The sequence below is a fragment of the Falco punctatus genome (assembly GCF_963210335.1).
Source record: "Falco punctatus genome assembly, chromosome: 2".
NCBI lineage: Eukaryota > Metazoa > Chordata > Aves > Falconiformes > Falconidae > Falco > Falco punctatus.
The window spans coordinates 22,720,175-22,842,070 of NC_137581.1; the positions used below are offsets into that span (position 1 = coordinate 22,720,175).

The window sequence follows — 121,896 nt, forward strand, 5'->3', positions numbered from 1 at the left end:
GAGAAGGTGGTTGCAAAATGGGTGGATGTGGCTCAGACATCGGAACCCCTTGCTGGGGTATGAAAAGCGGCTCCAATCCAGTGCCCTTACATACTTGCAAGTCCCTGGGGCCACCATCAGTGTGGAATGCAGAGCTGTGGGGCACCAGTCCCAGGCTGCTCATCCCAAAACAAGAGTTCCTGTGCACTGCCTAAGGCAGGTTGCTGACGTCTCTCAAAAATCTCTAAAGAGATGACTGCATTAAACATTAAAAAAAAAAAAAAAAAAAAGACGTCAATCTGAAATCTTTGGGTTTTAAATCAGACCCCTTGTGAATATTGCCAGTGGCTCCTGAGTTTTGCAGGGGGTTTCTACACTGCTTTGGGCCCAAGACCACTGCTTGGATGTGGTGGATCAGCAGCTCGGTTTTCTTTCCTTCGCAGTGCTATATCCGTAGCCTTTTGAATATCTTGCAAATCTAATGCAAATATGGATGTTGCGCAAAAACTCTTTTCAGCTGTTTTCCTTTAGGCTTGAAATATAAACAGATAATTATTTTGTGAGTTAAGACTGAGCTGATACAGCAGGAGCAGATTTGGTGCTCCTTCACTGTGCATCAGCTGAGCCCTGGACAATGAAGGGGGTGGTGGACTTTGTGGTCTGCAGAAGACCAGACGTCCCTGTGTTCCCATGTGAGGGCTCCTGCACTGGTCAGTGAATTGGTGTTAGACTTGTCCTGAATGCGTGTGTGTCCCTCAGGCCTAGGGTAGTGTCAGGCATAGCCTGTGCCTCTCGGTCCTTCTGCGTGTGCTTTGGGCTATGAACCTCAGCATGGAAATCCAGCACGTGGCTTGCCACATTTGATGCTTGAGTGGGCAGCCTGTACAGGCCAGGCCACGTGTGTGCCACACAACTTATCTGCGAGGTGTCCAGATGTTCTGCACCATGTCTGTCACCTTCAAATTTCACCTCCCCAGGATCTTCAGGTGTCATGTCTGGGGAAACCTGGGTGACTTGACTTGCAATCAAACTGAGCTGTTATTAATCAACAGATTCAAAAGTTATCATGGGGTGCACACCGATACACTCCCCTGTGCTGGGCAGTGGAGAGCCAGAGCCACCCCAGCACGTCTGAGCAGCCCAAGAGAAGGAAGGCAAAGGGAGTGGGGGATGGGGAAAGGTGCCAACAGTAATGTGATTTGGGGCTTGGGGCAAGAGGAGAAGCTTGCCCCACCACAGGGTTGCACGGTGGAGTGGACCCAGGATGTTGCAATGGTATGAGTGATAGGTGTCCTGAGGGAAAACTGGGTTTGTCAGACTGGGAAGCTGTAGGTGATGGAACAGAGATCCAAGGGAAACCCAGCTTTTTGGGTTCTGCTGCATGGGGAAGAGCTGAAAAGTCCAATACAGCAAAAAAAGCCTGCACAGATTACAATGATAATGCAGGTAATTAATACAAGCCCTTACTTACTGATAATGCTTAATGAAAATGTCTTACTGTGTGTACTAATAGCATCTAATAGTAGTAAATTAATAACACTGGAGTTTTTAATAGTAGACTATGGACATCTTATTTATAATCTGAAAATGGCTTATACCCTGTTGCTGTGGAACATCTACATCTACTGTCCACACACATCAGAGGCTGAGTGGAATATATTTCTTTTTTAGCTCTTTATCCTTGCTGGAGGCATGAGCAAACACAAGGATTCTCCTAACACATTTAGCAGCAGCCACATGATATAATGGACCAAGGCCATGCATCCTGTAAAGCAGAACAATTTAAATGAAACAAGGTAGGAAAACACCAGCCAAACAAGCAAACATGCCATGTTCTTGTCTGCTGAGGAGGAATGTACTCCTGAAATAGCTTGTTGGGCTTTTCTCTTTGAATTCAGGATCTCTGTGCTTGTCCTTCACTCAGGTGCTCACGTACTTGGCTGCAGAAGGCGGCACATGTCCTGAGCATAATTTTTTGACATTGCTTTTGCAGTGCCAGAGGCAAAGAGGCTTCCTCTGGCAGGGCACCAGGGGGTCTCTGGCTTTATGTAGTGCTGGTGGTTTCCCATCCACAGGATGTGACTTGGCCTGTTCTTCTCCAGCACATGGACGGATTCTCCTCCTCAGTTGATGTCACCCTATTTCATACCAGTTCAAAGCCATGTGTGAGCTATCTGTGGTGCAAGACGTCTGTGGGACACTAGAGCCAGCTGGACCGTGGGGAATGCCCTCCTACCCCTCAAATCCTCTGACTGTTTCTAGGGGAGGGAAAGTGCTCCACAGCACTGGCCTGCTACTGTGCCTCCATCCTTCCTATGGAAACCACAGTGAACGGGTGGATTGGCTCTGGTAGGGGCCAGACTATAAGGGAGGGATCACCAAGACCTGGCAGACTGGAAACATTTCTAATCTTCCAGCTTAGCAATAGCACAGCGATGTCCAGCACTCTTCTAGTTTAGGAATTAAATCTCAGTAAAAGATGCTGTTGAGCTGGTTTTGAGACGACATAGCTCCAGCTGGGGCTGAGATGAAAGCCTGTCCTTCATCCCTTCTAAGACTGGCCTTGAGCCTTCTGGGGGACATCCCCTGGCACAGATGTGCTCTGCTGCTGCTGGCCGCCATCAGGGATTTCCTGGGATGACGGACGCTGTGGTAATGCTACCTGCCAGGCACGATGATGGCTCCATTGCCCCCAGGGCAGACACTGAAATATTCCAACCTTGCCCACTTTTTCTCAGCCATCTTCAGTGCAGGCCTGAAGATCTGCTGTGCTGCAGCTGACCCCAAGGCTAACTGTCCTGCAGAGGTATAGCCCGGAGAAGCCAGCCAGACACAGCCATCAGCAGCCCAGCTCCTACCTCAAGCTGAAGCTACAGGTTCATTTTGCTTTTTAAACATTTCTGTAGCTGCAGCTGCTGCTTTATGTCAATTACCAGCTGGGGTAAGATGCTCAATTAAATATTTCCCAGCTATGGCATACCGCTGTTATACTGTCTGCAACGTTCAGTGACTAATGCCTTGCTCATCGAAGTCAGTTTCAAGATTTGCAGCAAGAAGCAAAAGGTATCTGTCCAATAAAAGTTCTGCAGCCAACTCTACAATGAATATAAGGGTGTATTGTATCATATATGATTTCCCACTTTCCTTGGGCAGGGGAGAGAGCTTTCTTAAGCTAGTTTTAACTTGCAATAGGCTGAAAACCACAGCACTTGCTTTGCAGTATGTGGGATCAGCAGAGGAGTATGTGTTACAATGACCTTGAAAGAAAACAGCGGCTTCTGTCTGCTAGGTCAGGCAGTGCAGTAGCATACCAGAAATAATCAAGGGACTCATTCTCCAGCTAATTAAAGACTTGAAAATATAATTTCATGTTGTGATTGTTTGCAATTAGTCACAGATGCTACTGATCACTTGCTGTGCCATTATTTTTCCATGAACATACTAAGAAATGCATTTTAAAGTAAAATAAGCCATAGGTTTAGAATTTAAGGTTGCATTCGACAAAACTCCAGCTTTCGTGTATATCATCAAGAATTATTAACTAAAGAAAATTGCAGATTTCTTCAGTATAACATGTTATATATGCATGTGTTCTATGGTTTGTACACTGCTAAATGCAGATATCCTGAGTGTAGCTTTAGGCTTCCTTCATAGCCAGCGGGGAGAAGCAGACAACTTGCCCGATCACCTTCAGATGGCTGCCTTGAAGGAAAATGAATCACAACACCAAAAATAAAAAAAAATTAAAAATCACAGTTTCTCTTTGTTTCTCTGTACATAGGGAGCTTGGTGCCGGTCTCAGATGTAGAGGCGTATGTTGCACACAGCTAAATGTAAGTGAGAGGACCCTGGGGAAGTGTGTGACCATCATGATGCAAATTTGGTGGAATTCTGAATCCTGTTTTACACCACTGGAAAAATCTCCAGCAGCCATGTTTTATGGAGAGCCTAGCACCTATGGGAGCAAGCACAGTGGGGTATGGCTTCCTACAGGGCTTGGGCATATGACGGCTTGAAGTTGCTCAGCCTGACCTGCTCCCGAGGACATCAAGCAGGTGGTATCGTAGCAAAGCACTTTGCTAGGAACAGACATTCACCTGGGGAGCCACCTCACCCAGCTCAAAGCCCATTGCCTCAGCCTAAGCTAGTCACGCCAAGGAATTTCTAAGCCAGTGATGGGGAACATGAACTTCCAGGATGAACTGGTTTTACCCCAAGAGAAGTGGGAAAACACCCTGTTGGTGATGCCTGTGGTCTCCATTGGACACGGAGGCAGCCCAGGGCCAGTGTCTAGGTGTGTGCAGTGAGGCGAAGCAATTCCGATGTTTGCAGCACAGGAATTTTGAGGGTACAGTTTTGAGAGTCAGTTCCTAAAACAATCCCTGGTCCTGAGACCAGCCCCTTCTCCTTTCGTTAAGCTAATGGTGTAGCTTAACAGGAGTAAGATGGAGAAGGCTGAACGGAACAGCGCAGCCCGAGCATGGAGCAGCATGGTGTGATGGCCGTTTCCCTCGTCTCTCCCATCCTCTTTCCTTGGCAGGCTGTGGCCAGCCCTTGCACTCCGTGTACTGCTTCCCATCAGCAGCAGGACCAGGCACTGCTGATAAACACTTTCTGCGGGGCAGCGAGCACATTTCTTTTGATTCTTAAGGCAAATAAAGATGTTATGGGTAAAGTATTTCACTGCATAGTTTTCTGACTGATAAAATTTCATCCCTAAGCTTAAGAGCATGCGTCCCTGCAGAACTGACTTGGCACAGAAAGTCAATAGTGACAAATGTAATATTAGATCATTGTTGCAGGGGACAAAACCCTCCATCTGGAGGGGAAAGTGGATGGTCTCAGTGGGTTTTTCATAACTAACTTTTCAGATTGATTGTACAATGTGTCTCTAGACACTGGTTTGCCATCATTACTTAACATTAGAGAAGGAACTGCCCGTATTTGCATTTAGGTCTTTTGGTTTAAAGGAGAAGTAAATAGCTATGTGAAAAAATGAAGCAGGTTCACAGCAGCTATATATTCTACACATGAATAAAGGGTGCTTTTCTGTCCTTCCATCTTCAAAAAGTCCCCATGAATTTGAAGAGTCTGGTAGAGAATATCTATCTTTAAATTAAAAAAAATATATAAAAATAATTTAAAAAAGACCTTTTTCTTTACTTTCTGCATTTTTTCATTAAGGATTACTCATCTACTTTATTTAAAAGAAGTTATCTCTGCTTTGTGGGCTTCCATCAAGCTGTTAATGCAACATTCACCTGAACAAAATGTAGCTTTTCTAACATTATTGTGATGGCCAGCCTTGGGAACCTTGGGGAGAAACTTCATTATCCTCAACGTACCAGCTGAGCAGACATTTTTCTCTTGGGTTAACTGTGCTGATATTTCCCAGTAGCAGTTTTCTAGATTAATGGCAGTCCCTGGGATGCAGAGGGACTGCCAGAGCAAGGCTGTATTAATGAATGATATCATAGGTAGTGCTTAAAAGCAGGATACAAATTGTTGATAGGAGCCAGAATGTTCCTGTGGGCTCTGACTGTTGATCTGAGGAAATAGTTTGGGAGAACTGGGACCAAGCAAGTATCTTGCTTCTGACCATGTTTTCCTTCAGGCAGGAGATATCAGAGCATGGTGCTAATGTAAGGCTTCTGCTCCTGGCACCTCCACTGCTCTGGGCAGGATCGATGCCAGCATCTTCCCACCTCACCCATTGAGCAGTATCACATAACCACAGACCTGTACTCACTCCCCAGCAGCAGCAGAGGTTTTAGATGTTTCTGGTCCTTCCACAACCACTGTTGCTGCTGCATTGGTCTGGGTCCTTATGCATTGGTCATATTCCTTATGACACTGGCCCACAGCCTGGTGTTTTTGCCCAGGCTGCCACATGTGCAGCAGTGCAAAACGTCCGCAATGAGGAGAGACCTTCTGCCCGGAGGTTGCAGTGCCTGGTGAGGAAGCTGTGCTGTGGCCACCTGCCAGATGCACCTTTGGCCACCCCTCATCTCGAGGAGGTCACACATTGCACCAGTCCTCATAAGCTGACAGTGGAAAGGGGAAGTAGTGGAGGGGAAATACTTCACGAGGATATAAAATTCTGAACCTCCAGCATGAGCACACCACCCCTTGTTAGTCCAAGAAGGTGCAAATACTTGTATGAACATTAAGGATTATTACTTGTATGTTTGAAAAATGTTTGTTACCAAACCTGCGTGACGGCAAACATTTCGAAAATTTGCTTTGCAGACTGGCCTCACTCCACCCCTGCCAACCTTGCATCACCAGCGGGCAAAATGTGGGTCACTAACCAGGGCGAGCGAGTCTCTGTTTTCCAATCTAACAAGACATATGAAATGGTGGCTCCAACCCTGATTTGTCTGAGCTGTGAGCTGTTGGGAGTGCCACTGACCTGCTCTGGGCACAGTCCATCATGTGGCGGAGAAAGGCTACAGTGAGGAAATGAGTAGGGGCAGACAGGAAAGGGAAAATACAGCAAAGTGGAGCAAGACAAAGAGCAATGGGGGGAGTCACAGGAGGACGAGGAGAGAAAAATAAAATAGCTTGGAAGGAGCTTCACAGAGGAGGTAGAGGCAGATGTGAGATACGTGCAAGGGAATTAACCGAGCACAAGGTTGTTAAATGTGTCTTCAGTGTCTTCACCGCTTTTGTGTGCTGTGCATCACTTCTGGACTCCGGGATGATACCAGTGTTTCTTTATTGTCCCAGAGGCCATTTTACTTTCTGACTTCCTCTCTTCTCCTTCCCAGTTTTTAATAGGCCAAGTATCACTGTTGATTAACAGGGAGAATGGAAGGTGGAGAACCTTTATGGGCTATTAACCTTAATGAGAGCAATAACTAAGTGATAAGTCCATGGATATTCTTCTGCCGAACTGAGTGCCTGAAAGCTGCTCGATATTTCATGTGTGGCAGAGATGAACTCATGAGCAGCATTAACATGAAATAGCTCCAACCAGCTGGGTCAGGAATAAATCTGCACACAGCAACATCCTGTATAGGCTTGCTAACCTGAACACACAGTGCCTGGTTGCAGGAGGAGAGATAAACCAGAGACACTGATAGTTACTGAAATAAAAATTGCCCCTGAGTGGTTAAAATCCTTTGCTAAAAATGCCACCTATTTGCAATTCATATAAACAACCAACTCTGAGGAGTATTATTAGCAACATCCATATGCTATTGCACATTACTGCAAGGACACCTTGCTTAATGAGGGTCAAATGGCCATAGACATTGGCATCGTATTTGTAATGCAAAAAGCCATTTTATTTCTGTTTTCTTGCATGGGTTAACAGATTTTGAAGATCTGCTATAGCATTCGTGGTAAGAATTGTGATGTGTCAGTAGGATGGAAATAAAACCCTGACAAAATCTGACTTTGCACTACATGTGTGCTTCTATGAGCTCTGCTGGACTTTTTTAAACACATATAAAGGCAGGTTTTGCTTTTGTATATACACAGTTCTTGATTTCCATCAAAGTAACGAGTTTTGTATCTTACTAAAGACATGACCTAATTTCCCCTGTAGGAAGCAGGAAAATATGAATGTTCCCAAATTCTAGCTAGGAATTTGGCATGGAAAGAACAAGCAACAGTGTGGCTGGACGCTAGCATTGCTTCTCTACGAGCCACTTTTCAGTGTTTCAGTTGGCTTGTAAACCCTAACCCACCCTCCCTGCTCTTACCCGGTTGCATGAGGGGTGCCTGGCTCCAGACACCCCATAAACGACCAGGTGACTCAGATGCCTCCCGGGAAGGGTCGTGGTGCTGCGTCACAAGGCTACATTGCTCCTCTGAGAGCCAGGTTGCATCCTGTGCCTGCATCCCTGACACCACAGTCCAGGTGCCTTTTTCAAGCCACTGAGCCCCCATTCCCTCACCCAGACTTGAAAGGTCGGTGGCTGAACACCTGCCCTCTCCCACACAGGTATGGGTGTCTAGTCATCTGTCTTCTCTGAAAGGCTGTCTTTCTGCAAGGAAATTTTGAATTAATATCCAGGGTTACATGAGATGATGAGCAGTATAATCCACAGTCGATCTTGTGGTCTGATGAGCTTTCTACTATATGTAGTGAAATAAGTTTACTCTATGTAATTATGTAAGTTAAATAGATTATAACACCTTGTTAACTTTTTTTCCAGTTCATGACATGGCACTCGGAAGACATGGCATGCTGTGCATGTGGAGGTCAGCTTAAGACCGATGAGAAATCAGAGCCATGGTTGAAAACACCACAAAGGAAATCATCCCCGTTACACATTTGTATATCTGATCCCCTCTAGAGACTGTGTAATGTTGCTGACATATCCCCAGGATTTTCTAAGTACAAGTTGTCCTGACCTCCCTCATAAATCTTGAAGCCCCTGTTCTCTTCAAGGTGCTCGCATGAGCCGGATACACCTCGCTCCCGCGGTACGTGAGCTGCTTTCCTACACCGTGGCCATCTGTTTCCTAATGATTATGTCTAGCCTGGGTTAATCTGCTCTTTTAGGGTATGTCACAATGCAAAATTCCCAGTATGAACACAGGCTTCTCAGAGATGGTTTCTGGCTACTGGTAGCTGATGGCCAGACCCACCAGGATACCTCGAGAGCTGGGTTTAAAGCTCCTTTTATACCCTACGCTGCAGGGACCTGCACTACTTTAGTTGTGCCAGGAGAGAATAAATTGCTTTTTTCCCCAATCTTCCTCGATCTGCAAATCCAGACCTGGTGGTGTTCTGAAACAAGACACTCCTCTATTTCTGAGTTTAGGGAAAAAATTATACCTAGGTGCCCAATTTGCTTTTACTTAGAAGTTCTTTTTTACCATCTTTTTTACCAGCTGTTGATAAATCAAGATGGGATGGAGATGCATGTTGTCACTCCCCTGCTCAGGTCATTCCCTCCCCCCACAGGGTAAATAGCACAACTAGCAGTAATGCTTTACCCTCATGCTATCTTCTGAGATTGTCTTTAAAACCACCCATTTTTCAAGCAGCTGAGAGGGAGCTCATCCCCTCACTATAACCTGCGCAGCACTAGGCAAACAGAGTGAGCAGGGACTGCAGAGTCATGCCTTAAAGTGAGATGATTTGCTTTCAAATAAAATCTCACCAAACTCAAGCACAGAAACCAGAGCAAGTTCTTTTAAGGTCTAAATACAGGTTGCTTTGGGGAAAACCTACCGTAAGAAGAAGGTGAATTAGCCAAGCCCCGGGTCAGCACATGCAGGCAATGATGTGGGTCCCTGCACCAGCCAGCAAAGACCATCTTCTCCTGTCTTTTTGTCCCAGCTCCAGGGCTCCAGTGTAAATAACACACTGCACAGCCATGGCTCCAGGTATTCCTGGATAATGCAGGTCTGTTGGCCAAAGTTTTGGGTTTTATTTATTTACTTGGATTTGAATCAGTTTTCCTTTAAGTAGACAGAAAAGACAGGATTCATCCCCTGGATCCCTCCAGATCTGTGCGATGGAGAGACCTGCAGCTGAACGGCTCAGCCCGGGTTCCTTCCACAGCTTGAGGAGGAGATATGGCCACTTTTGGTGTGCGGTTTTTCAGATCAGTGTGGATATCTGCTCTGGGACAGAATGAATCACACACTGTGGGCTCTACTGCCTGTGAAAGCAGCTTTGGGTGACCAGCTCAGATGTGCATGTCCCCATGGGACTGAAGGAACCTTACTCACCTTGTACCCACCAACGCCTTGTAAAAACAATTTCTGGTTTGAATTCCTACCAGCTGAATTCCCAGATCTGCTTATCATTTCCTGGTAAGCTCTGTTCAGTTTGCATCTTTCTTTGGTAATACTTCAAAGGTAGTGGTGGCTTTTTTTAAATTGTCTCCACTCTATCATAAACTGCTTGGTTAAATATTGGATTCAGATGTTGTAAAGCCTCACACAGCTGACTCCTTAATTGTACTGTTAACTTACGATGCTCTGTTTTTCCAGGTATCTTATTTCTGACACTAAGAATACCTAAACAACCCTCTTTTTCAGAAAAAAAAATCTTAAAGATTCTTTTTTACATTTGTTCTTTTTTCATGCAGATCAGTTCCATGGAGATTCTTAGAGTTTAGTCCTATAAGTAAATGAAACAAACCACATTATCTTATTTTTGGTTTATTATATTTGATTTTTGCATTTAAAAATACCTGCTTCTGGACTATAGCACAGTGCATGGAAGAACTTAAATATGTCAGTAATACACCCTGCACTTCCCAATCGCTGTGGCATTTCAGCTACCCACCCCAGTGGGTGTTGAGCTCCCCTTCGCTAAGTCCCATGTGCTGTTTTAATAAAACTTAATAAAACACTTGGGATTGCTTAGAGAAGGCTGAGCAGAATTTGGTATATAGGCGGTTTTCCAAGCAAGGAACATTCAAGCATGATGATCCAACCCCATTTTCATCTCTGTTTTTAAATGGAGAGACCTTTTGTGTCCTACCCGATGTTAGATGCCACCGGTCCTATTTCTTCTCGACAGTTTTGCTCTCTAGCTATGGTTATCCTTATCTTACTTGTTGAGTTTTAGCTGTTTCCCCCTTTAAAAGAGTACAGCAAACATCGGAGACCACTTTTAAGAGAGCTTTTGCTACATCTAGTGGCAGAGCCTTTGAAGTGCCTGAAAAAAGGCAGTTTAGCAAAAAGCCAGCCTCCGTGTAAAACTCCCGTAACAAAACCTGATGTGCTTTCATATTGCTGTCTGTTTACCTTCGTCTTTCACTGCAAAGCTCTAATGTTATTGCCTGGTGTGGTTCTTCTTGATTCTGGCAGCCATCTGAGATAGTATTGGTCTGGACTAGTGAGAATTTAATTCAGACTGAGCTATTACTGAATGCAGAGAAAAGGTAGATTTTGGGGGGAGGGAAAAACAGACTTAGACTCCCACAGTTGTCATCCTGCCCAGTGCAAAGCCTGTATCATCCGGGAGCAGCAAGAATTCACCCAAATTGCAGGAGGTTTTGCACCAGCCCTGCCCAGCACTTTGGGCAGCTGCCCACAGACCACCGTGGGTGGTGCTGTGTCCCTCAGGGAAATAGGGCAGAACATAAGCATGGTTGCATGCTCACAGTGAGGGTGTTTGTGCAGAAGGTAGATGCCTGGACTCTCGCTGTTTCCATCCTTTTTGTAAGGCAAAGGGAGGAGCACACACGTCAGGAACTGAGAACCACCTGGGACTCGCTGGGGGAGTGAAGGCATAGGGCCAAATCCCACAAGGAGGAGATGTGGATAGGTCCTAGCCAAATGCTACCAGGAGAGAAGCTGTAGTAACAGCAGCCACAATTTACCAGCATCAGTAGCCTGTTTTCTGAGGGACCATCTGACTTGCTTACAGCTAGTGGAAAAGCTTTGCTTAATTCCAGTGGAAACTGGAAGCAGCCTTGGCAGAACAACACTGCCTCCTGATCCCGATCCCGGTGGGAGCAGGCTTGGTTGCTACTGCCCACAAGCAATAAAACCTGTGAAAAAATAAGGCTGGGATCATGATGGTAATATTGACAAAATAATGCAAACCAGAGCTGATTGCAAACCTATTAAAAAAATCAGCACTGACGTTTGGAGAGTTGTTGACTGAGATTTAAAAATCTGGAGGAAAATTGCGTGGGTTTTGAAGTAGAGTGGTTATATTAAAAAGTGATATCAAGCCTCATTAACCCGCTTTTTCCAGGGAGGGAATAGTGCCTTCTGCTGGGCACCAGCCCTTTATGGTAGGAAAGTGAGGAGGACCTGCTTAGAGGGTGGGCTGGCAGCCTGGCTGGGCTTGCTTTGGCATGTGGTTTGCTTCTCCTGCCTGGGACTTGATTGTGGTGACCTGGTTGAGGTTCCCCTGAATTATCCTCCTTGGGCTTTGCAGGCTGGAGGACCTCACCCTTGTCAGGGGAAAAGCCAGGGGAGACAGAAAGGCCTGGAGACAGATAAGGAGGGAGGGATACTTGTCGAAATGGAGGATAAGGAAGCACTGAGCATGGAGCTGGGGGATGCAAAAGGGTTTCCCCTTGTGCATTGTGGCATGGGTGTCTTGGTGGTGGACGCTGCTCGTGTGTAGCAATGCAGTGATTGCTCCTTGCTGGAAAGAGGTTCCCTTCGTAATTATGGAAAGAAACAGGCAATTTTCGAGCACAGCATCCTGCAGAAGGGCAAAAAAAATAGGGCACTGCCCCTGAACGGAGCCTGGAGTTACAACAGTTGAAGACCAGCTAGAGGACTTCCACCCCTTCTGTGCTGCAGTAATGGGAAGCTCTTGTTCTGTGAGCAGTATCCAGCTGCACAAGCAAAGTTTCCACAGGTTTGAAGACATGATGGTGAACCTGTTAGCAGATATTGCAATATCTGCTTAAAAGGTGTACACAGAATGAGGGAGGAAAACACATAAGACTTTGGAAGACAGTTTAGCCTGAAGTATCAGAAATAAGCGAAGACACAAAAACATACTGGGCATACACCATTCATACCTTTGGACTTCTACAGCAGTGTGGGCAAGAACATTAGAGAATGCTCAAGGAGGATGAGTTGTGCATTAGCTGGGAGATGAGGAGGCCTTTCCATCTCAAGGTGTTACTTGCAGTTGTGAAACAGCAGGGAAATACGGAGCAACTTCAACAGCTCGTACTTGAACTATTGTTTCAGTTCAAAAAAACCCTGGATGGAAGGAACATCCACCCTTGTCATTTACCACGGGTGTGAAATCACAGGAGCAGAAAAAGAACTGTAGCTTGTTTGAGCTACAGGTTACGACTTGGGAAGATAAGGTTTCTAGTCTCAGGAATTATTTGTATGTGACAGGCTTGCTCGGTTCCCATAATATATGGTGGGAATCACTCCATCGCTCTCAGAGCTGTTCGATCAGCCCCATGCTGGGCAGCCTCTCTGATGCCTGCAGTTCACTCCAGTGGGGAGAGGTTGTCCAGAGATAACATGCTGTCAAAAAACTCTGAGGAGCATTACAACATTATTTTTAGATGCAAACATAAAGGATCTCAATAGCTTTCACAAATAAAAAAAAATATTTTGCAAGGAAAACAAACAAAATGGGGAATTTTTTTAGCATTATTTTTTTCCCATTTACTTTGATCCTGCTTCTTTCAGGTATATAAAAACTGTCACAGGCTGCATTTTTTTAATGATGGTTTGTGCTTCATTTCCATGCATGAAATATAAGGAGCAGATGTGTCTCCTTTGGGAACGGGACCTACTTTTGCTTCCCAAATGTCAATCGCCATTTGAAAAATGTCACTCTCTTTCACATCTCTGTGCCGTGTGCTATTGCTGATGGCCACAAGTGGGAAAAGGTAACTAGTTTCTCAAGTCTCCTGATTGACACAGGAAGTTAAATGTGTTTGGCTTATAAAAGCTTCCAGCTTCTTCCCTGAGTGGCTTCCCTACCTCCTTGCAACTGTGGCTCCCTGTGCATGGTGGCTGGCCAGGCAGGAGCTCCAGCCTGGGACAGCAGGCGGCATTTCTCACCACTGCGTGCTGCAAACCTCAGAGCAAGCCTGGACAACCTGGAGGTAAAACCACAGCTGGCTGAGCAGGAAGAAAGGAGAAATTTCAGGGCAAGGATAAACCCTTTTGTTCACTCCTTGCACTCACAAGTTGCACATTCTGGGCCAGCTGGGCTCAGGGACTGTTCTGTGCTCCCCAAGGGGTTGACCAGGTATTCAGGGGAGGATTAGGAAAACACTTTTTTTTGCACAAAACTTTATTCACTTGCTTTTTGGTGGGCATCTGAATGGAATTAGAAAATTTATCAGAAAGGCACAGGCATAAGAAAAATTGAATAACAGTTTGTGAGGTGGCAGAGGTGGAGTTATTCAGGTTTCCTTTCTAAAGGTTGAGAAACTACGAGTAGAAAATAACAGAACATGGAGGTTATGAGCTTCTCATTTGCATTTAATCCTGTAAAAAGTAAAACACTGCTTTTTTAAGATGCAGAAGAGGGATAGTATCCATTCATTGCATCTCTGCCTTCAGTGTTTTTTGCTAGACGTTCATCTATTATTTAAGACATAACATAGAATATGAAAACTATGCAATTTGAAATTAAAATACACACTTGGGTGATTTCTAAATTCCCTTTGGCCTTTCATCTGCCTTCAACCTCTGATATCTAATAGGACCATCTCAGACACGGTACCCCAAATCCAGACGATCACTTCTGGTCCAGCTGTACCGCCCTAGGGACAGACTGACATCTGTTCAGACAGTCTGAATTTTAGCATCTTCTAACTTCTGAGCATTTAAATGTTCCAGCCTTAGGTGTCCTTCTAGCATAAACTTTCTTACATGTAACATAAGATAATTTTTAGGAATGTGACTCTTCCCTAAAGATACGTATAAGACTAACCACTATGTATAGGTGCACACAAGACCACAGGGACTGACCCAGCAGAAATCCAGCAGGAGCTGGGGTCAGATCCAGGCTGAGTACAGGCATTTCCCAAGTTACAAATGTTCTTCACACCCACAAGGCAAAGCATCACCTCGTGTCTTAGGGAGCTGGCATTTTTGCCTACTGGTTTTGTATGTAGCAATGGAGCAACATGGCCACATCTGCCCATCTTCTGGGCAGTGTCATCATCTGGAGACACTGTCCTGGATACAGACTGTGAATGAGGATGATCACTGTAAGGAAATCAGAAGGAACTGGTATCTCTAGGGAACAGGTTAAGAGAGAAATCTGTCTCTGCTCCTGTTTAAACTGCATAACCTACATGGTCAATCTGCCTTTTTTAATAAGAAGGGACTCTTCTGGAATTAGGTTTGCCAGTGTTTTTGCCTTATTAACAATGTTACTTATCTCAGAGATCAGGTTTAGCAATTTTATATTCTGCAGTTGGTAGTTTTCTTGACTGTTATTATTAACATTTTTATTTAAAAATCCTTTGAGATACTCTGAGATGCAGGGAAAGGCATCTGGCATTCCCTTATATCCCTTGAGGGAGGTTCTGGATTGCTCGTTTATGTTTTAATTGCTATTTTACAGCTGTATATTTCTAGATGACTTCTTACAGGCCTATTCCCATATCATGAAGTCATTCTTATAGACAATCCAGACACAGGGATCTGGCACAAACCAGGTCTGCTCAAAAGTTTATTACTGTGATTAAGAGATGGAGAAATAACACAGGCGTTTATATATATATGCAAAATCTTAATAGTTAAACAGTCTTTTCCAGGAGCAGCGGCACTAAGAAAGGTTGGTTTCCCTGGAGGAAGCTTCTTCACAGCCACCTCAGGTCTCCTCCCACTCCTGCACCACAATGTCCACATTGCAGCCCTCCTCTATGTCCTGCTCAGGTGGCAGCAGGCACTAGGGATGGTGTGGAGCAACCTCTCTGCTGATTGCCCTGCTGGGGATGTTGCTTTGGCTGGTAGCCACTGCCTCTTGGGAGGGATGAGGTTGAACTACATAGATATCTACCTCCCTGCATGCACCAACATATCTTTTCAGTTCCCAGTCACTGACCATCACTAAGTCTGTGAAATTTAGACCTCTGAGGTCTCTATATCACTACTGAGTTTGACTCAAATAGACTGAAGGTTTCTAACGGCTGAATGGAGATCGCAACCCACCTGAAGTCGATTGTCTGAGCTCTGGGTTCCTTCATCAGTGAAAAGGAAGGAAGAGGCACTTCTAGATTCCCACCTCACATCTCGGCCAGCTTCCTTGCCCACGTACCAGAACCACTTGATCCAGTGGCCTTCTTTCAGACGGCTGCAATCTGATGAAACAACCCCTAGATGAAATGCATTAACTTCCACTGAGCTCTTCCTCCCTATAATTTGACTTTTTCCTCAGCCTGATTGCATTCCTGGGAACAAAGAGGCATGAAGAAATGTCTTACAGAGTTAGTGCTTGGATCATAAAAAGGGCCAGTTGATGGAATAAAGGTCTGCCATACCAGTCTGTTACTAATTACTTCTCAAGATATCAGTTTGACTCAACATCAGAAGTTTTCAGATGGCATTTCATGTCTTTTAAATCCATCTGTTTCCCATGCTCCAGGAATTATTTCTGTGGTTTGAGCCTCATTTTTTTCCTACAATGACAGATTTTCTTCCTTCTGGTGTGGGGCCTCTCCCTTCCAAGCTGTCTTTCTGATAAGGAAACAAATATCAGAAGGAATAGTGATGTTTTGTCTTCAGTGTTCAGACCATTGAAAATGAGCCAAACCCTCTCCATCCGCTTCCTTTCATTTCTCGATTCCTTTAATTTTTACCCCTTCCCCTTAATTGGCCTATGGCTGTTCCACTGGCTCCAAAGCGTTAATGAGAAATGAAGCTGTGTTGCAGCCCCAAAGCATTTCAACAGGACTGTGAAATGGTTTCAGGACTGAAACAACAGCAGCTGCTTCAGGTAAGGAGCTATATGACCTGAGGAAGAGGAGAGTTTATTTTGCGCCTTTGCAGCAGCTCCAGCAAGTTCGATTTTCCATTCTAAACCTGTTCAGAGCTCATACAGCAACTAAACCCCACGTCTGTGCCTCTGCAGTGGCTTTATCCATCAGCACAAGGTCCAGACTGTGGCCCTATAGATATACTTCTTAGCCTCGTAGAAATACTGCCTGGGAAAAATTGTGTCTGAGAGATGTATTTGGCACCGGTGAACTGAACCTGGTTGTGTTGATATATGGAAGTTAAACGTTTCCCAGAAAGGTGATTTGTTATTTGGCGTTATTTGTCAGCCAGATAAAGATCCCCAAAGCCATGATATTTTGTATGCATGGTTAAGTATGAATGGTGGGGATGTTAAGCAGGATTAAAACTTTTTAAATGATGAAGTGGAAGGTTAAATTAGTATTTTTTTAAAATAACAAAGCAAAAGGTTAATTTATGACACAATGTATCTTTTATAAAACGATAGCAAGTACTAGAAAAAAGTATAGCTTAGTATATCAACAGCAGTAGTTAAGGAATGCTTGGAAATGAGCATGCAGGGTGCAGGGAACAAGATCTAAAAGGTATGATGGAGTCTCAAATTAATTTGTTGAAACCCCTCCCCTGGGTGGTGTGTCTGCGTGCTCCACCAGCTGCCTCCTGCCAGGTACCTTCAGGCAGACAGGACTGCCCTGGGTTGAGCACTGAGAAGGGTCTGGCCCTTGGTCCTCATGTAGCTGCCCCTGCATGGGAATCAGCACATGAGGAGATGCAGGCATCTGCATGTGCGTGGTGGCACCATCCCTTTGCCTCCAAGGGTTTCCAAGGCATGGGACAGACATGGGACAGGACATATGGAGACCCATGCTCTTGGGGAACGGTGGCTGGAGGGCTGGCAGACCTCCGCATGTCAGCTGAGCCCCTGGAGGGCCTCTGATCTACCATGGGAGCTCAGAGGACAGATCAGCTGGAGATAATTGTCTACATGCTGAACCTCCCGACTGACTCCCTGTACTGGGAAGGCTGGGGAGCAGTTAATTTTCTCATTAGCAGCCCATTCAGTGCTGAGGTTTAGATCTGTGAGCAACACAGTGCTGATATCAAACCCATGCTTTGGCTGCTGCTGAGCAGTGCTGGTACCTCATCCAGTTTGCCTCTTTTTCCCACTCTGCCCCCCCCCCCCCCCAGTGAGTAGGCTGGAGGTCGGCAAGAAGCTGGGAAGGGGCACAAGGAGGACAGCTGAGCCAGGCGGACCAAAGGGTTATTTCATGCCATATAAACAGCATCTGCTGCAGTAAAATCTCAAGGAGAGAAGGAGGAAGGGGGGACATTTGTGCCTGTGGCATGTGTCTTCCCAAGTAACCTTTACATGTGCTGAGGGCCTGCTTTCCAGGAGGTCACAAAACATCTTTTGTGATGAAGTGAACACATTCCTCTTTTTCCTTTGCTGCACGTGCAATTTTTGCTTCACTTACTAATCTGCCTTCACCTTGATCCACAATCTTCTTGCCTTCCTCCTACCCTCTCCCCATCACGCAGGAGAAGGGAGAGCAAGCAGACGTGCAGGTGCTCGGCTGCTGGCTGGGGTCAGCCCACCACAACCCCGCGCCCTGACCTTGGTAACAATTTCAGTGAGGACGGTCGGGAATTGAGTCTCCCAAAAGAAACCTGTGTTAACAGGCTCCAGCTGAATCCCTTGTTAACAACATGGTATCAGAGGCCAAATTTGGGCAACACATACTTTCTGCTTCATTTCAGCTGAACTAGCAACTTCTTCTTGGCAGACCTCCTCAAAGGGGACACAAAAAGACGACACTGAAGCTAAACTGCTACATGGTTTTGTTGCTGTTTTTTCTTCTTTCCTTTATAGTTACATTTTCAGAACGGATTTGTTATTGATCACCAGTGCTGCTCTTCTCATCTAAACTGGTTATCCCCAGCTGCTCCAGCACTGCAGGACACAGGGCACTGAGGAAGGCACCAGAGGTCCACGTGCTGCAGCTTGATCTGGTGACGAGATTTCCATCCACCACAGCACACTATGCCATTGCCTAGTCACGGGACCAGCCCATACATGAACCTACCTGGTACAAGCAGTGTCTGGATATTGTGTTCATGCCTAATGTCCACAGCTCACGAAAGATGTTGAATGTCTGCGTGTTCAGAGAACGTGCCCACAAGAAGCAAGTGATCACAGCAAGAAAGCCAGAGCAGTTACTGCCTAAGGCTCTGTGGAGTGGGTTAGGTAGAAGCAGAAGATCATCTAACATCCAGAGAGACATCTAAAATGTGTCCGATGAATCATACCCCAAAGTGCTTATTTCTTGCCTTTGGTTATAAAGGGCATCAGACAAGTCCCTCAGAGACAGATGTCATATTGTGATCCCCTAAATTCAGGTGAGGTGTCCGACCAGTGGTATGAAGAGCATCACTCAAATAAGTCCAGGCAGGTTATCAGCACCTGGAAGACTTTCCTCGTAATCTATGTTCACCCTAGGTTTGGTCACATTTTACTGAACAGCTAGATGTTCTCCCGAGCTCCAGTGATCTGGCAGAGAATGGCTTGCTCTGCTCATTTTAACCCATTCAATTCATTGCACCCTTTGGTGTCAGGGAAAACATGGAAACCCTGAAAAAGGTAGAAAAGGAAAGAAATGATGTAAATAGAAGCCAAAGGGGAGAAAAGTGGAAAAGATCTAGCCTAAAATCAAATGGGAGAGGGAAAGCTGGCTAGAAAGTTAGCTCTGGCTAGAAAGAGAAGAGGAAAGGAAAAATGAAACAAAGAGCAGAACTAACACGACAGAGGGAGACTGAAGAAAGATGCTGCAAAAGAAAGATGCTGGAGAGAAAGAAACCCAGCAAATTAACCAAAATGCAGCAATATGTGCCGCAAAGAAATCTTTTCAGCAGGCTCAGGGAATGTCTCCATTAATGTTTCACACTGAAGGCTCAGTGGGATTTTCAATATTTTAAAAGCGTTTCTGAAGGTAACCAAGGGGAGATACACTGATAACTCTTGAAAAGCTAGTGCATTAAATTTTCTGATGTCTTCAAATAACATGGAATGGTGTCTAACTCTAGGTTGCTTTAAGAGAGCGCTTATGTCCTGCTGTGCAGCCTCCACTCATTAAAATGTCCCTCTCTAGGGTGGTTTACATCCCCTGCTTTTCTCTCCGGTGAGCACTGGTGAAGACGACACAGGGGCAGGAGGGCTGAAGGGAAAAGCTGGGAATTGTGGTGCTGCTGAATGGCTGCTGGTCCATCACCCCACAGCACTGGAGTAAGAGCCTCACACCCTGCAGAGAGGCAGGAACAGAAAACAAAGTCAAGACAAAGGGTTTCACCATGTGGACCCTGAAGCAGAGAAGAAGGAACACCAGGTTCACTTGTGCAGAAGAGATGCTGGATGTCATCCTGGTGACTGGTAGGTGGTAGCTTCCACCGCCCTGGCCGGGGGCATGGGAAAGCTGGCTGTCTTGAAGTCTTGTCTAAAGAAGGGGAGTGAAAGCCGGATGGGAAAACAACTCACAAATGCAAAAGCTCTCAAGGCAGGGCCATCCCGCTTTTGCCGGGTGCATAGGCGCGGGTAGGAGGGAGGCGTGAACGTGTGCTTTAAAGCCGAGAAGAGGAGCAGCAGCACGGCAGAGGGGCAGGGCTCTGTCTGGAGGAGCATCCCTGCTCCAGAAACGACGCCCAGCTCCTCACCCCTGGCTTGATAGCAGCTGCCAAGCTCTCTCCTTCTGGAGAAGACCCAGGCCAGCGAAATCGCTGCTGAAAAGTTATAAACTAACACGAATTGGTCCCACGGCGCAGCCGTCCTTCTAACCCGCAGCGCCTGGGGGCTCCCGGGACCTGCACGCCCCCGCCGCCCCCGCCCGGTGGCTCGTCTTGGGGTTATAACACAAAAAAACCCCGAAGGGCAAAGGTGGCAACGCACCGCCCGGGCGGGAGCGGCTGCCGGCGGAAGCGGGGCGCGGCGGTGCGGGGCGGGAGCGGGCAGCGGCGGGAGCGGGCAGCGTTGGGAGCGGTGCGGGGCGCGGCGGGAGCAGTCAACGGCGGGAGCGGTGCGGAGCGCGGCGGAAGCGGGGCGCAGCGGGAGAGGGGCGCGGAGGTGCCGTGCGGGAGCGGGCAGCGTTGGGAGCGGTGAGCTGCGGGAGCGAGCAGCGACGGGAGCGGGAGCGCGGCGCGGCGGTGCGGGAGCGAGCAGCGACGGGAGCGGGAGCGGGGCGCGGCGCTCCCCACCGGGTGGCAGCACCGGCCCGCGGCGGCAGCTCTCCCGCAGCGGGCACGGCGGGGGGGCCGCGCTGCGGGTGTCAGTGTCGCGGGGTCAGCGCACGACACGCGCTTCCGTTGTGCCGGCAGAGCAGTGACTCTCAACAACTGTCTGGAAATACCGTTCCATATGTCGCCATCCTGGCCTACAACGGCGAACACCTCTCGCTCTGCCTCACAGCACCTCTCGCAGGGACATTTTAATGAGAGGAGGGAGCGCAGCAGGACATAAGCGCTCTCTTAAAGCAACCTGGAGTTAGACACGGTCGCGTGTTATTTGAAGACATAAGAAAATTGAATGCGTTAGCCTTTCAAGAGTTATCAGTGTATCTCCCCTTGGCTACCTTCAGAAACACTTCTTAAATATTGAAAATCCCACTGAGCCTTCACTGCGAAACGTTACTGGAGACAGATTCTCTGAGCCTGCTGAAAAGATTTCTCTGTGGCATATATTGCTGCATTTGGGTTAATTTGCTGGGTTTCTTTCTCCCCAGCATCTTTCTTTTGCTGCATTGCAAAGCATTCGGTGCAAGATCAGACTCCAACAGCCTTTACATTGACTGGCACTTACAGGAGTTATCCCCTTTTTCACAGCAAAAGCATTCAGCCCACGGTTAAGACATCAATATTTAGACATTCACCCACACACTAAGCATGTAAACACGCCTGTCATCAACAGAGATTTGTCAGCACAGGCTGCCGAGCTCAGCTGGTGGTCTGGAGGACTGGTCTGGTAGCCTTGTGGCTGGCAGCACCGCTCCCCTCACCACAGCACTGCTTGTAATGGGAGCTTAGAGGCTGGCTTGCATGTAGCACATGTAACAACCCAGAGGCAGGCTGCTAAATGTAGGGGGTTTCATTGGAAATCGAACTGCTCCTCCTAGGTAGCTGCTTCAGGACAGAGTTATCCTTTCACATCCAAGCAGGGCAGGGATGTAGCACAACACGGTCCCGCTGGGCTGGCATCAAACCAAAGGTGGGAACTACTCAGTCAGTGTCTCAATAAATTTAGAAAATGAATGGTTATTCAGATTCAGCCCCAAACTCTATTTGCGTCCTGCCCCTAGCAGATATAGTGACAGATGCCGATGGAAGACGAAGTACAGACAAGTGCCTGTGATACCTCTCTCAACCAGCCTCTGTCATATTTTCAGCTCAGTCTTTCCCTTGGCGTGTTAGCAGACCTTTCTTCCAAGTGCCTGTGTAATGAAGGAGGACACAGGTCAGGCCGTGTGATGGGAAGGAACATGGTGGCAATTGGGCACTTTCTCAGCATGACTTGTCTGGCCTGAATGTGAACCCTCCCAAGTTCCCTCCTTCCACTACGCAAGGTAAATAAGTTGGTAGCTCAGATGTGGAGGTCTCCGTTTGGACACGTATAAAACCAGGCAGGATTAATTCCATCCTCACTGAGTCGTGGAGTCAGAAAAGGCACCTCCACCTGGTGGCCACTCTGTTTTGTGCTGCATGGTTCTCTAACTGCTGTTCACTGAGGATTTTTAGTATTACATATTTTTCAACGAAAAAGTGTGCAAAATGTTATCTGTTTGATGGATCACAAGGAGCCATGAATGCCAAGCAAATGATAAAAGTAATAAGTAACTGTTCTTAGAATATCTGATCTGATGCTTGCCTGGAAAATTAATTATCATAAAGACTGAAATTCAAAAAAAGAGATATCTGATAAGATAAAACCTGAACTGAGACAGCAAAGAACACGGAATGTGTTTCAAGCTTTTTTCATCATAAGCCACCTGCTGAATCACAGTGACCAAACCTGAAACCTGTTCTTTGCTTGGCTTCTTTTGATATACAGTTCTTTCCTTTTGGTACCTGTGAGAGCAGTTTGGAGGGATTTTAGACCCCTTTCCCCCTATCGAAGAAACAAGCAGAGTTGTCCTTCCCAACCAAGTGGCACACAGCAAGGTTCTACTGAGAGAAGGCTTTATCTGTCTCCCAGCTAGCTGTCCTGCTCCAGGTTTCCTAATCCGATGCCAGGGATACAGAGACAGGATGAAATGACCCACGAAACCAGTCATTGTGAGGGAAGGACAGGCTGCCACGGTCTCCTCCATCTCACTTTCTCCTCTGGGACTGAGCTCACCCTGTGCTGTCCCTGTAGGGCTGCAGAATATTTGGCTTGCAGGCAACACAAGCAAAGGTGTATGTGGGCTCTCTCCTGCTACAGAGCACAGCACAGACAAAACGCAACCTCAGCCGAATCTAGCTTAATTCCCCGAATGACTAATGCTGCTTAAAAGTAGAAGCCAAGATAGGATAACGTGAAATTATTTGTTGTTTGCCCCAAACAACAGCCAGACAGGGCTATCTTTTCCCTCTCATAAACTGAGTGGGTTTGACTCAGTTTATAAACTCTGGTTTGAATTTAGAGATAAGTATCAACCTATCAGCCTTGTGCCAAGGCTCAGAAGCAACTTGTGACAGGAACCATGCAGTGTTTTACAAGGCTGGATGGGCCAGGTGAGGCAGCAGGATCTGGGCAGCGTGGTCAGACAGATGCTCACCTCCACTTCATATCTGGAGAGGGCCCAGGGAAGGGGACAGTATAAACTCTCATGAAGCCTCATTGCCAGTGGCAGGAAAAGAGCTAATTCCAGGTACTTGAGAATTTACAGCCACCACAGCAGATTTAATTATCACTTTACTGGGCTTTAAGTGAGCTGTAAGACTAATCTAAATTTGCCATGCATTACAGGGTCAGCAGTTTCTTTACAAGCTGCCTCAACAGACAAGTGTCAAATTAAGGCTATATCAATAGATAAAGGGAAAAAAATAAAGCCATTGATGGCCATAGATTTCCCAGCAGATATCTTTATACTCTGCTATAAAAGCCTATCACCCTTCATTTAAAGAAAGTGAAAATTGTTCACATCTCTTTCAAATGCTAATCATTAGGAAGCAACTAAATATAATTATAATCAAATAATGTGCACCTTTTATTGAGGGGTAACAACACTCAATATCTTCTGCTATTTATGCTTCCAGATAATCTGAGTGGTTAGTTTGGGACCAGATGCTGGAGCCCCTCCGGTTGCTGCATTACTGCACCTCCAAGCATTGCCGGTGCCGTCGGGACCCAGCGCTGCGGCTGCACGCTTGGTTTATAGCAGATTTTGAAAAAATGCAATGCTTGGCTTGGGCACAAATGCTTTCCAGGGCAGCGAGGGCTCTGCTGTCACAACCAGCCTGGAGCCAGGGCAGCCCACGGTGCTGGGGGCCTCACCCCAGGCGCAGCAGAGCCGCCGGGCCGCAGCGACAGACCTTTGTGCGCCGTAAAGGGGTGGACTTTGTCAAAGCCCTACCCTTGGACTTTCAAGCACCTGCACCTGCTGACCTGGCTAAGAGGATTTTCGAGGTCACAGCGTCTGTGAAACAAGCCAGGCACAGGGCTCTGCTGGAGGGTCCCCCCTGGGCTTTGGGGAGCTCTGAGTGGTGAGAGCCCTGTGAGGACACTGAGCCCCTGGCTTGGAAAAGCCCATCTCCTGTCCCGCTGACCTACCTCGCATGACATCCCTTCCCTCCCTGCCCCAGGCAGCAGGACCCAGGGCTTGTTTGTATGACCAAAATCCCTGGCAGGCAGCAGAAGGAAGGTTGCTGCCCACATCATGCCTGGGACTCCTGCACAGTCATCCTTGTGTTTTGCTCGCGCAGATTTCTCTTTCCTGGTCGTTTCTTTACTGGACAAGGCCCACACTATGTCACACATCTAGTCCAAGCCAGAGGTCTACCTGCATAGTCAACAGAGTTAGGTACCTCGGTCTCCTATGGGCAGTCCTCAGGAGATGCCTGTCTATCCCCCTCGCTTGCTCAGACAGCCCAGATGAGCAGCTTAAAGCTAAACACCCACAGTTTGCAAGACTGAAGTTAGCTTCCTAGTGAGATGGATCCTCATGGAGAGGAGAACACTACCTAGCAGGTGTCAGTTACATAGGCCCTAGGAAAAAAACTATCTATTTAGCCCTTTTTATACATACTCTCGCATTAAGAATATAGCTAAGCCTGGCACACAGCATACTCAAACTAAGCTATGTGTTTCTTCCCACCACCCCTTTAACCCAGACCATTGCTACCTGTTGTACTCTCCCCATAACTTCCTCCCCTTTGCAGGGCTTAGGGGCTACCTCTGAACCACCCTGGATGCTTATCTACAGGGTCAGCATGGAAAAGAGATGCTGGTGCTGCCCTGCATCTTTTCAGAGGGCCTGACCTTGCCCACCCCAATGATTTGAAAGATCTGAGGTTTGGAGGGAGCTCCCCGTTTTCTTCCTCGCAGTTACCTGCGAGCTGAAAGGTAAGCACAGCCCTGGCTGGAGGAACGGCCTGTGGGTGAACCCCACGCCCTGCATCTATTTGCATTGCTGAGAAGTGCTTCTTATCTTTTGGACTTTCAAACCATGGAGTTTAAAGAAATATTGGAGTGAAATTATAGCTGCTGATGATTAAAGCACTATATTTAGGCTTCACCGTAGCTTGAATGTCAGATTATGAACTCCAAAATATTTTTAACATAAACTCTCCCCCCATAAACAGTGAGCTAAAATACTCAATTTGTTCCATTGACTTCAGCCATCTGCAAAACAATTCTGGTTATACATTAGTCCTAGGGGACAGCCTCAAACCTTGAATTAATCTGGAAAACACAGATAGTCAGAGCCAATGGCCTGCTGCCCCTTGTTGGGAGAAGCCACTTGGCTTTTGGATTGCTGGATTCTTTTTTTTTTTTTTTTTTTCAGAAAGATCCTACAAAATTTCAGTCATGTGAGACTCACCACCCAAGGTGAAGTGCCTGAGTGGAAATCTACCTTTGAAGGGATTTAGTCCTGGGTCACAGGTAAATATCTTAGGTAAAACAATGTGGATAAAGCCCTGCTGAGCCAGCTGAGCTTGAGGAAGGCAGACAGCCTGGTTATCTGAACTTCACTTATCTGAAGCCTCCTGTTGTTTGAGGTGGGATCACGGTCGTCCACCTCACACTGAGAGGGGACTCTGTGTGCCCTGACCACCCTAAGGCGCATGACCCAGCACCCATAGTTACATCTTAGGAAGGCAGGTGGCCCTCCTCTGGAGAACAAAGCAGTTTAGAAATTAAAAGCCCATATGATTCAGGCTGCATGGCTCAAATGCAGTCATGAAGGGAAGAAGCACACAGAGGAAAGAAAGTTGGAATAATCTGGGGGAGACACTGAGCTGAGATACAGTGGTGAGACAGCGTGACACCCTTCCCAGGCAGTCATGACCATTGCATGCCTCTAGAGTTTTCCCAGAGCCTCTGGTGACTGCAGTGAAACACCAGGACAGGCATTTTGGTCACTTCTATGACAACTTTTTCTGAGTCATCTCTGAAAATCCTGCTGGTTCTTCACTCCATCATAGGAATTTAGAGCATCCCATACCTACCTCCATTCCAGCTTTCCGTAGCTATACCCCAGTATGTTCTGTAGCAGAACAGTTTCCCCGTGGTGAGCCTGAACCTAGGACATGCACTGGTTCCATCTAGACTAGCATACAGGCGTAACCATGGTGAGTCCTCAGGCCCAGAGAGCAAGTAGCACAGCTGGTCTGAGTCCATATAACTAAACTCCCTTCCCTCAAAACACTGCTGTCACATCCACACTGCCCACCAGGAACTGTGCCTGGCCTGGGCTGTCCCTTCAGCCTTGTCCAGGCGATGGCTGGCAGTCACACAGCATGTGGGCAGAAGAGACACTGTGAAAACCAGAGGTGTCTTAGGGCTTGCCCACATGAAGAAGTTCACGTGGAGCAAGCAGGGGGTGAGTTATGGCCCCAGCAGCCACTTTGCTTCAGGGAAGGACAAAGCCTTCTGCATGCTGAGTGGCTCCAGTTACTACATCGGGTTCTCTTACACAGCATTGTTGGGCTACACATTCCCCATAGAGACTGTTCACCACCTCCCCATGCCCAGCTCAGTCCCAGTTCTCACCTGGAAACCAGAAGTGGAAAAAAGTTAACCATCTCTGTCTCATAAATTCAGGAAAAATAAAAAATACGTCACTGATGAGTTGCGGTGGAGTTCCCAGTGTTTCCAAAACAGCGGTGTACCTCCAGTTGTAGACCTGATGGTGGCTCATGTTGTAACAAAAAGTTAAATAACAAAAGCCCCAAACCAAACCAAAACACTGAAGAACACTGAAGAATTATTCCTAATCCCTTTTTTTCTTCACAAAATAAATTTTAAAATCTAATAAAGCCTTTTCACACAAGCAGCAGTAAAAGAAACATTATGGTTTATTTACAATTAATTTTCAGCTTATGAAATCACCTCCTGAATGAAATGTGTGTCTGAGTTGTATAAGACTCAAGAAGGGAGAACAGATAACGCCAGCGAGGGGAGAGCAGATTTATATAGTGTCTGCTGGTTGCCTTTCATTTTCTGAACAGCAGGAGGAGATTAATGATATTGTCACAACAACATTAATGATGCTGTAAAATCATAAGGACAAAGAGAGCCACGATTTGATAAAAGTGAGATTTACAGCTGCATCAGTCAATTTAATTATCTTTTACTAGGCTTAAACTAAGCAGTAAGACTAATCTCCATTTAACATGTTTTACAGGGTCTGCAGGCACTTTACAATCCTCCTCCATTCAGAAGTGTCAAATTATGGCAATATTGATAAAAGAGTGGTGTAAACAGTTGTCTAGTCAATCCCCGAACCTTTACTGCATTGTAAAAGCCTATTACTCTCAAGTTTTGGAGTGAAATTTGCGGACAGTAATCTGAGTTGATAATGTTTAGAAAAGAAGTTCGCGGAAGATAACGCTCCATGTCCAGCTGCCTGTGCTCGGTGCAAAGGCGGTGCTGGGTGCCCCTGCGCTGCTCTGCTGCCAACCTTCCTGCCCTGCCAGCCCTGCCAGCCCCCAGGCAGGGCTGTCGCCCGCTGCTGCTCCCCTGGGAATGAGTTTTTACATCGCACGCAGGAGAAGCAGACCCAAGCAGTGTGAGGGCTTGGCAGGTATTTTAGCACAGGGCGCTCCACAGCCCAGGGTGATGGAGCCCCATGGCCCACAGGCAGCAGCGGTTCTCCCCAGTGTCCCTTTTCAACCCATCTCTGATGGGCAGAGTGGGACCAGGGGCGGGGGCTGGTGGTGGCCCCATCAGCTCTGCTCTGCTGGTGACGCTGCTCGTGCGAGGATGGTAACTGCACCGCCAAACCCCATGCGGAGCCTTACCTCTACTTCCCATCACAGCAAACATTAGGTAATTGGAAGTTAAATGATTATCTAAGTTAAGATTTTATGATCAACATCATCTAGAGATGTTCTGTGAGCAACACACAATGTTCCAAACAGGGTGTTTCGCTTCTTTTTATTTTTTTCAGCCCCTTCCCTGGCCACCAGCAGCTGCTTCACTGCGTTCTGTTTCTTGATGTTGTAGTACTGGACGTGTAGTGTAACAGACTACTTGTTCTTATTATCTCCTGCAAAACTGATAGATTATATATGTTAATTTTCCATGTGCTGTTTTTAAAAGCCAAGTCCCTTGGGTACTTCAGGTCACTAGACTTGATTTTTGGCTCTCCATCACTTTGTGGAGTTACTTATACTTCTACGAAGTGGCCGTGAAGCCCAACCATCTCCAGCTGATGGGCTGTTTCGTGGCTGCCAAGCCCTACCTTTACAGAGAAGTATCTTTCTTTGAGCTCTAGCAAAGCAAGCTTCTGGCATCAGGGACAAAAGAAAAAGGCTTAAACTTGCACTTTTTAAAATGTTTAATTTTCAATGAAACTGAAGAAAATGTAACTCGTAAACCAGATGGCAGCTCCCAGCAAACTGCATGCTTCAAGGCTGGGGGAGACCCTTGTCTGGCCAACTGCTGCTTGACCCTTAGCGGCTTGAGAAAATCTGAATCTTTCCTAATGAGTTCAGACTGTCTTCCCCTGTCCAAGCAGAGGAACACCAGTCTCTCTCTGGCCAGGTATGGCTGGCAGTGAAGGAGGGGATTTTCTCTGACTTACTGAAGGCTCTGGCGCTTGAGAATTTGGTGATGAATATTTCATACTGTTGCCTGTATCTAAGGTCTGTTGGCCAGCCTGCTCTTTGAGCCATCTTTTCTGCTGGTCAAGCGGCTCTGAAGGCAGCTTCTGAGATACTTCATTCTGGCTAACCAGTGTTTTGTTGGGCATTTTCTGAGGGAGGAGTCAGGCTTCCTGGGAAACAAACTTCAAGGCGTAGGCATGCCCTGTGTCATTGAAAGACAGTTGTTCTGCTCATGCATTGCTCAAGAGAGAAAAGAAACACTGAATGACTGAGCCCAGTGTTTCTACAATATTCTATTTCCAGCTGTCTCAAAAAGTTTTTCTACTAATAATGAAATAATCCTTTGAAAAGAAACTAAAAATATTTCTCTTTCCAGGCAAGGAAGAGGCATATGTTTTTTTTGACTATTACCCAGAAAGACTTCAGCAAAAAATTGTAAAAGAAGTCAACTCTTCTGACTTCTAGTTATGTTTGAAACACACCACAGCCCTGCTTTATCGCCTGCTTTCTGTAGCTTGCTAACACACCTAATACCCCACACCATGGCAGGTGTAACGTGCTTCTGGCAGTGCCGAGTGGCCCTCTCACCTTGCAGCCTCTAGGTCCTGGCACCACAGCACCCAGCTGGGGAGTCAGGGCTCCTGGCGCAGGAGGTGCTGGTGGACACGCCTGGGAGAGATACCTTCTTCTGCAGGACAAGTACTACCTCAAGCCCTGGTTCAGACCAACCCCAGGACCTTCCTGGGGTTGGACTGTTAGGAAATCAGATGTGTTAAAATCAGAAGCATTGTGGGTGATGGGCTTGGCTGGCCTCTGCCATGCAGCCCATGTTCCCAGCTGCTGCCTCCACTGGGCTCAGTTAGTGAGACACCACTGGTCAGCAGATCCCAGCCTGGAGTACCACAGATGGGAGCAAGACAGAGCTCTGCAACAGCTGGAGGGAGGCCTTGCGCACCAGAGCTTTAAAAAATTGGGAAGCTGGCAAGGCATGGTGGTTCCCATCAACGTGACCCCACCAAGACCAATGATCCCCTCAGTGCTTCTCTGTCCTGGGACTCTCAGAAGAGGGGTTTTCAGTCAAAGCACTGGCTCACCCTAAGTTGACAACTGTCTCAAACTTTACTGCCCGTTTCAAGGAATCTCCACTAAGCCTAGGGGAGGGCTGTAGAAATTGGTAGGAGTCTTGTTCAAACAAGGTCATCACAATTGAACCTCTGTCAATAAGTCCTGCAACGTGCTTGTCCATGCAGGAAACGGGGAAAAAGTCAGTTCGGGATTCTTATCCATCCAATCTTATCAGGGTGGTAAATCTGGTCTTTGATCTTTTGTCAACAATGCACAAAGTTGGAGGCAGCTGCCACCACCCTGCTCAGCGATGCAGTCATCAGGGTCTCATAAAACATTTATGAAACCTATCATAAACGGGTCTGATAAGGAGCAGGACACTGGGTTTAGGAGTCAGCAGCTTCTTGGGGAAGACCTTCCCTATAACTCCAAGACTCCTTTGTTTAAACAGCAAACACAAGCCACTGATTGCACCCTGCCATAAAAACTGGGAGCAGGGAATTGCCACCAGCCCTGCTGCCTGATGAATCTGTGCGGCAGGTACTGGCCTTCACCATTTGCCTTTCCCACTCACCAGTCCTAGGGTAGGAGGGAGAAGAGGAGAGGAACTGAACAAAATTATAACTGAGGAAGGAAGGAAATGAATAAAATTTTAACTGAGAAGGAAAGAGAAAATTATCTACAAGAGGATGGTGGGACTGTTTCTAGAACAAGGAAGAAAGGGAAGTTTGAGATGAAATGTTTTTGGTCCTTTCATTTCTAGTCTTGATGAATTTTATGAGATTCTCTGGGTTTGGTCCCACAACTGAGAGTGAGGTGGGAAATAATGAAACCCACCTCCCATTCCCACCTTCCCCACTTACTGCAACTATGACTTTGGACATGTCATGGTCTTTGCCTCTTCCCTGCTTTCTTTATCAAGAAATAAAATTGACCTGATCTGTATATACGCTGTGCATATGCTTGCTTTCACAATATTTTCAAAAAGCCTAACTCCCTAATAGAAAATGAGGTGCCTCCAGTGTCCACCCTAAGACACCTAAGCATCAAGAACACAATCATGGTCCCATGTTGTGCAGTGATTTCTGCTTACTTCAGCAGCATGGAGCACCTCTCAGAAGCACAATGTCTGCATCAGCACCATGATCTTCCTGAGAATAGGTGTATTGTGCTGAGGACCATGGCAGTTAGTCGTTGGGATGTTTCTTGTTCTTTGGCATGGGAGGTGCAGCTGGAAAAGGCAACTGGTGCTAGGAGCAGGTGTGTGTGTGTTGCAGTCCTGTTACTTACACAGAGGATTCAAACCCTGGATTTTCTGAATGCAGGGGAAAGTCAATGACAAAATGTAGCACATGTTTGCAACTTAAAGCCCTGCTTCTGGTTAGCACCAAGATCAAATCCTTCTCTTTGGTGCCATGAGGCCACATTTTTCATGCATATTCCAGTTATCTTTGGGGTTTGGTTTGGTTGTTGGGTTTTTTTTTGTTTGTTTGTTTGTTTGTTTGTTTTCCAGAAAAGACACAAAATAAGACATGAAATATTACTTGGAACTCAGAATCACAGTATAATATCTGGTGAATCTCCTGGCTTACTTTTTCTTTTATATGCTCGTGTTTTCTGTGATGATGTGTTCACAAAGTCAGGGTGCAGACCACTGTTGTTTCTGATATCTGACTTCATAAAGAAGTTTAATTTTTTCTTATAAGTAATTTAAATCATGCAAACTATAATGTACCATAGCAAGATATATTTACAGCTACATATTTATTTTATCGTGTAATCTCCATGAAGGAAGCAGATGTGACATTCTAATTGGTATTATTGTATTATTTACCCATCAAACTACTTCTTAGATGTTCGTTGGTGCAATCACATCTTCTCTACCTGTTAATTCAGTCCTGTTTCAGGTCACTGCAGTCACTAATAATAACAATTGTTCAGTATTAGCAAGAACTTGGTGTCAGAACAATTCCAAACAAAAGAGATAGATACAAAGATACCGTAATTAGGAGTGTGTTATCAGTTGCTTATAGTAATAAAGCACTAATTCAACGCTTGTGTATAACCACAAAACAACCATAATAAATTTTAGATTTGGTAATAAAATGCTACTGTATACCTTGATTAGGTGATAAAATAGCAGTTACTTTTTAGAAATATGTAAAAAACACAAAATGCTTCTAATCCTAAGTGTTTCTTTGCATGCAGCCTCTTGGATAAAGGTTCCAGGAGTACCGGAGTGCTGTCTGTATTTTCCCATCAGTGAAGGTGGCTGAGTGAAGCAAAGAATTGTGTTGGCTAGCCCATGCCTCAGGCCATTTAGTCGACCCAGTTCTCTTCCTCGCTTTGTTGCCAGCAAACTCAGGGCAGAGAATCTCTTCTTGTTGCAGTCAGATTCAATTAGTCAGCTGATTGATCAAACACTGTCACTTTGCAGCATGTCTTAATTGTGTGAAGTTGCTCTGTCCCTGTATCAGGTTATGTTATTCTACAGAAAAAAAATAATAAAAAAGATCTTTTAAATGTTTGCACATTATCTAACACTACTCAGAGGAATACAGGCAGTGCACTTATTCTGTCCTATGGTAGTTTACAGAAAATACGACAATCATAGTATTTTGTGCACACTGGTGCCAAGTCAGTGTCCAGCATCCCATGTGGGTGGCCTTCTAATGAGCCTCAGTGCTGTGAACATGACCATAGGTCATGAAATTGCAGTTCCAGGGCTTGCTCTTAGATTTGAGAAAAGGGTTTGAATCAAATAAAGTAACCAGGACAGGAACCTCCCCCTCCAAACAGTATGACTCCAACCATGGACTTCCACTGGGGAGCTGTAGGGTGTGGGTCCACAGCATCATGGTAAATTACCTGCATGAAAAATCCTGTGTATCTTAGTGACGAGACATGCACAAAGAGCTGCAGGCAGAGCAAGATGTCTGGAAACCCTAATTTAAATGGGCACAAAATCTAGACTGCACATGCCTGCAGCAGGTCTTCCAACCACAGGAGAAAGGGTGGTGCTGAGGCTGTGGTGCAGGGTCTGTGGAAACACCTGCCAGAGCTCTGCACCCTGCACCTCGAGCAAGAGGCATCCTGCATGAGGCTGTGCAGTGATGGCACAAGTGCTTTCTGCACTGTGATGGGGCAGTTTTGGAAAATTAAAGTGCTCTGTGAATAAGCATTTATATGGGTCCTATAAAACAGAGGACCAGAGACTCTGCCATCTGTTCTGCATTTCTGTTTTTCACTTCTCCTCCACCCTCCCTGTTTGAAGGAAACTGCTACCAAAGTTAACCCTCATGCTTGCCTCCATTTCTTCCATTCTTTTCCAGATTTTTCCACCCCCATACTTCTCATTCTTGCTCTTCTCCTTCCCTTCACAATCCTGCATTATCCTGGCAGACCTTTGCCTCTGGTATCATTTCTCCTTCTTTCTGCCCTTCCACCCTTCATACTCTTACTTGCCTCTATCCTATCGTTCTACCCTATGTGTTGCGTTTCGGCTGCTTGCTCGAAGCGCCTCATTAAAATGTTGCCATTGACAGAGGAAGGAGGTAGTGTCTGGCAGCCCTGGAGAGCAGTCTGAATTGCCCGTCACCTTCTTGGCCTTTGCCACCATGGTGGTCACAATAACTAAGCCGGGTATATACAGGTGAAATGCGAGTGCACCTCTGCATGTTGCTCACCGGGGTAAATACCTACAACGCTCCCTTCCTGGGGGCAGAGAAAAGCACATGCAGCACCCTGCGCCATCCCTTCCACTAGTAAAATATCCCAGTGGCATCATCACCTCCATACAGATCGATATCAAGGGAAGAGCAAACCTGCTTTCCCCACACCCTTAGAAGAGCAGCATAGTGTAGATCATCTTCTGCTTTGCTACATGCCAAGAGGAGCTGTGTGCCAAATCCCAGTAAAAGCTAAGAGCAGATGGTTAAGGTGCCTGGAATCAGCGTGGTGTGTCATCCCAAGAAATGTCAGCCCAGGTGAATCGGGGTTTACACAGCTTCCAGGACTGGTTCATTTAAAAGCAGAATTTGAAGACATTTGCTGAGGATGCAGAGCCCTCTGTTTAGACCAGCTCAATGAGGACATGGTGGCCACTCTGTCCTGCTGTTGCACAGGATGAAGATTAGGAGATTGGGTGCTACTGGGAAAAAAAGGCTGTCTCCTCCAGTCAGAATGGGGGAAGTGTCCCCACGAGATTTTTTTCACAAAGACTTCACCTCTCTGTCCCATGGGGGTGAACTCGACATTTTTGCCTGTGAGAGGAGGGTTGCTGGCCTTCAGGAAGACCCCAGAAAGACAACCCACAGAGGAGTGCATGAACATCAGCCACCCTTGGTGCACATTAATGCCCTCTCTCCACTCATCAAGAAGCTCCATCTTAAAAATCTAAAACTGGCTCCAGTGACAGCTGGAGGAAGCTTTTATACCTTTTACCCCACCAGACACATGCTGCCTTTTCTTCAGCACCAGAGAAGCCACAAAGCAGGGAGCTGCTGGAAGCGAGCTTTGTTCTTGCACTTACAAAACAACTCTTAACTTCCCTAAATTGTTCTTTCCTGGGCACACAGTGCCTTCATATCTTCTTGTCTGCAGGAAAATAAGCCTTTACTGAATATGTATATTTCATACCTTAAGGATGACACGACTGCCTGTGATGTAGTTGGTAAAATGGAGGGGAACTACAAGTGAATTACACTCGTTATCCCTAATGAGTAAAATTTTCTTACTGCAGACTCCTGAGGAATGCTGAAGATTATGGATAAACGCAACCAAAGTGATTCAGTCCCCAAAATTTCAAAGGTTTGCGGGAATATGCACCCGGATAGCTGGCTGTAACTGACGAAAAGGCTTTTGTCAATAGTGTGCAGACTCCTTTGTACCGGTTAGTTCCAAGTGATTTCATTTTGCACAGAATTGTCATTTCTGCACAGTGCTGGGATTTGAACTGGTGAGACAGCAGGGGAGGCTCAAAATGCTATTGCTGTTTCACACATGCAAAAAAAAATCAATAGAGCCCTTTCCTGGTCTCATGAAAAAGTAACACCTTTCCATGTTTTGAAGAAAGAAGGATTACAGTAGATAGCATCCTGATTGCAGCACACACTTTTCTGCGAGGGCTCAGCGTTCTGGACCAGACAAAGCCCTCTGATCAGCTCCGGCCCCACCGAAGTGTGAACCTCAGCAGCCAGGACCAGGCACTCTGCACTCCCCTGTGCTCTCTGGAAGCTCCTTCAGGGGTCTGATTAACTTGAGCAGAAAACAAATGTGCCTGGTCTAGCTGACAGGCTGGGCTGGTGCTGATACCAGGATCGCTGTCTGTTACCACATGCTCATGCTTGCCCATAACTCTGTGCCTTTGGTAGGCAGCATGCAAGGCAGTGGACCATAACATCTGGATGTATGGAGATATGCCAAAATTGGCAGAAACTTTACCAGGGTAAAGAAGGTGGGAGACATCCTTCCACTTCCTAACTCCTTCCTGGTAAATGTAAAAGAATGAATCTCTTGGCCTGAACAGCTTTGTTGCTAGTCAGAGTAAAGAGAACGCTCTTCAGGAGGGCACACAGACTCGTGTTGGAGACAGCAATCTCTGTTCCTTCCTTTTGACCCCAGGAAGATGCCTTCTATGTAGCATGGCTGGTGCCCTTTCTTCTAGTTGGTGCAGATGGTTTTAATGAGTTCCTGGCACTGAGAAGAAAGAACTATTTTCTTTATGTCCTCTTGGGAACATGTTCCAAAGAGGAGCTTCCCCGAGTGGCTGCATGGCCATGCACTTCTCGTAGGCTCACAGACCCATAGGGTAGTTTGGGTTGGAAGGCACCTTTAAAGAGTAGTCACAAGCCTCTTATCCAGCAAGTCTACTGGGTGTGAACTCCTAATTTTGCTTCTTCACAAATTTGTTACTGTCTTACTTTCAGGGGATTTGAAGCAGATGTCTACCCTGAGAGTCACCAACCAGAAAGGATACGCAGGAGCCAGCAAGATACTGGCTAATGCTAATCAAAACAATTTACAACATTATTCTGATTCCTCTTTGTTTGAAATTATTTATGATTTAGGAGAGCAAGAATTGGGCAGTATTTAGATTTTTGAATGAATGCAAGATTGAATGAACTTCTTGCAGAAGTTCAAGGCTTCAGCAAATCACCAGAGGCTTCAAGAAAAGTTTCCAGAGCCTTGAAAAAAAAAGCAAGAAAATAAATGGACTTAAACAAAGGCCTCTGGGAGAAGTCTTTTCTCTATGTGTGAATCTCATAAGATTTGAGGTTGAGACTTTATGCATTCAGAGCAGTCCAGTGAAGACAGAGGCTCTCCTTGCACCATCCTGTTTCCCCTGATGGCTCTTCAGTCCTGAATCCACAAAGTTCTTGCAACCACAAAATCCATGTGACTTCATTATCACCCAAGGAAAATTCACCTGGCTATTTCCTCCTTGCCTCACATCCCTCAGGCCACCAGTTAGTTCCCCTTTGGCTGATGGAAGCAGGAGTTGCTCCATTTTCCCAAGAGGCAAGAAGTACAAACAGGCAGTCCTGCAACGCTCTGTATCGCTGAGCTCTGAACCACGGCCAGCTGGCTAGCTGTCAGCACGCAATCCAAACACCGGCCAAGGCTGTGCTGGCTGCAATAAACCCTTCAGGGCTGCAAAACAGGTCAGAGATCTCAAAGAATACAGCTCTGCTTCGATAATGATTAACAGGATGGTGGCAAAAGTCCCTGAGGCTTTGGCTGGCTTTGTGTGTGTGCGCATGCACACATGTGCATACGCCAATGGGAAAGTTTATCTGTCCCAAGCCCAGAAAACACTTCGCAGGGGCAAATCCTCTCTCCTGGTGGGCTATTCACTCAAGCCATACTGTGGGCCAGTGTTCCTGATGTTCTCTGCGTTGGCAGGGAATTCTGTACTGTTACATTTACAACCAAGAGCAGAAACAAGCACGAAGGATCAGGTTAGCGTTTCTGTAACTTCTGTAAGGAAGAAAAACGCAAGATTAGATTCCAGTCTCTGATTCTCCCTGACAGAGAGTAGAATCTGCCAATCTGATCTGAATTGATACAGTATAATCTTGAGTGTTGTGTTATGTGTCAGGGTATATCCTAAAACCAAGTGGTGATCTCTTAAACTGTTAATTTCCAAAGCAGAATAACTTTGCATTTACTTGTGGATCCCCTGAAATTTTTTTCCTTGCTCTTAATTTCTACTTGTTATGTTTTAGAATCATAAAGTCTAGGAATTTTTCCCATGTTTTACAAAGCACACTATCATAATTTTTTGGAAAACAGGTGTTCGAAAAAACTCAGCTACACTATGTAAGCTGGTTACTCTTGGTGTGTTTCTGTGTGTATATATGCTCACGTAATGGATCTATAATGGTATATAAATGTGTTCTGTTGTTAGATGTACAACTGTTAGAAAGAATAACGTTTATTATGAGATCTAAATCATTAGAAGTACCAGTTGTCGCTCTTTCTATGCTCCATTATATTAAGAATATGTTCCAGAAGGTGAAACACTGTGGGTGGATGGTGGGAGCACGGCGGAGACAGTATCCCCTTCTGACCCTTCTTGGTTTCCCTTTGGCTGAGGGGCCAGCAGACCCACAGGGACACTGCTGTTGTTCAAGATGGGACCTCTTCTGAATGATCAGAACCACTTTGACAACTTCTTGCAGTTGAAATTACCCAAGCATAGTCATAACAGACGGTCTGCAGGCTACACCAGACACCTGCTGCCAGCCCCGGGCAAGCACGAGGTTCTACTCCGCACTACTGGGGCACCCGCAGCAGCCAGCGAAGGGGCAGCAAGCCCTGCAGCGGGGCAGGGAGCTCTGCAAGGAATGCCAGGTCAGGTCCCTTGTAATCAATGACCGTTTCCTTCTTTTGTCAGGACCTTGACTGGCAATCAGATTTTTGCGTGAGTTTCCTCTATCCCAAGCCAGTGTCAATAGAAAAGCAAATGGATAAAACGTGAGTGGAGACCACAAAACTCCTGGGTAAAAGCAGATAACATTCCCTGACCTTCCCGCTCATAAAGCTGCATTACTTCCTCCTCTGCAATGAAGATTAGTTGTTATATAGTATTTACATTAGTTTATATGGCCACATCCTCAAAGCCTTTATTCAGCCAAGTAAGGCTCTGCCAAAGCCCAGGTGCAGGTTTGCAGAGGCAGTGGGGGCCGTGGCCTCCCGTTAACACGGCCAGCTCTGGCTCGTGCTCTCACTCATGCACTCGTGAGAGAGGCTGGAAGACTGCAACAAAATAAATGCTCCGCTCTTAGACGACAATGGCTAGCCCGGATGAATTCAGCCCTGTGAAAGACCGCTTCATTTAGCTTAGGCAAAGCGGGGCGGGGAGCCGGGGCAGGAACAGAAAGGCAGCTGAACCCAGCCTCAGCATCAGAATATTTTTGTGCTTATTGTTTAAGTCTTCTTTTGTATGCATAAGAAAGAGGAAGACGATAGCTGAAGGTGCAGTCGCTGGAATTAGGACTCCGGCTTCCCAAGTGCTTACACCGTTGACAGAACGCAACGCTTCTGAGAACAATAGGCTGATGTTGGTATAACACTGGAGGGAAAAACAAGCCTTCTAAATTAATGTAATGCATCCCTTCCGTTTGTTCTGCCCTCATCTGTAGCAGAAATATCAAGAATTTTCTTTATTCTGAAGAAATAAATTAAACACTCAAACAGTTTCCCCTTTTAAATAAGCATTCTATTAAGGAGATGAGGTGTTGGCTTTTTTGAAGCTCTGCTTACTGGTTTATCTCTAAGAAGATAAATCATTTGCTTTATGATATTACTTAGATTAATTAGCTGGTGTTTACATGGCACACTAAGTATCTAGAGCACTGTAAATGTGCATACCTTTTGTAGAAGTCATTGCATGTACCTCAGAGCACCTTTGGAGTGTTTGTTATGGAAAGTTAAAATGTTCTGGACTCAATTCTTTCCTTTGCTGAGACTGAAACAGATGTTTCACTCTTCACCAACCTCCTAATGTTATCCAAGAATAACATGGGAAAAAATGTACTGCTGCCTCAGACAGAATCCGACCCTTGTTCACCCAACTCACATCTCTCCCCAGCCTTCCAGGGAGATCTGAGAAGCAGCTGAAGACCCTATTAAATTGTTCCTTTCAGTTACTTGCTGATTTCTGCTTCATGATTAAAATATTTATTGAAGATATCACCTGGCTGTTATGTCCTCATATAAAAATGGCTTTGGGATCTTCCCGAAAGCAAGGTTTAAAACCTTGCAGTATCTGATTATAGGGAGCTATGAGCATTGCTTCTTTCTTCCTTCATAGCAGTGCTTGTGTTTTCCCTTGCTGTCTGTATTTTGCATTTTTCAGCCTCTTCATTTGCTTCTTAGCAACACATTTTCGAGGCAACAGTGCCTACACTTTTGTCATTAAGCCTCAATATTCATCGCATAAAGACACAACCACGCAGGTTTTGGTTTAGCTGATCTCTGTGTCATGGTAAAGGAAGCAGCCAAGGAGGAAATAACATCATACCGAGATGCCAGAAGAGAGCAATGCTGGTGGCTGAGGACCAGAAGCAGCGTCCCTGACCTATCTGATTCCTACCAGGCACCTACAACGGTGACCTTTGCCTTCCTTAAAGTCGTTCCACTGGGACTCTGGAGAAGGGCTCGCCTGGCCAGATGAGGGTCCACCTCTGAGCCAGGGGCCCTGGGGCTCCTCCTGCAGTGTGCAAAGAGAAGCAGTCCCACCCCGCTTGCAAATGGACTCTGCCCGGAGCAGACACATCTGCAACAGGGCAGAAAATTCTCTCCCTTTTCCTCTTTGAATGCTCAGATGACCTAGAACTGCTTTTGCACCTTTTTTCCTTCTTATGTACATCAACGAGCTGCACAGCGGGCAATACAGGCCTCTCCTGGCAAGATGGAGGTGTGGAGTGACGTTTGGGCAGGGACTGGACTCACATCTCTGCCATCCTCAAGGCATGCGCTAGTCACAAAGCTGGCCAGGCAAAACTGGTAAAAGTATTCGAGGAACGCACTGCGATGGCTTGGTCTGTGGTTTATTAGTGCTCATGTCACCAGCACATGGGGTCTGCAAAGCCACCCTGAACAGCAGATGCCCCTTCTTGCTCTGGGAGGGGAAAAAAGGGCTCTGATGCTGTGTACTACAGAGTGTCAGCTTTTATAGTTACATGTTTCAATAACAGCTATTAAAAGAGAAAGTCACGCCTCCAAGGACAATGCTAAGAATCTAGGAGGACCCCAGGTTAGGATCCAGGTTGCCAGAGCATATAGACAGTGAGACCAGGCTCCATCCCACACATCCAGAAACTTTTCCTTCTACATCCCAGACCCTGCTGGGAATTTAAGTCAGGCACTTAAATATTGTACTCACCTGCGACTGCCAGCACAGGCTCTTTGCATTTCATTGTGCACACCTGGAGATTGCAGCGGGGCTTAGCCCTCTGGCTCACGTTCATCTCCAGTGCCTGGTTCAAGGGAGCCCTAGAAAGGTGGTTTGTCACTCTAAAGGATGTTTCCAACTCTCCCACCTTTAAAATGACCCCCTCCAGGGATTCAGCAGGCATTCTCCAGTGCTCAGTACAGAGGATTTAGCATTCCTTATCAGCTGTTTCAGGCTGTGGCAGGATGCTGTGTTCCTGTAGGGAGCAGGAATCGCTGCAGGATGAGAATTTGCTCATTCTCTGGTCCTGCAGATATTCCTTCCTTCCACGCTCCCGTTCCCCACTATGGCCTGTCTGCTCTGAATCCACTCTCCCGTGCACAGGGACATGTTCTGAGTGCACTGCAGTGTTGTGGGGTTCATATGCCTCCAAAGATTGCCTTGGGCTTAATGAATAGTACACATTGGCCTTACTTAGCATTTACACATCATTATAGGCAGATGACAGGGGTTATTGCTTTATGGCCAGAAAGATATGGAGAAAGCTGACAAAGTTGATCAAAGGTACAGAAAGGCTTCTGTGCATGATAAAAACAGGCAGAGAGAACTCCTTAGCCCCAAAAACAGACAGGAGGATATGCCAGCAGGTTATAAATTGCAAACAACATGGAGAAGATGAAGAAGCAACCACCCATCAGCCTGTTTTAATACAAGAGCTAAGGCAACTCACTCAAAACCAGCAGGTTGCAATTTCAAGGAATACAAAATGAGATTGTTTTTATACAGTGTAGAATTTATACGGTTGCACAGGTTTAAATCTGTGATGCTCCCTGTGAAAGAATGTTATGGATGTAAAATAAATGTGCATGGGTTCACACATGCTTTGGATATCCTCTGGGAGGTGAAGCCCACGGAGGTGTCCTAGGTGCAAAGTCCCCAGAGGCCCTCGAGCTGTAGATTACTGTATGATGGAACAGATTTTTTGGAAACTTCTCAATACACTTGCTTGAGCCTTCTACTTTTCCTCGAGCCACTTCTGTTAGTTTTCTCCATTGGAGGTGGGCATCAACACAACCTTAACAAGACTAAACAGCCTACTTCTCTCTTCAGCCATATGCTGGGGACAGGGTGTTGGGCTGGGTTGGTATGGCCACTCCTACACTCTCACCATCATCCCTGTGCCATCCTGGTTTAGTGGCTATCAGTGCTCTTCTAAATATTTTGAGAACTGCTCAGGAACTGGGTCAGGTAACTCCCATCATACTCCAACTGCTGGATTTACACACAGTTAATTGAAAATTATCACACAGTTGAATATGAGACCGAGTTGCGCTCTTGCAGCTGCTCCTCTATTGAGGGTCCGGTAGTGCTCCTTGTACCTGGGGATGCTGAGGATTGGGAGAAGGAATGAAAGCCCCTCAACCTTGCTTCCTACCTCTGCACCCCTGGAAAAGGAAGGGTGAGTTTCTGACTATGCAATTTTCACCTTTGCCTCTCCATCACCTGTTTTTCTCATCCAAGTTGGGTTTCAAAAAAGCTATGCACAATGACAGACCTGGCAGAGGTGGCACCCAGAGGTAGGCAAATTTTAGGAGCAGGTGATCAGTGACTGGTATTGAGCAAGGTAGAACTATACTAGTTCTGCCCAATTAACTCAGCAGCATAGAGCTGAGTGCTGTTTTCTTTCTTTCCCATTTCCCCTGAAAGCTAACACCCTTTGCAACACCAGCAAAATGCCAGCAACCCCATTATTATTTCACCCTCACAGTGACCTCTGAGCACAAAGCTCCCAGTCATTAAAGCCACTTGAGTTTGGCCTCTGGTCCTGGCTCCACAGTCCCACTGTTTAATACAAATGATCAGATGTAATCTCTGCAGTGCCCAAGCAGCCCCAGCACAGCTCTCACTGCAGCTTCCAAGCAAACCATGGCAAAGTTTTGTAGAAGTCATTGCCTGCACCTCAGAGTAGCCCCTTAAAAAGGGGGCTTGTGTGACAGCAGCTACCGTGGAGAGTCCAAGTGAGACCACAAAGGCTTACTACACCATGGACAACAGGGAAGGAGGGATGAGAGACATGAGGAGAAGGAGGTGAGACCTGCTGTGTGCCAGGTGACCAAGAGGGATGAGGCTGGAGCACGGACTGCCATGGCAATGCAGGCTGGAGCAGCCTCGGATTCAGCCAGTCCTGCCAGTGTGACACAGTGCCTCAGCATGAACGCTGAATGTGTTGGCTGGACTGAGATGGGAAAGGATGTGCTGAGCTGGACAGAGCCCAGACCTTGCGTCTGAAGGGGTGTAACAGCCCATCAGCCTTCGGCAGCAGCACAGGACACAGCCTGGGCCATAAAGCCATTCTTATTCATTCATTTGGGCATTGTGTGGACACCTCAGGAGAAGAGAGACACGGCTACGGAGCTGGGTTTTCAGTTAAAATTTGGCTATCGTTCGCCATACTGGCCACCCAGTAGGACACGTGTGCTGGCCAACAGAGCCATCAGCATCATTACCTTGCTGCAGGGCAAGGCTCACTGCTTTCCTTTTGACCAGTGTGCTGCTTTTGAGGCACTGAAGAGGTGGTGCAGCAGATTTGGAGCTGCTTCAGGAGCTGTGCTTGGTCCTGGCCCCCCCAAAGCCTGCCTGCCTTCAGACCTGCCCTGCAACTGACTCCAGCATCAGAGGCAATGCCTGACTCCAGCTCTGCTTCTGTCTGGAGGGTTCATAAGAGCTCTCACTTGTGCAGGTTCCTTGGTGTCTGCAAGCCAAGGGCTCGTCTACAGCTGTTTGCTCAGCAAAGTTACTGAAAAGGGTCCTTGTCGCCGTCTGGCTATCCACTTTAATGACATTTATACAGACATGATTTTCTTTGAAAGCTCTGTCCCGCTGCCAGGTCAGACTGAACTCAGCCAATGTTTTACACTCAACAGGGAGAGGACACTGCCAGCTCAACCGCTCCACATGCTCCAACCAAACAAGGCTAACCAGTAGTTACCAACAATTAATTTCCCATCTTGAAGGACACATGAAGAAAAGCCTAACAGGGGTCTGCTCTGATTAGATATCATTCAATGGGGTCATTGATAGGACAAGGGGTGGTTGTTTTAAGTGAAAAGAGGACAGATTCAGTGTAGATATAAAGAAGAAATTCTTTATGATGTGGATGGTGAGGTTGCCCAGAGAAGCTGTGGCTGCCCCGTCCCTGGCAGTGCTCAAGGCCAGGCTGGATGGGGCTTTGAGCAGCCTGGTCTGGTGGGAGGTGTTCCTGTGGGGTGGGTTGACCTTGGCTGGATGCCAGGTGCCCACTAAGCCACTCTGTCGCTCCACTCCACAGCAGAACATTGGGGGAGAAAATAAGATGGAAAAAACCCTTGTGGGTAAAGGTACAGGCAGTTTAATGAAACAATAACAGAAGTTGCACGTGCAGAAGTGAAGGAAAACAAAAGATGTTATTCTCTACTTCCCATCAGCAGGCGATGTTCAGCCACTTCCCAGGAAGCAGGGTTTCAGTAGGCATAGCAGTTGCTCCAGAAGACAAATGTAAATAACGAATGCCCCCCCTTCCTCCTCCTCTCTCTAAGCTTTTATACCTGAGCAGACATCGTATGGCATGGAATATCCCTTTGGTCACTTCGGGTCAGCTGTCCTGGCTGTGTCCCCTCCCAAGACCTTCCCACGCCCAGCCTGCTGCTGGTGGGGGAGGCTGGAGGGGCGGCCTTGGTGCTGTGCAGGGCTGCTCAGCAGCAGCTGGAACACTGGTGTGTTAGCAACACCTTTCTGGCTACCAGTGCAAGCACAGCGCTGTGAGGGCTGCTATGCCAGACCCCATACAACCCTGCCCATGGCACAGGCAGTTGACTGGATGACCTTTAAAGACTTCTTCCAACCCAAACCATGCTATGATTCCCTGAATCCATGGTTATGGGGATGATGGAGTAAAGGGCACTCAGAAAACTGGCCTGTGCCAGCAAACCAGCAGGGGTGCTTGGGAAGATGGGATTAGGATGTCGTATGATCTGGACTGACTGCAGAAATGGCCTGAAAGCAGAAAGACAAGATTCTATGCAAAATAATATACAAAGTTTGACGTGCTTGAGGAAGACAACAGAGAGTGATATGGCAAGTCTTCAGGCAAGCATCAGGTCATTTCCTAAGGTACAGAGATCACATTCCCTATCTCTACCAACAGTAGGACAGTTGCAGGCTCTAGATCTAGCTGCCGTGTCCCAGCTGCAGTTTGTGACGGGATCTGAGTGCACAGCCCCTTCATTCCCCAAGATCCTGGTTTTGGGAGGACAGCCAGGCACATGGGAGAGGGACAGAGGTGTCGCATACTCCAGCAGCTCCTGTGGAGAAGACGCTGGCCCCACTGCCCACATCCAGCCTGGCGCACAGCGAGGTTTTGCTGCAAAGCAATTTGCTTTTGAAATTAAGACATTTTTTTCCCAGGATTCTGATGACTCCAGGGAAACTGGAGTATCCATATGGAAGCCATAATAGGCCAGTTGGAGGCCTTTGAAAAACACGCTAGACACAATTCTGTCAGAAGGCATCCAAGTAGACAAGTTACACTAATTAATCTCCTTCAGCCTATTATATTTGATGTCTGATTGATAAAAGGCAAAAATCTTCACACATTTTCTTTTTCAGAAAGGGGCGTTTTATTTATTAACACACACACACACACAAATCCAGCTCCACTACTTTCAACTTGCCTTTGACTTCAGGAAAACACGATCATGCTGGGAACTTCTCTGTTAATTCTATCAGTGCTTGGAAACCAAATACCCTGGAGCCTTAAAAATGCCATCATCAGACAGGCTAAATAGGTAAATAGACATTCATGAACCAAAAAGCTGGCAGGATGCATTGGGTAGAAAAGTCTTTAAAGAGATTCTCTTTAATAGAAGACAATTATAACAACATGTGACCATAGCAACAGTAAAGCAAGATGCAGAATGGAAGAGGTAAATATTCCCTTTAGCAGATGGATGTCACTCCTGTCTTTCATTGAAATTATGTGCTGAAAGGCTAACAACAAACATTTGTTCAGAAAATTGTTATCTCTGAACTCTCTGCACACACACAACTCCCCTGAGCCTCAGAAAAGACTTTTTTTTCATTTCACAATGCAAATGTTGTTTCTCAGGGGTGCATTCGGATTAGGTTTTAGAGAGCAAGCCTGGGAAATCTAGAGAACAGCGAGCCCCCCTCTTGCCTGATGTCCTTCAGCAGCGATGCTAGGTCCCCCCACCATCCCCAGTGAGATCCCTGCCGTTCACTCCTTCAAGTAGCTTCAGCTGTTTATCCCCTAAATCCCTGCTTACCATCTCCAAGCTGGTGTTAAAGACAGAGGTTTTGGAAACAGGGAAAAGGAATTCTTTGAGAAATAACTAACACAGCTGCCTGCTTTGCTCCATGCCGCATTTATTCCTCTTGGAATGACAGAGGACACAGGAGTTTCTCTTCCTTCTGAGAACCAGAGCCACCAGCCATGAGGCAGGGTCCCCCGCAGCCACACAAACAGAGAAAAACTGTCCCACAGGCAAAAGGAGGTCCTGCAGGCCTTTGATTTCATTATTTACTCTTCCCTTTCGATTCCCTGCATGAAGTATTTCCAGGTGACCCTGTGTGGGTCAATAAATAATATACCATCTCCTGATGAAAAAAAGCCTAGCTACGTCAACGGCGCCTTTCAGTCTGAGGCTGGCTGGGGTTTATCTCTTGCCTTCAACTGGCAGTTCAGAAACATTACGACAATCAGATAACCCGAAATGAATAAGCACTTCGATGGTTCAATATCTCGCTCCACAAGTGACAATAAAAAGCTCATAACTTTTCCAGTGGCACATTTATATGTGTGGCAGGCAGGGGTGGCAGAGTGGCAGGGTCTGCTGGCCCTGGGGAGGTGGCACGCACTGCCTGCACGCAGGCTGCACACCTGCAGCTTAATTAAAGGAGAGCCTGCAAGCCCAGTTCTCCAGAAAATTTTTAGGTCTCACCTGTAGAGCTTCAGACCATGCCTCCAAAGCCTAGGGTGTTGTCGGGTTTTTTTCCTGGGAACCTCATTAGGCTGCAGAAAAAAAGGGCTCCCTTGTTCTTAACACGTTGCAGGGAGAAAAAACGGGGGTGATGTACAGGTGTGGCAGGACAAGGTTATAACCCACGATCTGTGAGTCCCTCCCCGTGTCCCGAGCTTGTCCCTCCATCCGACTGGCCTGACATCCCATGGGACAGAGAGCGAGAGTTTTATAAAACCCCAAGGAAAATCCATGGCTGTTTCTGATGGTAACGGGAGGAGGGGAGCATCCCCATGTAAGCAAGGGAGCAGGAGATCTGCAATAGCTCTGGCAGCAGTGAGTTTAATTTGCCTCTGTGTGCAAATGTGCTGCGTACAGATGGCAAGACTGGAAGCAGAGGAGGTGGGACTCTCACTGCTCTCCAAGAAGCATGCCTTGGGATTGTGCAGGACACGGCTTTGGCCAAATTTTCTGTTGGAGGAACTTCATCTGCACCAAGGAGGCCTTTTGGCTGGGTTCTTGCTAATTTAACTTTCTCTGAGTCACCTGTACTGAAGGAAACACTGTGCATGTTCCGTAAGCAAAGACATTGCTTTTCAAGCTTTTTCAAGGTTTCCAACCCTTTTCAGGCTTGAGGGATGGAAGGTGTTGGTAACAGCTGGAACAGCAATGGGGACTGGATTTCACAGCTCCAGACCTCCCCCTGACAAGCAATGGCACCAGTGTGGACCCCAGGCTGAGTCACATTTCTCTCCTGGTTGACGGGCAGAGCTGCCGAACTGCTGTGGTTTAAGATCAATCCGTATGGCACAAGCCTGTATGTCACGCCGCCCACTGTCACAGCACGGGGTGTTAGTGATGACATTGGAAGTGTTCTTGGGGCTGCATGTTACTGGATCTCAAGTCCTCTATTTATCTGCAGGAGAATGGACAGGGTTTGGCTGGGATAGAGCTAAATTCCTTCATAGTAACTTGTACGGTGTCATGTCTTGGATTTGTGCTGAAAACAGTGTTGATAACATGGGGATGTTCTAATTTTTACTGAGGAGACCTCACACAGCATCAAGGCTTTTTCTGCTCTTCACTCTGCCCCAACAGCAAGTGGGCTGGGGGGTACAAGACACTGGGAGGGGACACAGCTGGGACAGCTGACCCCAACTGGCCAAAGGGGTATTTCATACCATATGACATTGTTCTCAGCAATAAAAATGGGCGTGTGGGGTGGGTGGAGGTTGATGGGGGGCTGCCAATGCTGGATGACTGGCTGAGCATCGGCCGGTGACGAGTCATGGTTTTCTTTTGCATCACTGGTTTTTCTTCGGTTTGGTTTTCCTCTTTCTTTGTTAGGTTTTTGTTTGTTCGTTCGTTTGTTTGCTTGGGGTTTTAAAATTGGTTAATTATTAAACTGTCTTTATCTCAACCCATGAGTTTTCTCACTTTTTATCCTTCCATGCCCCCCCCACATCCCCCTTGGGGGGCGGATTGAGCAAGCAACTATACGAGGCTCAGCTGCCCCCCGGGGTCAAGCTACGACAGCCCTTTGGGGCCGGGGGACACACACCGGGGCCAGAGGACACACACTGGAGCCGGAGGACACACCGGGGCCGGGGTGCTGCCCGCTCCCGCAGCGAGGCGGTTGCGGGGGGGCGGCATGCGGAGCCGCCCTGTTCCACCAGGTGGCGCTGTGGCACCGCAGCTCGCTCCCCGGGGGGGGGGGACACCCCCCCCAGCCAAGGATGGTTACACATCTCTTGCATCACCTTTATCTGCAGTTAAAGCAGAGCCTCAGCTGTTAAGGAGCGGGGTACAGGGCTTTTCGGAGGGGGGGTGGGGCGGCTGTTTCTCCAGCTGAGTGGTGGGGTGGGAGGTGACTGTGGTCACCTGAAGGGCACACAGAGCAGCTGAGGTGCTGTGGGACACCTGGGTGTCCTCAACGTGATGCTTACAAGCAATTTGGTGTCTGTGTTGGGAGCTGGTCTGTGCCATAGCCTGATGCATGAGGAATATGCAGGGCACACCGGGGATGGGCCCGCTGCAAGCAGAACTGTCCTGTGGAGACCAATGCCATGATGGACCTGAAGTCCACGTGAGCTGGATGGTCCCGTTGGCCCAAGGAGGTCAGTGTCGGGCATGGGATGTCTGCAGAAGTCTGTGCATCCTCTTGGACTCCCAGCCAGCATGGTGCAAGGCACTGGCATGGAAGTGTCCTGAAGCAGGGTGAAGGAATAGAAATTGAAGAGTTGATGGAGATGATTTATTTAGATGATGCTGGAGGGAAGAGGATGGGTGAGAAGAGACAAGCCTGTAAGACTGAGCAATAGGGTCAGGGACAGCAAGGGTGCTTGAGTGGGAGGGTGTGCAAATAACTGTGTACTGGACCAAGGGAACATGGGCACGGGCACACACATACGTGCACGCTAGCTGATTTGACAGTGAAGGGGAGGGAAAGCAAGTGCCAGCTTTTGTGGAAAGGGAGAAGGGTGAGTAAGACAGAAAAGAGGAAGAAGGAAAATGTGACCAAAAGGGGAGGGCAGAAAATGTTTCTCAAAAGCAAAGCTGCTGCCAAGGGTAGGTGGGTACAGGAAAGCTGCAGGGAGGGCAAGAGCTGGAATTTTTGAAGTGGGACTTCCTAGGGCATGGGGAGGAGGCAAGTGCCCACTGCCCACTGTTGGTAGAGCTGTTCCCCAAAAACTACATTATACTCCATGATGTTTCTTTGGCAAAACAAAGTGCCAGGGTGATGGTATGTGTGTAAGGGTTGAGATACTCTCCTGTTACCCCGGACATATGTTCCCGTGTTCCCATCTGGGCTGCACTGGCACAAAATCAGACCAGCACAACTGCAACTGGGAGTACTTGAGAGCCCCATTTTTCATTCTCAGGAATTGGGAGTGTTTTCCTGAAAATTTTGAAGTCTTATTGAAAGAAGACCTGTAGATGTTATAATCTGTCTTTCTGCCAGTGCTGAATTATTCTTATAGCTTTATTTATACATTCTTATAGCTTTATTTAGTTACATTTTATATAGCAAATAAAACAAATTCACTGTCTAATCCATCTTCCAGAAAGCTCTATGGATATACAGCATAAGTTTTAATTTTGCAGCTCTCGCAAGTATTTCTTGTCCTCTTTGAGATGATTTGGGCTTAAGTTTAAGCAAAACAAGAACAAAATTAGTAGACTCATAACTCTCAGTCAGTTTGGACTTCCAATATTGGCAGCGCACTGCTGTTGTTTGAGCTCAGTCTGGTGCAATAACTTTAGCTAACATACAGTAATATCTCTAAAAACATTCGGTGTTACAAATATAGGCAATAGGAGAATGAGCAATAAAAAAAATCAATCATACTCTGACTCGCAGGTTGGTGCTTCTTTGGGGAATTGCCTATTAGCATAGAGATTGCCCTTCACATAGTACGTGATATATCCCTGGCTTCGAAAAGCCTGAGAACAAATGGACTTAAACTCGAATAAGTTGAGGCTGGCAATCAGAATTTGAAGAGTGCTGTGAAAAGTGAGAGTCTGGAACAGAGTCTTCCTGGATGAGCAGGAAGATCAGACCCAAGTTTTCTCCCTTGATGACTTATGGAAAGGATGAGGAGTTTGTCAGCTGTGGCAGCCCGGGACCTGCTGTAGCCCTCTGCTCCTGGAGCCATTTGGGTTTGCCGATTAAAGCATGAGGTTACTCAAATGAGAAATAAAATGTGAAAGGATTGTTCCTACTCTCTGAGGAATGGAGAGGAGGTCGCATGGGTGGTGACATTTCCAAGGTGCTGTCAGTGTTCTCAACGATGACTTGTCTGTCATTGCAGAGGGTTTGTAGGACAGCAGTGTGTTCAGCCCCCTCCATCCTCCCTTCCTTCCTTCCTTCCCTCCCTCTCCAGAGCACGTACCAGCAGTAATTCTCCTCTGCTTAACCCCAGGGACCTCACACAAGCTTTGATCAGGGATGTGGCAGCTGACTGTATGGTTTTGTAGCCAACAAGCTGCTGCAGAACCCACGGGGGATGTCCATGTGCCAGAGTGCCTGTGTCCCAACGGCTAACCCCACACCGTTTCCACCAGCTGATGGTGGAGATGTTGCTTGTTGCAGAGGAATGTGAACACTTGCCAGCCAGCTGGGTCCTGTTCCAGGTTTCAAGAAAGGAGTGTGCTGTACTGGTTACAGGCTGTTCCTCATCTGCTTATCCCCTCCAAGCTAGCCTGACCCCTTTTGCCCCTGCTGTCTCCAGTCTGTCTGTCTCCTACTGCCCTCCTCCTCCTCCCCCCCTACTTTTTATCCTTGGATGAACTTATTTCTGTCTGGCATTCAAAGACACTTCCTTTCCCTCCTTGCTTCTCTGTGCCAAGTATCGAAGTATCAAAGACAAGTATCAAAAGCAGAGGGTTGAGAGGCTTTCTGGTCTCTGGTCCATGGCATCCAGGAGCTGAAATAAACTACTGCTGAGGAAGTCTTGCTCTGACATTGACCTGTGGATGAAGCACGGGTCATTGTCCCCTAGAGATGGCCTGTGTGCAGGATGGGCAGCGCACCAGGGACGTGCCAGGGCAGAGCAGGGTCAGTGCTGGCACACAGCATCCGCAGAGATGCTGAATTCGGAGAAGTCTCTGGGGAACACATGAGATCTGAGAAAGCAGAAGCTGATGAATTTCAAAAGCATTGATGATTTGTGGTGGTGTTCTGACCCAGAACTTCTACTGTTATGTCCTGTGAAGTACAGAACAGTCATCTGCAAAATTTTTCTGCCTAAATTAGGTCTCAGAAACAAACAGTTGAAACACCACAATCCTGTTACTAATAACAAGCTCAAGGCAGACCACCCGCATGGGAAAACTCAGCTCAAATGGTGCCTACTTGGCAAAATTGTAAAGCCACCAAAATCACAGGGATGGCATAAATGAGAGCCTAAGCTACAGGTGGCACCGCATGGAGCATATTTTGAAGTGATAGCTACAGGTCTGCTACATAAGGTAGTTCCATCATCATGCTCCCTTTGTCCTTAACATCCAGTAGCAATGAGTCAGTAATAGCAATTATTGGAATAAAAAAAAACAATTAAACAACCTTTTATTAAGTCATCAAAAAAAGCGCATTTTCCCAAGCTGAGTCACCCCAGCATGACTGTCCCTCTGACTAATGAGGCTCTCATGGCACAGTCCCTGCCACAGCATCCCTGCTCCACTGCTTTTGATGCTGCCTTGCTCATTACTGCTTTATCTTTTGCTGGTTTTCATGTGTAATAATGACTGAAGGGTGGCCAAGGGAACGATCTGCCTGCATTTAACATCAAACATGATGTGGTTTGTGGCGGTTCGTCAGTCGGGTGAGGTACATTTTCTGGATGGGACTGAGAAAGAAACAATAGAAAGAAAATAAACCTAGTGCAAGCCTATGTCTGGATGCTTCTTCAAGATGAAGCGCAGCATGGCTAGTGACTTCCCCAAGGAGACAGGGCAGAGTGGCATTGCTCGATCTGCATCAGTGCAGTCTACTTATCTTTCTCCTATTCATTTAAGGAGTGATGCTCCCCAGCTCAGGACAGTCCTTCTAGGCAAGGCTGGGGCTTTCTCCACTGTATAGACATTTCTTGCAGTGAAGGTTTTATTTGTGTCTAAATTTATCAGCTTCAACTCTGTGCTGACTTTTCCAGGGTAAGCATTAGATTCGGGTGGACTTGGAATAGATTGAGCCAAAACTGCTCCGCTCCATTTGCAAGCATGAAATAAGGGGAACTACCGCGGTTTTAAGCATTAGTGGCTTCAGAGGAACTGCTTCTGGAGAAACGTGTGCATCCCTGAGGCTGCTGGCCGATGTGAGTGACATGTCCAGAGTACTTATACTGCTTTTGAACCCCACACAGCTTTGGCAGAGAGGTCTCAGTAGCCCCCATCTTCTTCTCCGAGTTTGCTATGTTCAGACTCATCCTTCTACACAGTTTCATCCCCCCACATCCACTCACAGCTCCAGCCTCCATCCTGCACAGCTGGGCTTGGGCGCTGAGCCAGCAGCTTCTTCCCGGCCACCCATGACTCATTCCCAGCTGCTGCTGTGCTGCAGGAGAGAGCTCTCCCAGCGCTAAGCAGGGCTTCAAGCAGGGATTAGAGCACAGCCCTGGGGACTGGGCAGGAGGATGGGTAAAGGGGTTGAATTCAGAGGCAGGTAGTGCTGGAAAAAATAGTGCTGGGGGGGTGAGATGGACAGAGGCGCTGGGTACAGTGGTGCATGATGGCTGTGGGATGCTGAGAAGGAATGAGGGGCACTGAGAGCAACAGCAGCTGCCCGGAGCTGTTGGCAATAGACAGCTCTGCAGGTGATGGCTGCTGGCTTCTCAGGAACCTGGATGTCTGTTTACCTGAGTGGGTTTGGTACATATTGGTTTTCCCAAATGATCTCTTAGGGTGTTTCCTATAAGGCCTGAGTGTGGCAGGCCGAGTGCCCTTTCATAGGACCAGCTTTTGAAGGGATAAGATGTGCTTTCAACTAATTGCCTGTGTGCTCAGGTTCACTCCTCATTTCTCAACTCCTTGAGCAGTGGCTTCATCAGGAGGGCAGAAGTACTTGCTAGAGCATTCAAGAAAACGATATAGAGAACAGACTGACATTGTTAACATCCATAGAGAATAATCTATTTAAAATAACATCATTAAAGGCCCCAATTTCTAATTACACTTTATTAGTTGGTGGATATGAGTTTTCTGAAGAAGCAGCATGTGTAGAACTAGTGCTTATACCAAATCCACAGCATGAAGCGTTACTATGAATGTTATGTTAGCACATGAAATGTATGACTAAAGGTTGTCAACAGCTGCTGAATGTGTGGCCTTTTCTGAAGACAGACAAACCATTTTGCTCTTTTTCTCCATCTTTTCCCCCATGCAGTCAGAACATCTGTAGCAATGGGCACTGGGAGCTGCCTGAAACGGCAGTAAACCTTGACTGGTGCAAAAGAGGTGCCTGGTTACTAAGTGTGCTAAATAAGCCCAGCATCTCATAAATAAATCTCTTTCTTTGTCTGAATTAATAGTATTTTCCATACAAGCAAGAAGTGTGCATCTTCCAATAGCCTGCCATGCAATCCCAGGCTCGCTCGTTTGTTTGCTGAAGGTTGTAGAGCTGCTGACAGGTTGCATCTCACCCCCTCACATGAGCTGTGTCTGTTTACCTGTGGGAAGGCTCCTGTGTGGAGGCTGCATTCCTCAACTGCTTGTGCATCCCTTACCTTCTCCCTGTGGGCTGATTTGGTGGGGCAATGGGAGTCAGCAGCGTGGGCAGAAGGGTGACTCTGGCTCCCAGGACCTGGGAGAGCCTAATGTGAGGGTTTCCCTTCCCCAAGGGGGTGAGTGAGGAGGTGGTGTGGGGTGAAGAGTGATGTGCCCTATCAAGGGCCCCTGGAAAGCTCAGTGACTGCTCACTGAAGGCTATTCCCCATCCTCAACCCCCTCAAATATCCCCATCATCTCACCCACACTCCTCCCTCCCCTCTGCCTGCCTGCTGCCCGCAACAGAAATGGATTTGCCTGCGCATCTCTGAGCCAGCTCTGGCATTTCTGAAGCTGCTGAGAAACCATTTCTTCTTGAACAGATCTGCTTATGAAAGCAAAACTGTTACCTGGATCTCCAAGAGCCAGGAGACACAGGCAAAGTTCAAAGTCTTGTGTGTGATGTACTTCACACCTCCAAAAAATTGTGACTCTGGGCTTATTTCTGGACCCAGGAAGCTGAAAGGAATATTTTCTACAGCATCATATACTTGGAACAGCTACACGCCCCTCCTCCAGTCTTTGCTAATTCTTTTTCATTCTGCTGGTGGAAATCATTACTTAAAATACAGTTTAAAGAAACTCTAAATAGACGAGTGGAAGAAAAAGCTAGCCATGACATCAGCAAAATAAATACTAATAGACAGATATCAAAGGGAGGCTGCCTTCAGCCACACGTTTGAAATACTGCTGACGTCAATCTGGGGCACATTTTAGCCTCCTATGCTTTGCATTTAGGAAGCTGAAGTACATTACATATAATTGGTTCCACCTACATACAATTTGTTAAGGAGAAAAGCAATAAGATGCAGGTTCTCACCACGACTGTAGGCACAAGGCATATTCCTGACACCCCAGCAGCTTTCCTGCAGACCAGCCTCAGATGAGTGCCCATGGCGGGGTGCTGGTAGGAGCTGCCAAACTCCCAGCCACCCCCTCCTGGTCCTTCCCCACCTGAACCACAGACAGGGACTGACTTCGGTGTGTGCACAGGATACCCACATACAGCTGAAGGTGAGGGGACACACAACTTTATACCAGGGCCTGTAGTGACAGGACAAGGGGGAATGGCTTTAAACTGAAGGAGATTTTTTTATATACTGGACATAAGGAAGAAATTTTATATGATGAGGGCAGTGAGGCCCTGGCACAGGTTGCCCAGAGCAGCTGTGGCTGCCCCATCCCTGGCAGTGCTCAAGGCCAGGCTGGATGGGGCTGTGAGCAGCCTGGGCTGGTGGGAGGTGTCCCTGCCCATGGCCTGTCATGGAGTAGGTGATCTGCAAAGATCCCTTCTAATCCAAACCATTCCATGATTCTATGAACTTTCACTTGCATTTTCAGCCCAGGACCTGAGTGGATGCTATCCTGAACATTACAGATTGCACAAAAAAATACTGATATTGCTGAAGAGGGCTTTTCCTCACAGCTGTTCCAGTGCTGATGGCACTGACATACTGTCTTAGCTGGGAGCTAGAAAGCTTCCATGGTAGACACAGGACAGGGAAGGCAGCAAGCCCAGGGCACTTCACTGCTTGGATCCCAGGTTCCTGTGACTCAGCCAACAGCATTAGGAATGGAAAAAATATGTTTAAGGACCTTTCTGTGAAATGTGTGACTCCTGGCTTCATTATTCTAATTGGAAAACTGTTAATTGAAATAAATAATACTGCTACTCTATTTATAGCTGCACTAATGCCATCCCAGCAGGCAGGTCAGGATCTCATGTGAGCTGATGGGAGGAAAGGGAGGCAGACAGGAGCACGTTGCTTTTCAGGTGGAGCAGGCACTGCTTCTTAGCAAGAGCCTTACGGCGAGAGGCTTCATGCTGACAGGGAGCTGGCAAAAGCTCTGGCTTGCCAGTGCCCCCACCCTCTCTGAAAGTCAGGGCATGAACGTTTTCCCACCCCTCTGGCATCCTGCAGGTCTTGACCCTTGGCCCTCCAGTAGATTTCTGTAGCAAGAGTTATCAGCCCACTCTTGCTGTGCTGTCCTATACTCCCCATGTGGAGATGGTAATGTCAGAGGGTTTCATAAAAGCCTTCACACTTACCTCCAGAATTTGAAGAAGCAAATACCCTGTTCTCTGAGACAGTCTCTCCAAAGTCATCCCCCTAGAGAGGTGGGGGATGCTGAGGTGGGCTGCAGAGAGCTAGCGTGAATACTGTCCTCCCACTGCTGTGCAATCAATCCTCTGGTTGAGATGTAGCAGGATATTCCGCTTCTGTTGTCCCACTTTAAGGTGCTTCTCCTCTTTCCTCTTTCCCATTGCTGTTTTTCCCAAGTAGAAGAGCTCCCAGGGCCTCTCCAGCCTCCCAAAAGCAAGAGCCTTTCTTGGAGGAGACACAAGCGGGGTGACTCAGGGAACGCCCAGAGACTGCTTGGACTGAGCTGACAGGCCCTAGTGTCTACATGTTGTTTCTACACGTTATTCTGCAGTCCCCACCAAAAATAACCACAGAGGCCCACAAGTACCTGTAGCCATCAGCTCTCACGGCACCCACACCAGCAGAGCCAGCTTCTCCTTCCCTTCACACCCCCCTTCCAAGCAGCCACACGCAGAGGAGCACTCCTTCACCCTTCACATGCTGTAGTGTGTCAGAACAAGAAGAGCAGAGAACAGAGGACAACCTTGAAGCACTCTCTGAATCAGATGAACCCTTTGCTCCATAGGGATCTCACATGACAACTGATTTCAGGGGCTTGCAGACCTACAGAGAAAAGGCTGTGTGTGATGTACCAGGGCTCTGATTCTTCACGCACACCAGGAGCTCCTGACCTTTGCTGAAGGCAGCAGGCGGTACAGGTAACAGGTACAGGTTTGGAAATCAGATCTTTTACCGTTCGACTGTATCTAAAGGGAAGTTGGCCTATATCTGAGGACAGCAGGCAGAAGAGGGACAAATGAAGTTACATTTGTACTCAATCTGACCTACTAAACAAAACAGCCCAATGTGAGCATTGCAATGTAATAACTTTGCCTGCTACAGATTTGGATTTTGAAAAAAAGGTTTTGAAAACCTTCCTGTTGGTCTTGCTGAATCTTTTACTTGTCTGTGCCTTAAAATAAATGCGCTGCTTTAGCTAACCTAGCCTTTGGGGAAATTCTGGCTGACACTCTGGAAGGGCATGTTACCTATGCCCTGTCTGCCAGGGGACGTGAACACTTCCATTCAGATGAGAGCCTGGCTACTGAGCCATGGGCAGCTGGGGCTCTGCAGAGCTGTAGGGAGATGCCTAACAGATGCCCACCCATGGCCAGCCCCAGCCTACCCAGCATCGAGCTCTTCAGGGCTCCCACGGCTGCAGGCAGCACCTTCTGCTATCCCCTGCAGGCAATCATCACCACATCTGGGCACCTCGCGCTCTTTCATTACATCTCTCACATAATACATTTGAAACAAAGACGCTTTATGCGAGGTGGGAATAATTCACAGAAAGATCTTGTGAGTGAGGCACTGACAGTGCAACCTTTCAGCATCTGTCCTTATCTCTCTTTCCCCACTGGAACAAAATACACTCCACGGTAGCATAGACAGAGCAGACAAAAGATGCTCAGACCCAAAGTCCTGCCCTCCGAGCAGGGACATGCATCGAGCAAGCCAGCAGAAAATGCTGCAGAGAGCAAGTGACCCAAACCTGCCACCTCTTTTCCAGACTCCTGTCTCCAGCCTGCAAGGCGATGCCCATGGCCATGCCTGGCTTGGTGCTCACACTGAGGCGTGGCCAGGGGATGGGAGGCCAGCTGAGCATGTGGCCCCAGCACCCCTCCTGCTGAACCGGGGCATGGTGCAACAAATAACCCAGCTCACAGCTGGAAACCAAGAAAGGGGAAATCTCATACCCAGCTGGTGGTGTCCTCTCAGCCATAGGCACAGGGCTCCTGTTCCTGGTCTCTTTATATAGTTTGTATGTTAAAGATCTGGGTAGAAACAAATCTGGAAGAAAGGCAATGGTTATCTTTAATACTGCTCCCTGCAAAAAAAAAAACCCTGGCAAGGCTGTGGGGCATGGGGTAGGAGCACTTTGAGGTGGAGTTCCTCTTCACGCCTATCCCCAGGGACTTGTCATGTCATTCCAAATCAAGCATATCTCTGCTCAAGTTTCAGTATCACTGTTAGAACTGCTTGCAAGCAGCTTTTAGCATTTTCAGTACAACCTGATTCTCACAGAGGCCTTAACTACCGCAGGAAAACATGGCTGGCAGCTGCTATGTGTTCCACACTGCCCGTGATACCCACACACCCACTGCTCATCATAGCCCAGAGCCTTTTTTTGCTTTCTTTCTAGTAGTTCTACCTTGAATGACAGAATCATCTGTCTTTATATTCTAGCAATTTTTGAAATATCAATCAATTAACTAAGGGACTGGTTAACCACATGGACCTGAGCTATCATGATGCTAGCATGCCTGTCTACTAGGGAGACCATGATATTGTTGCCTGGAGAACTTCTCCTCCTCTCCCTGGCACTTCCCTGCAGTCATTTATTTTCTGGAATTTTTTGGCAGAAGAGCAGGTTACATTTTCCAGAGTTAAAGAAGTGGGGGCAGTCCATTTTGCTAACAACACCACTCAATCCTCAGCTGCTTGGGGAGGGATGCAGAGCCCTGGTCCCCAGCCTCTGCTGCACCGAGCCCCCTCCTCCCCACCGATAGCAGCGCACCCACAGACCACTTGTCTTTCCCTTGCCTTTAGTCAGACATACTTGAGGGCTGACACAGGCCTGTCCCCAAGCTGGCCGGTGTAAACCATGCTGGAACCTCTGACACAGTGGGTGAGGATTTATGACTGGAAGTCCAAGTCCCTGCCTACTCCAGACAAGCAAACTGTGGCAGAGTAGGTGAATAATTCATACTAAGTGGAAAGCTATTCATGGGCGCAGCCACAAACCCCTCTCCATGGATTTATCATCAGCTCTAAAAATAAGTCACTGCCTACTCAAGTTCTTTCTGCCTTTGATGATAGCTAAAGTATCTGGGGGACTTAGATACATACGTCTAGTCTCAAAGCAGGAAGCGCAATTTAAGCGTTTAGGGGAGCACCTAAAGAAGTGCAAACAGTCGGCAGGTTCAGATGGCTGCTCAGCACAGCCGGGTGGGAAGTGGAGCCGGCCCTGGGCTTTGTGCAGAGTCACAGCACAAGGCAGGTGGGCTGGTCCCAGCCAAGGTATCGCACTTGCCTGTGAGTGCTGGCCTTAATTCCAACAACATCCACACAGAAGGCTCAGGGGTCAAGTCAACCGCAAACTCCTGGAGTATCTGCTTATACCAAGAGTATGCCCTAGTTTAGGATGTTTCTAAGACAGCTACACCCCAGCCAAGCATTGCAAGGCAGATTGACCAGAACTAAGGCCCTAGCACTGGTATCAGGGTTAATATTTTCATACCATACCTGGAATCAAAACATCCTGCCATTATTTAACCCTGCCCCACCTCTGACCAGCCCCCCTGTGCAGAGGTTTGAGGCTCCCTGATGGAAGTTTCTCAGAAAAGACACGGCATAAATGCAGTGAAGGACTATAAATAATCAGCAAAAATGAGCACTGATTTTTGATAGAACTTTGGAGGAAGAACTTTTTAAAATGAAAAATATAAACTGTGATGGAAATAAAATGAGATTCAGCCTAAAAAAATGCATAGTCCCCTCTGTACAGAGGAAGTGCTGTAATAAAAACCTGAACTGTTTGAAGAGCTTGGGAAGGCGGTGATGTTAAGCAGACATCCCTGAGGTTTGGGGCAAAGTCACTGACACTTGGCAGGGAGCTGGTTTTTCCATCTTCAGCTCTCAGAGGTGCTTTTCACTCCTCAACACCTCAAGAAAAATGAAAATGATGAAAACTTTAAAATAAACAGATAGTGGAAAAAGTATTTTGGGTCTTCTCCTTTACCTGTTCACCAGCAAACACGAAGCATGGAGAAACTTGATAACTTTTGAGACTCCTGTGCCTTGCCCAGGTTTGGTTCAAAAGTTGCTGGAGAAACAGCATGGAGGGAAGACTGCGGGTGAGGCAAAAAAATCAGGGCAAGCTTTTCCACTGGACAGTCTCTCAGGTGAGGAAAGCCACCCCTCAGAGAGGAGTCATTGCTGGGCACAGAGGGGGAGGAGAGGAACCCATGTAGCAGCAGCTGGCACCCCAACATGTCACCAGGGGCTGAGACCCCAAACCCTGGGCCTCTCAGAAGCAAAAGTAGCCCAAGTGCTTGGCTTGTCAAACTCTCAGGTCCAGCACCTCCTGCCAACCTCTCTGACATTGCTCACATGGATTTTGTTCTTGCTTCCATTGTAAATGTCAGAGGAAGAGATAAACACCTTTATGTCTGGTTTCCCAGCCTTCAAAGCTTTGAGAAATGTACTTCTCCCCCAGGACATGGCTGGCGGCAGCAGGGAAGAGAGAAGGGGGGTCCTGAGCTCCCAGTAGCACACCAGGGAGCCACACACCAGGATGCTGAACAGCCACAGCCCCCTTAGACCTCCCAGTTAATCCAACCTGTGACCAAGAACAACAATGCCAACCATCAGAGTTTCCATCATTTAGAAATTTTTGATCCATTGGGGATCAAGGATGAATCCTGTCCCTATTGTTCATGGTTAGGACTCCCCCAGGCTGGGACACTCAACTAGCTGGGCAGGTTGTCACCCCAGGCCCCTGGGGAGTTGCTGGCTGGCAGGAAGGGTCAGAGGACCAGAAGCCTCCTGAGCATCCCTGGTGCCTCAGAGACAGACCTCATGTGCTGGATGGCCTCAGTATTCATCACTGCACAGCCTGGTATTTGGTGTGTGTACTTTCCCTTTGGAAACACAGAAGATGAGTGTGATCTAGAAAAAAGGAAATTCTAAACAGAAGCAGCTGCTTTCCCTTCCTTCAAGGTCTCAGCAATAAATACGGACTGTCTGCACCCTTTGCATTATGGCTTGTTAAAACCACAGCATTCAGGTTTCCTCTTGAGCTGGAGGACAGGGATGGTGAGCAGAATGAAGCCCCCACAAGCCAAGGGGAAATGGTCAGTGTCCTGCTAGACCACTTAGACACACACAAGTCTATGGGGTTGGGTAGGATCCACCCAAGGGTGCTGAGGGAGCTGGTGGATGTGCTCACAGAGCCACTCTCCATCATCAATCAGCAGCCCCAGGTAACCAGGTAGGTCCCAGTTGACTGGAACTTAGCAAATGTGATGCCCACTTACAAGAAATGCAGGAAGGAGGATCCGGGGAACTACAGGCCTCTCAGCCTGACCTCGGTGCTGGGGAAGGTTATAGAGCAGATTATCTTCAATGCCATCATGTGGCATTACATGGACGACCAGGTGATCAGGCTCAGCCAACATGGATTTATGAAAGGCAGGTCCTGCTTGATGAACTTTACCTCCTTCTGTGACAAGGTAAGCCACTTAGTCAATGAAGGAAAGGCTGTGGCTGTTGTCTACCCAGACTTTAGCTAAGGCTTTGACTCCATCTCCCACAGCATTCTCCTGGAGAAACGGGCTGCTCATGGCTTGGATGGGCGTACTCTCCACCGGGTAAAACTGGCTGGATGGCCGAGCCCAGAGCATTGTGGTGGAGTTATATCCAGTTGGCAGCCGGTCACAAGTGGCATTCGCCATGACCTGGTGTTGGGATCAGTTCTGTTTAATATCTTTATCACTGACCTGGACAAGGGCATTGAGTGCACCCTCAGTGAGTTTGCAGATGACACCAGGCTGGGTGGGAGTGTTGGTCTGCTGGAGGGCAGGAGGCTCTGCAGAGGGGTCTGGGCAGGCCAGGCCGATGGGCCGAGGCCAGCGGTGTGAGGTTCAACCAGGCTCAGTGCCGGGCCCTGCCCGTGGGTCACACCAGCCCCAGGCAGCGCTACAGGCTGGGGCAGGGGGCTGGGAACTGCCCGGTGGGAAAGGGCCTGGGGGTGCTGGCTGACAGCCGGCTGGGCATGAGCCCCCCGTGTGCCCAGGTGGCCAAGGGGCCAGCAGCGTCCTGGCTGGTGTCAGAAACAGTGTGGCCAGCAGGGCCAGGGCAGTGACCGCCCCTGTACTGGGCACTGGTGAGGCCGCACCTCGAACCCTGGGGTCAGTGTCGGGCCCCTCGCTGCAGGAGGGACGTCGAGGGGCTGGAGCGTGTCCAGGGAAGGGCAGCGGGGCTGGGGAAGGGGCTGGGGCACAAGTCTGATGAGGAGCAGCTGGGGGAGCTGGGGGTGTTCAGCCTGGAGAGGAGGAGGCTGAGGGGAGACCTTATCGCTCTCCGCAGCTGCCTGAAGGGAGGGGGTAGGCAGGTGGGGTCGGTCCCTTCTCCCAGGTAACAAGTGACAGGACGAGAGGAAACGGCCTCAAGTTGTGCCACAGGCAGTTTAGATTGGATATTAGGAAAAAATTCTTCACTGAAAGGGTGACCAAGCATTGGAACAGGCTGCCCAGGGAGGTGGTTGAGTCGCCATCCCTGGAAGTATTTAAAAGACGTGTAGAGGTGGTGCTTAAGGATATGGATTAGGGGCGGCTTGGCAGTGCTGGGTTAATGGTTGGACTCAATACTCTTAAAGGTCTTTTCCAACTTAAATGATTCCATAAAGTATAAACGTGAATCCCCAAATAACGTCCACTTCACAGGAAATTTTAAAATTAAAAATTGGTGTGTGGAGGCTTTCTGACTGGAAGGAAATTTCCAGCATTTGGGTATTTGTTTTCAGCTGGGATAGAGAGGAAACAAAATCCAAATATCAAAATTAAGCTGGTAATATCCATTTTGACCAGCACAACCAAAGCAAACCAAAACGCTGATAAAGGTTGGAGCAACGTCTAACATCTTCATCCTGCCTACAAATTAGAAACTGTGATGTGCTTGTCCCTGCTTGAATTAATACCAGGTAATTAGCACATCCCTACAGTCATGCTGTACAGGCACCAGCTGGAGGGATAAATTACAGCTCAGGAGCTGATTTCCCAAACAAGCCATGGCAGGCACACAGCACAGGCTGGGGCTGGAGCCCAGCCAAGCGAGGAAGCGGCGCTACTGCCATCGGCTGTGGGGAAATAAGTGCAATTTTCAGTAACTGTTTATAAAAAAAATAGCAATGTATTTTCATGTTTCAGTGTAATTGGAATGACTCCTCTTGACTTTGCCAGAGACTGTTCTTAGATGTGTGACAGCTTAAAGTGAATGGGTTTTGCTATAACTTTAGGTGGTTATAACCGAATGTCACTTTATTTATTCATCAAGGGGGATTTGTCAGGGGAGGAATACCACATTTTGAATTATCACTGAAGGGAGAGGTGCTGACGACTGTGCTCAGGCTTTTAGTACCTAATTAGCAGCATGCTGGAACTGCACCTCCTTTCATTACTCCTGATTGCAGCCTCATGCCTTTTTGTAAAGAATTAGTGCAATGTTTATAAAACCCTTCCTCAAGAGTTTCTTTCTGAGATCTTTTGTGTCGCTGCCAAGCTGTTCACCTCTCCTGTGGGGGAAAAGAGCTGGTATTTTGACAAGGAAAAGGGAGGTGGGGGCTGCTGGGGAGACTGCCCCCCAGGTCAGTGGTTCGCCATCCCAGGAAGCACCGTAGCAGTGGTCTGGAGAAGCAACTGCTGCCTAAGGCAGGAACAGCAGCACCCCATGAGCAACCTCTGTTCAGCAAACGGCTGGGAAAACATCTCCCTTCATCGAGAAACAGTGGGTTGGACTGAAGTGTTGTTTAGATGGATCAGAAGCACAAAGGCATGACTTTTCGGGGGTCCATCCTGTATCTGCTCATTACTTGTCAACAACAGAAATTCTTGGCGCTGGTTGCACTCCCCTCGGTAGGCAGAAAGCAGTCCTCTGGCAAGCTCAGTTTGTTATTGCAGCAGAGGTGAGACAGATCTGCTGTTAAACCCAGACGCGGTAAGACAGCTGTACACAGAAAAGCTGTCGTAACACACTGTGGTTTATTGCAGCTTTTCCTTCTGGCCTTACCTGGCATTTGCTGGGTTTCACAGGTGATGCTGTCTGGGCAAGCCACCCTACCCTGATACTGGGGGACACAGCAGGGTGGCTGGACTGCTGTGTCCCACCGTTGCCTCCCCGGGACCCTCCCCAACGCCCCTGGCCTCCACTGCTATGGTTTAATCACAGCAGCAGGAAACCCCAATGTGCCCACTATGCAGGACAGAACATTACAACGGGAATGCATTACATGGAGCCAAGAATGAGGAATCCCGTGACAGATGAAAATCATCACCACCGCCACCAAAGGAGGAAAAAACCCTAAAGGAATTAGAAATAATACTGAAATAATATAATCACAAAATAAAAAATGTAGTTTCCATCACAGCCACAGGGTATACAAGTATAAACCTGACCTCAACAGTAATTAATGCCTTCTATTTGAGTGTCTAATACCCTCCATAGATAATGATTGCTATGATTGACCTTCCACAGCATACAGGGCCCCAGCCCTACTGTAAACAGACTCATGCTGTACATGTCCCCCCTACAACTTCAGGATAATAGAGCAACTCACTAGGAGATATAAATGGATATGAGCAGCGCAAATTTAAAATTAGAAAATGAGAAAAATTATGCTGTTATTAGAAGCAGACATCACACATCAGATGATTTTACAGGTGAGTTTCAAGGATAATTTTGCTTAGGAAGGAGATAATGAAGTCATCTTGCCAATGCTTTCAGTTTGCAAATTACTAAATTTTAAGCACAGCACCCATACTACGCATAAATGGAGATGAAGGAAAAGGTATTGTGACTTTGTTCAGGAAAACTAAGCTGACACAGCTGTTCAAGCCAGAGTATAGATACAGATGAGGAGCAGGCCACTGACAGGTAGAAAGTATTGAAACTAAAGCTTGGAGCTTTTGTATAGCACAACAAAAACACTGTACAGGGAAGAGGGTTTCCAGGCTGAAAACAGGCTAAGTGCTAATGTCCCCTCTGGCAGGCAGCACTGCTCAGGCCCTGGCGAAGGGTAACCCCGTGTTACATGGACTACCCTGCGTCTGTGAATCTGCAGCTGTCAAAGGTGGAACTCACGAGTCACAAGCCAAATGCTGGAGTTGGGGGTTAGATTTGAATCTGCAGCAGAAACATCCTGCTGCTGAGCCTGGGCAGAGAGAGGCCAAGTACTGCTGGCCTGAATGCGGGGGGAACAAGTCTCAGATCAACCCCACGGGAGGAGGGAGAGAGAGCAAAAGGAGAGCAGGACTGGAGTTGGTGGGATGAGTTGTGCTGGGAGTTGAGGCTGAGAAAGAGAGAGGAACAGAGAGCAGAATCATGTGGGTGCCAACATCTGCCCTAAGGTACAGGAAGATTTTGGAGATGGAGAGCAGGTCATACAAAAAATGAGACTCACATGCATAGAGAAATTGGGGACAGAGTCAGGGAGAGCAAGGTCAAGGCAAACAAGAGGAAGGAGAGACTAGTCAGATGGGAAAGGAGGAAACTAGTGGTTCAGATTGACCATATAGGAGGTCACATGAGAAGTGTGAAAGCCACAGGAGAGAAAGGTCTTGAGTTCCAACAAGTAGCCTAGTTTAGAAATGCCAGCAAGAGGCACCCTAAATGAAGAGTCATGTGCCACTTAGGGATGTCCCACAGGAGCAGCTGGATGAAATTTATAGCTTTGTGATATACAAAAGGTCATGTTAAGTAATAATAGCTCTTTGGTTTTAAAACACGGAAAATGGAAGCCAGGCTATTCTCTGTGGTACATGGTGGGAGGATGAGAGAGAATCATCATAAATTGAAGAAAGAGAAGTTCAGACTCGCAAGGAGAAACTTCCACAGCAAGGACAGTCAAGCAGTGGCGCAGGTTGCCCAGAGAGACTAAAATCTCTGCCTTGGGCATTTTCAAGACCCAGGTGGAGAAAGCCCTCAGCAACCTGGTTTGACCACAGGCAATGTCTGAACACAGCTTTTGGAAAGGAATAGTTCCTGCTCTTTCACTAACGCACTGTTTAATTCTCCAGAGTCAAAAGCAAACAAGAGGATAGCATGGGAAAGTAATTTAAAAAAACTTGCCATGGGCAGACACGAGACAACAGAGGGTTAAATGGGAAACAATCTCCTCCAGCCTGGGGAGCCAGAAGCTCACTCCAAGATCACCTGTTTTCTTCAAAAATTCTCTGTGAAGCCTACTTGCTATCTCATATGACTCATTTCCTTTCATACCAAACTGTTCAGAAGACAACCATCCTATCTCTTGCTCTCTTGGCTCAAATGCCAAAACCCAAAGTTTCCAGTCCTTCTAGATACTGATAAATTATCAGCACAATAATACACCTCTGCTTCTTCCTGTTGCCTTTCATTAAAATCCAGAAAGCTACAAACCAACCCTAGAGAGTATTATCAGGTTTGTGAAGACAAGCCTGCAAAGGGCAGAAATGGGAGGAAGGCAACCTTAACCCAGCCTCCTAGTGCATACGCAGCAACACCCAAATCCTTAGGCTGAAGCCACTGTAGCTTGTAGGGAACTTCAACAATCACAGCAGCCTCGAGATATTTATGTTGTCTTCAGCCCTGATGACTACTCCATATCTCAGTGGGCTAAAGGCTCCACCAGATGCGGTCTCCTGCCACTGAAGGGTTCACATAGCAAAGTTACACTTGGGTCCTAAAAACTGGGCTCCCCATAAACCTGTCTGATGAGCTGGCAGGCAAGCAACTGGATTGCTCTCTTCGCTCAGCAGCTGTTTCACCACAAACTGGTGAATTACATTCCCACAAAATGTTTCAGTTTTCACAAATCATTTCTTTCTAACAAAATCATCTTTGCTGCAAAATTCCCACCTGGTTGTAGTTTTGAAGACACAATTGCACAAATACAATAGGGGCTGACCCTCTTCAGAAAGTGCCATGCCATATCCCATTAGTGGATTTTACCCTGACCCTTGATGGTTTGGTGATTGTTCTGTCAACCCTAATCAGCAAGAGAAGGATGAGATTTGAGAAAGTCAAGGCGCATTCCGTTGGCACTCTGAAGACCAGGAGCAGCGCAATGGATCCGAGCCAGCATCTTACTGGATATTACTGAGGCAGCACCTCACTGAGCACAGGGCTCCGAGCACCAGGGTGTTAGTTATGTTTACTGTGACGAGTGCTGCTTGGTAGGTGGCCCACTGCATGCTCAAGCTGGAACTCCTTCAAAGCTCCCTCCTGCAATCCCATTGTTTGCCCAAGCAAATTGCTGGATTTCATTTTTGACATGTGAAGAGAAACATGTTTCAACAGAACTAGTTTCCCTTTTCTCACAAAGCTGCCCTTGCAGCCCTGCTTTTAAAAGTGTGTGCCACCAACACAAATGCAATTACATTTCCTCACAACGGCACTCTACAACGAAAAATCCCTAATACACCATTACTCATCAGTGAAATTCCCGATGACAATCAAGTAATTAGCACATACTGTATGTGGCCTTGCCTTGGGAGGACTGGTTTAACGAGTGTTTGAATTCTGTGGCAGAATGTAACATTCCCCCTCCCCAAGGCAGCCAGAGCTGTGCCTGAAGCCCAGGTAAGAAGGCATCCCAGTCGGAATACTCGCTCGCTTCAGTCGGCATCACTTGGGAACCGCTGAAGGTTAATCCTAGGGTGAACCTTCAATTGCCTTTTCACGAAATCATGATTTTGGATAAATCTGTTCCACAGCCATAGGGTTTCAGTTTGCGTTGTTCTTCAGATAATCACAGTTTGTATGACATGGAGTACGTGCCTTACGTACAGTGGCCACTATTCTTCTTTGCATGCCAGTTCTCATCCAGCAACGAGAACAGCAGATTTAGGTTTTATTCTCAGGGCTCTTTGAAAAAAGCACAAGAGAGGCATTAGGGAAAGGCCAGTATTTACACCTGGCAACCAAAGCATGATTTACAAACCCCCAAAACCAAACCCTTCAGTCAGCTGGCTGTTCCACAGCTCAGAATTGCACTTCCATTAATCATCGTCAATGTTTATTTCAGTATTTTATGAAAGACACACACAGTTTCACAGAATTACATGTATATATTTATATAACTTCGTAATTTAGTTTATTACATGTCATAGAAGGGGGCTTTTCTTCTCAAATAGCATGTATGCTTATCAAAACCAAAAAACCTAAGGTCAACTATAAGAAAACAGAATAAGCACATTTCTAGAAGTATTATTAATTCAGTTTTGAAGATTTAAAATTCTATATGTAATGAGAGCTATTAGCGAACCGTGAATGAACTAATCATAATTTTGTCTGGCTGCATTCTTCAACTCAGTTTTAGTTTAAAACTCATTCATTAGAATTTATAAAAGCATCCAAATTTATTGTGAATGTTTTCTGCAGCCCCAAACAGCATCTGAAGGAGACTAGATTAAAGTCTGGTGAAAGATTTGTACAATTAACCGAGTATAATAAAGTTATGAGCAAAGACTGCTTTCAAAAGACTATTTAAAGAAGATAGAACTTCTCTCTCACACCCAGCATGTGAAAAGCTCTTGCTGTCGATGTTAGTATTTTTGTATGAATAGCATTAATCACCCATAAACATAAATCTGTGCTCACACAGGTTTGAATATGCTATGCTGCTATGCCAAACTTAAGAACATTCCTAATGCTTTGACCATTTCTATTACTAGCTCCAGTGATTTTTAGAAAATTAGCATTTAATAATGCAAAAAATTCTTTTCAATTATATGGAACTGTAGATCTTCATCACCATCCATGAGACGAGTTCTTTGCCTTATGTGAAGCTACTGAAAACTTATATTCATGTCAGGCCAAAATTGTCAAGCCTGTGTAAAAAGTTAGGCTTCCAACTCTGTATTATAATCTACATTATAATGACCTTTACAAAGATACTGAGATTATGTAGCTCCTTTTTATTTCAGGGGACTTCTACTGTTAACACTGAAAAAATATTCAGAAGACAAGCAGAATTTTAAATCATGTTGAGATTATTGGCTTCAAGCACTGGCATTTCAAAAGTTTTTGTTTTTAAATTCATAGCCTGTTTTCCAGTATAAGTAGCAGTTTGAAAACATCCATATTTAGATACTGCAGTTTAAGCATTTCCATGTCTACACTCAGCTTACATTTGCACGAATATGTCGAAATGTTTTTTAATTCCTTCTCATGCTTTAGGAGAAACATTCAAGAACTGACAGATTTGTGGAAAAAACCCTCAAGTTGGCCATTAGCAAGAGTCAGTGATTTACATATAATTCTCTAGACATCCACAGCAGAGCAATCTGCCAAATAAATGGAATGCTAATGTGACAGCTGACTTCTAATCTCCACATCTTCCTTACTATAATTAAAAAAATAACAGCAACAATGGGAAACCAGCATTGATACAAGGAGACTTAGAATTTTAATTCACCCAACTTAAGAATCTATAAAAAGTATTCCAGTAAATTATTAATCACAAAGCATCAAACTAATTTTCAATTCAATAGTCTCAAAATTCATGTAGACCTTGCTTACAGGATGGGAAAAATGCTTCATTACTTTTCATTTCACCAGAAAAGGTAAGCCATCTGCAATGAATCAGCATCTCTAAGACAATGCTCGAGGACAGATGTTGCTTTTTGAGGGTCCATATGCTCTGACGAAACACTTGAAAGGTTTGTTCTCTCAGATACTCAAGACAACAAACTTTCAGCCCTCCTTCCTTCTGTAGGAATTACTATGGCTTTTGCACTACACTATCCGTGATCCTTATGAACAAAGGTATTTAAAATACATAAATCCTATTAAATTTAATGATTAATTGGAATTTTGTAATCTTCCTGCATGCTGGCACCTACAACCTTACCCAGCCCTTGAGCAAACTAAACAGAAAAGGCAGTGCTGCTCTTCATACTTGGGTAAATAGCCACGAAACATCAGGAAATTCTTTCTATCCATGCCCTGCCAGCAATGGAAATTGGAGTCAGATCGTGGTTTAATAAGATAATCTTCATGAACAGATGCTAAATGCCCCTCAGTTAGAAATCACGAAACAAAGCAAGTTAGAACAAGGATGACTTAATATAAAAACCGCCAAGGATACACATTAAGTCCTATAAGCTACTGTACCTACCTATTGCACACAAGTGGAAGAGCAGGCAACTAGCCTGTGCGGCCTTCTACCCAGTCTTAACCTCTAATTTTGCAAGGAATGTTTTGCAAGAAAGGATATTTATGTGCACTTCATGTAGGTGGCTGCAACGCCAGACTACAGCGGAGTAAGTGGCAGGCAGGCCAGAGGCCTCCGGCGAAGATTTGTGGCAGCTCCTTGAAACACACAGATTTTTTTGAAGGGAAACACTGAAGCAGGACTGGATTATTAAGGATTCTGGAGAAGGGCATTCAGAATCCCCATAAACCAAAGATTTCTCTTTTTCTGCAACACGTCAGCTGTGTTTTCACATTACTCCTTCTCTATTGCCAAAACTGAAGTTGGTATTATTTGTGCACTTAAAGACAAATATCCATGTGCTGTAACTGTTACCAGGGGTACATTCTCTATGGAAGTCTTCCACTGAATGAACAGCTGTGTCTTCTGATGTATGCAGATGCACCTGACATACAACATAAACACCAGGAGATGCCACTTTTTGGACATGCAGGCTCATAGTGCAAGCTGGTATCTGTATAACACAGACTGCCCCATCAGCCTGCACAAATAGCTTGGGTTGGTTTTTTTCCTTTTTTTCCTCCAGTCTGGTAAGATGGCCAAAGATTTCAAGGCTCTGGGGCTATTTTTCATCTCACACTAATCCTTATGGATAAACTTGCAGTATGCTATTTTTTTAAAAAGTTTCCAAATTTGGCCAAAAGCAGTGTTTCACTGTTTTATGTTCTTGTAACAATTACTATTACTCACTGAAGCACAAAATTATGATCTATTTTTTTAAATGCCCATGTTACTTTAAAAATATTTTTTCCCCCAAAACATCTATCATCTTGCACACAATTCCATAATGAAGACAGACAAAAGACAGCTTAGGAACTAAGTCACTTTTGTCTCATTTCTCCTCTGGTGAATTATGAATTATTCTATACACTATATAGAAAAAGAGAGGCTAACCGGTATTGCAATATATGTGTGGAACATACTTCTTGATCTCAACCTGTAGTTCCTCCCCCTAATATTCTGCAATTAAGAAAAACTTACTAGAATTTTATTTTAAAAAGAGTGAGTGAATACATAGCCTATATATATGTATCAAAATTCTATCATCAGAATGGTCTCCATTTCATCAAAAAAAGGGAATGAAAAGGTGCAGGGGCCAATCTTGCAGCCTTGCACATACACAGCAAGTACAGCCCTGCTGAATGCAGTTTTTCTCGATATTTACTGAAGGTTGTTGGTGGCTGCTCTGCAAAATCTGGTACCTGCTAGAATACATTAGGATTAGCAAACACAGCAATAACTCCTTGAAATCTAGCTGCCAGCAGGTCTTAACACCACCTGCTGCTCACTCCAATAGATCTGTGTGTAGTATCGCCATGGCTCCACACTGAACTCAAGCCAACTCAAAAATAATCTGAAGGGTTATCTTCTAAAAAAACAGATGCTTACTCTTTCAAATATGTTTCTGGTTCTGCAACAATGCTAGGGAGAAACACTGAATTGCCCTTCAGGGTCTCCTTAAAAAAGGAAGAAAGGGGTACAACAAGCTTATATTTGTTCAATCCCATGACTCCAAAAACATATTTTTGATACTGAAGAGTACTGTCACCAGAGAGGCATGAGGATCAGAAGACAATAAGCTCCAGATATTTTCAGTGCAAAAATCTTTAACATTGATCCCATCTTTGAAATACAACTCAGTAATTTAGCAAAGATTGCCTGTAGCTGCGTATCAGCAGTCTTCCTTGACATGAAAGATGCAGAAAGACGACTGACGTGACATAACATTAGGATAATCAGCTTCTAGAAACACAAATAAATGTGCACGCATGAAAGTATGTGACTGGCTGAATGTCGTTAGCACATCTCATGAGAGCTGATTAAAGCAGCCGTTACAATAAGGCAACATTTAGTGAAACAGAGTTGAAATAACACAATGATCACAGCTCAAAGCAATTGATGTAGATGAACTTGCATTACAATGTGATGACATTCAAATTCTGAACAGTCCATACTTGACAGTAGCAAGACTTTTAAGCATCCAAGGATATTGAATCACTTAATAATATGGCATGCTAATAAAATATTTGGAGATACTTTTTTTTTCTACAATCAGTAACAGAAAATACAAGAATTAATCCTAGTGAATAGCTGAAAATGCTTTGAAGATCAGACTATAAAAAGATTATATTCCATTTGATTCCCATATATGCATAAATTGTTTCTGAAGGAGCAGTCATTGGTACAATCATATCAACCTAACAAATCTGTGTGCAGATGGAAATTTCAAATATAAGCTTAATTAAATGCACACACAAAGACATAACTCTTTAATAAGCAACAAAAGCCTGGAAGAGCAGGATGGTTTCAGCACTCCCTAAGTTCTCCAAACACCAGCAATCTACATTAAATGTATTTTTTTATCTTCTTGGGAAATGCTGCTTTTGTATCTAGTGTGTTAGTAAACGATTGTAAAGCAACTTCTCCCTATTCTCTGACAGATCCTGCTGTGTTTTCTCTCCTGAATTACATAACCTACAGAATGCAGATCAAGGACACGACTGATGATCCTTCTGTAATTAAAGCTCCCTAATGCTGCCAACATGAGTTCTATACAAAGAGCTAGGTAGAAAGTACCTTGCTTTTTTCTGAGCCCTTACTCTTACACAGGCAGCAATCACAAGCCATTAGAGAGAAAGAAAGAACAGAATTTATTTCTACTTTGGGGAAGAAACTGGAAGATATTACTCAGTTCACTTTGAAACTGCTGATGTCTGCAAACAATCCTCCTTATATATCCAACGCATTCTTACACAAGGTCCCCCAAAGGGATTCATCAACCATAACAGCAGATTTTTAGGTTAGCCTAAAAATTAACTCATATATATATATATATATATATATATATATATATATAGCAAGAGGCAGACAATTTTGCAGACATGTTTGAATACAGACCAAAGAAAGTTTATTTCTGCCTCACCACACTCTTATCAATAAAACTGGAAACAACAGATTTCTGAGATCTCTGTATTTCAAAGATGAAGCTGGTGTTTGTTTGCATGGTAGTAGACTTGCATAGTTCGTTTATAACAATCGCTAGGAAAGCTGCTGAATACAGATTATGTAGAATATTAATTTCAGTAACAATTGTGTACTTGCAGGCTCGCATGTAAAGAGACTAATGCATTATACATCCCACGTTGCACTGTGAGAGGTTAGAGGACTCTGAAGCCTCACAAGACAGAAACCATAAAATGTGCATACTGCATTATCAAGAGGGAACACGATGACTGAATTCCTAAAGACACAAACTTAAGATCAACCCAGACAAATGTGAGGGGGAAAGTGGACAGCTTACACTGTAAAGCCACCGTCTGAAAGCAAACAAACCATATCTGGATTATTTAAACTTCTAGAAAAAAAGTCACAAAAGTATCTGCAATGTAATACCGCAGCCCACAGATTATTAACATGTACTGAAATGAAATTTTCTCCTCTTACAGATAAAGGTAACTGTAGAGATACATGTACTACTGGTTTAATCTATGAACACTGTTTCAAATAAGTGCCTTCAGGCAACTTAAAACAAAACCACCACCACCCCACCCCTACCCCAAATCACAAAACCCCCCAAACCAACCTCAAAATGAAAACAAACCAATCGACCACCACCCAACCCTTCTTGGAATCTTCAGTTGTTGATGCATTTCCAACACTTTTAGAAAGTCCCCACTCTCAGTCTTTCAGCCCAAGCTGAATTCTGTTATTGAACAAAGTCAGCAGTAAACAGAAAAAAAGATGCCTCCTCTTCATGTGATAAACAAAGTTTTGTGAGAGAATACATCCCCGTTCTTTTATAACCCATATTGTGGAGGCACAATGTGCTAAGGGGTAAATACTAATTTTGAAATGAACAGTTATGAAGAAAGTTATGAGGATCTGTTTATGGCATTAACTGTACACAGTTAAGGTCTTTCTGGCAAGGGCAACTGGAGATTTCTGGAGAAAAAGGAAAGAAGAAACAAAGCTAAGTAAATTCTGGTAATTGAAGACTGAAGACTTCACATTTCAAAATTTCTTTTAGTTACAAGGATGAGCTCAATAATAAGACTGTATACAATCATCTCAAACCTACAGCTGAGAGACGAGACCAAATAGCACAAGGTTAAGTTCCTTTGATTTTAATAAGGGAATTATGAAAGTAACTAGAGGCCTGATACTTCAAGGTTTTAAACTTCACAAACATCACCACAAAAAAGCAACCAAGCAATACAGACTTTTGTCCGTATATGATCGAAATAGTGCATATACAATAGTGCTTGTAGAAAGACCAAGACAGAGACACAGGGAACAAGCCAGGATGTCCTGTCCGGCTTCAAGCTGCCGCTCCAGAAGGATGCAGATCTTCTGTGGATCTTGTGTTATACCCATGTTGAAGGGTATGGCAGAAGATCTGAAGTGGCATCAAATCCCTACGTGCTAACATCTGAACATCACCCAGTGAGATGCAATCTGATTGATGACTACCTTCTGAAAACACAATTTGATTTAACCATTCACACAAATACCTGAACACCTAAAAATCACTATCTCCACGCAATGAAAGGCTAAGGATGTGATTGTCACAACTACAAATATGGCAGGGTATGGCCTGTTTGTAAAACTGTTAAGTCCCTATATTCATTACAAACGGTAGCGTATACTGCAAGTGAAGAAGGACTTGATGCCAAATCATACATGGATATTGTAACCAGCTGCATCTCTTTCTTTTGATGCTGGACTCTCATTCTTTGGTCAGTCTTTCTCGTATGTTAGAGCTGTAGTCCTATTTTTCTTTATTTTTCTTTCCTTCCATTCTCCCTCCCATAAGGTAGCAATCCAAGAAATCCCTGAGGTAACTCAGATGCGTATTTTATAGCAAGGTACATATTTTTTTTGAGGAAAAGGAAGTCAAGAAAGAACAGTATTTCAAAACACTCCCTTCTCTACCTCAGAAACCAACAACTTAAAAACTAATTCTAGAGAAGTACATGACCAAAACCACGGCTGCCACCAAACTACAACGCATCTAGTAAGATATATAATGCAGTGTAGTTAAACACTCTTCTCCCTCCAGGGTTCAGGGCAGTTAACACAGAAAATTCAAGATACTTTTTAGGTATCACTAAACATGGAAAAGCACAAAGGCAACTCACTGGCCATTTGGGCTCCACAAAGGATACAGTACTTACCTTTAGAGAACATACTTTATTTAATAGAAGTCTTTTGCTCCAATATACAAAATAAGGGACTGTAGTCCCAATTAACATTTACATAGTTACACAGCAAATAATTTCCACCATTTACAACAACTGACAACTTTCCCACAATCCCCACTGTATTACAGCCAAGAAAAGACCCCATAATGTTTTACATACCAATCAGTTATATTTTGTACTTCCCTGCCTCTTTTTATTTTTTTTTTAAGTTGCAGTTTCTGATATCAGTTTAATTAAGAACTACAATTATTTCAGCTGCACTAAAAGAGAAATGAAATATATAATTAGGAATACCATCTCAAAAACCCTATACAAAATAAAAGTCAGTATCTTATAAAAATACATAGCAGGAGTTAAACCAGTGAAACAACAAAAATGTTTTAGATTTTGTTAGGGTATAAAATACTTAGCAATTAGCCACAGCTTTTAAGTATGCCCCCCAAAAAAAATTCCAAAATTTTCAATTAGCAAAAGAGTAATGTGACAGTTCTTTTACAATACTGTACCTTTAGTATGCAAAGGACTTCATCCTTCAAAAATGCACCATCATCCACCTGATTAGCCCCTTAACCCTGTTCCCACTGAAAGCTGATAAAAGGTTTTAAAATTATTTGAATCCTTTAAGAAAAATCCAATCATATTTTCGGCACCTCCCACATTATTTAAGCTTTACTTTACAATGCTGGTAGTTTAATCATTATACACATTTTCTATAAAAGAATTCTAGCCAAACCAAGGTGTTAGAAACTTTGCATTTTACAAAAGCAATTTGTTACAGCACGACAGTTGCTAAATAGCCCAATTTATTTAGTGACCCTGTTAAAGATCTGTTTAACTGAGTGAATAGGTGAAGTCATTTCCTGAGCTAAAAGATACAGGTAAGTAAATAGTCAGTTGTAGCAGCAGACAGGAGACATTCTTTTTAAAAGTTTTAACAGTAATGGAAAAACCACTAGCTGAAGAGGGAGTGACAAGGACATCCAAGACCTCATTGCCATAATCTGGAATGCACATCCCATGACCTTCCAGAACTTACATTCAGCTACTGTCAGACAACGTACTGATAAGTTGAAGAATGTCAAATCACAATAGTTCACATTTCTTACAGATCAGGTGTTTTGTCAAGATTTAATTCTTAATGCTATTTCATAAACCTAAAGCAAGGTAAACTGCCTAGTTTCAGAAATTTTCACTCTACAAGACTTCAGTACTATTACTTTTAAAGGAATATGGTATCTTCAGTTTCATGAAATTCCAAACCTATTTCTTCTTAGTACTCAGACGTAATTTATACTTCAGACCTGGAGTGGTTTTTGAGATGGTCACCCACGCCACTGGGAACAGGAATGAATCCATTTTTAGGAGAGGGAATAATATTCAGCAAATGGTTTACTTTGATTCAAATCATTCTAATTTCCGTAGTGTATGAACCATTAACAACTTATTAAAGAACTCTAAAACCCAGTATACCACCACTGCACCATCATTTTCTTACGATATGCATTCTTAAAGTCTTCTATGTAATAGTTTGATCACTTTTTTCACCCATTAATGGAAAAAGGATATTCTAATTTAATTAAGTACCTCACTTAGATACCAGTTCCTCAAGAAGGAAATCTCTCTTCTGTGTTATTAATTTTTTACAGATATTGTAGGCTTTGTTTTTAGAATTTATATTGGTTCTTCTTTAACATTTAAACATAATTAGTTTTAATTCAAACTAGTATATAAAATTTCCAATACTTGTTAGAATAAAGGACAATACACAAGATCCTAAGTTACAATAATTTATAAATAAAAATAAAACTATTACAAACCAAATCTTTCCCCATACGGAGATTAAAAGCCATAATCTTGACTGATTGTTCCCGATCATACATTATAAATAACGTAAGCTTCCTCAGAGAAGCAAAACATACTTGCCTCCCTGACATCAGTTATATCTTCAGTTAACTATTACCATCAAGAAGGCAATTGTGTTGGGCCCAGATAGATCTTCCTTCCATGTTAACCCTCCTAACCTCATTCTTTTAAACTTCAGCACAGGAAACTAAGATCACAAACAGTCCTTTAACTTTTATACACAATGTCTGTATAACATACAGATTTCTAATGCTCCTATTGCACCAATCTGGCAGTGCAGTTAGAACCTGATTCAAATTCCACTGAAGTCCATGAAAGGTTCTCCAGTGACCTTAATGGGCTTTGAATTAGGATCACAGATAGTATTACCTAATGGAAAGCTCCTGCAAGAGTGGCTGGTATCTCTTTTTGCTTATGGGATGCAGTGGAGATGTGTAGTCAGCATGATACCTGAGCAAATAAAATGAAAATGATACAAAGGTTTTAAGAATCCCAAACTCTTCGCTTAGTCGTGTGCAAACTGTGCTACTGCCCCTGGAGCTCCCTGCTTTCCTTTTTTTCAGTGCTTGCTCCACTCCAAGATAGAGAAGATGCGAGACGTAAAAATCTCTCTTCACTACAGTTCCCCCTCAATCCCGAGACTGATAGAAGAGGATGTAACCAGACTCAGAGTTCTTTGAGATATCTGATGTCAACCCGTAGAATTCTTCAATAGCTTGTGCATCAATTTTCTGTATGTAAAAAACCCAAAAATCTAAAGTAAGAATATCTTGTGTAACATATACATGACAATTAAATTCCACTCTAAAAACTACCGTCAAACAAAAGTAACTTTCACATATTACATAAAGCAAAAAATCCAAATAATTCTTCAACTTACTATGTTTTGGTTTCTCCTTTGCCATCACCCACACAGAGAGTAGTAGCTCTATATATTTTATATATATTTTTTTAGGTATTAAAATATTAGTATTCACTGCGAGTGTGAACTTATGTGCCCTGCTTGTGCAAATTTCACACAGAGAAGTTTTAAAGACAACAATAACCCATGGAGACTTTATATCAGTACGAACAATGTAACTTCAAACTATCGTTTCTAACTCTAAGTTGCATAAGCCGACCACATCCAGAGAAGAAAAAGAAAGAGAATGAAGGCTAACTTTTTCTGTGTTTGTCACACATTTGCTTGTGATCCTCTTAGCTTCGAAAGCCTCCTATAACCAAGATTTCAGGGGAAAGAAACAAAAACTCTGTTGAGAAGGTGAAAAGAGTATTGTCTAATTTTCATTGTTATTTTTGGCTACAAAAGAAACTGAAAGCAAGCTCTTTTGCCACATTTTAAATCAAAGGCAATTAGGCTACAAACAACAAAAAGGTGGAAAGATAATTTTTCCTTTACTTAGGCAGATTTTATTTAATCTCAGTCCCATTATTTGGAATGAAACCTCTCTCAGGAAGAAGCCAGCCATTCCAAATTGAAGATCCATAGGCCTACACGTTAACGAGATGGTTTAGATTTAGGAATAAAAGGATTCTTTCCTTCCTCTTTAGAAGTGTTAAAAAAACTCAACACACACAACACATCACTGCCAGGTATTACTGCTTTGAAACTGGAAAGATTGTACCTGATGTTTGTGAAATTATGTGAAATCTACTACAGCTTGCTCTCTTTTCCTTGGAGGAAAGTAAACTTTTGACCCTATCAAGACATTTCAATTTACTGTGTATCTTGATTGAGGCAATCCTTTACTTTCCCAACAGCTCTGTATATTTCCATGTTTGTAATTTCCTGTGTGAAAAAACATCCATAATGTGGCTTGCAGAGAAGAACCCTTCAATACCCTTGACTCATCCTGCCAATTAACAATGTAAGTCCAATACTTGTCTCACTCATTTTTCTTCTTTTCAGTTAAGCAGTTCTTGTATATTGTAAAGAACATGTAAACTATTTATTTTATAAATTCAATTAATTCAAAGAAAGTCAGGGAAAGGACTTCAACAGAACAATCATACTTCTGTTCACGCGTAAGCATAGACAAGGGGAAAAAGAAAGGAGATGACAGAACAAGCAAAAAACACGAGATGATTTACTACAGGGACACCAGCAGTTTCTGATCTTTCTCTCAATAAGCAACAAAAGATAACTGATGAAACAGAAAGATGACCAAGTCAAAACTATAAAGGGAATTCTGCTGTTCCAAGAAATTAGTTAGAAACATTTTTATTTTTCAGTAAGAATAATTTCTGGAAGCAAGGCTAATATTAGCAAGAACACCACCAGAAGCAAATGGCTCCTGTTTCAGGGATTAACTTTTAAATTTTAGGGTGAAATCTCAAAAATCTGAAGTTTGTCTGTTTTGATATGTTATACCTTCATCTGAAACAATTTAGAATACTTAATAAAACAGACTACTAGACTGACCCACTCCATTAAATCATAAGCTCCTAGTAAATAGGAACAAATTGCCCTCAGAAAAGAACTGCAGTAAAATCAATTTATCTGTATCTTTATTTGCCATGTCTTCTGGCCGCAGGAATGGCTAATTTAACAAAGGTGAAAGACAGTGGCCATAAACAGAGAAGATTCTTTCCAGAAGTATAAAACCAAAACGCAATTCAAAGTATTGTACAGTCAAATTGTATGACACAGCTCTGCACTCACAGTTACTGCTTATTTAGACTGGAGTTGAGCCCTCTTTTCATTAGCATACCAGTCCTTTTACTTTTAAGTATTTATATATACTAAGGGGGTCCATGCACTGTGGTCAATATGAAAAAAAAAAGTCCAGGGTTACATAAGGCTTACCTCAACAATATCATCATCAAAAAGCAACCAAAAATCATGACTCTTCACTATTGCAATATAATGTCCTCTGTTAGGGCCACTGTAAAATAAAATTAGAAAAGAACAGAGATAGTACACACATATGTGGAAATCTATGCCACTAATTTTTTTTTTCCTGGTAGAAAAGCAACACTTAACGGTAATTAAAATGGCTACTACTACAATTTTTGTTTGAATGTTTTTCTTTTTTCCCCCTCCACTTAGATCAGCTTCATAATAGCGTCTTACTTATCTCTACATTTAATATTGTGCTAAAAAAAGGATTATAATTTCCAATGAGGAATAAGCAGCACAGGCACTGAAAATATAAATGAAATTTTTAAAAGAGAGAGACGGAGAAGTGAAGTCAAGAAAACATTCTGATGATTCATAGGGACAAAACAGATCCCAAACTATTTCTGATCTTCAGCAAGGAAAAGTTGTAGAACTGCTGTTCATCTATACAGTCTCAATCAGGAATCTATTTGGTCCACTGTAAATAAAAATGGAATTAAATTGACAATTTAGAAGTCTCAAGAATCCTCACAGCAATGAGAAGGGCTCCCAATTAAACTAAACCTGTTATAATGCACAGATCTTCAGTTTATGGCAGATGAGAAATTTCTCCACAATGACGACACAAAAAAAAACCCCCAACTTTAAAAACGTTGTATTTCTCAACAGATTTCAAGTAAGGAAATAACACACTTTCTGAAATAGCTGAACCTTAAAACCAAAAGCAGACAACTAGTTAAAGCAGTTCTGCAGGTGCCTTAACCAGCTAACAGCACTAGTACAATCTTTCTGTCTAGACCAGGGAAGGAAGGTTGCCACCTGCAAGGGACAGGTCTGTGTACCACCCCCATAACTCAATGAAAGCAGGGATCCTCTCCTGACGTGGCTCTCAAGAGTGGTTAAGTTCCCAAGGCTACAGCTTGAGTGAGGCTTATTTTCCAACCTGCCCAACTTGAGATCTAGTCATTAACTCTAATGCAATCCTAGGTCTATCTGGGGAAGAACGGGTGCGTGGGTGGGACAAAAGGCAAGTAAATGGCCAACTACAGGGCAGGTCTGCCATTTGGAGGGACATCAGAAAGCTGGAAGAAAAGGCTGATAAGAACCTCATGAAGTTTGAGTACAAAGGCAAAGTCTTGTGCCAGACTAACTCCACCCAACTGCACCAGCTGCAAACCAGCTGGCTGGGTGGCCCCAGCAGGTCCACCAGATCAGCTGTCAGCTAGCAGAGCATCATTTTGGTGACAGGGCTGGGAGCACGCTGGACCGGACTGTAAGAGGAAAGCCAGCAGTAAAGTGATAATCCCTGCCACTGTGCGTTCTGGGATGCATAATTGGACATGGGATTCCAGACACGACCTTGTCAGTTTAAGGGAGAGACTGATAAACTGGATGAAGCCCAGTGGCAGGTCACTACATTTGTCAGAGGGCTACAGCACCAGATGGACAAAGAGAGGCTGAGGGAGCTGGCTTTATTCAGCCTGGAGAAGACTGAACGAGGAATCCCACTGCTGTCTTCCACTACCCAAAAAGAAGAGTTATAAAGAAATCAAAGCCATGCTACTCTCAGAAATGCACAGTGAAAGGACAAGAGGCAGTGGTCACGAACTGCAGCAAGAGAAATTCTAACTGGATATAGGAAAAAAAAAAATATCAATGTGAGAATGCTGATGGACTGGAACAAATTGCCCAAAGAGGCAGTGAAATCAGCATTCCTAGCCATGAAACCGAGCCTAGTAGAACCTAATCTAATGTCCAAGTTAGCCCTGCCTTGAACTTCAAGTAGCTGACCTCACAAGGAAAATTATTCTGTGATTCCAGGTATTAAATCACCGTTTTCAACTTCTATCTACTCAATAAGCAGTTTGAGGAGCAGCCCTGATTTTAAGACCTGAAGCCACAAAAACACTTGCTGAATACAGCAAAACCAAACAAAACTAACAGTCATGTTTTGAAAGCAAGGAAATGAAGTAATCAACAAAACTCATAATATATGGATATATTTCAGAAAACGTTGCTCAAGCCATAAAAAGAAACATCTTAAAGGAAATTCTTTATAGAGGAATCTGTTCTATAATGCTTTCATTCCTAAGGAACTTTTTTTAAAGTTTGTTTAAAAATACTCATTAAATCTTATTAGAATTGTATGATATTGCGTGTTCTGTCATTTTTTTTAAATATAGTTCATACAAAGATCTGTGATGTGAAATATACTGTAATCACTCTTCACAATGAACTGTCACAGCAACAAAGCCTTGTGGTCTGTCAGGATTGGTAGCATCTCCCCACAACGCATTCTTTCCTAAGAAACTTTTAAGAGGTCTTTCATGCTATTAGAGCAATGTGATACTGAGTGCATTGCTTTGTTTTTTAAACATAGTTACACAAAAAATCTGTTGTGTAAAATAAGAGTTATTACCTTCCACAATGAACTACCACAGCAACAAGGTCATACATTCTGTCAGGATTGGTGGCATCTCCTGAGGTGTTAAATAAACGAAGCTCTAAAGGAAAAACTACTCTATAAGAGAGTTTTGTGTATCGATGCAGCTGATCCATGTATTTAAATCTCTTCAAATGGAGAGCTAGAATCATTGGCAGCTTTTTTACTTTCATCCTGGGGGGGAAAAGAAAACAAACCACAAACCCAACAGTATTTCCAACATCCATCCAAAACATTCAGTTGATACCAACAGATGGGAAACCTGTCTTATTGAAGCCTTTAAAAATTTTTGCAAGCATTAAAAGAAGATCCGACAGTCAGCTGTTTAACAAATATATCCTGCATAGCTAAACTAAAAGCGGGTTTTAACAATTGAGAGAACTGTGAATGTATTTAAAATAGAAAGCTATAATACATAATATGAACAGCCATTATGAACCCACATAATAGTTTAGACATAATGACTGCATAGCACAGAATTCAATTTTTAAACATACCTACCCATAAGCTTTCCTGAGGTCCCAAAAGCAAAATCTAGATCCCACTTGGTGTACAGTGGACATATTGCAACAAAGTTGTTCCAGGGATCCTGTTTCAGCTGAATTTCTCAGTAAAACCAGCCAAGCCAAACAAGCTTTTTAAAATAAGCTGTTACACCACTTTGTTACATATGTGTTACTCCAAGTTTTCATATCAAGCCATTCATTTAACATTGCCAAGGGATACAAATAGCCCACCTTACCTCATCCTATCAAAACAAGGTAATACTGTGCCCTAGCACAGTGACTTTATACAAATGTTGCAGTGTTATTTTATGGCAGTCAAAGCCAGAAAGTTATAATCTAGTTTTACTAAGCGCGCACTGGCACCTTTCCCTAGTTTCAGGTACTGAGACCTCACATCAGCACCTACAAATCCTCCCCAGCCACCCACCGCTGGTCTGGCAGCAGGGAGACTTCCACTCTCCGGGTAATAAATTTGCCCATATGAACAGAGCAACCAAGCCAGAGCACTCTGCTTCTTGGCACAGCTAATTGCGTCAGATCAGCACTCTGCTGAATTTTTCAAACTGCCTTCAGCCCTGAAAGATATCTCAAAAGTTTCAACCATACAGCCCAGGTTTCAGACATGATCTACCAACCACCATATCTTCGGAAGGTCAGGACATGTTTGTGCAAGACAATCCTTTTTCAAAAGATTGGGGGCTGGGGATAAAATCCTTGAAAATACTCATCTTCCTTCCCTTTTTCTCATTAAACTTAGACTGATGGTAACCTGTAGGAAACCCAGCTAGACTCAAATTTTTTCCGTGGCCTGCAAGGGAGCTAGGAAATGAAAAAAGCAGAAGGGCAGAAAGATGACAGAAGCAACTATTTTTAGTGAGAGTTACATTTTTATTGTATTTCTGAGATACGGATACAATTTCTGCTCTTTCTTATTTCAAAATGAAGTCCTTTTCTTATAATGCAGCTGTGTTTGATAATAGGAGCTCTTTCATTGGTGGTGAACAGTACCCCAACCTTTGCTAGTTGAGTAGACACTACGGCAGATAAGCTCCACGTTGTAGACATGGAAGAAAATTATGACTAGTGAAACTGAACTTCAGCCCCACATGAAAAGCAAAACAGAAACAATAAAAGCTGTGTTTTGCCAGTATGGCAGTGCCTACAGCACAGGTTTATGTCAACACAGCTTATACTGGTCAGGGATCAATTACCTCCCACGCAGAAAAAGAGCTAAGGCAACAGAGAACAACAGGACAGACCTGGCTTCACCACCCTCTAATACACACTGATTAGTAGGCTTAGGCAATGCGTGAAGGCAAATTTTGCAGATGAGATATGCCAAAAGCCATGCGCTGAACCTATGGTAAACCAAATCAGTGGTATAACCAGTAGAGCATGTGAGCGTTCCCATCCCTTCAACCAAATACTTTCTCAGATCATAAATAACACACAGTACACAAAATCAGAGGTTTTTCAAAGAAGACTACAAGACTTATTAGGCAGACAAGAATTGTTTTTAAACAAAAAGAATTTCAGGATTGCACAGAGCTTCTGATGCTTTTCAGGAGCACTGTCAAGCAGAAGTTTAGCACAACTAAGTGTACATTTTTTAATAGATCTATTTTTTAATTTAGATTTAAATAAATTTAAATAAAAATTATAAAATTTTAAATAAAAAAAATAAACCAGAAACTCAGTTAACAAAAAAGTTACAGGCCTCAGTCTGACTGAATCAGAAAAAAAGTGCAATCAAACTGATATATTACCAAGTCACAACAAAGTTTAAAGAGTCACATGAAATCAGTGACTTTTCATCATTGCCCATAATCTTTGGTTAGTCACTGGCAGTTTGGTTTAACTTGTCTTTTTAACTTAGTTTTGGTCTTAAGACAATTCTTTTTCTCATTCGTGAAACAAATAATGATCAAAGAAGTCCCAAAATGCTTTATATGGATTCTCATTTCTCATGGAATTAGGCTCATTGAATTCAAGCTAGAGGAATGCCACCAAGTTACTCTCAAGTGGACGAAGAGTGGAAAAACTTAAGGGAAAAAGAACATTCTCCTCCTGCCTCATACACGCACGTACAAGGAAATACAACAGTAATTTCATTAAATACATGGGTTATTTTTTTCCCCCCGAGTCTGATATACCTTTTATGTGCTTCCTGCTTACTGCGACATTCTTCACAGTAATATTTGTATTCACTGCACAGAGTTTCTGTATTGCTGAAACCCCTGAATAAAAAAAAAAAAAAAAGCTATAGATACTAGTTTCTTGTCTGAAATATAAACAGGTACAATATAAACATAATTTTATACTCTTAAGTCTACGTAAGCTAGAATTTGCTAAGCCTGTGAGCTTTTAGTTTTACTTCCTGCTTTCTAGGTAAAAGACAAAAGACAAAGCATGAAAATTCAGATTTTTGTGTCCACCTTAAACAATGAGTAATTGAAGTATTCTGCTCCACATCAACTGAAAGGTCTAAGAAGTCTTCATCTTTGCTGCTTATCTGCATGAAAAAAACACAATAGATTATAGTTAAAAGAAGTTATACTAACTTAACTCTGTTCTTCAGTACCATTTTCCTACTGACAGAATGCATCTTGTACCTTATAACAGCTGTTTAAAATTGTTATAAGTGGCCTTTCTGTTTCAGAGATTTGCTAGATCTGATTTTGTTCAGGAAGAGGGAAGTATGTATGTGTCTGTGAGGGTATATAACGCCAGCTGTCATTATGCTGTCATTTCAGCTCAACAATATTAATACCAAGTTCCTTCTGCACCTCACTCTTTTCAGAAGAATACAATCACTGGGATTCTTCGTTTTCGTGCTCTCACCTCTGTTCTTCCCCTATGATTCCTTCCAATGGAAAGCTATGTATTTGCATATCATAGTGTCCCTAACAAAACAGCACAAATATTTTGAAGCCTCTTCCTGGCTAGATTCATACTTTCAATGAGCAGCAGATAGCAAATCTGCTGGTAAATGAGAGCTTGCAACTTCTTTTGATAGAGGCAGAACAGTGCACAGCCATTCCTTACAAAATACAAGAAAAACAAAGTAAAGAAGAAATTCCAAGAAGCAGAGAATACATTCCACCACAAATCCTGAAAAATGGTGATGGACAAAATCCACAGCTGCCCTGAAAATCAACTACGTTATTAAAAGGTTTAGGAAACAGCAATCTGCAACTTTAACTTTTGTCTGCTAGTGTTTCTTCTCTGTATCTAAAGATACTCAATGCCACTCATGAGGATGTCCTCTGCCTTTTGTGACTCCTAGGTACAAAAGTAAATGCTTTTAGAAAAGATGCCTGGTTGCAGTTTCTTGATTGAAAGCAGGCAGCTACAGGACAACTGATAAAAGCTGACCTTCAAAACATGAGATTTATGTTCCCTTTTCAATTCAGAATAAAAATAAATTTAGAAAGTTGTTCTCTGATTATCAAGAGATGAGAAACACACAGCTCCTAAAGGCAGCATAAATGGAGAATAAAAAGAAAAACATAGGTGGTCAAGACAACTATTTTTGAGAATTAATACCATAGGGCAAACCCCAAAACTAATGAAATTAACTTAAAAGCTTCTGTTAATACCTGTGAGAAGACTAGGCAAGGATTCCTCCCACCCTTCTGTACCTAAATCTTTCCAAGAATAAGTGTACATATACAAAAAAGTCAGCTATGCCAGTATACGTCACATCTCCTATATTATTTAGATACCGAAGCATAACATTTATACTTTTAAAGAGATCACAGAACATATATGGAAAACTTCCAATATATTTTTAGGGTGGGAAAATAAAAGCCACCTGCATCTTCAGTGGGCTGCACGTTTCCTGTCTTCAGGGATGCACTATGGTTTAGTTGTGTGGACTATTCCTCAAAATATCCCACTGCAAACCACTTTTGGAATTACCAAACTTGAGTTCATAACACTAAGAACGCTGGTGGAAATCATCTTACCCTAGGGATTAAGAATGGCTCAGGAAAAAAAAAATCAATTCTGGAAAATACTCTGCTGCTGTCTTCAGCTAGGACAGCTGGAATTAAGCGGTCATGTGATCAGTGTTACTCAGACATGCAATTAGATAATTTTTCCTTTCTTGGTCTAATGAAAGAAAATTCCATGAAACAATAAAGATTTCACAGGCAGCTTTATCCCACACGAAAGCTCCAAAGGTGGGGGGGGAGATGAAGAAAAGGAAAGGAATATGTTGTACTTAGTTCAAAAGAAATTGGTACTGAACCCAAAAGTTCACAAAAGGAATTCTTCCATTCTTAGTGATAAAACTGATAATACTGCCCTAAAGAACCCCCCTCAGGTTAGCCAGTCCACTGTGTACTTAGGATCATCAGGAACCATTAAAGGCTGTACTGAAATAATAGCCAAGTGGATTTTTTCCATCCATGTTGATTATTTAGAAATTGCTATTTTTCATTTTTAAGATTGGTTTGAACATCAATATTTGAGCAGTACTTTTTTCCCCAACATAAACTCACGCAGTTTTAATTAAAAAAAAAAAAAAAAAAAAAGAATAAAAATGCCACCCTCCACGCTAACCAGCCTGACCCTGCCCTTCTGTAGAGGTTCCATTTCAAATAAACATCACTAAGTTCATGAGACTAAAGTCAACAAATCTATATATTTCAACCATCTATAAACTGAAAAGAAGGTGGACACAGTCAGAAAACCTCATCACTTGCAGAATCAAGCCCTGTTGCATTCAAAAAGCCACCTGAGTGCTCCTAACGGGAGCATCTGAATAATAGTGAAGAATTTGGGTGTTTCAGTACTCTGGCTAAAGGGGATAGTATATTGTTCTCACATGAAGGACGTAGTCTGCACTCAAAACCGCTCAGCTGTGCTCTGATGAGCAGTGCCATGCAGGACAGAAAACTCAGGCGGCTAACACTCATGGAATCTGTATTTCTTTTTCAGTTTGGAATTTCACTAGCAATGTGAACCAGCTCACTGACAAAAGAGCTTTTGCAGCTGTAGGCTCCCATGCGTGCTAAGACAGAAACTAATTTTAAATGAAGCTGAAACAGAGGGCATGATTTATCTTGGTTTCCAAAAACAAAACCAAAAAAAAAAAAAAAAAAAAAAAAAGAGAGAGAAAAAACCCCAACCAAACAACAGTAGGGTATATTTAATGCTTCTATAATACTCCTGTAAAAAAGACCACTGAGATTTTCCTTATTGCCTTCTCCAGTCCACAGTAGAATTGACCCAAAGCCTTTTATGTCTAGTAGAGGCATTTGAACACAAGAGCAAGACCACCAGCTGGAGAAAAACATTACAATTTCCTATTTTTCTCTGTGGAAGTACTGCCCACATTTAGCTGTTTCAAATTTAATCTTAATGAAGTCAATTACATTATTTTCTGGTTTACTGTTATTCTTTCCTTAAATTGTGACAGAAACCTGTACAACCAATGAACTTCTAGATAATTGTTATCAATTAGCCACAAAAATACTGCCTCTATCAAGGATGGGGGAAAGCATCACAACAATAAATCACATTAAAAGCATGTAAAGACAACTTATAATCTGTTTTGATACTTATTTGGTTTATAGTGTGGTTTGATCCATGACACAAATCTTTGTTAAAGAATTAATATCTATGTTCCTTATATCCCATATATGCCCATACTTAAACTGAGCATAAAGTTTTAGTCAGTTAATCTTTTATCTTAAATACATGGCTAATGTGACATGTGTCCTGGAAAGAAGCTCTTCTCTATAAGGACAAATGAAACTAGAATAAAATCTTGCCATGCTGATTTTAGGAACATTGAGTAGGTTTGGCCAGTTAGAAGATAATCATTCTCATTTAGACCAAAGATATATTATGCTTTACATTTAAGTATGTATTAAATTGCAAATTTTAATTAAAAATATACTAAGGTTATTGTCTTATCATTAAGCACAAATCCATCCACTATTGCTGTCGTCTTCTACATGAGTTATATCAAAGTACTCCCGACATTTCAAGTTATATCTTTAAACACAGAAAGACTCTAAATGCCAACAGCTTGCAATAAACATTAAAACAATCATATATGCTGACTGCATTTGAAAGCAAGGCATTATTCACAGTAATATTACTTATTTAATGTGCCTAAATGTGTTTCTAAGTGCTTATTTTCAGAACACTGTGTTTTAATTAGACACAAGCTGATATATCGGATAGACAGAAGCTGATAAAATAGTTTGCAGATTATTAGGACCTGGAAAACAAAGGCCCTAATATACTAAAATCAATGTGTATTAGAAGACTGAATATAAAATTCAACTCTCCAAGGAGGCATTGGGGCAAACAGACATGGTGTACCTTGTTCAGCAATGGCTAAAAGAAAAACAGAACTGAGCAATATTAGTGGAACTCTCAAGAATTGTGATAGGCCTGATAACTAATAAAATACGCTGTAAAGAGCATGTCAGCATTTTAAAATTGTATTAAGGACTGTACCTAGATAAAAATCCTGACAGCAGTAATTCACTAAGCCATAGTGAGGAAAGATAATGATGTCTGTCATGTTAAGAAACTAAGCTAAACTCATTTTCAAGAAGAAAAAAATATCACTTCAAGAACTAAAAGAGAAGCAATTGACAGTTTCCACGAAATACTTATTAGGGAGGGGAAATCTACCAGTAAAGAACATACCGTAGCTAGACATCAGCACCTAGATTACTCAAAATTCCATGATCTACTGATGCCTGCAGTTACATTACATACAACATTAGGAAGCTATTTTCTTTAAAATAAAAGACGGAGTATTTCTAGAAGATGGAGAAAATTACATGTGAATTACATAGATTTAATCTCATTAATTCCTCCTTTCCAATGTCATGCTGAAATATGTGCGTTACCTAATTAAGGAAAATAGGTACGAAGAGTTGCACAAAACCCAGTCATTTAGCTTTTTACAATATCTAAGGCACAGACCATGACAGAATTACTGTAATTTTCAAATTGTGCTGCTTTTTCTCTTTCTCAAGCTGGTAAAATCCAGCTGTAAGCTTTTTCTGAAATATATGCTTTCTCTTATTGTAGAGCTATTCTCAAAGAAAATTTTAGTATCATTTACTCAAAGAAGGAGTTTATTTCTTAGGGTCTAGTATTAGAAGAATTCCGGTGGACAGACTTTTAGGAAAGGATTACTTTTTCTGCACACTAAGATGTTCTTTGAGAACCCCAGTCTACGTCTTGATGCCAAGAGCCAACCACAGTATCTTGATTTCAGTGGCTTTGAATTTACAAACTATAAATTGGTGGTAACTGATTCCGAATACTTATTCAAGGAACGTATCACTAAGCATGACATTAAGTTATCAAGACATTAAATTTGAGAAGTCAACATCCCAAAGTAGCAGGCTTCATTGCTCTTAGGAATACATAAATGTAGAATTTTCCAACCCAAATTATGAAGTTGATTATGATCACACTGACAAAAATTCAGTTGGGCATTTTTCTAATATTGACCAAAAGCCTTTCCCTACATTTCACGCATCAGCTGCTGAAATTTTCTAACTAACAACAACCACCAAAAAAAGCAAATGTTCATAGGAACATTAAAATTTCTAAAGAAAAACTAATCTAGCATGTTAGTTTGTTGAAAGAAATTAATCATGAAACAGAGGTTCTGAAACGTGGAAGAATTAGTTTTATGAAGTATATACAGACTTACAGTTTCACATGTAAGACATCTGGTTTCATTAGTTAATGTTCCCTGAAAGATTTCATGAACCCAGGTTGGGTCTGGTGGGCTGTTATTTTCATTGTCGATGTTGCCATTAGGTAAGCGACCGTTTTGTTTCTCTTGTTTTCTTTCCTCTTGCAAGATATCCGCAATCGTATTTAATAGATAGTTTAAGAACTCATGTGCATCCTGTTGCATGTAATTATCAAAAAGCTCTACAAGATAAAACAACAGAATTTCAATTAATTGGTTAGTGCTATACTACAAAAATGTTTTTAAAAGAAGTCAAATTTCAAAACCAGTCTTTATTTCACATCCTGAATCATTCCTGACTACATCAACTCAAAATGTGTACTTTATAAACTAAGCCAAAAACATAAGGGGGGAAGGACAGGAGGGCATCAGCTTACGAAAATCTCTCAGCTGATCAGAATCACAGGAGAAGATCAGGTTTGAGATCATCTAAGGAACCTGAAGGCACACAACTCCATGGGAACTGATGAGATGTATCCACAGGTCCCAAGAGAAGTGGCAGATGAAGTAGCTAAAACACTATCCCTCACATCTGAGAAATTGTGGCAGTCCGCTGAAGTTCCCATGGACTAGAAAAGGGGAAATATAACCCTCAATTTTAAAAAGGGGAAAAAAGAAGACCCAGGGAACTACAAACCAGTCAGTCCCACCTTGGTGCCCAGCAAAATCATGGAGCAGGTCCTCCTGGAAACTGCGCTAAGGCACATGGAAAATAAGGAGGTGATTGGTGACAGCCAACATGACTTCACCAAGGACAAATCATGCCTTGTTGTAGCCGGAGTCCAACTCAGTCAGCCTCACACAGGGCACCAAATGTTGCAGCACAATCAAACTAGTAGGCTGTTAAGAAGGCTTTACCATTGGTCAGATTCTACTGTCTGTGCTGTATCTCCTTCAGAGGTCAGACCACACTGCTTCTCATCCACCCAACCCCCTCCCCTCAGTGCTATTTAACCACTTAGCAGGAACGAGCTACAGCTGCACATCATCCATGTCAACCAACCCACTGCCTTCGAGGCAAGGCCACAGCTGCATATTATCAATGCTAATCAACCCACTGCCTTCAGTCCTCTACAATGCCTGACAAATCTGGTGGCTTTTTAAGACAGATGTACAGCATTGGTGGATAAGAGAAGAGCAAGTGACATCATCTACTCAGACTTGTGCAAAGCATCTGACAGTGTCCTGCATGACATCCTTCTCTCTAAATTGAAGAGATGTGGATTTTATGGATGGACCACCCCATGGATAAGGAATTGGCTGGATGGTTGTGCTCAAAGAGTTGCAGCCAACAGCTCGATGTCCAAGTGGAGACCAGTGATGATGAGTGGCGCTCCTCAGGGGTCGGCATTGGGACCAGCGCTGTTTAACATCTTTGCTGGCAACACGGACAGCGCGACTGAGCGCACCCTCAGCAACTTTGCCGGCAACACCGAGCTGTGTGGTGCAGCCAACACGCTGGAGGGAAGGGATGCCATCCAGAGCGACCTTGACAGGCCTGAGGGGTGGGCCAGTGTGAACCTCACGAAGTTCAACAAGGCCAGGTGCAAGGTCCTGCACATGGGTCAGGGCAATCCCAATCACCAGTACAGGCTGAGTGGGGAATGGACTGACAGCAGCCCTGAGGAGAGAGGCTTGGGAGTGTTGGTGGACAAGAAGGTCAACATGAGCCGGCAATGCGCACTCACAGCCCAGAAAGCCAACCGTACCCTGGGCTGCATCAGAAGCAGCGTGGCCAGCAGGTCGAGCGAGGGGATTCTCCCCCACTGCTCCGCTCTCATGAGACCCAGCTGGAGCGCTGTGTTCAGCTCTGGGGCCCCCAACAGAAGACAGACATGGACCTGTTGGAGTGGCTCCAGAGCAGGGCCACAAAGATGCTCAGAGGGCTGGAGCACCTCTCCTGTGAAGACAGGCTGAGAGTTGGGGTGGTTCAGCCTGGAGAAGGCTCCAGGGACACCTCAGAGCAGCCTTCCAGCACCTAAAGGAGCCTACAGGAAAGCTGGAGAGGGACTTTTTGCAAGGGCATGTAGCAATAGGACAACGAGAAATGGTTTTAAGCTTAAAGGGAGTAGATTTAGATTCAATATTAGGAAGAAATTCTTTCCTGTGAGGGCGGTGAGGCCCTGGCACAGGTTGCCCAGAGCAGCTGTGGATGCCCCATCCCTGGCAGTGCTCAAGGCCAGGCTGGATGGGGCTGTGAGCAGCCTGGTCTGGTGGGAGGTGTCCCTGCCCGTGGCAGGGGGGTGGGACTAGGTGATCTTTAAGGCCCCTTTGTCTTTCAAGAGCTGAAATATTGTTTCTGGAGATTGGTATATGTGGCACCTTTACAACGTGGACTTGTTGGCTAGACGGTAATGGATTCACTATCCTTTCTGCTTTATGTTCTCAGTTTGTCAACATTTCTAAGCATGATAATTTTAGGATTAATTCAGTGGAAGGGGAGTAAGTTTCACTGGCACATACTTGCATTGTATAGCAATGATACAAATTAAATCACAAAGTTGAACTCTTTCTTACAAGTTACTCTTTTTTATGTTTTTTTATGTTTATATGACCAGGAATTGTTACAAGGATATTTACCCGCCAATTTCCAAACCATCCTGTATCACTGGCTAACATTATACAAGTCTTCTAGTGTGCAATTACTTCAATTGATTATAACTTGCAATTTGCTTGCAGTTCAAGAATATACTACGACACTGGCCTTCAGTGGAGGGATAGCTCCCAGGACTGAAAAGATGAACGAAAAAGATACTGAGTGAAGTTTAAGTTTTGAAGTGCATACAGAGACTAAATGGAAGCTTTACTATTATTCACTTGATGGCATCCAGGAGTAAACTTCAAATAGAAAAAAAAAAATCCATTCCTGAGTTAAGAGCAAAGTAGAGAAAAATTTATGCTAATTTAGATCACTGGGAGAGGTTAAGTAGTTCAATAGGTCAGCCAAGAGTATGAACCAAGTATCATGAACTACACGCTATAAGTTCAGCTCTGAATCTAGCCAACTGTAATGTCTTTATTTAATCAGGTAAATCAAGGCAGAACAAGGGCTACAAGTCTCATGAGATAAAACACTTCAGAGGTTCTTCACAGCACTGCATCACAGCCCTCCCAGGGCTATGTGCCCAGTCAGTAAATTAGCGTTAAGTACAACAGAATGAAAGCTACACATTGTTCATTTTATGATTACAATTTAAGCAAACATAATGGTATCCCTTCGGCTGATTTCAAGCCAGCAGCTGCTTCCCAGCCATCTATGCTTTAAGTTCATTAATACATATATGTTATATTCAGACACTGAAAATAAAGATGGAATAGCAGCACTGCAGCCTGGAATACATTAAGATTATGTTCTCAGTCATCACCATGATATAGCTGGATAGTGACTGGAACAGAATCTAGATCAGTGTTGCATACCTACCTGATTCTTTAACTAACTCTTTGTTAAAGTTCAAAATCATACACCTTTACAATAAGCGCTTAATAGCATGTATTATGTCCATGTAATCACTGCCTGACATTTTGGCCATTTATTTGCAGAAAAGGTATGTATCACCATTAAGAGAGACCCAAAGGGCCAAGAAGAGCTGAACTTTCACACCTGATTTCTCTAATGAAGATTTTTCAATTGCCTTCTCCCACTTAGAATGTTAGAGTCATGACATATTTAAAGATTAAAAAGAACACTTTCTAGAAAGAACTTTATGGCACCTGTGGTTTACTTTCTGCTTTCCATTTAAGCCATTCTCCACATTTTTCATAGTTAGTCAACATTCTTGGCATAATGAACTATTTCTGTAAATGCATCAAACATACAAGCATACTTACTCAAGTATACGTAAAGAATTGAATGGCAGCCTTCTATTCTGCATAGGTAAGAGACTGTACATTACCTGAAAGCTTTTTTTAACAACAATATTACAACTCACGGTGTGCATTTGTTGGAGGGGTCACTTCAAATTAGGAATGTCATTATGAAATCTTATTTCTTGTTTTTACTACAGAGATGGTCATCACAACATTTAAGCACTTTTTTTTAGTCTGCATATATAGTCTTGGAGAGATTACAACAGTATGAACATGTCTTGCAGCACTGTTAAATATGGTATCTCATACTGTTTGTTTAAATCTAGCCGTTATTTTTAGAAAAAATGTATATATTTTTTTTAATAATAGTGTATCCAAATTGAGTAGAAGATTGCAAGTTTTCATTTATATTTTAACATTGAATTATTTTCTAAAATAGTTTGAGCAACTAGCCCTGCAGGTAAGAAACACAAAACGTTAAAAATCTCTGGAAAGCTTCTGATATTTAGGATATCAATTACACTAAAGAAACAAACAAAAAAACCAGCCAAAACACTACTTACTGATTTTAAAATTCATCATTAATCCTTTAAAAAGTAAGTCAAGCTAAGTATTGCATAAATTCTAGATTAATTTAAAAATTTGTGAGGTTTTAAGCTAGATTCTTGCAGGGAAGTCTTAACATCCTTTCCACAAACTCAGTTTGGGAGACTGATTCTGCATTCGAAAAGTAATGCTTTTTTAAACACAGAACGAAAGTCTTACAGTGAATTTTGATTATAAAAATACAATTCATAGAGAGGCAGTATGAGCCAGCAATTTTATAAGCAGCCACTGACAATACTCTCGAGTTCTACAGGAAGAGAGAGACAAAGATTCTCTCTCAAAACGGATCCAGGGTTACCCTTATTCTAGGGTCACCTCTTCTTTACACTGCAGCACCAAGGACACTTTCCCATGCTTAACAAATATGTAGGTATTCCATTATGTCAACTTCAAAAATAAATCATAATTGCTATCATTATTACATAACAAAAGACAAAAAAATTACCGTTTTCTTTTCGTAATCTTGTTATAAATTTCTTGGGAGGTATTACTCCAACTTTTTTCTTCTGGGTGGCTATACTGTGGAAGAGATCAGCTAAGCATGTAAGGAGATTCTCTTTTTTTCTTGGTTGACTCTTGTATGCTAAGACTTTGTCTCGAAACGGTCGACAAAAATAAAGTGCCTGAAGAACTGAATTGCAGTAGCATGTATTCCCAAACTATAAAATAAGAGAGAGGTCTATTAGATTGCATTGTATTACTTTAGAGGGGTAAAATTAAATCCAAAGTATAAGAGAATGCATAAGCAGGGGCACATTTTCTGCAAGTCATTTTTTCTTGACTTTAAGGTGATAGTAAAGCATATTTCTGTTTCACAAAGGATTAACAAGTACACTCTACATAAATGCAAGAAAAACCCAGGTAAATTTGAACAACACTATATAATCATCTCACTTGTAAATTTCATTTATTAGCCATATTTTGCATTTACTTACCTCAAAATGTTCAACAAATACTACCAATTTCACAGCTCCCAAAATATGCCCAGGTTAAAATACCCATCTACCACAAGTGAGCCACAGCAGTGAAGAACAGGCACAGCATGACCTTGTACTGTAAAGAAATTCAGCTGTAAATTCAGAGCTTCTCAGACACTTCAGAAATTGGATTCTGCAAATCTTACTAGTTGTGTGATCAAAGTCAGAAATAGCTGCTTTAACCTGTTACTACATTCTCAGTTCTCATTTTAGGGTGACAGGATTGGCACGCAGGAGTTTTCTTAGAACACCGCAACATGGCTTGTTTAGAATTCAAACCTACAGCAACAGCTGGTAGTTTCAAATCAAGGCTGAAAGGAAAAGAATGCCCAGTTTGGACATGGGCATTCTGAAGGAGGATTGGCATGCCGGATTTTTCTTTAAACAATGCAACATGGCTTGTCTAGGATGCAAAGCTACAGCACAGTTGGTAGCTTCAAATCAAGACTGAAAGGAAAAGAACGGACAATTTGGACACAGGTGTTTTGAAGGAGGCAAGCCACTCAATGGAAAGGGGGCAAGCAGAGTCAGCAAGAAAAGCATCCACAACTCCCTTCATACCAGGATACTCCAGGTGTTCCTCTTCCCCAGACTCATTTCCAGTTCTTAGGCATTTGAGTCCTGTGATCACTGACATTGTCTCCAGCTCACCCCAACACCTCAAACCTCCCTATCACCGGTGTGAAGGTACCATGAGCTGTTGGTGGATAGAGCCACTCTCATTTTATGCTGCCCTCCTCCAGTGAAATCTATTATCTAACACTGAAAGGGTGAGAAAAATCTTTACAAGGCACTCTGCAAGCAATCCACCCTTTCAGCTGCAGTCACTCAGCCTGTGGATTCAAGCAAATACCTACCACACGCGTTGTGTAAAATGTGAAAATAATGTTCATATTTACATTGTATTTAAAGATGATAGTACATATGGGTAGCAAATCCTAAGCATATTGTGATGGGGAGACTGTTACATAGCAATATTTGGAGATATTTTAAGAGCAGGTTCTTTCAACAGAAAAAAAGAACTAAAAGCTTTTACTTCTTGGGAATAAAAGGGAAGTAACTGTTCTTTGCTCTCTCCCAATTGAGACAATGACAAACAAGAGCACCATGCAATTAAATCACTAAACTGAAAAATAAGTTGTTTTCCTTTGTTTTAAATTAATGAAATATGAAGAACTACTTTCTAAATACCTGCCACTCAAAAAATGAGTAAGAAGTATATTTAAAAAAAAAGATATTAAGAAGTCTTAAGATCTCCATAATAAAAAGTGAGGAAATTAACACCCATTATTTTTATTTATTTAAGCTAGGGAAAATGCTTATATTAGCTTCTTTGTGGTCCAAATCTGCACTCAAGTAGGTCAATGAACTTAAGAGGAAAACCAGGGCTTTTTTCCTTAAAGGAAGAAGATGAAATCACACAGAAGTTTATGTCAAAACATTTAATACTGTAAGCTAACTATTTATGAGTTGATAATTAGAACTAGCCATGAAAAGAGAAGTACATTAAAATGTTAAGGAAGTTCTTAAAATTAAATCAAGTGGGAAAAGTGCTAAAATTTCTACAGCAAATGTCAGAAGATGAAAAGGCAGCAAGTTAGAAGTTTTGCAACATTCCAGTTTTAAAAAGGAACAGTCTGATGATAAATTAATTAGAATGGTAAACATCAGTGAGAGATGACCAAAATATGAAGCAATAGGGAATTCAGAAAGCTGCATAAAATTCAGATTAATTTAATATGCATGTATGTTAACCTATACGCCAGTGGGCAAGAAATAAAAGCAAGCAGACTTAAGTTCATAAAAGGTCTTCTTCACCCAAATTCAGAAAGACAGTAGGCAACAGAAGACTGAATACAAACTCCTGAAGAAAATTCAGTTCACATTTGTTTTATGTCTAAAACATCAGTCTTCATCCCTTCAAAATTTTAAATAGTTTTAAAATAAAAGCTTCTAATCTTTAAAAAATTATAATTCTACCTGTACTGAACAAGGGGAGAAGGGAGGGAGGTTTCTAGACTGAGCAAATAGGGAATTTGTTACAGAAATAAATGCTGGCCTTACCACCACCACTACTGTACTTCCCATCTTTGACTCCAATGCAAAAGCACACCCTTCATTTAGAAAACACCAAAGACCTTGCTCTAGTCCCCCCACCCTCCCACCAGGTACCGAACACCTATACTTCTTTCTACTCCCGCTCCTTGGATGCTCAGCCCTAGGCGCCTGCCTCCTCCCGCGCAGGCGGCACTGCCTCAGCACAGCACCCGTCCGGTGCGCCCGCTCTGCACGGCGTAACACAGCGCTTGGGAAGTCCGCCTCAGGACAACGGTAGAGAACTGTTAAGAAAGACCATCACGGTAAATTTGTATCTTAAACTGCCAGCCTGTATGGCTTGCCGAAACTCCTCTGTCTCATTCAGGGGAAGGTAATAGGGGTTATATACAGCAGAGCTATTTTAACCCACGTTCTCAACTGCTTTCTTGCTTGCCTCCTTATTTCTGTGAGGACCATCTTAAGATGCACGTATCTAAGAAAAGTAAAAGACCGCATTTTCTCTTTTTTTTCAGTACATACTGTTCTTTTCTAAATTCTGAGAAATCAGATTATTTCCTTTCACAAAAATACTGCACACTTTATCTTTATGTTTCCCACACACACCCCTTTCTATTTTTTAATTCCTAAGTCAAAGTTACAACACCCAAACCAGTGTGAAAATTACAAAAAAAAAAAAAAAAAAAAAAAAAGAGACACAATCAGGAAAGTTGCAACAAAACCACCACATACTCACTAAGGCTTAGAGCCTTATAGTTTACTCTTCTGATGCAACATACAACTGGAAAGAAACTTGGCTGTTGAACCCCACAGATCTACAAACACAAACAAGAGATCTACAAGAACTTGGATCTACTTGGAACACTGTCTTTGTGCAGCTCTAGGGTTCCTCCCAACTCTGACGCACTGGCAGCACTGAAAACTTTTTATTTGTTGCAATGGGCCATACCAGTAAACAGGATTTCTCCAAACACGCATATCCATTGCAAGAGACTGAATAACCAGAATTTCTTCTCTAGAAGTCTAGGAAACTGCTGAAGAGCTACCAGAGTAGCTCTTACGAGACGACAAACACTGACTACTTCATACTCACTGGATAAAATCATCGATTTAACTTGCAAAGCACATGCATTTGAATAGTTCACATTACTGCACTGTAGAGGGAAAGAATGAATAATGACAGACAGACTTGATGTTCCCGACTGTCCATGAGCATGAGACAACATACTATCAACATTTCCATCCTATCATGTGTCCCAAGCATTTCCTGATTCTGTGATTTAGTGAATGGCATTGTCCTTTCAAGCCTAAGCTGAATTCTGCATTTAAAGCTTTCACTGACAGATTCAAACATCCCATCCAACATCTGGTCTCCCACATGTGTCCCATAACTGCCCTTTCTTACTTCTCCTTCTACCTCTCAAATTGTTCTTTCAGCACATCCTCTGAATAAAACCTAGATCTTTCCACAAAGCTGGAACGGAGGTAAGATTGTGCTTCTACCTTCTCTTCTTTTACACTACATTTACCACAAACATCTCTGTATCAGAACTGTCATCTTTAAAATCCTGTCCTGCATTCCAGACATCTCAAACGGCTAGCTATCACACAGTTAGAAGAGAGCTATTGATTTCCACATTATCTCCATTTTTTCCATTTACTCTTGACAAAGTTAGGACAAACAAAATCTATAAACAAATTAGAAAAGTTTAGCAGTAAATGTGAATGAACCTCTAAGAAATTCATTTCTTGTAATTGCTATAAAACAATTTGAGAAATCAATGAAGGCAAAAATTGTGAATTCTACCACTTCTCAATCTAATAGTACTCAATTTATTATCTAATTATCTAATGTTTCTTTTAATTATCAGTAGCTGCCATTCTTTCTGAATGACCACTGGCCATAATTTGTTAATGAAGCAACCTTTCCTCTTCCTGATAATTTAAATTCTGCAAGCTTATTACACATTCATGGCATATATACTGTGTTAGTAAACACCATCTGTAGAACAGGTATGAAAGCAGTCCAAGCAACAATGTGGCTGAATTTCCTTAACCAACCACTGTACCTGAAAAACGCAGCACCAGCGTGCCATAGATGTAATGGAATCCCATTACTATTTGTTACACATAAAACTTTTATTGTTTAAAGCTAAAATATGCAACATTCCTATATTGCACAGAAAGTTAAGAGCACTCTGAGGTATCTTAGCTGCCCGCCTCTTACGTGTATGGTTGAGGGCAATGACTTAAAGAAAGATCTCCCCTGAAATTTCCTACTCCCTCTGGACTACAGAAACAGAATTTCTTGATAATTCATTACATATTAGGAAGATTGCCCTTTACTGAACTTTTCCTCAAGCGTACAAAATATGTAAAACTTCAAGATGAGGCACATAATACAACTTTACTGTTAAGTCTTAAATCCTATCTGGACTTGGACAAGACATTAGGAAGCCAGATTATCTATCAATAGAATAACAGATTTTAGGAAAGACAAGACTAGCATTGATGGAAAGCTTGAGCTCTGCTACCAAACTAACAAGGATTAACAGTTAAACTAGTGTATTTCCTCTTTCCAGAGAAACACCACCTCATTTTGAAGGTATTTCAATTTTCATGAGAAAGGAAAAAAATCACCAATTTAAGTCATGGCATTTGAGATGCAAGTAAATCAGCTTATCAGTAAGAGTGTTCACTGACTGCACAGTGTGTACTTGGATTGCAGACTCTCAAACCATGTCCCAGTGCTAAGACCCTAGAGGTAGAGACCTATGTTATCATAGCAGGACAGCATTAGAACTCATTTTCATTAAGAAAAGCGAGATGATAGCTCTTGTTAAATCAATTTAGTTTAAACACATACATTCTGAAGCCCCAGTTTAGTATTTCATTTCAGATTAATTCAATTTCTAACAAGACATACTTTTCACTGGTAATGCCAGAAATATAAATTTAAATTATTCCTTAAAACTAATGATTGAATCAAACAATTCAGTATGTTTTTTCCACCACTGCTTTCCCCTTTGGGTTCAGTATTTTTTTAAAATCTTAATACAAACAGCAGATGTGAACACTTCATGTCATCAACAGCCTCTCTCAGATTTTTTCCTTTTACTGTATTTACTCACTTAGATTGGCATATTATGAACTACAAGCTGCATATTTTAAACAGGCTTTTTTAAGACATACATTTTAATAGCAAGAGTGTAATTTTAAAAATACACTACAATTAGAAAATGAAATAAAGTATTAAGTACAGAGTCCAATTTAACAGTTATTTCAGTAGTATATTTCAACAAATACACTGAATATTGAAACACATTTCAATAACTGTGTATATTTGATGACTATATCTTTCCGTGTTCTAATTATTCACTCAGTCATTGTTCTGTAATTTAACAAATCCACTTGTGGCATTTCAAAGTAATGAAGTCAGGGACTGAAACTTACATTAACCAAACCGAAATAGTGCTCATTGACTGGAAATTGTTCCGGACCAATCTCTTTCTCCAAAGCTGAGGCATTGGCGCCCTAGAAAAATCAAAAGCAGTAAAAAAAATATTAGCATTGCAACTATGTACAGAGTGAATTTAACTAGTTGAGGGGAAAAAAAAAAAGTGAAGTATTTTGCCAAAGATAAACAACCAAAAACCAACCAACCTACCAAAAAAAAAAACCAACAACCCAGAAAAACTGGTCACAACTATATACCTTGCTAACACCAAACCAGCATCATCAGATCTCAAACCACAAAACTTCTGGTTTCCTAAACTTACTTACACTGAAGCTCTCTCAGTCACAAGAGATGAAAACAAAAATAACTAAACAGTTATTGACTAAATACTGAAAACAGATAAAACACCTTCCTGTGTGTACCCTGGGGTGGTGGTATAGAAAGTGGAGTTTGTGACGCAGCTCAACAATCATACATAGCAAATTAACCAAACTTGTTTAGTCAGTCTGTTGCTTAAAGCAAAGAGAAGCTTGTTGGCAGGATATTAGGTGTGAGTGTAGGAAAAAAAAATCAGTCCTTTGAGCTCTCTGTTGATTTGTACTCCCAGGATGTTTAGGCTGTTCACAAAACCATTTCACACAGGTCTTAAAGGAGACGACAAGTCTTCTGTGCTATAACTTAATGCTTACATACCTATAACAAAGAATCTAACACTTCCACCACAAGAAAATGATTTCAGTATAATCCAAGATCCCTTAGAGATATGTTTCCAAATATGTTCTGTTCAAAAAACATCTTCAAGTTAGGTAACTTTAATGTATTTTCATGCAATTATGCTGTTTTGCTGTTCTGTATTTCTTATTTTCAGAGTGGGCCTTCTTTAATAACAATTGTATTAATATATTAATAAATGCATTAAATTGCCCATGGCAGGGGGGTTGGAACTAGATGATCTTTAAGAGCCCTGCCAACCCAAACCATTCTATGATTCTATGACAATATAGTATTGCAAAGCAAGTGATACAAGGCCAAATGGAGAGCTCCTCTTAAGAAGTGTAATTTTCATACTGTAGAGTACACTCCAGAAAAAGTTAAGAAATGCAGATTGCTCACAGGAAGCAAAAAGACTGGTCTGTTCTGCATACAATGAAAATGTAAAATGTTCAGAGTACTTTGCTAAATACCTTGAACTTTGTAAAATTTAAAGACAACATAGAACAGTCAGTTTTGTTGTGCATTACAAATGCTGCAGCCTTTGCCCAACAGTATCTGTTGAGTCTGATCCTCAAAAAGCAAGTCAGAGAAGGAAACTTTGTTTACTGTGGTTCCAACCAGTGGCTGTTGACTGAACTGGTGCAATAAGCACTGGCTTTCAAATGAAACGGGGATTTTTTTATTTAGAGACAGAAAAAACTCTACTTTGGAAAACTGAGAGAACAAATAAAACCCACTTTCTAATGAGTTCTTACACTGCTTTTAGAGAAAAGCAAATGTATCCAACTCTAAATTCCTTTTGTTGCATACAACATCACTGATATTTATATATCCTCTATCAAACTAATACATAAGCATGAATATTCCAGTCTAAAGTCAGGTCAAAGTGAAGCTAAAATTGTACATAGTATACAGCAAAGAATCTTAAAAACAGATGCAGCTCCTTCCCAACAAGTTAGTTCTTTACACTAAAGATGTAGCAAATAGCCCTGGATATTATAACAATAAAATTAAATCAAAATCACTACCTGCATTAAAAACAGCATGCAGGATTTCACAGATTAATTACAGATGGGGGAGGGGGTACCGATTTAAAATTAGGACTGTATCAAAACGTATAAAATTAAAATGGAACTCTATTATGTGGTATCTGACATGTCGTAATTGTGGTACTGCAAAACTTGAGTTAGTGAGAACTTGAGTGGTTACACAATCTAGCTTAGTAGTTCTGAAACTGGAAACACATGGTCAAAGGCCCATGAGGAGGTGACAACTTTAACTCGAATAGAGCAAAAGATACCGTAACTACACTTGAGACAGTACAGCTCTGTTCCACTCACAACACAGCCCAGCTGCTTTTTCATCAGTCATATCCCCTGCAACTATCCAGTATGATAAGGCCTCTCCTTTACTGGGGACTTGGCTGCAGGGCTTACTACTTTAGAAGCTGTTCTCAAATAGTGATGTTGGTGGTAAGGAAAAAAGGTATAAAACCTCGTTTAAGATTCAAGCACTCCACAACTTCTGAATATTTAGTTTAGCAGCCTTACTGAAATATGTCCACCAGCTCTGAAAAGGTGGATACTTACAAAAAAAAAAAAACTAGGAAAAAAAAAACCAACAGAACTGTGGAGGCATTTTTATCCTGTTATTAAAATCTCTACTTCTTTAAAAATAAATTCAAGAGCAGGCTTCTAGGAATTTTTTTTCTCTTTTTAACGCTAGGGTTGAGTAGCTGCTCAGTGTCCTGTCTTTGGAAGGAAGCGTATTACGGTATGAACTTTGATGTTTCTGTTTTGTATGGATGTGAACACTGTATTTTGTTTTCTAGCACAACAAAGATCCTGACTTGGCAATAAGACAGACAGGCTACGGATATTCCAGTATTGTTACTGTTTTCTGATTATTCAAGGCTGTTTCATTCAAGGTTTAGACTTCCATATGGTTTCAGAGCACAGCATTACCTATGTTTGAATGCAGTTGTTTATGGATGTTTTAAAACAGCAAGGATGTTTTACACCAATATAAAAACGTTCAAGCTACTTAGACTTCCCTCTGCAGCAATCTTTTTTTGTCTGTCATACAGGATGTTATTCCTCCCCACAAAGTAAACATTTATATTGTGCACAGCGAGTTGGTTGCAGAGGGAAAACACAGTACGCAGCAGGGGCACAAAAGAGTACCCTAAAATGCAAGTTCACATCTGACTCATAAAAGCTATTTCAAAACCTAACTATCCCTCACTGCAAAACATTTCCATTTGTTATGACAGTACACATTATCAGCCCCAGCTGACTCCTTCATTATACAAATACAGATGCAGATGGGAACATTGTGGCACCACCAACTAGTACGGTATCATATCAGCTTTTGGACAAGAGGACAGCAGAGGTTTTAGGCGGAAGCGGAGTCCACCTCTTTTCCATCAGCCAAGATGGACTTGGGAGATTTCAGCCTGTGATGCACGCTGCAGAGTATAGAATTACTTCCTCTGCCACTTAACTGGGATGCGGGAAGACCCCCAGATGAACCCCTCTTGGGGGGGGCTCACTGCACAACCCATACAATAGATGCTCAGCCCCCACGCAGCAACTCGGTTTTGACATTGTGCAGGGGAAAGGAACGCTGTCAGCTTCAGTTAGTACACCCACTACCCTTCTGACTGGAAGCACGCAAGGTCATTACCCAGAAGTGGGAAGGAACAGAGGCACAACAGAAGTCCAAAAAAGCCAATATTGCAACAGTACCAGCATTTACCAGTTTTTGCATCATAATTAGTATAAAACCTCTACATCCCCAAACACTGCCTTACATTATCCTCCTTCCAGCACAGAGTATTTACACAGGTATACAGAACACGTATTTGTCATAGTTATACAAAGTGGGAAAGTCTGCAACTAAGGTGTATATACAGGAACACAACGTGAAAACAAGATTTGCCTAGCTTTTATTTGTTATAGAAATTGATCCTGGAAACAATGTTAAAGTATCAACTTACAAAGAGTGTTCTCACACACAGTGGAAGTTTGATGTAAAGCTGAACTACTGTACACTTCACCCTGTGTTTAACTTCAAACTGATATGAGAGAAATCATGAGTAAACTTAGTTTAACCATGTTCAAATCAGTGCAACATTTACTGCTTATCTCTCCCACCAAGTTAAAGGCTATACTATGGATTTATAAAAATCCCCCTAGATGCTAATTTCTTAATGAAGGGGTAAGGATCTGTGTTTACCATGGAAGGCCCTTAATTAAATTTCTCAATTTTAATTTTCAAAAGAGCTCGAGGTTTCTATAAATTAACACATTTAACCTTAATAAAATGAGTGTTATTTCAGTTTATGGAATCAAAGCCCAGAAAACACAGCAGGGAAGTGTAGTATCTTTTAATTAAGTACAGTTGAATTTTCTTGATTTTCAAGTTTTACAAATATACTCTCCCAAAGTTCTAAAATAAACTAAAAAACCCTGATATTGTACATTTCAATAGAAAAGGTAAAAAAACCCACCAACATAAAGTGCAGACATTTGTTTGTTTAGTTTTTCACTTGCTGAAGCAATAATATCGTTAAATGTCATTTCCACTTCTATTATTGCCTTTTCTCACTGCCTTAGAGATCACACTATCGTGGTGCTACACGTTGAACTAGTACTCCCGAGACACACTAACAGCTAACATATGGATAAGCTAACTAAAGCCAATCTGTAAAGCATACTTGGTGCTTATGTTCTGGCACGCACACGTTGGGTTTCAGAAGGTTTTTGCCAGATTAGCTCTAGGCTGTCTCTGCGACTGAACACCCAGCTGCAGCTGGACCACGTTGTTTGATTTAGTTTCCTCCAAAAGGAATCTAATTTGTGCACTCTTAAGACCATCCCAAGATGCAAACCAAAGGATGGTAAACTGGAATTCCTGGCAGAACTTCAGAATTCCACACACCTTACATTGCCTAAAACACTAATGAAAATGCACCCAGCACTCGTCTAAAGGGGAAAAAAAAGCGCCCCCCTGTATTAAAAATACTGTCTAAAAACAAGGCAGCAAGCAGGCAAACAATTGCAGTTTAAGTGTCCTACCTGGTTATTATTCAGCCTAGGAGGCAGCATTTCTTTTTGCAAAGACTTGATTCATAACCAGCCTAACGTGCTCTGAAGATTACACTGGTGCCTTACTGGGGTGGGACAGCGGGGTTGATCTACCCCTTTCTAGAATAAATAGCAGTTCATAACTTGGCGGGTCATCTTTTAAGTAGTTTATCAGCTTTATTGAATTGTAAATTTCCTGAGTAAACCCGAAAATTTCACCTTTAAAAGAAATTTCTTATCTCAAAACTTAGATTTGTTGTCAAAATTCTGAAGATCCATTTCTCACAGACATTATACTAGATCCTCTCCTACAATGCCCTCCACCTCCCTCAAGAAGCAAGGAATAATAAAGCTAAAAGGTGACTCACGTAACTAAACCCTGTTGCAAAGGTATATGTAAGACCAATTTTTTCAAAATGACCTTAGTTATAGGTAAGTGAACAACAACAAAAAAAAACCAACCCAAAACCCAGAACTTTTACTCTTCCTAAGTGACAGAAAAGCATTACAAGTAAAAGGGAAACTCAGTAACCAGGAATAGCAATGTTTTCCTAAACAAGAATAAAATATTAGAAATGTAAAATTAATTTAAATATTTGTAATTCAAAAAAATAAATCTCAGTATAGAGGCATTCATTTACTAGTGCTTTTTTTTTTGCACCATATATTAAAAGACTCTTTCCTGTTTGTGTCACTAGTGAAAGTATACAGAATTTCACAGCATACACTAATTAATGCACCATATTAACTAAAAAGACTGATGGAATCTTCTGTTAAAGAAGAATTACATAAAGTTACTCTTTCAGTTATGTTTTATCAGAATATGTGAATTCATACTTTCCTGTGTATTTATCTGAATCTGTATTAAGAACAAACAGAATAGCTACATTAAATCAGTTTATATCTGTTGTTTCAACTGCAATCAAAATGGAAATGCAATTATTTTGATACTGTTTCTAGCCCAGGAAGCAGAAATGAAATATGCTGAGTGGGATTCAGTAATCCTCACTGTTCATTTATTTGCAAAAGAACACATGTTAGTAATACACTAACTATGAAATATTTGGGTAGTTTCAGTTCATGTTTTTAAAATATTTACAAATAAGTGTTATTTTCTTAATTAATTCATTTCAGACATAGTCCAGTATATTCTAATCATGTGGAGCTAAGACAAAAGAATTTTTATCAAGTACAAAAAAACCCATCTCTGCCTGGGCAAGGAAAATGATAGCATAGCACGAAATTACCTTCTCTTCACATTTGGTATGTCTACCAAACCCATCCTGCTGAGCCCCATGAAGCATACACAACGTATTTTCCTTCACAGCAATTAAATATAGTCTTACTTCCTTCTGTTTTGAATACTGGATTACAAGATAAATTACTTTCACATATGAAGATGAGACTTGGAGAATTAGATCTCTGGGCTTGGCTCTTTCATGGAATAGACCTTTAAAACATGACAAGATGTCATAATGATGCTTCTACAGTTCTACCCCAATTGCTGCCAGACTTGAAATGGACTTTGTTTACTACCCCTAATACAGAATGAAATCATATTGTTTAAAACTATAATACCGCCAATAAGATCAGTTGTATTTATACTGTATAATTCCAGAAAACTCCTGGGGTAATACTGTTTATGATATCAGGTGCCTTTGTTTTAGTTTTCTCTGATCTGATGGATTTTCAATAGCATTGGTGCAACACGTCTCATAATGATATTTATTAAGTGGGGTCCTAAAAGATAAAAACTATTACCTTCAAAGACTTTCAGTTAAAGGTCGAATTACACTAGCAGACAAGATAGGAAGTCTGTGACGTATTTAAAAGAGAATCTGATGGTGACCTTAGAAATCTTTCACTGCCTAACAAGTGCAGATAGATATAAGCATTATATATTATATGTATGACATTAATCACCCAAAATGTGGTGGGGGGGAAGAACACATTTGCTCAACTGCTTTGTTGATAAACTGTACACTGTGGTATGTTTCATATGCTTTTTTAACCCACATCATTCCCGTCCCATAAAAACAAGTATGCTGCTTTTACAATTTCCCATTTTAATGGAATTATAAAAAGAGTTTGTGTTTATGAAAAATGGTTAAAATGTTTTCCAGTTCTGCTCTACTTATGTTAATACACCACTCTGGTTCTACGCTACCGAAAGATCGGGGGGGGGGGGGGGGGGGTCCCTCAGTTGCCAGATCAGCTAGACTTTATTGAAATAGACCATTTGCTAAAAGCATTTCACTTTAGCAAACTTCCTAAGCTATGAAAACAAATGTTACCTCCTATACAGGGCTTTTACACACCTCTTTCCTTCAATAAATTTGAAAAAGAAAGAAGTAGACGATACCAATTAATGGACAGACATACTTTCACCACATTTTTAAAGAATCATTCATAGATGTTTTAATACAAATTAGTTGCTTCAGGAGATTAAAAAGTAAATACAAAGACTATAAAAATGACTAACCTAAATATTCAAGCTTTGTCTAGTAAAAGCTATTCTCACTGACGCAGCTAAAAATTTCATCAGCCAGACTAGAGCCCAAGTTTGTATTTCATGGTGTCTTTGTGCTTACAACTTGCAAGGCGAATATATGTATACATACACGTAAAAAGAAAAAGGAACATTTATATAATTTAAATTATCCAACTAAGCAGTATTCCAACTAAATAATTCTCTGTGCTGGTATAAATATTGCTTTAAAGCTACACAACTTCAGAATTTTTTTCTTTGCGTCTCATATTTGACATTTGTTTTAGATTAAGTCATGTTAATATTTTGATTTAAAACAAATTTGTCTAAATTCATTAGTATACTAAGTAGTGTCACAAACCCAGTATTTTAAAGAGCTAATGTACATACTCCTCTTTTTATTACCCTACTGCAGCACGTTACATCTATAAAAATGATGACGACAAATGCCATGATCATGCTTGAATCTTAGTGTCACGTTTATAATGAAATATCCTCCCGATAAGAGCTCCAACATTCTCCTGATAAGAGCTCCAACAGATGAGTGAACCTCCCTATTGTGGTTCAAGTTCTTACCCCAGCTGTCTAACAGATACTCCAAAACGCAATGCGCTTGCAACAGGATCACCACAACAGAACATGTGCCTGAACACTCCCGTCCACTGATCAAGGTGGACTCAGGTCATGACGCCAGAGTGAAATGCCATGGCTGAGACACAGCACATGTTCCTTCTTGCCAACCCTGCTACCCAAGCACGTCAGACAGCTGGATACAGCAATACCCTAACACTGCTATTTTCTCTGCGTTACGTTAGTGCTCTCCTCCCCTGCCTTCCTTTCTATCACCTCCTCATGTTAAAGTTATGTTTTTCCACAACTTTTCTTTCCTTGCTGTAATTCTCAATTCTCACCTCCTCCGGCATGAGGCTTCCGTACACTTTCCTGTGGAATCTGTTAACCTGATCATCAATTAATGTTTAAGTATTATAATTGGTGCTTCAGAGGAGACAGTGCAATTAGAAGGAACAGGCCTGAGTACATCACAGCCACTTCTGGCTGTCGGCTGACTCTGGCAAACATCAATTTACATAAAGGGCAGATTTCACAATCAGGTTTGAAAACCCTGTTGTAAACAAATGATTCCTTAAGCAGTAATGAAGACCATATATCTACACCTAGCTCACAGTTTTACAAAATCTTCCTTTTGCAATTAAGTGTTTTTATAAAGCCTCTCTGCTACGACATCTGAGCGAGGTGCGCTGCAGCCTTCCCTCCGCTGGGCACTTCCAGGGTCTGTTTCCTCCAAGCTGCCTTTTTTCCCCACGTGCTTGTTTGAACTGAAGTACCCCTGAGACTTCTTCATCCTTGTCAAATGTGACTGAAATGAGCAAAAGGGTACTGGTGACGGTACCCTTAGACAGGAGACAGGCAGGAAAAGGACAACAGCCAGCCCTTCAGGGTAACTCCATAAGTCTTTCAAAAACAAAACAAAAATGTGGATTGTATGATATGAAGACTGCTCATGCAGAACACACTGTTAAATCATACAATCAACATCTAGCTACAAAATACCATTTTTTGTGTCAGTCTGGGGGGTCTGAATCAATGACTGAAGACATTCAGTGACACTGACCCTGTATATAAGATTCTAAACTGGCAGATAAAGAACAGAACACGTAGACAAAATACCTGAAACGTGAAGGAAAGATTTTCACATCTAATGCTACAACTTCTAGATTAGCATAATTTTTAAATTCCATTAAACTTTTTCAGGTTGTGCTAACATAATCAACCAGTTTCTAGAAGAAACACTGAAAAACAAGTACTACTACCATTATGACTTCCTTCTGTATGTCTGAGATCGACATCTTTGTAGTTTTTAAGCTTCAAAGGTAATTTCTATCTTTCTTGCTTCAGCTGCTCTAAGACTTGACACCTTTCAACTGCTGGCAAGTGTCTGCTGAATTCTAGACAAGAGAAGCAAAAGTCAGAAGTACCAGATTCAATCTCTTGTACGGTGAGTAGTCTGGGGCACATCTTCACTGCAGTTAGCATGGGTTACTTCACCACTGCTTAGCCACGTGTAAAACCCCCATATAATTCAGTCAGGTAAGACTTTGACTGCAGTTTAACACATGGATGAGGGTAAAAGGCCAAGTTCTACTTTTACTGCAAAGACATTAAAAAAAAAAAAATCAATCACACTTTTAATCTCATCCACTTTGCAACAGGAACAGTGGCTAAACCACTCAAAGGCAAAGATGTTTGCCACTGCTTTTCCACAGTCTCCAGCCTTATAATTAAGAGTTACTACAGGCCAAGGAACCACGGGAGTGGTGATGTAGAGCAAAATAGCCCAAGGAAGCTCAAAGTGCATACAATACTAGGAGACAATGCTACACGAAGAGCTCTGCCATCACTGGTATGAACACTGATGTACAGATCAATGAACTAATGAAGCACACAAAAGAACCAACCCTTTGTAAAAAAAAAAAAAAAAAAAAAAAAAAGTGCTCTTTCAAGATCATCTCAAAAGGCGTGATGGCTAACAAACTAAAAATACTGGCTATCACTCGTCAATGTACCCACACAACCCGCAAGTACTGTAAAACATAATGCATTTCTGTCTAACATTCAGAGCTTGAACAACAAGGATAAGATACATAAAATGCAAGTCAGTAGAAGCGAAACTTTAATTTGGATACAGAAAAGTAAATCATGAAACACACAGCTGCTATGGACGAGCGTCTTCAACACAGTTCCAGACCGCTCTGTTACAGACTGTAAGTGTATGTGCATGTTAGGTTTGTGTAGGCACAAACTGTCTCTTGACAAAAACTGCCCGTAACTGGTTTTGTACTAACCACACACAAAAAGAGGTATTGTAAGAGGCACTGGGAAAGGCAAGAAAAACTTTTTAAGAATTTTTAGGAAGTTGTCTGGCAGTTTATCAAGCAATGGTTTGACACAAAGAAGAATTGCTAGGGAAAAAAAAAAACAAAACAGTATTACTCAGCAATTATATTCCTTTTTGGTTTTGCAAATATATGCTTAAACGTGAGTATATGACTCTTGTTAAAATTAAAAAGATCTGCCTGACCATAACTGCATTGTCCGAAACAACTCCACAGTAAATACCAAGTGCTTCTTTCACAGTATCTTTACTGAAATATTTTTAAGCACAATCTTATACATTAAGTGTGGAAAAAACTTCTACAGCAGGTATCCTACGCTAGCTGTCCCATTATTAAAGCTCATGTACCAGAAAGGCACAGGAAAAACCTTACCCCTGGAGTTTATCCACCTCAGTGCACATGATTATGATTGGACAGATAATACCTAATTGCCATTAGAATTTCAGCCTCATGGATATAGACACTTCAGTTAATCATAAGAAGATTTTTAGTTGAAAAAAATGTTTCAGGATTGACCTAAATATCAATGACATAAAGTAATTTCTAATAAACATACATACAGCATAATCTTAAACGAGCTGCTTGGACAGTCCAGACCTGCAACTCCTATGCTGTCCAGAAACAGAAAAGTGAGGTCCCATACTGGACCTCAATCAAGAGGCCAGCACTGAATTTATGTTGACACAAAGACTAGTAGTGGTCAAGATGTTTGCTAGAATTGCAATAGAACAAGATTGTCCTAGCTCAAGGATCAATCACACCGACTCATCACCAGTATCACCTAAAATCTAACTACTCACAGAATGCAGGCTCCTGAAGTACATATGTCCTGCAACACTTGGCCATATGAGGATGTCGGTACACAGCTCATGAATTCAAAAAGCCAGACTCTCCAAGTCCAAAGGAAAAGATGTGATCTCCTGTATGGCAAAAACCAGTCCCCCCGCTGATGAACAACCACCCGAGCAATCTCACCCCATGGGCTGACAGACATGCACTCAAAATTCTCATGGGCCACCTCCGAAATGTCTGTTTGAGATGTTAAAGCATCTTTGCAGCAAGGTTTATGAAAATGATAAATCAGTTTCCAATAATATAAAATGTAAGCATTTGCCAGTGTTTGGTGTTATGAGCCAGTATCATCTCAATTCAGCACAACAAACTAACGGACAGGGTGCATTTTCCCCCTTAAGCATCTCTTCTCTTTCCCTGTGGAAATACATTTGGGAACCAGAATATTCATTTGGCCATGGAATACGTAGAAAAGAGCACTGATGTGAGATCTTCAGCTATGAACCACCGACGCATCTCTTCCCCGACAAGTAGTAACTTCTACTGACCCAGGGTGATCTCCTTCCTGAAATTCCGCGCCGCCCCCCACCACCAGTGACCCCATCGAGCTCCCCACCCCGCTTTAAAAAAAAAACGGGAGAGCTTTATCACATCGGTGCATCTACTTATAGCTGTCACGTATCGGGACAGAGTAAGGGAACAGCAATCGCTGGCGGAATCTCCCGTCGGGACCTGGATCGATGCGAACAAGTCGGACGCACACGCCCGCGCGTGGCGCGCCCGGCGGAGCGGATCCCGCGGGATGCAAACACCTCCCCGGGTCACCGGGGGAGCACCCGGCCGCCGGCGAGCGACACAGCCACGGCCCCGCCGTCGGTGCAGTCCTCGGAGAGCCGGGGGCACTCACAAACCGCACCGGGAGGAGGAGGGCGCTCCCCGAGACGCGACCCCGGGCACAGGGTGCCCGCTGTGAGCGGCCCCGACGGGCGGCAGCGCGCTCCAGCCGCCGGCCCGCAGCGACCCCGCGGCTCCCCCCCGCTCACCGGGACCCCCCGCCCCCGGCCCAACCAAACCCGCCCGCGCCCGCGCCCGCACCGCGGAAAGCCTCCCAAAGCCGATTAACCCCGCTCCGCTTCCGATCCCCACCCACGGCAGCGCCCCCGCCGCGAGCCAGGGGCGCCTCCCCGCCGCCCCCCGCCGCGGCGCCGCGCACACCCGGCCTCCCCCGCAGCCCGCCCCTCGCACGCCTCCCCAGGGCCCCGGCCCCGCCGCCCGGCACCCGGCAGAGGGCCGCCCCGGCCCGGCCCCGGCCCCGGCCCCTCGCTCACCATGGTACAGATGGAGGCGATTTTGGAGACTGTCATTAGGATTTCCATCCGCCCAGCGCCATCTTCCGCCCAATCACAGCGCCGAGCCGAGCGGAGCCGGGCTGGGCCGGGCGGGAGCAGGAGGGGAGGGGAGGGGAAGGGAAGGGAAGGGAAGGCAGGAGACGGGGGCAGCGCCCGCCGCCCCCGCCCGCCGCGGGGCGCCCGCGGCCCCGACGGCCCCGACGGCCGGGCGCGCGGCTCACAGCCGGCACCGCAGACGCTCGCTGCCCTCGACCCCGCGCGCGCGGCCAGCACCCCGCGCGCCCGCCCCGGCCGCGCCCGGCCCCGCCTCCCGCCGGGCCCTAGCGCCGCCGGGTCACCGACCGGCCCCCCCTCCCCCCGCCCCTCAGCCTCGGGGCCGCCTCGCGCCCCGCCCCCCGCCCGGCTCCTCTCCGCGCCTGGCTCCGCCCCCCCGCCCTCTCGCGCGGCGCCGGCGGCCGCCAAACGGGCATGCGCGGCGCGCGGGGGCGGGCCGGGAGCGCGCGCAGGGCCGTTGGAGGGGGTGGGGCTTCTCCCTCTTCCGCCGGGCCGTCGCGCCCCGGGATGGCGGGGGCTGCGTTTGGCCGCTGGGGCAGTCTGTTTTTGTTTTGTTTGGGTTTTTTTTTTTTTTTTTGTTTTTTTTTTTATCTTCTCTGCGTGGCCCTAGAGCCGAAATCCGACGGGCGGGGCGCGGGGGGGTGGTGGCTGTTTCTTTAGTGCAAGTGCCGAGCCGCTCCCAGGGGAGGCGCGCCCTCGCGGCCTGGAGCCGTGCGGAGGGTGAGCAGGCCTGGCTCACAGCTAAACAGTAAAAGCAAGTTACAGAACGCAACCAAGAAAGCTTTAACCTCCTATCAACTGCATCGCTGTAATGCCAGCCTAGCGTCAGTGTGACCGCTCACAGCGGAGCGGCCGTTGTGCCAAAGCTGTTCCTCGGGGTCCCTCCTGGGAAGAGGGGCGCGTGGAGAGGCTGCCGCCTGTGAATTCCTCTTTTTCTTGCTTTGTCACTGGGTGACCAACTCCTCGGTTTCTGTGCGCCTGGGATTTGCATGCCCCAGCCTTAGGCGTCTTGGAAAATAAAGCTGATCTGTAGAGTAGCTGTTGGTATCAACTACTTGAGGTGTTTGCTTGGGAATTAGGTGAATCATCCAGATGTGCTTGTTCATCTGTATCAGAAATCTGGAGGACTCGCTCAGGGTCCTGGTACCTTTTTTTAAACAAGCATAAAACCAAAGAGGTTGTCTTTAGAAATTGAAGAGTAGGCAGGGTACAGGTATGTTTGTGTCTGTATCATCTACCTCTGACTACAGATGGTTTTGCCGAGTCTGCGGCACTCAGGGTTTTATTGTTTTTATGCTTGTTTAAAAAAATAAAAATTTTTAAACAAGCAAAAAAAAACTTTAACAAGCATAAAGCTAACTTATGTCCCACCTTGTCTTTTCTTCGTATATGGGAAACAGCTAGCACATCAAGATGCATTAAGAATAATGTCAATGCACATAAAGTCTTGACCATAAATGCATCCTTTCACTGTAAAAAAGATACTTTAATATCTATAACACTAAATGATGATACTTTCTATGATCTTAAGAAGTAAACATCCTTTAGCAACTAAATTAATAGACATAGTAAATTTGCCTTCAGCTGAAACATAAAGAGCATGACTTTAGAAAGTCTTATAACTGATCCCTATTGCAACCTGAAAAATCCTCAAGCAATTTTTTAATGTAATCTCTGTGGTCTTAAAGTGTATATTTCAGAAGTATAGTATTGGAGAAAATGAATGCCTCTTGGATATCTACATTCAGAAAATGTTGCCACAGAAACCATGGGGGAGGACGGCATCGGGGGAATGAGAAAGAATAGAAACAAAAGAAGTGGATTGGCCATTTGTGCACAAAAAAGCAGGAATGGGTATTTGGCTGGCTAGAAGTGTCAAACCTTCAGATATCCAGCAGTTAATCTACTGAAATACAACCGCTGCAAGATACATCTGCAATGCAATTCCTTACAGGATTAATCAGACATGCCACAGAGATACTCCTGTGTAATCCAGAGTGGACAAAGTCTTCAAAAAACAATGTGAGGAAAATATGACAGCATCCTGTCTCCCCAAAGCAAAACCAGAAAGCATTTGCACTATTGCAGAAGCTTATAAGGTTATCTGGGAGACAATTCGGTTTGTAACCAATTAATGTGGCATCAAGTGGAACTGTACAAGCCATAGAAAACTGCAGGAATCTTGAAAAGCACTCAAATGGAAAGACAGAGATTGCCTTGGAACTTTCTTCCTGCCCATAAATTAGAGAAAGAAGGCAAAGGAAACTTGGTGTGAAGTGCTCTTTCAGTCTGTAGTTCCAAAGGAAAAATAGATACTGCGGAGTATTGGACCACATTTCAAAAGGTGTGGGGAGTGTATGGCTATGCTGGCCTGTATCTGACAGATGTGAGCTAACCATGGTGGAGACTAAGCAGAGCAGCTGGGAAGATGCTAAATTCATAACATATAGAGGGACTGATCTGCCATGTAAACTGAGGTGCTGTGTCATGAGCAAACTGAGCTCATGCTGCATAGAATGAGGGGAAATACAGAAACACTTTCTATACTATTGACCATTAAAATGAGGTACATTATGAGGAAATGAGTAAGAGAATTGCCATCATGAAGCCCCTTGGGGTGATTGTAATTGGAATTATTTACAAATTAAGTATGCCAGGTATTTGACCAGCTAAGGAAAAACAGGGTGGGTAGAACAGGATTGTGTGTGTGTTTGTGTACATTTGAGGAGACGGAGCTCTGAAAACACTTACAGCATGACTGTAATGCATACTTATAGATCAGTATGGTAACTAGCCCTGTCTAAGAAAAGATACTAGTCATATCTTGTATCTCTCTGGGGAGAGACAAGATTCACCTGACAAGGTGCAACAAGAGTGTCTTTGCCAACTGGCCAGCCAACCTGCTGCTGAGAATTTTTACTAGGAACAAGGAAGTCTCTTGATCACAGACCCTGAGTTTTGGGGGAATTTCAGCCTGCCTGATGTCTGCTACAAGCACAGCACATCAGAATGCAAGCAGTCAAGGAGATTTCTGGAAGGTATCAAGGATAACTTCTTGATACTGGCTGGGCCAACTGGGGTGATTCGCAGCTGGATCTGTTTTTCACTAACAAGGAAGAACTGGGGGATATAGTAATCAATGGCTTGGTTACCAAAACCTGGCCTGTAGCGACTGAGGAGTGGAGTTTGTGATCCTGTGGGGGCTGAGGAAGGAGAGCAGCAGGCTACAGACCGGGGCTTTAGGGGAACAGGCCAGTTTATTCAGGAAACCTGTAGGTGGGAACCACTGAATGGCAGCTCTGAAGGGTGAAGTTGCTCAGGAAAGCTGGCAGGAGAGGGTAAAGGATCCTAATATAGAGAAAAAACAAACAGATGTATTGGTATTTTCAGCAATGAAAAAGCAAAACTTATGTGCTATAAAGAGAGAAAGAGTGGCTAAATGAGGAATTAGCTTCAGGCTGGGGTTGTCATAAGACTTGTATTATTTGGTAAATTCATCCCATTCAGCTACAGTGTGTTTTAATACAGGCATTAGTAGAGTTACAAATACAGTGAGCAGGTCGCATCTGCAGAGATGGGGGGTTGTGTTGTAGAAAGCAGTGACTGAAAAGAAATTAAGAGTTAACAGTGTCCTGGACAGCAAAAATTAATTTCCAGTCTAATTCTATTGTGTAAGCAAATAATGGAATCCTTGACTATATAACCAGGGATGTGGCAAGTAGGAAGAGACATTATTTTCTTTCTACATGTGGCATTGGGGAGATTTTTACAGTAATGCTGTGCTAGCCTCTGGTGTCCTTGTCAAAGGAACGCTGGGGAATTATTTGAGGCTGGAGAAGGTTATTTGCGTGGAGAGACTCGAAGGGCATAATCTGGTTTATCAAAAAGAAGACTGGAAGGTACTTACAGTGATCTTTAACCTTGCACAGTAAGAGGTGTAATGAGAAAAATACTCATAAACTGAAATCAAACAAATTTGAATTAGAAATTATGCATATTTTGTAACAGTGGAAGGCATTAATTGTTGGAATATGCTGCCAATAGAAGTGGCCCATCCAGTATCTTCTAAGAGCTTCAGTTAAAGGATACTTCTCTCACAGAAATACATTCATTGAACAGAGAGAATTAATTCCCTGCCCTGAAAGTCTCTCAGAGCACGCAGTTATTGTTACATGGTATTTGGATTACCATAACACCAAGTCAGAGGCCAGGGCACTTCGCCTCTTTAGTCACTACATACAACTTGAAGAGCAAACCACATTCTATCTTCTGGAGAACTTGTACTCCAAACGTACAGAGGCACCAACAGACACAGAGGAACAGAGAAAATATAACAAGTGTAAACTGCTGCTGCTCATCCTTTGCCTCTCCTTGTTTCATAATCTTGTGGTTTGGCAGGCACCCAGCTTACTTTAGGGTGTGTGGGGAGGTTGTCTTTAGAAACTGAAGAGTAGGCAGGGTACAGGTATGTTTGTGTCTGTATCATCTACCTGTGACTACAGACGGTTTTGCTGAGTCTGCGGCACATCAGGGTTTTAATGTTGCTTGACAACAGAATTGGTCCCATGAATCTGTTTACCTCTCCCCTAACCAGTCAAACCACCAGCTGGTCAGACTATTGTTTCAGTATCTGAATGCAGACATATCCTATCTGTTGTTGAACTAGTGTATGGTATGACTGCAAGATCATAGCATAATGGGACCATAGGATAATCCAGGTTGGACAGGACCTCTGGAGGTCTCTCATCCAACCTTCTGCTCATAGCAGAGTCAGATCTGAGATCAGAACAGGTTGCTTTTTGTCTATATATACCTCTTTAGTTGTTCTGGAAACTATTAAATTTGGATCCAGACATAACAGCAGGCGGTTTTGGTCCTTGCAAGAAAACCCATCTGAATTCGCAGTCTGTATTGTTACTGACATATAGCCCAGTGAAGATCATCTGCCTTTCTCATGATAGATTAACCACACTTGCTATGGAAATGCACCTGGCTTTGTGGGCAATGGGTGTTGCAGGATTTGTGCTATGAGGTAATAGAGAGTAAGACGTAAAAGAAATTTTCCCCAACCTGTATTTCATAATTCCAAGAAAAGCTGAAGCTGCATCAAATTATACAGGACTAGAATCTTAACACATTATGTGAGTGAAATTGGATCCGTCTGGGGAACAGAAGAGACAAACAGGAAATCTATTTGGAAAGTCATGTTATATCATACCATCAAGTACTGACTGACAGATAGTTAAACATTTATATCAGTAGACTGATATTTGTAAATTATGTACATCATACATTTTCAGAAAATACAAATATATTTTAACAGTTGTACATGATCTCTTGGAGCCATGACGGGGGTGATGTTAGACTAACTGGATATGGGAGGATCTGAGCAAGTAGTTAAAGAAGTGATATGTTTTATTCATAGGTTCAAAAGAATAAATTCAGTCTTAGTTGTAATCATAAGCAAGACATTAATGAATTATCACAGAAAGCTATAAAAACTATAAAAATTATGATACTATAATTGTACGATAGATAAATACTATTTTATTCTGTAGCACTTTTCATCAGTAAATCTCAGAATATTTTATCTCATATTATTATAATCTCACAAAGAGGTATGAGAAGTAATCATTATTAGACCAAATCTGTAAACAGAATAAATTAGGTGAGAGTTCTCTGGCAGGGTAAAATTTCCTCATGATTTTTCCTTTAATTTAGTTATTTTGGAAGACCAAAGCTTTCCTCACTAAGGGGGGTGGGGGGTGTTCTTGGTTTGTGGGGGCTTTTTTAAGCAGAGGGTAATATTTGTTTCTTGTAGAGTTCACACATGGGGATATTTTGATACTATCATTTTCACAGCTCAGCTGATACTAGGTGTCTTGCCATATATATCTGGCTGGCAAACAGTTAACCTGTTATTACACAAAGGTTTACCAGCACCTGAAAAGTTAAAAGAGAAAATTAGAAAAATCTATGCTACTAAACTGAATACAAATGTCTAGCAACAGTACTTAAAATATACATCAGTTAAGAGAGATGTCTATTAAGATTGCAAAATACAAAAATTTAGTTGTGTCGAAAATAACAGTAGATTTCTAAACTGTTACCACTGTTTGAGTCTTTAGACTCCTAAAAGCAGGTGGAATTCTAACTGAAAACGAAGTTACAGTTCTTAGAAAAAGAATCATTGTATTCTACAAGAGAAATGTGTAGAGTTTGGGTCCCAGTGATCTCGATATGAAAGGATATGAACAAGGCACAAACCCAATACTGTGCTTTTTGACATTGTTCTGAACAGAATCTTTTGGAGAAATAGGGCCTCAAGTATATATAGAGATAAGGTTTCTAATATTGTAATGAAATACTTTAAAGAATAGAGATATTTCTTAAAAAAATTAAAGGCTTTGATCCTTGACACAAGCACTAGGGAAACCATTGTCTCAGTAATTCCACTTTCTCCTTAGTGTGAAAACCTCAGGAGTCAGTGACAGTGCTCTAACACTGACCTGGAAAATCCATTAGCAGAGGTGAGAAATGCATGATCACTTCTTCAGTCTCTGTGTTCTGTACCAGAATACCAAGCAAAGCTTCCCGCTGCAGTCAGCAAGATAGTGTTTTTTGTGGTCTGCGCAGCAGTTCTCCAAAATAAGATTAGCTGTCATGTCATAACAACAGTGCTACACAATATGACAAGAGGCAGCTTCCAGGTGAAGAGTCTTTGTATCATTACAGTCTCCCCCACAAATCAGTTCTTTACAGTACCAAGAAACAAAGGAAGCTGAGGAGGAATATTTAAACCAGCATGCAGATACCTATGCAGTGGAAAAATATTATCAATAAGAAGTAGAAAAAATGCTGGAAACAGCTATGTGGAGATAATAAAATTGCTAAAGAGCATTTACTGTTAATAGCCTGTGTTTTTCATGACACTAATGGGTGGTTAATTGTTTTTGTTTTAATTGAAATGTATGTCACAGCAATATTTTGTGCTTCTGCTGATCTAAAGCTATTGTTCAAGTCCGTGTTGCAATCAGTACTCAAACAATGCTCTCTTTGTCAGCAGTACAGAAGTAGAATGATTTTGATTTCTCTTTTTGGAAGATTTATACCCTGGAAAACCCACAGTTCCCCTCTGTACTTGCAGATGGCCAGTTAAATACTCACATCTGGTTATAGCTGTTTTTCTCTGGTTATACTTAGTTTTTTCTTAAAAAAAAAAAGGAAAAAACCACAAAAATCCAAAACAAATGAACAAGCACAGGTTATTGCACGAGTATCAGAACTAATAAAGCTCAATCTCATATAGATTTGTGCCCTGTGACTTTATACTGCAGTGACACAAGCACCACCTTTTTGTCCTGTACGGCCTCATTTCCTCCTTTGATTTCCCCTGCGATTTCATTTCCTCTTCTACCCCTGCAGCACTTCTTGCCATTTGCCCTGTCTGTTTTTCCTGGTTTTGCCCCTTCACCTGCACTGCCTCTCTCCCTTGGATAAGCTGCAGCTGCCTTAGAGCAGCACATGTGCTAATTAGCTCACAGTACTATTTTGCATATTCCATGAAGGGCTCCACAGCATTTCACAAATATTAATGAACTGATCCTTAACAATAACGCTGCTCCATAAATATGTGCTGTTATTCCTATTACACATATGGAAAAGTTGGTCTAGTTTATCCTTGGTTGGTCATAGCTTTGTCAAATTTATCCTTTGTTAATTCTCCATTTCACCTCTCCTTGACTGACCACTAATTTGTTCTTTTCTGGCTGGAATGTCTGCTCAGAGCAGCTGTTGTTGTCTCATTGACAGGACTTGTCAGAGCGTAGCTAACTCTCATTATTTTATCGCAAACCTTGTGATATTTGATAGTTCCCTTGCAGCCACAGTTCCTGGGTTCAGGTAATGAGGATTATTTGAGAAACTCACGTTTTGCTTTATCATAATAAGTTTATGGCTCAGTAAGCCAGAAGACTGGAAAATGTGATGGCAGGACTGAAAATGTTCAAAACAGGGTGAAAATAAAAGCAGATGTAGTTTTAAAAAGATACAACTATTTTAAAGCATCTGTACCATGCGACATTATGGAGTCTGTCCCAGGTTTGTCATTTAAGATACTGGTATGTGTAAGACTGGAGAAGCTACTGACCATTTCCCATTTTGGAAAGGAGGCTGGCATGCAAAAAGTAAATCACTGTGCAAAGGCTGACATTTTCTAACCACAAGTTCAAACTCTGCTAAAGCACCCTGGAAAGAATATATAATTGGAGTTACAATCACATGTGAAGTGCTTTAAAGCAGAGAACCGTGCTTTTTACTCCTGTAGTTTCCCTATGTGATTCTTCCTTCCTTTTCTTTCAAGAAGAGGCTATGAAGGCAGGATAAGATTTTCTTCTGGCATCCAGAAGATATGTAGAACTAGAGTAAGACAATAATGTTTACTGAAAGATTGTTACAATTTGCTCAATATTTAAGTCTGCAATAACTCTGG

At 43.4% G+C, this 121,896-nt stretch overlaps 1 protein-coding gene and 1 long non-coding RNA gene across 4 annotated transcripts; one reads left to right on the top strand and one right to left on the bottom strand.

Annotated features, from left to right (window-relative positions):
* Window positions 1-20,559: 20,559 nt before the first annotated feature.
* Window positions 20,560-75,063, top strand: LOC308059321. The gene is made up of 2 exons (XR_013926202.1): window positions 20,560-43,285; window positions 54,536-75,063. It is a non-coding gene; the product is annotated as an uncharacterized lncRNA (long non-coding RNA).
* USP12 (ubiquitin specific peptidase 12) lies at window positions 74,681-113,963 on the bottom strand. Of its 3 annotated transcripts, none has more exons than XM_080376453.1 (9): window positions 113,331-113,963; window positions 101,002-101,082; window positions 94,962-95,175; window positions 90,059-90,285; window positions 84,798-84,874; window positions 84,516-84,599; window positions 81,833-82,030; window positions 79,381-79,459; window positions 74,681-77,305 (listed from the first exon to the last, which is right to left on the bottom strand). In XM_080376453.1, exons 1-9 carry the CDS (start codon window positions 113,376-113,378, stop codon window positions 77,204-77,206), a joined length of 1,110 nt encoding a protein of 369 aa, XP_080232579.1. In that variant the 5' UTR covers window positions 113,379-113,963; the 3' UTR covers window positions 74,681-77,203. The 3 variants fall into 3 exon arrangements, with proteins under 3 accessions (XP_080232579.1, XP_080232580.1, XP_080232581.1); XM_080376454.1 differs by lacking the exon at window positions 113,331-113,963 and adding an exon at window positions 112,011-112,574; XM_080376455.1 differs by lacking the exons at window positions 101,002-101,082; window positions 113,331-113,963 and adding an exon at window positions 95,452-99,679.
* Window positions 113,964-121,896: the final 7,933 nt, after the last annotated feature.

Bases quoted from the DNA above. Each gene is read 5' to 3' on its own strand.
- USP12 (XM_080376453.1), bottom strand. From the start codon at position 113,378: ATGGAAATCCTAATGACAGTCTCCAAAATCGCCTCCATCTGTACCATG. The intron at 84,875-90,058 runs GTAAGTCTGTAT...TTTTTCATGCAG, and splicing joins GATGTCTTACATGTGAAACT to ATAAGCAGCAAAGATGAAGA. The intron at 82,031-84,515 runs GTATATCAGACT...TTTCCCCCCCAG, and splicing joins AAGCAGGAAGCACATAAAAG to GATGAAAGTAAAAAAGCTGC.